At 41.8% G+C, this 129,263-nt stretch overlaps 1 protein-coding gene across 1 annotated transcript; it reads right to left on the reverse strand.

Moving 5' to 3' along the window:
* Positions 1-30,114: 30,114 nt before the first annotated feature.
* Positions 30,115-113,195, reverse strand: LOC115415981 (glutamate receptor ionotropic, delta-1-like). The gene is made up of 13 exons (XM_030129661.1): positions 113,145-113,195; positions 109,246-109,419; positions 105,967-106,128; positions 103,890-104,009; positions 74,413-74,514; positions 71,622-71,744; positions 71,455-71,529; positions 70,339-70,672; positions 67,637-67,775; positions 63,192-63,387; positions 53,958-54,124; positions 42,767-43,007; positions 30,115-31,344 (listed from the first exon to the last, which is right to left on the reverse strand). The coding sequence occupies exons 2-13, from the start codon at positions 109,366-109,368 to the stop codon at positions 30,871-30,873; spliced, it is 2,256 nt and encodes a 751-aa protein (XP_029985521.1). The 5' UTR covers positions 109,369-109,419; positions 113,145-113,195; the 3' UTR covers positions 30,115-30,870.
* Between the last annotated feature and the right edge of the window lie 16,068 nt (positions 113,196-129,263).

Below are 129,263 nucleotides of genomic sequence, written 5' to 3' on the forward strand. Positions count from 1 at the left end.
TAAACACCAGCAGCAGTACAAACGAAGTTAAAAAAAAAAAAACTCCAGCAGAAATACAAATGAAGTAAAAAAAACTATAAACTCCAGCAGAAATACAACCGAAGTAAAAATATATCTATATATATATAAACACCAGCAGCAGTACAAACGAAGTAAAAAAAAAAAAAATATATAAACACCAGCAGAAGTACAGACAAACGAAGGAAAAAAAACTATAAACTCCAGCAGAAATACAAACGAAGTAAAAAATATATATATAAACACCAGCATAAGTACAGACAACCGAAGGAAAAAAACTATAAACACCAGCAGAAATACAAACGAAGTAAAAAAAAAAAAAAAAATATATATATATATATATATATATATATATATATTATCTATATTACACACCAGCAGAAGTACAGACAAATGAAGGAAAAAACAACAACTATAAATTTCCAGCAGAAATACAAAGTAAAAAAAAAAAAAAAAAAAAATAATATATATATATATATATATATATATATATAATATATATATATATATATATATATATATATATATAAACACCAGCAGAAGTACAGACAAACGAAGGAAAAAAAAACAACTATAAACTCCAGCAGAAATACAAAGTAAAAAAAAAAAAAAAAAAAAAAAAAAAAAAAAATATATATATATATATATATATATATATATATATATATATATATATATATATATATATAAACACCAGCAGAAGTACAGACAAACAAAGTAAAAAAAAACAACTATAAACTCCAGCAGAAATACAAAGTAAAAAAAAAAAAAAAAAAAAAAAAAAAAATATATATATATATATATATATATATATATATATATATATATATATATATATACTATATATATATATAAACACCAGCAGAAGTACAGACAAACAAAGTAAAAAAAAAAACTATAAACACCAGCAGAAATACAGACAAATGAAGTAAATAAATAAATAAATATAAACAGGGACAGTGCACATAAATGAACACATTTCTTCGTTCCTTTTCAGTATAAACATGTAAATCTACCAGAGTTAGCGTCAGTGCTAATGTTCATCCTTCGTCCCCCCTTCGTACATAAATCACTAAACAACACAAACCCGTCTACATGTGGTCGTCTCGTGTCTCCGTCGAAGGTTGTCGCTGTAAAAACGCTGAGCGTCTGACTGTAAACGTCTGTGGAGCGACAGCAGCTAAAAGGACAATAACACCAACATCTAAGTCTGAGTTTTTTCTGTCCGTTTCCTCTGTCCTTCTTTTCTCCGTCCGTCCGTTCCACATCTCGTCTTTGGACGAGTCGCCGTTCATCGCGTTTCTCATTCAGGATCCCAGCGTTTCTTCAGCGTTCGTTAAAGCGACTGAAAGATTCTTTTCAAGTGTAAATGTGACACGAACATTTGAATAAATATGGAGATTTGGGTGATTTTGTACAGAGTAATGGGCCGAGTGTGGAAGGCCTGGACGTGGGGAACGTCTGCACAGGAACATTATGGACTGGAACCTTATTCAGTCTGTATGGAAATGAGAACCAGCACAACCAGCACAGAGGGTCTGAACAGCACAAGAGCCCACAGTGGGTTTACCTGACTGTTCACATGATTACACACACACACCTGCTGGGGTTTGGAACCACACAAACACACACACACACACACACAGACACACACATACACAGACACACAAACACACACAAACACAAACATACACAGACACACACACACACACACACACACAGACACACACACACACACATCCACTATAGGAGGAAAAACCAGCTGAACACAGATCACACAGAAAACCACACATGCGTTCATTATAGAGGGTCTGCACATCTGTCACTTCCCCCCCAGGCCACGCCCCTCTCAGTCAGACTGAGTGTCTTAAACCAACCTGTTCAACATGATGGAGTATAGCAGTAAACACAGCCAGAGCAAAGGATCATGGGAAATCTGAAATTAAATGAAGGACAGTTGGACTGGACATGGATCTGTACGAGCTACCAAAGAACAAGTGGTCCATGAACACTGACATGTGGACCCACATGGAGGATCCAGACCTGATCCAGGGGGGAGGGGGTCAGCGCTATTTGGACCTGAAACTAATATACATGGTTTCATCAGGACTGACAACCAGGGTCCAAAACTAGGACCAGAACCAGCTGATCCAAAGGCTCCAAAACTAGGGCCCAGAACCAGCTGATCCAAAGGCTCCAAAACTAGGGTCCAGACCCAGCTGATCTAAAGGCTCCAAAACTAGGGCCCAGAACCAGCTGATCCAAAGGCTCCAAAACTAGGACCAGAACCAGCTGATCCGAAGGCTCCAAAACTAGGGCCCAGAACCAGCTGATCCAAAGGCTCCAAAACTAGGGCCCAGAACCAGCTGATCCAAAGGTCATTTCCAGTAGACCGTGGACTGACCCCAGTGAATCTATGCATGATCTACTGGGACTGAGCAGATTTACTGAGTCTAGTTCAGATCCAGTCCTTTATCCAACACAGATACTACTGCTGTGGACCAGCAGGGCACCACTGCATTCTGGGAAATTAGCAGATTTACACCACCTGGTTTAAATTAACACATTATTCTGGTAATATTATGGCTTTATTGTCAGAATATGACGACTTTAATCTCATAAACCAATGACATTTTTGTTAAATTATGAGGTTTTTTTTATAACTACAGCTTTATTCTCATAACATTGTGATTCTTTTTGTATTCGACTTTATTCTCATTAAATTCCAGGTTTTATCTCCATATTTTCTGACTTTCTTCTGGTAGTGCCCAGTGTTTTTCTTTTCTTCTGTGGTCCTAATACTCCGTCGTAGCTTTATTCTCCAGTTCCTCCGTATTTGTAAAACTAGGTTGGCCTCAGGTTCAGTTCGTTTACTAATCATGTAGGAGCACAAGGTTCACAATCACAAAATGAGACAAAAACCAGGAAAGATCTGATCATGAAACCAAGAGCTGCACTAAGAAGGACCGTTAGCCAAAACAATAGGTCATTTCAGGTCTGATTGGACCCAAAAATACAGCATCAGTGAATGTTAGCTGACCCCAAACAGGATCCACAGATCTAGGTTTGGTTTCCTGGATTTGTGGATCCATCTCCTTCTCTTTTCTGTCTTTGGGTGTCTGTAAACGATAGCTCCCACTGCTTTAAGAACCTGAAAATACAATCAGTCTCACAACAGCTCTGCCCCGTTTTGGATTCAATATTGTTCTTCAGTTTAGACAGGATTGAAGCCAACGCTGTCACTCATCTGCCTCTGTCTGACACTCAGTGGGCGGAACCACGATGACTTCTGCTAGCGCTGACGTCACCTGCAGACCCTCTATGACCTGAATCCAGCAGATCTGTCTGCAGCAGCTTCACACACAGAAACAACCAGGTTTAACTCCACCAATCAGGAAACGGGCCACGGGGAATTGGGCGGAGCTTCACAGCTGATGGCGTTCATCCACAGGTTGTGTTTCATGGTCACATGATCAGAAAAACCATCAGTTCTAACGCCACGAAAAGCAGAATTTAACTGAGTTTATTCAAACTGAACCTCATTCCACTGAAGGAACCTGAAGAACCAGGATCCAACTGAAGGAACCTCTGTCCATTCTTTGCCATGGTTCCGTTCTTCATGGTTCCGTTCTTCATGGTTCCGTTCTTCATGGTTCCGTTCTCTGTGGTTCTGTGTGACCCTTCTCTTGTTCCAGTTTCGTGTCAGTTCCTCCTCCTCCTCATCTTTCTCATCCATGTGACCTTTCCTCATTCGTCTTCTCTCAGTAAATATTGATCGTCCAAATTAGTTCTCAAGGTCGTCAGCGTTTCCGTGACGACAGGCACTGTGTCACGTTTAAGCCCCGGAGGCGGCGTTTACGGAGTCGACTCACGTCTGACGGATCTGAGGGTGAAATGCCACCGTTTTCCTGTTCAACAAATGTCAGCGTCACATGGAGCGGGTTAGCGCCACGAGGGGGCGGGGCATAGGGTCAGGGGGGTCACCGGGGGGGTCAGGTGATCCACTGGGGCGGGGGGGTCAGGTGATCATGACCTGACGCCAGCGTGAATCTGAACCTGGAAGTTTATGAGGTCAGAGTTGAAGTCAGACACAGGTGAGTGGAAACAAACAAACAAACACAAACAAACAAACAGAAACAAATAAACAAACAAAAACGAACATAAACAAACACACAAACAGCTGTAGTCTGGGTTTAACCCTGTGGCCAGAGTATGACCACGCCCCTTTGGTTATTGCCACGCCCCTTTGTTTGTTATCCCAGCCCTGAAGGGGAGGGGAGGGCTATTGGTTTTGGTTTGTTTGTTTGTTTGTTTGTTTACGCTGTAGCAGTAAATCTATTGGTTGAATTCAGAACATATTGTGTTTACAGATTAGCATTCCGGCCCACTGCGGATCATATTTAGGCTGAATGTGGAACCTGAACTAACATGAGATGAACAGAACCTGAAGTAGGTGAAGAACAAGCGGAACGTGTGCTTTCAGACGTCACAGCCCTGAGGTTGGATTATTTAGGAACATGATCATGAACTGAATGAAGGCCTCAAGACCTGCTGTTTACACAAAGAACATAGAACACAGAACCATGGGACTAAGACAGAACCATGTGACCCAGAGCTGCACATGCTCACATACAGGAGGTTGGAGTGGAACGTGTCCTTCAGGTCTGTTCTTCAAACATAAACACATTAAAGTGTGTGTTTGGTTCTTTCGTTGTGTTGCATCATGGTCGTATGTGTGGAAGCGACGTTAGCGCGTTTGTGGATTCAAACACAAATAGAGTAAAAAACAAAAAACACAAATAGAGTCAACAAACAGAGAAGAATCAGACACATGTTTATTCAGACTGTCAGGACCTGCTCATGTCAGAAGCAGACGGAAAGACCCTGAAAACAGACGGAAAGACCCTGAAAACAGACGGAAAGACCCTGAAAACAGACAAAAACAGACGGAAAGACCCTGAAAACAGACGGAAAGACCCTGAAAACAGACGGAAAGACCCTGAAAACAGACGGAAAGACCCTGAAAACAGACAAAAACAGACGGAAAGACCCTGAAAACAGACGGAAAGACCCTGAAAACAGATGGAAAGACCCTGAAAACAGACAGAAAGACCCTGAAAACAGACGGAAAGACCCTGAAAACAGACAAAACAGACGGAAAGACCCTGAAAACAGACAGAAAGACCCTGAAAACAGACAGAAAGACCCTGAAAACAGACGGAAAGACCCTGAAAACAGACGGAAAGACCCCGAAAACAGACAAAAACAGACGGAAAGACCCTGAAAACAGACGGAAAGACCCTGAAAACAGACAGAAAGACCCTGAAAACAGATGGAAAGACCCTGAAAACAGATGGAAAGACCCTGAAAACAGACGGAAACAGACGACTGAAAACCACAGACATCCAACACACACTGGAACACATGTGACAGTCCTGCTGATTCTATGGGATCTACTTCCTAAACCTGAAACAGAGCAGTTCACACATTAACCCTTTGGTTTTCACCCACAGAGGTCTTATTAATAATAATAATTATTATTTGTTTTTTTTTTCATTGGTTGTTTATTTATATTTATTTATTTCCTTTTTTTGTATTTCATTAACTTGATCCATAAACAAAAATACCCAATACTAAAAACTGTCATATTTTAAACCCTTTAAATGCCAAAAAATGTTTGTAATGTAAACCATATTTCTTTATGCAAAAAACTATATTTACATGTAAATTGTTTTAGTTCTTTTTTTTATTTTTCATCCTGTCATATGTCAATGATTAACACTAACATTGATTCATATACATTATTATTTTTGGTTCTAGGTCAAATGTTCGATAAAAAGACAAGAATAATCAAGAAAATTCATAAATATAAAAAAAAAAATTAAACAGGAAATTATTGAAATAAACAATTTAAAAACAATGGAGAAAATGATCAAGAAAATGAACAAAAATGAATAAAATTGTCCAAACATTGGGGGAAGTAATCATCAAAAGGAGCAAAAACTAAGAAAATAATGAAGAGAATAAACGAAAAATGACTATTAATGAACAAATAAACATAATTAGCATAACGTAATTACACGTGACTGGTCACATGTCACATGACCGGTCCATCCCATCATGAACCTGCTGGAGTTCCATTTGTATTGGATCCATAAACTAAACCAGTAAATGTTCTGAACTGCAGCTTTGTTCTTTAAAGGAAGCGTCACTTTTTCCTTTAGTCCTTGTGCTTCTTCAGTTCTTTTAATTACAGGGTTCATCATGTGGAGTCGCTCTCTCTCCCCCCTCAGCTCGCCCATTATCCTCCTGATATATCACCTTTTCACATGCAAATGACTGACACTGTTGAAACTGGGCACTCGCACTCTGCAAGTGGCACTTTCCCTCCAAGAATAGATCCCATAATAAGCCTGAGCGTGGTCAAGGACAATGGACGCCTTTTCTTCCTGTGTAATGACCGACAGGACCCCGAAACAACGGAGCGTCCGACCACTGACATTTATGAAAGTTACACCAGAAAGAAAAGAGGTTTGGACGACGGGAAACGGGGACCTGAGGAGTTTCCAGATGAATGCAGTTCACGTTGGGTCGATGAAAACGACGTTAGGGGCAAAAATGAGAGAGTAGAAAGGTCAACGTCATTATCATTAAGAAAAGAAACAAAAAAAAAAACAAAAAGAAGAAGAAACCACAGATGGATCCAGAACAGTCATCCACTAGTAACCGGAACAGATCTGTATGTTCTATTTCTGTTCTGCTTTAACCCTCCGCTGTCCAGGTGAGTATATTAAACACACTTTAACCCTCCGCTGTCCAGGTGAGTATATTAAACACACTTTAACCCTCCGCTGTCCAGGTGAGTATATTAAACACACTTTAACCCTCTGCTGTCCAGGTGAGTATATTAACACACTTTAACCCTCCGCTGTCCAGGTGAGTATATTAAACACACTTTAACCCTCCGCTGTCCAGGTGAGTATATTAAACACACTTTAACCCTCCGCTGTCCAGGTGAGTATATTAAACACACTTTAACCCTCCGCTGTCCAGGTGAGTATATTAAACACACTTTAACCCTCTGCTGTCCAGGTGAGTATATTAAACACACTTTAACCCTCCGCTGTCCAGGTGAGTATATTAAACACACTTTAACCCTCCGCTGTCCAGGTGAGTATATTAAACACACTTTAACCCTCCGCTGTCCAGGTGAGTATATTAAACACACTTTAACCCTCCGCTGTCCAGGTGAGTATATTAAACACACTTTAACCCTCCGCTGTCCAGGTGAGTATATTAAACACACTCTAACCCTCCGCTGTCCAGGTGAGTATATTAAACACACTTTAACCCTCCGCTGTCCAGGTGAGTATATTAAACACACTTTAACCCTCTGCTGTCCAGGTGAGTATATTAAACACACTTTAACCCTCCGCTGTCCAGGTGAGTATATTAAACACACTTTAACCCTCCGCTGTCCAGGTGAGTATATTAAACACACTTTAACCCTCCGCTGTCCAGGTGAGTATATTAAACACACTTTAACCCTCCGCTGTCCAGGTGAGTATATTAAACACACTTTAACCCTCCGCTGTCCAGGTGAGTATATTAAACACACTTTAACCCTCCGCTGTCCAGGTGAGTATATTAAACACACTTTAACCCTCCGCTGTCCAGGTGAGTATATTAAACACACTTTAACCCTCCGCTGTCCAGGTGAGTATATTAAACACACTTTAACCCTCCGCTGTCCAGGTGAGTATATTAAACACACTTTAACCCTCCGCTGTCCAGGTGAGTATATTAAACACACTTTAACCCTCCGCTGTCCAGGTGAGTATATTAAACACACTTTAACCCTCCGCTGTCCAGGTGAGTATATTAAACACACTTTAACCCTCCGCTGTCCAGGTGAGTATATTAAACACACTTTAACCCTCTGCTGTCCAGGTGAGTATATTAAACACACTTTAACCCTCCGCTGTCCAGGTGAGTATATTAAACACACTTTAACCCTCCGCTGTCCAGGTGAGTATATTAAACACACTTTAACCCTGTGCTGTCCAGGTGAGTATATTAAACACACTTTAACCCTCCGCTGTCCAGGTGAGTATATTAAACACACTTTAACCCTCCGCTGTCCAGGTGAGTATATTAAACACACTTTAACCCTCCGCTGTCCAGGTGAGTATATTAAACACACTTTAACCCTCCGCTGTCCAGGTGAGTATATTAAACACACTTTAACCCTCCGCTGTCCAGGTGAGTATATTAAACACACTTTAACCCTCCGCTGTCCAGGTGAGTATATTAAACACACTTTAACCCTCCGCTGTCCAGGTGAGTATATTAAACACACTTTAACCCTCTGCTGTCCAGGTGAGTATATTAAACACACTTTAACCCTCTGCTGTCCAGGTGAGTATATTAAACACACTTTAACCCTCCGCTGTCCAGGTGAGTATATTAAACACACTTTAACCCTCCGCTGTCCAGGTGAGTATATTAAACACACTTTAACCCTCCGCTGTCCAGGTGAGTATATTAAACACACTTTAACCCTCCGCTGTCCAGGTGAGTATATTAAACACACTTTAACCCTCCGCTGTCCAGGTGAGTATATTAAACACACTTTAACCCTCCGCTGTCCAGGTGAGTATATTAAACACACTTTAACCCTCCGCTGTCCAGGTGAGTATATTAAACACACTTTAACCCTCCGCTGTCCAGGTGAGTATATTAAACACACTTTAACCCTCCGCTGTCCAGGTGAGTATATTAAACACACTTTAACCCTCCGCTGTCCAGGTGAGTATATTAAACACACTTTAACCCTCCGCTGTCCAGGTGAGTATATTAAACACACTTTAACCCTCCGCTGTCCAGGTGAGTATATTAAACACACTTTAACCCTCCGCTGTCCAGGTGAGTATATTAAACACACTTTAACCCTCCGCTGTCCAGGTGAGTATATTAAACACACTTTAACCCTCCGCTGTCCAGGTGAGTATATTAAACACACTTTAACCCTCTGCTGTCCAGGTGAGTATATTAAACACACTTTAACTCTCCGCTGTCCAGGTGAGTATATTAAACACACTTTAACCCTCCGCTGTCCAGGTGAGTATATTAAACACACTTTAACCCTCCGCTGTCCAGGTGAGTATATTAAACACACTTTAACCCTCTGCTGTCCAGGTGAGTATATTAAACACACTTTAACCCTCCGCTGTCCAGGTGAGTATATTAAACACACTTTAACCCTCCGCTGTCCAGGTGAGTATATTAAACACACTTTAACCCTCTGCTGTCCAGGTGAGTATATTAAACACACTTTAACCCTCTGCTGTCCAGGTGAGTATATTAAACACACTTTAACCCTCTGCTGTCCAGGTGAGTATATTAAACACACTTTAACCCTCCGCTGTCCAGGTGAGTATATTAAACACACTTTAACCCTCTGCTGTCCAGGTGAGTATATTAAACACACTTTAACCCTCCGCTGTCCAGGTGAGTATATTAAACACACTTTAACCCTCCGCTGTCCAGGTGAGTATATTAAACACACTTTAACCCTCTGCTGTCCAGGTGAGTATATTAAACACACTTTAACCCTCTGCTGTCCAGGTGAGTATATTAAACACACTTTAACCCTCTGCTGTCCAGGTGAGTATATTAAACACACTTTAACTCTCTGCTGTCCAGGTGAGTATATTAAACACACTTTAACCCTCTGCTGTCCAGGTGAGTATATTAAACACACTTTAACCCTCCGCTGTCCAGGTGAGTATATTAAACACACTTTAACTCTCTGCTGTCCAGGTGAGTATATTAAACACACTTTAACCCTCCGCTGTCCAGGTGAGTATATTAAACACACTTTAACCCTCCGCTGTCCAGGTGAGTATATTAAACACACTTAACCCTCCGCTGTCCAGGTGAGTATATTAAACACACTTTAACCCTCTGCTGTCCAGGTGAGTATATTAAACACACTTTAACCCTCCGCTGTCCAGGTGAGTATATTAAACACACTTTAACCCTCCGCTGTCCAGGTGAGTATATTAAACACACTTTAACCCTCCGCTGTCCAGGTGAGTATATTAAACACACTTTAACTCTCTGCTGTCCAGGTGAGTATATTAAACACACTTTAACCCTCCGCTGTCCAGGTGAGTATATTAAACACACTTTAACCCTGTGCTGTCCAGGTGAGTATATTAAACGTCCTCCTTGAACCTAAACCATCTCCTGATCTAAACTGTTTAATTCCTGTTGTTCCATTCATCCTTTCCATCCATGTCAATAATTGGTGTCAAATACAGTTCTTCATCTTTTCGTGGTCATCAGATGTGACCATATTTAGACGTTCAGAGGCTCCGTAGTTACCGTGGCGACACCGTCATCTTCTCCAACACTGACTGTCCAGTCAAACCCATGCAGTTGGATCAGTGCCAGTGGACGGACACACTGGGTTTGTGTTCAGTTAAAGACAGACTGGACTGAAAAAGACACTGTTTATTCAGGGTTTTTTCTGTTTTCTCTAAAATAACCTTTGACTTTGAGCTTTAATGAACATCTACATGATCAGTGAATTAAATATAGAAAAACAGATGATTTTCATTGGAAAAAATGCAAAATTCAGTGGATAATATTATAATAACTAGTGGTAAATCAGTTGAAAAAGGTTAAAAATAGAGACAAACTAATTTGGGAACTGACGCAGAAGTTACGAACACATTGAACGTCAGGAACCAGTGGAGTTGAAGAACCCAAACCATGGAACCGTCTGTCCAAAACACAGTCATATGTGGACACGTCCAAAATATCTGTGGATGTCTGTGGCGTCACATGTAACCATGGTAACGGCATCAGCGGCGTATCCTCCCCCCGCTGATGCTACTGTACATGTGCTGCCTGGGCGGACGTCTACACGAACCCTCCGACCCTGGACGTCGCCGAGCTGAAGGTAGACGATGGACGGCGTTAAGGACGTTACCATGGCAACCTGTGACGTCCAGATGTGATGACACGGAGGGAAGCGTGTGTTAAACATCTGAAATGAAAGCGTCTGAACAAAAGCCTGATGGGTCGGTGGTGGCGGAGCGGCTCAGTCCCACCGGAGCTCCACTCTGTTGCCATGCCAACAACCTGTTAGAGCGCCTGTACCGCCGGGCCGAGCCGGGCCGAGCCGGGCCAAGGGAGGCAGAACACCAGGGAGACGGGGATGAAAGGAGACGGTCCAGGGGGTCAAAGGTCGAGTCTGTTAGCGAGCTTTAAGGAGCTTTTGTGAGCGTCCCAGATAATGGAGGTGTGCGTTTTCAGCTGTTTTAAAGGTTCAAATGTACGGAACAAAGAACGGAGCAGAAAGGAGGTCACACACATGATGGAGCCACCGAGGACACAGAAGCCCCACCGTCAGCTTTAAGGGCCTTTCATGTGGAAAACAAAAAGAACAGCGCTTCAGAAAGAAAAAAAGAGAGGAAGGTGGAAATGAGAGCGAGTGGACGCTCAGGCTGGTGTTCAGGAGGAGGAGGAGCACGTGAACGGAACAATGAGGAGACGCGTGAAGAAGGAGGAGTTCTGCGAAGGAGATGCTGACGGAGGTCAGAGAGGAGGACGTTTGAAAAGATGAGCACAAAGAGAACGACTGTGTTTGAGGAACGTGAAGACGGTCCTGAAGAGTCCAGTATCTGAGAGCCAAACCTGAGCGGATGTACCGAGGTTATGATTCTAAACGAAAACTAACAACATGACGAAAACTAGAATTGTACAAATATTTTTGTTAACTGAAATAAATAAGAACTATAATTGAAAGAAAAAAAATTAACTAACTTAAACTGTATTGTGTTTACAAAACTAACATAAAAATTATGGATAAATCGATTTCATATCAATCTGACAAAAACGAAAACGAAGGGAATTTTGTTTCACTGGAGCAATTTTCTGTGCTGTCACCATATGATGTTTAAGGGTCCGTCACTGGTGTTCACTGTGGTTTCCAGTCGTCTTCTGGTCCCCACTCTACCTGGAAACATGGAGACTAAAGCAGCAGAGTCCTGTCTGGGACTGATTTGAATACGACGACAGAGAAGAAGAGAAAAGAGACCACTGAACTCCAACTGAACTACAACTGAACTACAACTGAACTACAACTAAAAGAAAACAAAAACTTATATAACTTATCAAACCTGCTCTAAAAAAAAATTCAAACGAACTGAATTAGAGAAAAAAAAAGTCAAAACTAAAAAACTTCCAGAAAAATGTCGGTGAGCGTGTATAATGATTTAGGTCATTTTTTAATTACATTTGAAGAGGGTCCAAAAATGACCCTTTTGGAGCACATATTATAGCTTGACCATCTGACCACCAAGGGGCTCTAGATGAATGTTTAAATAAAGACACGAAACATCTTTAAACACTTCCAGGAAAACTTAGGTGGGCGTGAATAATGATCTAAATCACTTTTTAATTAGATTTTAAGATGGTCCAAAAATGACCCTTTTGTAGCACATACTATAGCCTTACCATTTGACCACCAGGGGGCTCCGATGAATGTTTGAAAAAAGGTATGAAAAGCCTTGAAACACCTCCAGAAAACTTAGGTGGGCGTGTATAATGATCTAGATCACTTTTTAGTAAGATTTGAAAGTGGTCAAAAAATTTCCCTTTTTGGAGCACATACTATAGCCTTACAATTTAACCACCAGGGGGCTCCGATGAGTGTTTGAATAAAGGTAAAAAACATCTTGAAACACCTGCAGAAACACTGAGGTGGGCGTGTATAATGATCTAGATAACTTTTTAGCAAGATTTGAAGATGGTCCAAAAATGAGCCTTTTTGGAGCACATACTATAGCCTTACCATTTGACCACCAGGGGGCTCCGATGTATGTTTGAAAAAAGGCACAAAAAGCCTTGAAAATCCTCCAGAAACACTTAGGTGGGCGTGTATAATGATCTAGATCACTTTTTGATTAGATTTCAAGATGGTCAAAAAATTTCCCTTTTTGGAGCACATATTATAGCTTGACCATTTGACCACCAGGGGACTCCGATGAGTGTTTGAATAAAGGCAAGAAACATCTTGAAACACCTGCATAAACACTTAGGTGGGCGTGTATAATTATCTAGATCACTTTTTAATTAGATTTCAAGATGGTCCAAAAATGACCCTTTTTGGAGCACATACTATAGCCTTACCATTTGACCACCAGGGGGCTCCGATGAATGTTTGAAAAAAGGTATGAAAAGCCTTGAAACACCTCCAGAAACACTTAGGTGGGCGTGTATAATGATCTAGATCACCTTTTAATTAGATTTGAAGATGGTCAAAAAATTTCCCTTTTTGGAGCACATACTATAGCCTTACCGTTTGACCACCAGGGGGCTCCGATGAATGTTTGAATAAAGGCAAGAAACATCTTGAAACACCTCCAGAAACACTTAGGTGGGCGTGTATAATGATCTAGATCACTTTTTAGTAAGATTTGAAAGTGGTCAAAAAATTTCCCTTTTTGGAGCACATACTATAGCCTTACCATTTGACCACCAGGGGGCTCCGATGAATGTTTGAAAAAAGGTATGAAAAGCCTTGAAACACCTCCAGAAACACTTAGGTGGGCTTGTATAATGATCTAGATCACTTTTTAATTAGGTTTCAAGATGGTCAAAAAATGACCCTTTTGGAGCACATATTATAGCTTGATCATTTGACCACCCGGGGGCTCTGATGAATGTTTGAAGAAAAGCTTGTAACATCTTGAAACACCTCCAGAAACACTTAGGTGGGCGTGTATAATGATCTAGATCACTTTTTAGAAAGATTTGAAGATGGTCCAAAAATGAGCCTTTTTGGAGCACATACTATAGCCTTACCATTTGACCACCAGGGGGCTCCGATGAGTGTTTGAATAAAGGCAAGAAACATCTTGAAACACCTGCAGAAACACTTAGGTGGGCGTGTATAATTATCTAGATCACTTTTTAATCAGATTTCAAGATGGTCCAAAAATGACCCTTTTGGAGCACATACTATAGCCTTACCATTTGACCACCAGGGGTCTCCGGATGAATGTTTGAATAAAAGCTTGAAACATCTTGAAACACCTCCAGAAACACTTAGGTGGGTTTGTATAATGATCTAGATCACCTTTTAATTAGATTTGAAGATGGTCAAAAAATTTCCCTTTTTGGAGCACATACTATAGCCTTACCATTTGACCACCAGGGGGCTCCGAAGAGTGTTTGAATAAAGGCAAGAAACATCTTGAAACACCTCCAGACAAACTTAGGTGGGCATGTATATTTATCTAGATCACTTTTTAATTAGATTTCAAGATGGTCCAAAAATGACCCTTATGGAGCACATACTATAGCTTGACCATTTGACCACCAGGGGGCTCTGATGAATGTTTTAAAAAAGGTATGAAAAGCCTTGAAACACCTCCAGAAACACTTAGGTGGGCTTGTATAATGATCTAGATCAGTTAATGAGATTTTTAGATGGTCCAAAAGTTTCCCCTTTTGGAGCACATACTATAGCCTTACCGTTTGACCACCAGGGGCTCTGATGAATGTTTGAATAAAGGCTTGAAACATCTTGAAACACCTCCAGAAACATTTAGGTGGGTTTGTATAATGATCTAGATCACCTTTTAATTAGATTTGAAGATGGTCAAAAAATTTCCCTTTTTGGAGCACATACTATAGCCTTACCATTTGACCACCAGGGGGCTCCGATGTATGTTTGAAAGAAGGCACAAAAAGCCTTGAAACACCTCCAGAAACACTTAGTTGGGTGTGTATAATGATCTAGATCACTTTTTAGTAAGATTTGAAAGTGGTCAAAAAATTTCCCTTTTGGAGCACATACTATAGCCTTACCATTTGACCACCAGGGAGCTCCGATGAATGTTTGAAAAAAGGCACGAAAACCGTTGAAACACCTGCAGAAAGACTTAGGATGGTGTGTATAATTATCTAGATCACTTTTTAGTAAGATTTGAAGATGGTCCAAAAATGACCCTTTTGGAGCACATACTATAGCCTTACCATTTGACCACCAGGGGGCTCCGATGTATGTTTGAAAAAAGGTAAGAAACATCTTGAAACACCTCCAGAAACAGTTAGGTGGGTTTGTATAATGATCTAAATCACTTTTTAATTAGATTTCAAGATGGTCCAAAAATTTCCCTTTTTGGAGCACATATTATAGCTTGACCGTTTGACCACCAGGGGGCTCCAAAGAATTTTTGAAAAAAGGTACGAAAAGCCTTGAAACACCTCCAGAAACACTTAGGTGGGTGTGTATAATGATCTAGATCACTTTTTAGTAAGATTTGAAGATGGTCAAAAAAATTCCCTTTTTGGAGAACATACTATAGCCTTACCATTTGACCACCAGGGGGCTCCGATGAATTCTTGAAAAAAGGTAAGAAACATCTGGAAACACCTCCAGAAACACTTAGGTGGGCGTGTATAATGATCTAGATCATTTTTTAATTAGATTTGAAGATGGTCAAAAAATTTCCCTTTTTGGAGAACATACTATAGCCTTACCATTTGACCACCAGGGGGCTCCGATGAATTCTTGAAAAAAGGTAAGAAACATCTTGAAACACATCCAGAAACAGTTAGGTGGGTGTGTATAATGATCTAGGTCACTTTTTAGCAAGATTTGAAGATGGTCCAAAAATGAGCCTTTTTGGAGTACATACTATAGCCTTACCATTTGACCACCAGGGGGCTCCGATGAATTCTTGAAAAAAGGTAAGAAACATCTTGAAACACCTCCAGAAACAGTTAGGTGGGTGTGTATAATGATCTAGATAACTTTTTAGAATGATTAGAAGATGGTCCAAAAATGACCCTTTTGGAGCACATACTATAGCCTAACCATTTGACCACCAAGGGGCTCTGATGAATGTTTGAAAAAAGGTATGAAAAGCCTTGAAACACCTCCAGAAACACTTAGGTGGGCGTGTATAATTATCTAGATCACTTTTTAATTAGGTTTCAAGATGGTCCAAAAATGACCCTTTTTGGAGAACATATTATAGCTTGACCGTTTGACCACCAGGGGGCTCTGATGTATGTTTGAAAAAAGGCACAAAAAGCCTTGAAAATCCTCCAGAAACACTTAGGTGGGTGTGTATAATGATCTAGATCACTTTTTAATTAGATTTCAAGATGGTCCAAAAATGACCCTTTTGGAGCACATACTATAGCCTTACCATTTGACCACCAGGGGGCTCCGATGAATGTTTGAAAAAAGGTATGAAAAGCCTTGAAACACCTCCAGAAACACTTAGGTGGGCGTGTATAATGATCTAGATCACTTTTTAATTAGGTTTCAAGATAGTCAAAAATTTCTCTTTTTGGAGCACATATTATAACTTGACCATTTGACCACCAGGGGGCTCTTATGAATGTTTGAATAAAAGCTTTAAACATCTTGAAACACCTCCAGAAACACTTAGGTGGGCATGTAGAATGATCTAGATCACTTTTTATTTAGATTTGAAGATGGTCAAAAAATTTCCCTTTTTGGAGCACATACTATAGCCTTACCATTTGACCACCAGGGGGCTCCGATGAATGTTTGAACAAAGACACGAAAGATCTTGAAACACCTCCAGAAACACTTAGGTGGGTGTGTATAATGATCTAGATCATTTTTTAATTAGATTTGAAGATGGTCAAAAAGTTTCCCTTTTTGGAGCACATACTATAGCCTTACCATTTGACCACCAGGGGGCTCCGATGAATGTTTGAACAAAGACACGAAAGATCTTGAAACACCTCCAGAAACACTTAGGTGGGTGTGTATAATGATCTAGATCACTTTTTAATTAGATTTCAAGATGGTCCAAAAATGACCCTTTTTGGAGCACATACTATAGCCTTACCATTTGACCACCAGGGGTCTCCGGATGAATGTTTGAATAAAAGCTTGAAACATCTTGAAACACCTCCAAAAACACTTAGGTGGGCATGTATAATGATCTAGATCACTTTTTAATTAGATTTGAAGATGGTCCAAAAAATTTCCCTTTTTGGAGCACATACTATAGCCTAACCGTTTGACCACCAGGGGGCTCCGAAGAGTGTTTGAATAAAGGCAAGAAACATCTTGAAACACCTCCAGACAAACTTAGGTGGGCATGTATATTTATCTAGATCACTTTTTAATTAGATTTCAAGATGGTCCAAAAATGACCCTTATGGAGCACATACTATAGCTTGACCATTTGACCACCAGGGGGCTCTGATGAATGTTTTAAAAAAGGTATGAAAAGCCTTGAAACACCTCCAGAAACACTTAGGTGGGCTTGTATAATGATCTAGATCAGTTAATGAGATTTTTAGATGGTCCAAAAGTTTCCCCTTTTGGAGCACATACTATAGCCTTACCGTTTGACCACCAGGGGGCTCTGATGAATGTTTGAATAAAGGCTTGAAACATCTTGAAACACCTCCAGAAACATTTAGGTGGGTTTGTATAATGATCTAGATCACCTTTTAATTAGATTTGAAGATGGTCAAAAAATTTCCCTTTTTGGAGCACATACTATAGCCTTACCATTTGACCACCAGGGGGCTCCGATGTATGTTTGAAAGAAGGCACAAAAAGCCTTGAAACACCTCCAGAAACACTTAGTTGGGTGTGTATAATGATCTAGATCACTTTTTAGTAAGATTTGAAAGTGGTCAAAAAATTTCCCTTTTTGGAGCACATACTATAGCCTTACCATTTGACCACCAGGGAGCTCCGATGAATGTTTGAAAAAAGGCACGAAAACCGTTGAAACACCTGCAGAAAGACTTAGGATGGTGTGTATAATTATCTAGATCACTTTTTAGTAAGATTTGAAGATGGTCCAAAAATGACCCTTTTGGAGCACATACTATAGCCTTACCATTTGACCACCAGGGGGCTCCGATGTATGTTTGAAAAAAGGTAAGAAACATCTTGAAACACCTCCAGAAACAGTTAGGTGGGTTTGTATAATGATCTAAATCACTTTTTAATTAGATTTCAAGATGGTCCAAAAATTTCCCTTTTTGGAGCACATATTATAGCTTGACCGTTTGACCACCAGGGGGCTCCAAAGAATTTTTGAAAAAAGGTACGAAAAGCCTTGAAACACCTCCAGAAACACTTAGGTGGGTGTGTATAATGATCTAGATCACTTTTTAGTAAGATTTGAAGATGGTCAAAAAAATTCCCTTTTTGGAGAACATACTATAGCCTTACCATTTGACCACCAGGGGGCTCCGATGAATTCTTGAAAAAAGGTAAGAAACATCTGGAAACACCTCCAGAAACACTTAGGTGGGCGTGTATAATGATCTAGATCATTTTTTAATTAGATTTGAAGATGGTCAAAAAATTTCCCTTTTTGGAGCACATACTATAGCCTTACCATTTGACCACCAGGGGGCTCCGATGAATTCTTGAAAAAAGGTAAGAAACATCTTGAAACACATCCAGAAACAGTTAGGTGGGTGTGTATAATGATCTAGGTCACTTTTTAGCAAGATTTGAAGATGGTCCAAAAATGAGCCTTTTTGGAGTACATACTATAGCCTTACCATTTGACCACCAGGGGGCTCCGATGAATTCTTGAAAAAAGGTAAGAAACATCTTGAAACACCTCCAGAAACAGTTAGGTGGGTGTGTATAATGATCTAGATAACTTTTTAGAATGATTAGAAGATGGTCCAAAAATGACCCTTTTGGAGCACATACTATAGCCTAACCATTTGACCACCAAGGGGCTCTGATGAATGTTTGAAAAAAGGTATGAAAAGCCTTGAAACACCTCCAGAAACACTTAGGTGGGCGTGTATAATTATCTAGATCACTTTTTAATTAGGTTTCAAGATGGTCCAAAAATGACCCTTTTTGGAGAACATATTATAGCTTGACCGTTTGACCACCAGGGGGCTCTGATGTATGTTTGAAAAAAGGCACAAAAAGCCTTGAAAATCCTCCAGAAACACTTAGGTGGGTGTGTATAATGATCTAGATCACTTTTTAATTAGATTTCAAGATGGTCCAAAAATGACCCTTTTGGAGCACATACTATAGCCTTACCATTTGACCACCAGGGGGCTCCGATGAATGTTTGAAAAAAGGTATGAAAAGCCTTGAAACACCTCCAGAAACACTTAGGTGGGCGTGTATAATGATCTAGATCACTTTTTAATTAGGTTTCAAGATAGTCAAAAATTTCTCTTTTGGAGCACATATTATAACTTGACCATTTGACCACCAGGGGGCTCTTATGAATGTTTGAATAAAAGCTTTAAACATCTTGAAACACCTCCAGAAACACTTAGGTGGGCATGTAGAATGATCTAGATCACTTTTTATTTAGATTTGAAGATGGTCAAAAAATTTCCCTTTTTGGAGCACATACTATAGCCTTACCATTTGACCACCAGGGGGCTCCGATGAATGTTTGAACAAAGACACGAAAGATCTTGAAACACCTCCAGAAACACTTAGGTGGGTGTGTATAATGATCTAGATCATTTTTTAATTAGATTTGAAGATGGTCAAAAAGTTTCCCTTTTTGGAGCACATACTATAGCCTTACCATTTGACCACCAGGGGGCTCCGATGAATGTTTGAACAAAGACACGAAAGATCTTGAAACACCTCCAGAAACACTTAGGTGGGTGTGTATAATGATCTAGATCACTTTTTAATTAGATTTCAAGATGGTCCAAAAATGACCCTTTTTGGAGCACATACTATAGCCTTACCATTTGACCACCAGGGGTCTCCGGATGAATGTTTGAATAAAAGCTTGAAACATCTTGAAACACCTCCAAAAACACTTAGGTGGGCATGTATAATGATCTAGATCACTTTTTAATTAGATTTGAAGATGGTCCAAAAAATTTCCCTTTTTGGAGCACATACTATAGCCTTACCGTTTGACCACCAGGGGGCTCCGAAGAGTGTTTGAATAAAGGCAAGAAACATCTTGAAACACCTCCAGAAACACTTAGGTGGGCGTGTATAATGATCTAGATCACTTTTTAGTAAGATTTGAAAGTGGTCAAAAAATTTCCTTTTTTGGAGCACATACTATAGCCTTACCATTTGACCACCAGGGGGCTCCGATGAATGTTTGAAAAAAGGTATGAAAAGCCTTGAAACACCTCCAGAAACACTTAGGTGGGCTTGTATAATGATCTAGATCACTTTTTAATTAGGTTTCAAGATGGTCAAAAAATGACCCTTTTGGAGCACATATTATAGCTTGATCATTTGACCACCCGGGGGCTCTGATGAATGTTTGAAGAAAAGCTTGTAACATCTTGAAACACCTCCAGAAACACTTAGGTGGGCGTGTATAATGATCTAGATCACTTTTTAGAAAGATTTGAAGATGGTCCAAAAATGAGCCTTTTTGGAGCACATACTATAGCCTTACCATTTGACCACCAGGGGGCTCCGATGAGTGTTTGAATAAAGGCAAGAAACATCTTGAAACACCTGCAGAAACACTTAGGTGGGCGTGTATAATTATCTAGATCACTTTTAATCAGATTTCAAGATGGTCCAAAAATGACCCTTTTGGAGCACATACTATAGCCTTACCATTTGACCACCAGGGGTCTCCGGATGAATGTTTGAATAAAAGCTTGAAACATCTTGAAACACCTCCAGAAACACTTAGGTGGGTTTGTATAATGATCTAGATCACCTTTTAATTAGATTTGAAGATGGTCAAAAAATTTCCCTTTTTGGAGCACATACTATAGCCTTACCATTTGACCACCAGGGGGCTCCGAAGAGTGTTTGAATAAAGGCAAGAAACATCTTGAAACACCTCCAGACAAACTTAGGTGGGCATGTATATTTATCTAGATCACTTTTTAATTAGATTTCAAGATGGTCCAAAAATGACCCTTATGGAGCACATACTATAGCTTGACCATTTGACCACCAGGGGGCTCTGATGAATGTTTTAAAAAAGGTATGAAAAGCCTTGAAACACCTCCAGAAACACTTAGGTGGGCTTGTATAATGATCTAGATCAGTTAATGAGATTTTTAGATGGTCCAAAAGTTTCCCTTTTTGGAGCACATACTATAGCCTTACCGTTTGACCACCAGGGGGCTCTGATGAATGTTTGAATAAAGGCTTGAAACATCTTGAAACACCTCCAGAAACATTTAGGTGGGTTTGTATAATGATCTAGATCACCTTTTAATTAGATTTGAAGATGGTCAAAAAATTTCCCTTTTTGGAGCACATACTATAGCCTTACCATTTGACCACCAGGGGGCTCCGATGTATGTTTGAAAGAAGGCACAAAAAGCCTTGAAACACCTCCAGAAACACTTAGTTGGGTGTGTATAATGATCTAGATCACTTTTTAGTAAGATTTGAAAGTGGTCAAAAAATTTCCCTTTTTGGAGCACATACTATAGCCTTACCATTTGACCACCAGGGAGCTCCGATGAATGTTTGAAAAAAGGCACGAAAACCGTTGAAACACCTGCAGAAAGACTTAGGATGGTGTGTATAATTATCTAGATCACTTTTTAGTAAGATTTGAAGATGGTCCAAAAATGACCCTTTTGGAGCACATACTATAGCCTTACCATTTGACCACCAGGGGGCTCCGATGTATGTTTGAAAAAAGGTAAGAAACATCTTGAAACACCTCCAGAAACAGTTAGGTGGGTTTGTATAATGATCTAAATCACTTTTTAATTAGATTTCAAGATGGTCCAAAAATTTCCCTTTTTGGAGCACATATTATAGCTTGACCGTTTGACCACCAGGGGGCTCCAAAGAATTTTTGAAAAAAGGTACGAAAAGCCTTGAAACACCTCCAGAAACACTTAGGTGGGTGTGTATAATGATCTAGATCACTTTTTAGTAAGATTTGAAGATGGTCAAAAAAATTCCCTTTTTGGAGAACATACTATAGCCTTACCATTTGACCACCAGGGGGCTCCGATGAATTCTTGAAAAAAGGTAAGAAACATCTGGAAACACCTCCAGAAACACTTAGGTGGGCGTGTATAATGATCTAGATCATTTTTTAATTAGATTTGAAGATGGTCAAAAAATTTCCCTTTTTGGAGCACATACTATAGCCTTACCATTTGACCACCAGGGGGCTCCGATGAGTGTTTGAATAAAGGCAAGAAACATCTTGAAACACCTGCAGAAACACTGAGGTGGGCGTGTATAATGATCTAGATCACTTTTTTAGCAAGATTTGAAGATGGTCAAAAAAATTCCCTTTTTGGAGCACATACTATAGCCTTACCATTTGACCACCAGGGGGCTCCGATGAGTGTTTGAATAAAGGCAAGAAACATCTTGAAACACCTGCAGAAACACTGAGGTGGGCGTGTATAATGATCTAGATCACTTTTTAGCAAGATTTGAAGATGGTCAAAAAAATTCCCTTTTTGGAGCACATACTTTAGCCTTACCATTTGACCACCAGGGGGCTCCGATGAATTCTTGAAAAAAGGTAAGAAACATCTTGAAACACATCCAGAAACAGTTAGGTGGGTGTGTATAATGATCTAGATCACTTTTTAGCAAGATTTGAAGATGGTCCAAAAATTAGCCTTTTAGGAGCACATACTATAGCCTTACCATTTGACCACCAGGGGGCTCCGATGAGTGTTAGAATAAAGGCAAGAAACATCTTGAAACACCTGCAGAAACACTTAGGTGGGCATGTATAATTATCTAGATCACTTTTTAATTAGATTTCAAGATGGTCCAAAAATGACCCTTATGGAGCACATACTATAGCTTGACCATTTGACCACCAGGGAGCTCCGATTAATGTTTGAAAAAAGGCATGAAAAGCCTTGAAACACCCCCAGAAACACTTAGGTGGGCGTGTATAATGATCTAGATCACTTTTTAGTAAGATTTGAAGATGGTCAAAAAATTTCCCTTTTTGGAGCACATACTATAGCCTTACCATTTGACCACCAGGGGGCTCCGATGAATGTTTGAATAAAGGCTTGAAACATCTTGAAACACCTCCAGAAACACTTAGGTGGGCGTGTATAATGAGCTAGATCAGTTGTTAATGAGATTTTTAGATGGTCCAAAAATTTCCCCTTTTGGAGCACATACTATAGCCTTACCATTTGACCACCAGGGGGCTCTAGATGATTATTTGAATAAAGGTAAGAAACATCTTGAAACACCTGCAGAAACACTGAGGTGGGCATGTATAATGATCTAGATCACTTTTTTAGCAAGATTTGAAGATGGTCCAAAAATGACCCTTTTTGGAGCACATATTATAGCTTGACCGTTTGACCACCAGGGGGCTCCAAAGAATTTTTGAAAAAAGGTACGAAAAGCCTTGAAACACCTCCAGAAACACTTAGGTGGGTGTGTATAATGATCTAGATCACTTTTTAGTAAGATTTGAAGATGGTCAAAAAAATTCCCTTTTTGGAGAACATACTATAGCCTTTCCATTTGACCACCAGGGGGCTCTGATGAATGTTTGAATAAAGGCTTGAAACATCTTGAAACACCTGCAGAAACACTGAGGTGGGCGTGTATAATGATCTAGATCACTTTTTAGCAAGATTTGAAGATGGTCCAAAAATGACCCTTTTTGGAGCACATACTATAGCCTGACCATTTGAACACCAGGAGGCTCCGAAGAATTTTTGAAAAAAGGTGCGAAAAGCCTTGAAACACCTCCAGAAACACTTAGATGGGCGTGTATAATGATCTAGATCACTTTTTAGTAAGATCTGAAGATCGTCAAAAAATTTCCCTTTTTGGAGCACATACTATAGCCTTAACATTTGACCACCAGGGTCCTCAGATGATAATTTGAATAAAGGTAAGAAACATCTTGAAACACCTCCAGAAACATGCAGGTTCGCGTGTATAAAGATCTAGATAATGTCTAACAGTGGTTTATCAGTCCTAGGCTCGGCAAACGTCTCTTCTAACAATTCTTTCAGTTGGAGTTGGATACGTCTGAGTAGAAGGTGTAATCCATCGGAACAACAGGATTAGGAGAAGGTCCAGGTGGTTCTGGGCTCAGATCGGACTGTGGTGGATGTGGGTTTGTCAGCCGCAGAGAACACCAGCCTGTTTCTGGAACACAGTCACAACATGCACAGAGAACGAGGAACAACGAACAACTAAGAACAATGAGCCCCCCCCACGACCCCTTAGTGGGCCCAGAACCCCGTGTTGAGAACCCCTGACTGAACAACAGATACAACTGTTAATTGGTTTGTCCAGTTAATTAGCAGCGACAGGAGTATGAGGGAAAATATTGATTAAAAAAGGTCAGAGTTCAATATTCACCAGATGTAGGAAAATCATACACATTATTATTATTATTACTATTATAATCATTATTATTATCATCATTATTTTTATTGTTGTTGTTATTAATTAATTAATTAACTTTACTTTCCATTGTTAATTAGATCTTGTATTTACAATTTACTTCAGAAACTACATCCAAGGTCAAAGAACCCGTTTATTCAAACGTCTGATTGGTCACGAGTTCCTATCGTTATGAAAACATGTTTCATCTGATTACGACAATTATCGGATTAGTCCTAGTTATCGGATTTTTATGGTCATGTAAACGGGTTCACTAATAGAAGTCATATATGGACTGTGATTGGATGAGTTGAGCTCTCCTCCAGTGTAAGTCCCGCCCACTTGTCATGTTAGATTGATCTGTATCCAGACCACAGGACTGGAACATAGGCTCCGCCCACACAGCAGGTCTAACGCACAATTCAGATTTTATGGTTAAATCAGATTTTTTTTGTGTTGGTTTTTATTCTACATTAAATGCGACTTTATCAGTTTTGAGTCTGAACTGAATGTGACCCTGAAGTGACCCACATGCACTAAAGAGGTCCTGAAGTGACCCACATGCACTAAAGAGGTCCTGATGGAATACCGGACCACGCAGACACACACTGTGTTTACAGAAGAAAATCTGGTTTTCCTACGCTCTGACCAACAACTGGGACATTTGTCGCATTTCAGTGATGTAAAGGTCGGATAAATTTGACCTGGACGTTCACACTGAAGTCACATTGGAAAATATCAGATACAGATCAGATTTAGGACCACATATGAAAGTGGTCATAGTCAGATTAGTTCTGTTCAAACTGTCTTTAACAGATCAGATCCAGGTCACATATGGACAAAAGTCTGAACGGAGTCTTAGACACAGAACCTGAGGACCTCATACGTCCAACTGGTCCTGATCCAGATGGACCAGATGCTGACCTACAGGGACACTGGTGTTCATGTGTTCGTACTTGTTGAAAAAAGATGATTCTGATCATAAACGGATGTAAATGAACGTCTGTCCTCCGTCCTGTTTCCGTCCTCGTCGTCTGTTAAACGTCTGGTTCTGGAGGGTTTTGGTCTGAACTCAGACTGAAGCGTTTCCTTTTCCTCCTTCAGTTCATCTTCAGGACGGTCTGGGCCCATGCCGTCCATCTGTCGTTTAGAGCTTCAGCCAATGAGCTCTCACTGCTGTGAAGCACCGGATACATGACGCCGTACAAAACCGACGTCCTTCAGCACCGGTGATGTGGACTGGTCTGTCTCCAGGCAACACGTCAGCTGTCCGTCCATCCTTCAGCTGTCTGTCCGTCCTTCAGCTGTCTGTCCGTCCTTCAGCTGTCTGTCCATCCTTCAGCTGTCTGTCCGTCCTTCAGCTGTCTGTCCGTCCTTCAGCTGTCTGTCCATCCTTCAGCTGTCTGTCCGTCCTTCAGCTGTCTGTCCGTCCATCCACGGTACCGTTTACACCCGTCAGCTGTTGGAGCCGTTACTGGTGGAGACGGAGGATTCAGTGGAGCTGAAGTCTGGAGTTTAAAACCAGAGGATGGAGGACGACAGGACTGATCCAGTCTGACTGAGGAGGAGGAGGACCAAAGGAGGTGAAAGAGGACCAAAGAGGGCCAAAGGAGGACCAAAGGAGGTGAAAGAGGACCAAAGGAGGACCAAAGGAGGTGAAAGAGGACCAAAGGAGGACCAAAGGAGGTGAAAGAGGACCAAAGGAGGACCAAAGGAGGTGAAAGAGGACCAAAGAGGGCCAAAGGAGGACCAAAGGAGGTGAAAGAGGACCAAAGGAGGACCAAAGGAGGTGAAAGAGGACCAAAGAGGGCCAAAGGAGGACCAAAGGAGGTGAAAGAGGACCAAAGGAGGACCAAAGGAGGTGAAAGAGGACCAAAGAGGGCCAAAGAGGGCCAAAGGAGGACCAAAGGAGGTGAAAGAGGACCAAAGGAGGTGAAAGAGGACCAAAGGAGGTGAAAGAGGACCAAAGGAGGGCCAACAAAGGTGTTGACATATTCAAAACAATAAAGACAAAATATTAACAAAACATACAGAAAAATAATTAACAGTAAAAAAGAAACAAAATATAGAATGAAATTAAGTAGAAAAAGCAACAAAATGAACAAAGTAATAAACAAAGGGAAGAAAAATGAATGAAAACCTGGAACAGTGATTCACCAGAAAAACCCATGGAGTTGGATCAGTGACAGATGGACACACTGGGTTCACACACACACACACACACACACACACACACACACACACACACGTGTGTGTTGAGTTCAGTGTGTCTAACCTCAGTCATCTCCTCAGTTTCATGAATGCTTTAGTCTGTCGTTCCTCACCTGAACCTCTTTGCTCATGAACAGTTTCTCAGTGAACTCCAGCAGACACAGTCCATGTGTTTACAGACAGAGGCCGGAGGTTCACTCAGGCGTCTGCTGAACGTTGTCGTACGCTCATTGTGGGAGGTGGAGGTTCCTGCAGCTGCAGTTCAACTGTATGAGATCAAATGGATGAAACAAACACGACGTGGAAACAGCGGAAACTCCACAACCCACAGAACATTTGTAGAACATGTGTAGAATATGTGTAGAACATGTGTAGAACGTGTGTAGATCATCTGTAGAACATGTGTAGAACATCTGTAGAACATGTGTAGATCATCTGTAGAACATGTGTAGAACGTGTAGAATATGTGTAGAACTTGTGTAGAACATGTGTAGATCATCTGTAGAACATGTGTAGAACATGTGTCACTGTAGTGTCCGCTGTGAATGAAAGGGTTAAAGCAGGTTCTTCCTCCAGACTTTGCGTCAGAACCTGAACGTTCTTTCATCGCTGTCATAAACTGGACAAATATAAATGTATATGGTTTGAGAATTCTATAAATGTGAAGTCTGTTTGCTTTTATATAAAGTTCTACATAGCTCCGCCCCTCGGCCCCGCCCCCACTGCTGGACTTGTTCCACAGTGAAGGTAGAACAGGAGCCGTTCAGATGGACCACCGTTGGACTACACCTACTGTCAGTAGTAGGAGGTCCACTGTGGAATAACCTGCGCCCCCCCCCCCCCCCCCCCCCCAAATAAGCCAGTGTCCAACAAACAACAGCTTTCAACCTTCAGTGGAAAACCACAGACACACTGACTGTGAACTGACCGACCACTCATCACATCCAGTCTGTTGAATTCTATAGAAATATAGAAGGGAATGGATGTACGACAGCGTCTGAAGGCCACAGAAGAAAACAACACCTGTCACTACGAGAAGAAAGTCCTCATATAAAGAGAATAAAGTCGTAATATAATAATCCTAACATAATAAAAACTACTTCTTATAAATGACGGTTCTATTACAGATAGAACTGAGGTCTGAAAACGACAGAAAAGATGAAACTGGATCAAACTCAGTCGTGTGTTTGTGAATTGAATCAGTTTCAAAGTAAAAGTGATTTTCAATAATTCAGTTTTCATTCATCCACGTCCTGAAAACCAGATTTATTTATTAAAGATTAAGAAACTCCAAGCAGCATATTCATAAATAAAATAAGGGTCTCCTTCCACGGCGGTGGTGGACTCAGCTCCGACTGTCCGTGACCCCCCTGTGACCCCCCCGTGACCCCTCGGTGACCTCCGTCAGGTCCTCATCGGGGTCCTGGTTCCAGTTCGTCTGTTTCCTTGTGTCGGTCTTTTTCCAGACTCCTCCTGTTTCCACCCCAGAACATGACTGTGACCTCTGACCTTTGACCCCAGGTCAGGGTCAGAACAGGTTCAGGATGAAACTCTGCTTCTGTCTCGAACCGGTTCAGTCTCACAACGATGATTAATCAGATCAATGTAAACATGAAACATGAGCCTGAAAATAAAACGATAAAGACGTTTGAAATTCCTCCAAAACACTGTGGAATTCTGGGACTTAGAGTCCGTCAGCTCACACACACTTTAACAAGAGTCAGAATAAGAGTCTGTTAATGATGGTAAATATAAGGAACACTGGTTGAATTCAGGACATTAAAGTGAGTTTGTCCATCGTAGGTTTTAGTTTGTGTTTATATTTTCAGTGTTAAAGAGTTTAAAGTTAAATCAACAAAGATTAAACTGAGCTGAACTAAAAGTCTAAATGTAGATTTTACATTAATCAAAGATGTTACAATAAAAATAATCGATTTATTGAACTGAAATGAAGTCGTTTTTTTCAGTTAAACACATTAAATACATAATTTGTGTTTTCATCTGTTTTTATGTCAGAACTTCTTCAAAGCTCTTATTTCTCTTTTTTTATTGATTAAATTAATGGAGTTAAATCAACTAAAATAATATTAAATCTGCCTCTGGATGTAACTGTTCAGTTTGACTCCAAATGTTTAACATTTATGATCAGTAAATAAATGTTTGATTCAACAGGTTTCTATTCAACTGTATTCATTTAAACTAGTTTTAAAGTGAATCATGTTGATTAAAACATCAGAAACTGATTAAACATAAATAGATACTGTAAAAACTACAAATACCACACCTTCAGTGTTTAAATTATGATGGTGGTGAATGTGTGGACTCAGTTTGAACCTTTGCGTCGTATTTTCAGGCCACAAGTGAAATAAAACAACAGAACAAATATTCAACACTTTCGTCTGAACCATTAAAACACTTGCGTCTTTTCAAACATTTGAATTGTTTTACAAACTCAACGTCTGCGTTTCTGTCAAATTCAGAAAATAAACGAACATTTCTTCTGCAACGAATGGACGTTACATGAACCGTAACCATGGCGACCGAGCTACTGTTTGGTCCGGTGTTTTTCCCACAGACCACAGAGCCCTGGTGCATCATGGGTAATGACGCTGACTGGTATAAAATGAACCCATGTCTAGTTTAGTTTTTGTTCAGATTAAACGTCGGTGACGTGCATTTGCTGAACGTCTGGTCCAAAATAAAACCGACGATGGAGAGAATAACTGGACGAAGGCGACAAAACGTACGATAAAAACACATGGAGCGTAAAGTCATGGACACAGACGTCATGTTTTCAGGTGCAGTCTGTCAGGCTTTGATTAGATGTTTGTCGTAAATAAAAGTTCAGTTTGTTTTCCACTTTCTTATATTTCTGTGACTCAACTCGAACAAACATGACTGGTTCTGTTTGAGGTAAAGACGTGACCATGTGACCGACTCCCATCTGTGATTTAAATATTAATTAAATCATGATCTGATGAATTCAATCAAACTCTGCTCATCATCTTTTAATTCTTCAAACGTTAGTTATTTTGTGTAACTTTTGTTAACGAAGCCTCAAATGTGACATTTAATTAAATGTTTCTATTCATTAGTTTCACTTTTTTCTCATAAATCGACTGTTTTTCTGACATAAAACACAGAAAACAATTACTGAACAGATGGTTAATTAATGTCATGTGATGTTAATGGATTGTAAAACGCTCACTACTGTTTTCTTGCACAACTTTGTTTTATCAGTTTTAAGCTCCACCCTGTTCGTTTCTTTAGCTCCGCCCATAAATAAAAACAGGATTCAAATCAACATCCTGTTTATGTTTTGGACCAAAAACTCAGCAGTCATCTGATTGGACGGTTTTGGCGCCAAATGAAAGGAAATGTTCTATAAAAACACGCCCACTCAGCTGTAAAATATGACCCAGATAAAAATCCACTGGCCCCGCCCACCCTGCCCCCCTTGACCCCACCCCCAAAGGATACAGATTTACAGTCAAAGTAAGAAAATGAGCGTAGACTTCTGATTGGAAAAAGAGACGTATATTATATATAGAATAGAAAAGAACTCAGGTGTGTGTTTTCTTCTATATCGGGGCGTACAGGTGCATAACAGTAACATGTCCCTACAGCGGTGCATCATGGGTAGTCGTTTACATCGATGAGTTGTGGAGAGACATCGTTTAATTTCGGCACTTAGAAAACAATCACAATGAATTTCGCGTCATTGTTTCATATTGAACAAAATTTACAAAGCCATTCAAACAGTCAGAACGTTTCAGTTATATATAGATTTTTATCTCGTTTTGTCGGTTTTTTATTGAACTCAACTTCAAAAATTGAGAATATTCAAAATACACTTGAACCCACTGCGTTCTCTGAGTATTTACACAAATGTACAAGAGCAGAACCACACCTGTCCACCAGGACCAGGGCTGGGACCAGGGCTGGGACCAGGACTGGGACCGGAACCAGGACCGGGACCGGGACCAGGACCGAGACCAGGACTCCAGACTGTGAACAGGACCCTGGACCTGGGTCTGGATCTGGACTCTGACCCTGGACCTGGGTCTGGCCTCTGACCCTGGACCTGGGTCTGGATCTGGACTCTGACCCTGGACCGCCCTCTGTCTCCTCTGAACAGGTAGTGAGATACAAAATCTTTTTAATTTACATGTTTGTTTTTTTTTTATTTTTTTAAATCTTCTATAATTTTTCTCTGCCCCCCCCCCCAATCCCAAACTGGACCAGAGTCCACGCCCCCACGCCTCCCGGTCCTATATGGATGTACTGTGGGTGGCCTCAATGGCTTCGGGTATGGGTCCTGCGGAGACTGCCTGGTAGGACATGGGCATGGGGGTCTTGCCAGGGCTCTGTCGGAACAGCCCCCCGTTGGGGGCCCTGTGTTTGCACATGGAGCCGCTGAGCGGGTGGTGGGGGGGCAACGTGGCGCTGCCAGGACCCTGTGCCGGGGGCAGCGTCCTGCCTAGGGTCCCCCCATGGTGAGGGTGGGGAAGAGGGGGAGGCGGCATCCCCTCCCCCGGTAGGAAGGTGGTCACAGCGAGCGCCGAGGGGGGGTAGTCCCGAACGGACTCCGGGCCCGGGACCAGCGAGGCCTGGCCCGGCGCCATGGTACCGATGTCCAGCGCAGAGATCTCGATAGAGGGGCCGGGGATCTGCTTGTGGGCCAAGTCCTCGTCCAAAAGACTGTTCATACGACGGTGCACCTGTTCCAGATTCACCTCCTTGTCCTATAAGAGGAGGAGGGGGAGGGGGAGGGGGCGGAGACAAAGGGGAGGGGGAGGGACACAGAGGCTGAGATTGGCGATGGGCCGGTTTCTCAGACTGATTCAGGTCCATGCAACCACTGAACCAACCAGCATGCCAGGAAATAGACCGGCCCGCCCGCCGCCCTCCGACCCGACCCGGTACCAGTAGGTCCAGAGCCCACGTGGACTCGGGTCACACCAACAGAACCAACTGGACTCAATCTACGCCTTGAAATCAAACTTGGCCAGTGAGGATTAAAGATGTCTGGACACAAACAGAACCGGGTTCAAAGTCAACGTGGACTGGACTCATACGATCCAGTTCAATTTGTGACCTGGATCTGTCAGAACCACCAGAACCACCAGAACCAGGAAACATCAACAATACGGTTCTGTTGGTGCTGGAAATGAAACCACTGAACCGGTCTGGAACCAGTCCAACCGGTCTGATGTGGTCTGACCTGGAGTGGTTTCTGTTAATGTTGCTTCATCAAAAACTGAACCTGAGCAGAACGGCATGATGGGAAATCTGTCCAATGGATGTGATGTGAGTTGAACTACTGTAGAAGATGAAAAAAGTCCAACACTGATCTGTGGGTTATTGATCAGTGAATATTGACCATTAATGAAACAGATTGAAGATTTTTACATCATCAGCTCAGAAATTATGAAGATGATGGTGAAGATGAAGGTGATGATGAGTCCAATCCAGTTGTTGTACATTTGTTATTATTGATATTTACAATAAAATTTAAAGAAAACTGAAAATAATGAATTAAAAACCATGAAATAAAACAACAGCAACATTAACAGAACATTTACTTTGATATTAGATTGAATTATATTAATATTTGATTATTATTCTGTTCTATTGTTAAAGTGACAGTGGGTCATTTCAGACACTAGGAGGCGCTCAAACCATGAACTAAAGACAGAAGGTAATGATGGATCTGATGGACTTTGATCATGGAGGACTGACGTAAAACAACAGGATTTTACCGTTAACGGAGGCTTTAAGGGTTAATGTTGACCGTGTTTACGCCGTTAAAGACACAGCTGTTGTTGTTTATCTGTGATCTGAGAACAGACTGAATATTGTTGATGTGTTTGATGAATGTCCTGTTAACGTGTGTCCTCTGGTCTACGCTGTACCTGGGTCTAAACCTGTTCTGGATGGATCTGGATCTGGTTCACAGACCCTTCTGAACGGCACCGGTTTCATCGTACGAGGCCGATGTTTGGGTCTGAACCATCATCTGCTCGTGTCTGAACGCCGCTGGTCATGTGACCTTGTGTTTCTATGTTTAAAAGAAACATGGCCGCCGCTTTAGCTCCGCCCATGCATTAACGGACAGGTGGGTGTTTCCTGTTCTTCCACAGGTGGGCGTTGGTCTAAAGGGTCACGCAGAGGTCAAAGACGCCGCTGCGGACATGGATCGAATATGAAACCCTAACCTGAACCCACCGTCGCTTCCCAACGGACCCTGGATTCACCTGGACTTGAGGTTAGTCGTCATGGTAACATAAAAACACACCTACACTGGAGTCATCCACAATGTCATAAGGGGCGGGGTTACGGTCATATGACCTACCGTGCCACAGGCTTTAGGTTTATTAACCCTCTGTTGTCCAGGTGAGTGTATTAAACACACTTTCCACTTCCTGTTCTTAAAGCTCAGATTATTTGAATTCAACAGTTGTTCATTTTTGTCTGATTGTTTAAATTCTGATCCATCCATTAAATCCATCCCATAATAAACAGTGTTAAATTCGTACACTAACACCCTTCTACCAAGTGAGTAAAAATACACACTGACACATTTAACATTTAATATCTGCCCTAGAACCAAAAACAATAAGAATATGAACCAGCGTTGGTGTGAATCACTGACAGATGACAGGAGGAACTAATAAAATAATTCAAAATTAAACTTCAATTGATTCAATGATTGAAACTATGGTTTGTTTCTGTTACAAACCTGTCATTTAAAGGGTTAAATTATGACAGTTATTGAGTATTTGGTATTTTTGTTTATGGATCAAGTTCATGAAATAGAAAAAAAACTTAAAAAGGTTAAAAACTAACTGTAAAACGCTGTGACATCACCAGGACCCAGTGCATATTATGGGCTGTCGGTGTTAATGTGACTGACACCGAAGGGTTAAAGACTGCGTTTACAGTCGATGCTCAAGGACGACGTCGTGGTCGTTTCTTGGTTTTATCCGATGTTCGATGAGTCTTTAACTGAACCCGTCTTATTCCTGAAGGTTCACACTCTAGTTTTTCTCGTTTCTATGGTTACAGATGTCTGACTTTTTGACTTATTCTAGTTGTTTAGTATGACGGCGTATTAGCGCCACATCGGAAAAATAAAAACACTCGTCACTACGAGAATAAAGTGGTAATGTTTCAAGAATAAAGCCGTAATATTGAGAATAAAGTCGTAGATACAAAAAGCTCGTAATTTAACAAAAATGTCATACTTTTATGAGATTACAGTCATAATATTTTGAAAATAAATTCGCAATAAAGCAATTAAAAGTCGGTCAGTTCCTCCTCCACTAAAGAGGTAATTTACTCCAGATCTGTTCAGTTTCTATGACGAAACAAACCCCAACATGTGCGAGCTGTCTTCAAAGTCCTTCGACTAACGCTAATGTGTTGATGGTGGGCGGGGCTAACAGGCTCAGTATTTGGTGGGCGGGGCTAACAGGCTCAGTATTTGGCCTTTGTGCGTAAACCCCAAATGAAAGTAGAACCTCAGAAAATGTTCTCAGTTCTCCATTATCAGACCAGTGGGTACGACTGTATTCTGGTAAATTATGGCATTTTTTACACCTGTTTTTAAATTACGACGTTATTCTCGTAATATTACAACTTAATTCATGTAAAATTCTAACTCTTTTTGTATTTGGCTTCATTCTCATAAAGTTACAGGTTTTATCTTGATATTTTTCAACTTCATTCTCGTAGAGACAGGTGTTATTTTCTTACGTGGCCATAATACTCGATTGTATTTATTTATTTTTTTACTTTCTTTGATGCTAGTTTTGTTCTTCAGTCGTCGATGTTCGGTTTGAACATTTACTTTGACTCTTTAATGTTGTTTTACTGATGATGGTGTTGGTTCTGATCAATGACCTGTTAATTATTAAACCTGTTAATTAGGGTTCGGCTTATCCCACTGTTGTTATACTGTTATCGTAATGATCAGCTGATGTAAAAATGAAATGATTGTAATTTTCAGGAGTGAAGACGCTGCTTTTAGCTTCCATGGCAAACACCAATGAATGATTTGAAGATGTTTTGATGGTTGACATACGAGGCTTCTGTCAGTTTATCTTCAGACCTTTAACTTTAATAGTTTTACTGATATTTCAGATTATCGACATAATTGTTCTGTTCTTGTAGGTCACATGTAGATTCAGTTTTCATCCTGTTATTTTTATTTTTCAGACTCTAGAATGGACCTTATTATTGGGATTAAATAGTGTATGTTTTCAATTAACCCTTTGAAACCATTTGTGTCATATTTGCTACACCAGGTTCTCAGACCTTTATCTAATCAGTAAGATCAATACTTTGATTAAAAACCTGTTATATTCAACCCCATATGTTTTTTCTGCCCCCTGGTGGATTATGTCACTATAACCACTGGAGAGGCTTTTTCAAAATGGCCACTAACATTAAATCATCCAACTCACATTTTGTAGGAAAGTCTTTGGTAATTTTCAAAAAGCTACATTAAGAAAAACATTTATATTGTTATTTGGTTGAAAATTAAAAAATATCAAAATCATGGTGCCATTCAATGGAAATAAAAAGGCTGTAAAAAGTTTTATTTAAAAAAGTAAAACTACCTGAAATGTTTTATATTTTTAAAATGTCACTGGTAAAATGTATTTTTGCTGCTAAAGTTTACGTTGTTTTGAGCAAAAAGTTGCCAAAAACACCAAATGTATTAAAAGGGATACAAAACATGTCATGAATAAAATGATATCACAAAAAAAGTTTTCAGAATATGTTAAGAGGGCTAATCAACATTTCAATTTAAAAAAACAAACAAAAAAACCCCCAGAATTTTGTGGCTAATTTTTAACAGATCCAGTTTTAAAGGGTTGAAGGAGATGGAGGTGAACTGTCAATAAACAAACCATCAATAAACAAATATGAGCTTCCAGTTGAACTACATGAACCAGCTGAACTAGTTCAACTAACTGAACTAGTTCAATCAGTTGAACCAGCTAAACCCTGGTTCCTCATCCACAGGTTTGTTCTCGTTGAGTGTTCTCAGTTCGTAAAAGGCTGTGACATCGTATTGATTATTGGATTAAAAGGCACCGAACTCGTCCGGACGTTCCCTCGTTAGTCACTGGATGCTGTGACCTTTAATTATCCTGATTGAGTGACAGCGGGGTCAAAGGTCAGCGCTGATGAGATGCACTCACACAAAGCAGAGCCAGAAGGAACACAAAGGCATTATGGGAATCAGGAGGGTTCACAATCGGTGCCTCGTTTACAACGTTAATTATTGTGTCATCTGCAAAGAGGGAAAGCCACCATTGAATCAATAGCAGTTAAAAGCTCCTGTTCGGACGCTGCACAGTTGATCAATTTTCTGATAAGAAAATGGATTCTTCAGAGTGAGAAGGTAATTAATGAGCTGGAATCACTAATGACTGGCTTTAACTCTGATGTTCAGGACAAACCTGTTTGTGAAGTGCGACGTTCTTCAGTGTCCTGAGGTGAACTTTGGTCCAAATCAGTGACGATGTTCAAGTTCATTAAAGGTTATTAGATCTGACTTTGATTATTTACATGTATAAATAACAGTTTTGTTTCCATAACTCAGGTCAGATACTGCCTGAGGAAAGACATCTTTCATGATATATATATTTTTTGCGTTTTTACTTTTGTCCAAATCACCACAATTAATACAAAAACATTTAAATTGTGATATTTTCCCCAATTTTTGGATTCAAAACCAGTATTTAACTCCATAGAAACACTGTTGCCATGTATTATATTAATTAGTTTAATTAGTATTTTGCATCTCCTCCTGGTTAAAACCTTTAAGAAATTATGAAGCGTTTTTGACAACAAATTAGGACAAATGGCTAGATATTTACTTTTTTTCCACCTCTCACATACTGCATTTTTGTCCCCTTTTTTGGTTTGATTTTTAGATTTATTTACTGAACTCTGTCCAGTTTTTGGAAGGAAATAGATTTGTTATATTTTTGCAGTTTGGAAATTAAAAAAAAAAAAATCACTATTTATTATTTAGTAAAAGTTTGATGTTACTAAGGCAGTCGACTTAAACTCAAAGTAAGACTTAAAACTGTGTAAACCTGGATGTATTTAAGCAGGAGTTTCACTTAAAAACAAAATATAACAAATTAAAAATGTACAGATTTTAATGGATTACCTCTTTAACCTCAGTGAATCCATTTATGTCCTCAGTTTTTAGGAATTAGTAAATGTTTTTGTTATGTGACTGTGCTGACTTCATAGTTTTTTTTCTCTTTCTATATTTCCATGTGTTTCATCTATAATCTGTTTTTCATAGGAAACAGGAGGAGGCACATGGGTGACTGTGGACTGAAGCCCCGCCCACTGGAGAGGGGTGGGTCTTCATCCAGATATCTGACATTTTAGTCCTTGTCCATTTCCCCTTTGAACAAAATGCTGATGCTTATAGTGGAACTCCAGGGCGTGGACTTTAAAGTCAAACATGCCATTTCTTTATTCGGCTTTAACCACTCAACGGCCCCGCCTACTTCAGCTGACCAATCGTATCATTTCAAATTAGGGACATTTAAGCCGTCATGTACTTCATTACTAGTCAAGTGTATAGATTGGATTCTGGGCTTTTTTTGTTGCCAAATCACAGAAGAAATAATTTTTTGTCTTTTTAAATTTAGTTACTGGAATCAGACAAAAACAGCGATAAAAGGAAAAAAGGGGAGGGGCCAGTATTTCCCATCTTTCCAGGTCCTTTTATATCCATTCAATTCATTTCCCATAATTTAGATTATACAGTTGAGAAGCATCTGGAGAAATTCCCAAATATCAAAACCCTTGAAATGACCAGTTATATTGGACCTTTTCCAATAACTCTGAAGGCCACACCCCCTTCGTCATCATGGATTCAGATTTTGACTCATTGACTTTATAACCTGAGACCTAAAGCCTTTGAAACATTTTAAAAGTACAGAACTACATCTGTCCACTCAGATTCCTGATAGATGGAACATATAATCGATCATAAGGGAACTCTTATTCACTGTCTACAAGAGCGTCCAAAGATACAAAGGTTCTGGAAGGAGGCCATCAACTGTACGTCTGAGGGGTTTAACAGCAAGATTCAGTTTGTGCTAAACTTTGTAAACTGTGAATATATCCAAATTTAGTAAAAACTGGGAATATATCCAGAGTGTTTTACACAAACTAAGAAATAAACTGAAGCGTTGGACTGTGGACTGTTGTATAACAGGAGAACTGTGGATTTGAACTGGAAGAACATGGAAGAACCTTCTAATGGATAAAAGAACCATCGGACTGCAAAGACTGATGGATATGACCAAAGGAAAACTGGAGGAATTTATACAATTATGGAAACCGTATATGAGCATTATGGTATCTGGAAAATAGGGACATGTAATCCAAATTATTAGTTTTATTTTTTATCATCATGACTGCTGTATTTGAATTTTAGTTCTACATATATGTATACATGTTCATAAGAAATATATATATATATATATATATATATATATATATATATATATATATATATATATTTGCGCAAGTCTACGTGGTGTGAATGGGTGTTGTTGTGATTCATGTTCTTTATGTATATTATTATTCACTTTGTTTAGTTTCATAATAAACCTTAAATACCAATAAAATATTGTGGAAAAAAAAGTACAGATCTGCTTGGATTCCTAATATATAAAATGACATCATCTGTGTATAATGATAACTTGTGCTCTTTAGTATTGGCCGACAAACCAAGTATCAATGGTTTAGTCCTGATTAATTCTACTAAAGGTTTGATACTTATAGGGAACAGAATCGGGGACAGGAAACATCCTTGACGTGTTCCTCTTTTTAATGGAAAACCGTCTGAAATACGACCATTATCACGTACTCTGGAAGTGGGAGTTTTATACAGTACTGTGAACCAATCGATAAAGGTTTCATCTGTTCAGAACCTGCCAGTCCAGCCAATCAAACGCCTTCCCAGCATCGAGGCTGAGAAGGCGTAGGTGGGTGTGGCTGTACCCAGGGGGGTGAGCTGATATTCTGTAGGGGTGGGTTTTAGGGTTGATAGTTGTATAGAGGTCTATTCTGACCTGTGTCAATAGCTTCTGCTTCATCCCAGCCTCTCTCTCTGTCTGTCCAAATGTCCCTCCTGCCCTCCGATGAAGCACTTGTAATGTCATTATATGTCAATGGACCAGAAACCCTTCCCAGTCTGTAATCCTTAGTAACCTGCACGAGATCATAGACAGGCAAGAGTGAATCAAAACGACAGGAGGAGAGATGGAGAGAAGGACAGGAAACAGAAGACACGTCTGTCCACATTGACATATAATCTGCAATCAGACGGACACATGGACCAGGATGGAGGGACAGATCTACAGGGCCACGCCCCCTTTCAACCAGCTGCTCACACTTTAGTTTATGGATCCACGTCAAAACCCGTCACGGTCCCGTCACATGACTGACGCCCACTTCCTGTCGCTCGGTGACGCCCACTTCCTGTCGCTCGGTGTGGTTCTGAGGTAGGACTGAGTGCTGGTCGGAGGTAAGTGTTGTGTTCAGGTGTCGTAACGGCGCCTCCATGTGGTGCATTTATGACATCGTATCAGAGCCACAGAAGGAAATAAAAACACTTACTACGAAAATAAAGTCGTAAATTATTGAGATAAAACCCGTAATTTTATGAGAATAAAGTACAACACAAACAGTCATAATTTTATAAGAATAAAGTCGTAATATTATGAGAATAATGTCATAATTTAAATACAGGAGGAAAAATATCCTAATTTCCAGAATACAGTCGTACCCACTGGTCTGATAATGTAGAACTGGAACATTCTGTGAAATTCTACTTTCATTTGGGGTTTACGTACAAAGACCAAATACTGAGCCTATTAGCCCCACCTACCATCATTACATTAGCATTCGTCGTCCGCTCCAACAGAAGTGAAAGTTGTTGCTTCGTTTGTAGCGTTCGCTGTAACTGGAAACTGTCATCAACAAGGATTAAGGCTTAATATTTAGAAATGAGGACTTTTTATTGCAATATTGCAACATGATTTTCAAAATATTACGACTTTAATCTCATAAAAGTTTTTTTTTGTAGAATCACGTGTATAAACTTTAGTTCAAATCTAAACTTCACTGATTTTCGCTCCGACCCTGTTCTTTGTGTGGGGTTCGTTTAAGGACTGTTAATTGATGTTAATTAGATGCGTCTTTGGACTCATTGTGCTTCGTTATTTGTTCATGCAGTTCTTTTGTTCTTTAATCTGTAGGTAGAACTGGGTTTGTCCTGGGTTTCATTAATTAGTGTGATGTTGAATTAACGTCTGTACGGTTGAATCCAGTCAGTTGGTGTCTATTAGGAACAACAGCCCCTGATTGGAGCCGACTGTGAAAATGTCATCTTTTATATGAAAACCCAGTGTGAGCTGCACTTTAAGGTTCTCCTCCACAAGATAAATGACTCGTCTCTCGACGTCTCATCAGGATTTCACATTAAAATGGAACATGTCCAAAAGTGTTAAGACAGTGTGTGTGTAGTCGACAGCGTTCTCCGTCTGCGCTTCGACAGCCTCGTTCTCCTGCTAATTATAATCTCCTTTCAGAACCCTCGGGTGCAGGAAATTACCAACGCCTCGCTGTAGAAAATGACTTTAGAACAATAATTCAATACAGAGCACTTGAATGGTTATGGAGCTGCCACTGTGGGAATTAATTATCATAGTCTGGGAGGGGGCATGCAGGGCAAACCCTCTGACCCCGGGTGGGCCGAGAACCAGGGCTTTGTTAGTCCCAGGGTTGGTCTTTAAGCCCAGGTCAGACCAAAGTTTAGGATGTTAAGACTGATCTGAATAAGTGCTGTTGTACGTCACACCACTTCTTATGTATTTGGAGCGTTATACAGACGCATTTAAGACCTTTAACGTGTTATTCAACGTCATCTGATGGCCTAACTCTAACCCTCAGTATTTGTATTTGACGCAGCGTGAATGCACACGAGGAAAGCTCATAATGTGTACAGACAACACAAATTAAAAGTATTGTGTATAGAGGGTATGCACTAGAGCGATTATAGTGTTTCACTGATTAATCAACATCGGCCAATATGTAGCCGATGTATTAAGTTTTGTGCTGCGCGGAGATTCTGTTGCTCGCTGCTCCTGCATGTGTGTGTGTGTGTGTGTGCTGCCCAGAGAGTCAGACGAAAAGTAAAGTGAGTTAGTTTCACTTTCACTCCTGCTTGGACAATGACGCTATCACCCCGACACACAATCACATCACGGAGCTACCCCTCCCCCCCCAACAAGGATCCCCACGCTCTGACACCCCCCGGCAAAAATTACGGACCGCTACCACGCGCTCGGACATGGATGGACTGCTAACTAAACCCCCCCCCCTCCCAAAAAAAAAAAAAAAATCACGGACCCCCTGTCCCATTAAGTATTCCACCCCCCCCCCCACCCCCACAAACCCATGTCCATGCACTTCCTGTCTACCTCACAGTTTCATTCTGCAGGCACGCCTGGGTATTTATAGTGTAGGGGAGACCAGGGACAGTTGTAACTCTTGCTACTGTTCCAATCAGGAACAACTTAGGACTCACCTAATTCACTCTGCACATGCTCAGTTTAGTCCTTAGTCCACATGGGCAGTTGTAGTGCCGTGAGGCAGACACATCCAAATTTGTGAGTGAAAACATCATTGTGTGGTCAGTCATATTTTTTGCTTTAATTATTTTTGTGATTGTATAGTTTACATACATATAAGATTATTATATCCTGTGTAGATCAGTGTTCTTATTTCAGATATCAGCTGACATATTGGATATTGGCTTTTTTTAGCCCCCAATATCGGTATCGGCCCCAAAAATCCCATATCGGTTGGGCTCTAGTATGCACATATGTCACTTCCCCCCCAGGCCACGCCCCTTTCAGTCAGACTGAGTGTCTTAAACCAACCTGTTCAACATGACGGAGTATAGCAGTAAACACAGCCAGAGAAAAGGGAACATGTGAAATCTGAAATTAAATGAAGGACAGTTGGACTGGACATGGATCTGTACGAGCTACCAAAGAACAAGTGGTCCATGAACACTGACATGTGGACACAAACGGAGGATCCAGACCTGATCCAGGGGGGAGGGGATCAGTGCTATTTGGACCTGAAACAAATATACATGGTTTCATCAGGACTGACAACCAGGGTCCAAAACTAGGGCCCAGAACCAGCTGATCCAAAGGCTCCAAAACTAGGGCCCAGAACCAGCTGATCCAAAGGTCATTTCCAGTAGAGCGTGGACTGACCCCAGTGAATATATGCATGATCTACTGGGACTGAGCAGATTTACTGAGTCTAGTTCAGATCCAGTCCTTTATCCAACACAGATACTACTGCTGTGGACCAGCAGGGGACGGTCTGAATTAAAGGGGCGTGGCTCAGGGGGGAAGTGTCGTATGTGCATACCCTCTATTGGCCTGTTATCTGTACGTATTTTAAGCTTTCCACATGTATGTTCACGCTGTTATTAACCCCCTGTCCAACATGAATGGATGCGAAAAATACCACGCACTGAGGGTTAGGGTTATGTGAACCGGAGATGTTGACGTAAATTGAAACGAGATCAAATGGCGTTGAATAACATGCGAAAGGTCAAAAATGTGTACGTACAAAACGCTAACCACCATAAGAACTGCTGTGACATACAACAGCATTTCATGAGATCTGTCTGTAGTTTGAGTGTTTTTAAATTCATCTAAGTTAGTTCTTTTTCCAGCTGGTGTGGTGCTGGTCTTTGGTCTGAGCTGGACTTTCCGTGGTTCAGTGAATGCATCACAGAAACAGATGTTGTGTTCAGGTTAAAGACGAGGTGAGTGAATCGATGGACGAGCAAAAGAAAAAATGGAGGGGACCAAATTTGATTTCAATGTGTGACCTGGACTGAAGTGTCTGTTTGCCCCTCCCCCTCCCGTCCTAACCCCCCCTCTACACCTGGGTGCCCCCCCTTCTCTACAGCTGCGTGTACTGCAGCTCCACTAAGTCGGGGCTGGCGTCTGCGGTTGGATCCTTAAAGTAGAGTGTGGCAGTGTCCTCCCCCCGGGGGCCCGTCCGTCGGGCCCTGTGCTCGGTCACCTCTTTGGGCGTCTCCTGGCGGCAGCGGTTGCCGTTCCACCACGCCTCCAGGCCGGCCACAAGGCAGGCCAGCAGCAGCCCGGCCGCCAGGATGCAGAAGATACCGGCGAAGCTGTGCAGTTTGAGGGAGCGTCCGTCAGGGTGTGCGCTGGCGTGGACGTGGAGGTCGCAGCGTCCGGTCCGAGGCCACCACTTCTGCTTCAGCACGTCCAGGTCGCCCTTCTCCTGCAGCTCCAGGATCCTGGAGACCAACGGAAAACACAACAGCCACACTTTAAAACAGCTTCAGCAGCTTTTGTCAGTCATTTAAATAGAGTTCAAAGTAAAAAAAAACAACAACTCTGCAACAGAGATCTGTCATCTGCACATTTATGGAAATACAAGATGATTCACAAAAGAAGAGTTAGAATTCAGGAAGAAATCTGTAATACAATGCACTAATAGACCCGCAACAGACCCACAACAGACTCAGAACAGACAGAATAATATGATAATTATATGTTAATGAAACAACATTGTACTAAATGACACCATTTAATCAAGAAAACTAAAGTCAATCTAAAACATTATTTCAACTAAAACTAATGAGACATTCAAGTTCATCACAGATAAACTGTAAATATCACTATTATTCTGCTTTAAACTGTTAAAATTATGTGGAAAAGAGTTATTTGAAATAAAAATACAAGATTTTACAAGAAAACTAATAAACTGTATTTAGTTTTTGTGAATTAATCACATTAAAAAGAATAAAATATGAAAAATTGAAGTGCAGTAAAAAAAAAATAATTCACACTGAACTGAAAGTGGAAATGAAAACTGAATATTTATCTGATAAATGACTGTTAATGGAAGGTGAACTGGAATGGATTCATAGAATTCAGGGATTTTATTCAGGTTTGTTTAAATGATGAAGATAATTAAACAAAAGAGAAATAAACAGGATGAGAATCTAAAACTAAACCCACTTTAATCCAGTTGAAGACGCAGGCCACATGACTTCACCATAGATTTCTGTCATTAAATCCACACGATGCCTTCAAGTGTAAAACAGAAAAGTGCTGTATAATCTAATCCATTAATATTCTTATAATAAAAGACGACGCAGCAGAAAAACCCAGAAAAGCCTCTGATCTGCACTTGCCTCTAATTCTATTATTGAAACATTATCGTCGCCGTGACGATGTTAGTGACGCTAATCAATGTTCAGCCTGAAAATGACATTAACAGAACATGGAATTAAACCTGACATTCAGAAACATCCCACAGCAGGGGGTGCTGCAGGCCACGCCCACATGTCCCTGAACTATTTATGTCGAGCGGGGTGGGGGTGTCCAGCATACGGCCCGTGGACCAGAACCGGGCCCAAAAGGCTCTAGTCGGGGTTTGGTACCAAATGTAAAAAGGACACAGAAGACATTAACATAAAGCCAACTTAGTTTGTGCAGTGCTATTCACCCGATGTCCCCTTTCCCCACTCCCCTCCGGGGGAGTGGCTACTTTTTCAGTTGTAACCACTTGGGAGCCAATGATGGCAGGATCTGCGCTGACCCATCTGTGTCCTGCCCTGTCCTGTGTCCTGACCCCCTCCCCCACCTGTCTGGATGGACGTCCTCGGCCTCACCACTGTGGATGGGCCTCCTCGCCCCTGCCTGTCTCATCCAGCGGGACGGACCCCCCATGTGCCCACCCTACTGCATCCTTGTAGACTAGAACTACATCTGCAAATGGACGTCCATCAGTCCTGGTGCATCTATAGCCTGTCCGTCCATGGGAGTGGATCTCTCCTTCACTGTGGTTCTCCCCGAGGTTTCTCCCTTTTCCCACTGGGTTTGAGTTTTTCCTTGCCGAGAAGGAGGGTCTAAGGACGGGGGATGCCCTGGACACTACTCATCTTCTTGCTGTTCATTTGACTGTTGTTTACTCTAACTGACTCTGTAAAGCCCTTTGAGATAACCTTGTTGTGATATTGGGCTATACAAATAAAGTTGAATTGAATTGAATTGAATAAAGGATTTTCAGGTTCTAAAGTGGATCAGAACCAGGAAAATAAGAACATGATAAACTATAAATAATGACAAATATAAACTTTACTGTTTGTTTTAGTGCAAAAACGTAAAATTATATGAAAATGTTTATATTTACAAACTATCCTTTAACAGTAAAATATAACAAATCTTAAATGTCTTTATGTAAATCAGTGTAATTGGACCAATCTTTAGTCGTGTGTATTTGGAGATCCACTGTATCTGTACGTTATAATAAACATCTATAAATGATAAACTGAGGCTGAATATTGATCCAATTACACTGATTTATAATAAGACATTTCAGGTTATTCATGTCACTTTTTTTTAGGGATTGATTCTCAGATTCACTAAATGTACAGAACATACAGAGAACTGAAATACTGTTTGTGACCTTGTTAAATGCCATGCACTTAAAAAAAAGAAAAAAAAAGCGGTAGAATAAGAATAGGAATAAATAAAGACAATATTTTCAGGACAGTTTGTAGATGGAAACAGTTTCACGCCATTGAAACTTTGAGTAAAGTTTGTATTTGAGTTTATTTCTAGGTTATTATTATTTACTGTTTAAGATCCTATTAGAACTTGACCTTTGACCTCCCTGTCCTAGGGGGCGTTGTGTCCAGTTTATGGCGTTTTGGCGGCATCTGTCCATAAATGCAACGTGATATCATGACTCACAAAAATATACACACCACCTTTAATTGGCCTGTTTTCTGTACGAATTAAAACCATTCCACATGTAAGTTCATGCTGTTATTAAGCCACACCCAACATGAACTAATGCATCAAATACAGAAAACTGAGGGTTGGGGTTAGGGGTTAGGGGTACTGTTAGGGGTTAGGGGTTATGTGACTGGGAGATCTTGGCGTAAATTGTCACGATCAACTGCCATTACATAACACGCCAAATGACAAAAGAACTGGTGTGACATACAACACTATTTCATGAGATCAATCTGTGTAAGCGTCTGTTTTTGGTGCATTGTGTGTTGCATGGTCTGTTTTGTTGTGTCGCCTCTTTTGTTGCATCATCTGTTTTGCGTTGCATCGTCTATTTTTGGTGCCTTATGCATTGCATGGTCTTGTTTTGCATTGTGTCGTCTGTTGCATCGTCTGTTTTGTTGCATCGTCTGTTTTGTTGCATCGTCTGTTTTGTTGCGTGGTCTGTTTTGTCACGTTTTCTGTTTTGTTGCGTGGTCTGTTTTGTTGCGTGGTCTGTTTTGTTGCGTTTTCTGTTTTGTTGCGTTGTCTGTTTTGTTGCGTGGTCTGTTTTATTGCGTGGTCTGTTTTGTTGCGTGGTCTGTTTTGCGTTTTCTGTTTTGTTGCATGGTCTGTTTTGTTGTGTCTTCTGTTTTATTGCGTGGTCTGTTTTGTTGTGTGGTCTGTTTTATTGTGTGGTCTGCTTTGTTGCATGGTCTGTTTCGTTGCGTCTTCTATTTCGTTGCGTCTTCTGTTTTGTTGCGTGGCCTGTTTTGTTGCATCTTCTGTTTTGTTGCGTTGTCTGTTTTGTTGCGTGGTCTGTTTTGTTGCGTGGTCTGTTTTGTTGCGTGGTCTGTTTTGTTGTGTGGTCTGTTTTGTTGTGTGGTCTGTTTTGTTGCATCTTCTGTTTTGTTGCGTTGTCTGTTTTGTTGCGTGGTCTGTTTTGTTGCGTGTTCTGTTTTGTTGCGTGTTCTGTTTTGTTGTGTGGTCTGTTTTGTTGCGTCTTCTGTTTTGTTGTCGTCTGTTGTGCGTTGCGTTGTCTGTTGTGTTGTGTTTCTACTGCTGCCTGGTTGTGCAGAATGATGGCCTTCATTAAACCAACTCCACAGATGTACAATCTGCTTTTACTGCAGTAAAATCAGACCAATTTGCTGGGTTTAATCAGCTCAAGCCTGCGTGAACATGTTGAAGGTCAGCGTGCTGCAGCCCCCCCCTAAAAAAAACACCCTCAGGACAAAATAGTTTTACAGCACAAATGAACAGCAGGAGTACCAAAGTGTGTGAGGTTATTAATGTGAGGATTATCAAATGAAACCGGGGGACGGAGGGACCGCGGCGCTGATGGCTCCACGTATTAGCATGTGCAGATAATGGGTTCTGAGCTCAACAATAGCTCTGCCCTCAATTTAACACCCGCCACATTATTCGTGGTTGTCTCCAAACGCGGCGCCGCGAGGACGCCTCGGGCCGTTGGACGCCTGCTGAACCGGGCCCAGACCGGTGCCGTTAATAACCAGCGGTTCTGTCTCTATTCAGCGCCGCAAATTAATCCTAAATAAACACAGAGCTGCTTAATTAAACAGGAAGTGTGGGGGAACGTAGGGGGGCGGAGCCAAAGGGGAAAACGAAGAGTTGGGACGAGGGACGGTCAGAGGTCTATGAAGGGTTAACAGGACGCAGAGGAATGTTCAGGGACGGCTCGTAAACAGCAGCGTCGACACATTTACAGCAAAGGGAAGATGATTTAGAATTCATACCATCATCTACTGACACGACGACCTTTAACCTTTGACCTTTAATGATCTGGACAGGGGAGCCAGAAGAGACACACAACAGTACAAATAATATGATAATATGTGAATGAAACCACAAAATGACACCTTTTAATCAACAAAACTAAAGTGAATCTAAAACATGTCCAATTATTTCAAGTAAAACTAATGAGACGTTCAAGTTCATCACAGACAAACAGTAAATACCACTATTATTATTCTGCTTTAAACAGTGAAAACTATGTGGGAAACACTTATTTAAAATAAATAATATAAGGTTTTACAAGAAAACTAACAACAAACTGAAACTTTATTTTGCTTCACACTGAATATACTTATATTAATCCAAAAAACCCAGAGCTATTTCTGTGGCACTTCTCAAATAGATTTTTCTCTATATTTAACCTTTCTTAAGTGATTTATTATTGTTTAGTCTAATATTTTGCATTGTTAAGTGGAAATGCGGTATTTTCCTATATTTAATGTACCGTGAGCATGATGATGTTCATTAAAGCTCAAGTTAAAGTTGAAGATTATTTTATCAAAAACAGAAAACTGAAGAAAAAGTAGCTTTTACAGTAAAATCTGTCATTAACTGAACATAACCCCAGTGTGTCCATCCACTGTCATATATCCAGCTCCCTGGGTTTTACTGGTGAATCAATGTTGTAGAAGATGACGGTGTTTCCACGGTAACTACGGAGCCTCTGAACGTCCAAATATGGTCATATCTGATGACCATGAAAAGATGAAGAACTGTATTTTACACAAATTATTTCAATATATTAACAGGTTTAGTGGTTCAGAAGTTATTAAACAGTTTAGATCAGTAGATGGTTTTTCTTGCCAGTGGCTGTTTGAGTCTTTAAGGGTTGAAAAACCGTAATAAACTAAACTGGATTCTGAGCCGCTTAGAAAACTAAATACTAACTACACGTCACACAAACAAATATGGGGTCGGTATCAAAGCGTTTTCCCAGGAGGTTGGTGTAGTCCACGGTCAGTGAGACAGAAGTTAAAACATCCTCCAGGCTCCTGATTCAGGCCACAGGTATGTCGAGCATTTGCGAAGCTTCAGGCGGTGGAGAAAAGAGAAATGAGAGAAAAGTTTCACTTTCACTTCAGTGGGGGCACGGACTGCACCGTACCCCCATAGTATTAGAAGGAGGACGGAAAGTGACGCACGCACGAGAGCAGTTACCAACTAACACACATGTATCCACCGGCTGTACTGTGCATGTGCGGCTGAGTAACTCCCCCCACCGACGAAGCACATGTGTGTGCACCCCCCCATTACAGACCACCACACCAACAGATGAATTCCACAGGAAACACTGACTGTATCCAATGGTTCAATAAATCAATCATTAAGGAATATGACATGTTTTTTTCATGAAGTATAGAAACAATATTTAGCTTTTATTCTTATAGACTGTATTGAAAAAGAAATTCAGGTTCTCAGTCAAATCACCGCTCATCAATTAATCGTTAATCGATTGATAAGGTCAACCAACTAATGATTAATGGATTAATCGATAATTTGCATCCCTAGTGGGTATACTCTCATTTTTTGCCATTTTTAAAAAGTATCCCAGAAAAACACCCTGTTTCAGAAACAGTGACACGTTAGATGACTATTTAATTTACACAAAAATACATTCTGCCTTTGTTTGCATTTCCAATAATCACGCATCCTTCAACGAGACATGCAGTGACCTGTCAATCAACTGAGGTGGCACTGGTACCTGAGGAGGTGTCCAATCAGTTTCCAGAGGTGGTCAGCACTAGTTAGCAATATTTTCCTGGACATGACCCACCCTAGTCTACCTCTGATTGGCTCATCAGTCCTCATGCCTAAAGTTAACCGATCTAATCAGTGATGGTACCAAGTACAAGCCAATTAGAGGCAGAGTAGGGCGGGTCATGGCTTCACCATCCAAGGGGAAAACATGGGTAAATTGGCTGCAGACATGACTGAATGATTGCACGAGGGGGATTTAAGAGATGGTATACGCCCAAAAAATAAGTAGTATAGTCCAAGGTTCTAATAGTTTTGGATTTTTCATTCTAGTTTAGTTTTATTTTGTTTTGACATTTTTCTCTAATTCAGTTAGTTTTAATTAGTTTTTAGAGCAGTTTGCTAGTTTTTATTCATTTTGATTTTTTTCTAAATGCTTAGTTTTAGTTTAGTTTTAGTATTAATTTTAGATTTGTCATATCTTTTCTCTTCTTCTCTGTCGTCATATTCAAATAAATCCCAGACAGGACTCTGCTGCTTTCTCCCAACTTTAGTCTCCATGTTTCCAGGTAGAGTGGGGACCAGAAGACGACTGGAAACCACAAGTGAACACAAGTGACGTCAAGTGTCGTATGGTGCCGCTAGCTAAAATTGCTAGAGCAAAATAAATCGATTTCATAACAATCTGACATAAAACGAAAAAAAGGGAATTTTATCCATAATTTTTATCTGTTTTAGTTAGTTTTGTAAACACACAATACATTTCCAGTAATCGTTTTTTCTTTTAATTATAGTTTTTATTTATTTCAGTTAGTGAAAATGTTTTTTCAATTCTAGTTTTCATCATTTTGTTAGTTTTCGTTAATGATAATAAACTTGGTATATTCTGTAAACCGGCGTATACCCTGGATTACACCAGTGGACATTGGTGAAGCATAAAACATCAACGAAAAGTTCTGAATGCGACTGTAAATACGACCCGTTCCACACACTTCTGATGAACCTTCAGAACCTTTAGTCCTGAAGATGGGCTCAGATGTCCCACAGACTCATTTCCCATCAGCCCCATGGGGGTATGGTCACATGTTTCCTGTTTGTTGTCCTTCTCTGGTTCGGGGGTGAGTTTGTGCCTCCAGCTGCTCAATCACCACCGTCCTCCTCAGACTTCAGAGGCTTCGGCTCTGGCTCCTCGGACTCTGAATCCCACTGCTTTTCATTCCACACATCAAATCTGGGCCATTTCCAGCTGAGACCGGGTCCATGAGGGGAGGGGTCCATTGAGGTTCCCTTTAAAGTCCCACTCTTTAATGTGAAGGTCCGACCACACACCAACATGCCGTTCACCACAGACGTTCAAACATTTTGCAGCGTTTAAAGATGTTCTGAGCAGCTGTAAACATCGGACAGACCTTCTAAACCGACATCACACAACAGGAAGTGAAATAAAGGCCGCAACGACCGAGGACAACGAACACAAAAGACATCAATGACTCTAACACCGGCGGTCAGACTCAAACAGGTCCTTCTATTAAATGACACAAACTCAGGTTATTGATCTGATTTACATCATCATTAGAGTCACGTTTATGACATTTCTGCTCTGTATCACACGTGGCGAAGCTCCGCCCACACAGGTGAAGACATTCCCACCAGTGGAATAAGAGACACATCAGAGAATATGATGGAACAGTCTGTCTCCTAGACCAGGTTAAAGTTCTACAGGTCCTGATCCAGACCAACAGACCTCCATAAAACACCGGTTCAAAACTTGGAACCAGATTACAACCAGATTAGAACCAGATGAAAACCAGATTACAACCGGGTTGGGGGTCTGACAAATACCCCCTAGATGAACACTGATATACCTGTATGTTTGTAAGTATGTATGTATGTATATATGCAAGTATGTATACATAAGTACACCTGGGTATGTGAGGTACTTCTAGCTGTTTTATACCATTCATCAGGGGGTCGTCAGCGCCCCCGTTGGTTGAAAATATAGTTTTATATTTAAGAACCAGGGGTGCCAGGAATAGACGTGATGATGAATTTAACTAATTTACTCCTTTAGCAAAGTAAAAAAAAAAAAAAAAAAAGCCTTAAATTTTAAATAATTTAGGAATACTGAATTGAAATGGTAGATACGTTTTTGTTGTTGATTTTTTTCCCTGTTCATGGTGTGAATGCTCGATGCTGTACACATTTATTTTAATGTAAGCACTGGATCAGGTGAAAAGGACAGGCACAAAAATAAGCTTTTAATTCTAGAATATTCCTTTTTTGGTTTTTGATTATTGTACTGGGTGCAATGATTGATGTACAGACCAAAATAAATTCATTCATTCCAAATTATCAAGTGTACCAGCCCTGGTCTGTCCATAGATGAGTTCTATAAGGTTTGCATCTAAAATGTGGATTCACTGGTGATCGAGCCTTTATCTATAAGAAACATATGGATTTATACTATTTATTTATTTGTTTTATCTCATATGGACCTAGTTTTTGTGTCCTTAATAAAGCTTGAATGAATGAAACCACAGACTGATTCTCCAACAGTCATGTGTCTGAGCTCATCGTACACAGAAATGACTCGGTAGCGCCCCCTGGAACACTCCACAGTTCAAGTCCAGCTCCAGTTTCACCTGAATTTGGCAAAAAAATCAATCAGAACCAGAACCACACAGTGTTTATTCCACTTCTCCTTCTGCTTGATGTTTGGATCCAGTCCATGTTCCGGTGGATTATTGATCTGTTCATGTGGTTTTATGTCCAATAGAGGCTTTGATGAGGCGTTCAGGGCCTCTGTTCAGCACATTAAACACATCTCCTCATAAACACCTTGAATGTAGTTGTGGTTCAAACTAACTGGGACTGAAGTTCATTTTAATCTGTTGGTAAAATAGAATTTTATTTTGTTTTGCTGCCAAATATAGCCATTTTCTGCTTCCAAAAAACAAGAACTAACAGCCAAATGTGAACTCAAGGTTTCACCAGAAAAACATCAATAAGTCAACGTACTTCAGATGCTTTTAGCTACAAATGAGACAACAACTGATTGAATAATCGATGCAGTAAAACTTTAGTCACTCATAGAGATGGGAATCGAGAACCAGTAGCTGGATTCCTTGGAATCGTTTGCCTGCCTGCTTAACGATTCTGCTTATCGATTCCGCCTTTGTTGCACATGCGTGATGACATCACTTGTATGCTGCATTGTTTTGGTCAGAACGTAGCCAACATGGTGTTGAGGCAGAAACGGCCTAAACAGACCACACCAGGTCCAAACAGACCACACCAGGTCCAAACAGACCACACCAGGTCCAGCTGAACACTGTCAAAGCTTCCATTTCTTCTAAAGGGTGGAATCCCTCCAATCTGCTCAAACATTTGTTCAAAGCATGTGATTCATTTACAGGAATGTCATGTATTTGATTCACTACTTAGCAGTGCTTGTGAATGTAGCGGCAGAGTGAACACCAGGCCGTCATCCGGGCCCAGTTCCAGTTCGGGTAACAAATGTCATACCTCCTGAAATACAAGTTTCTGAAGGTAGGGGAAAGGAAATGAGGTGCACAACAACGGGAGACGAGCAGAATCGAAGCGGTTCCATGTAGTGGAAATGCAGCAATAGAGGAATTAGTAAAGAGTCTGTAGTTTCACTTTCACTCTGCCCCCCACCCCCCCAAACCAGACCCAGCATCATCTGTTATTATTTGTGCATACTGTAAATGTTATATTTTCTGTGCAGAGATGGAAATATAAAAGACAGCTAATGCAAACACACCCGTTTGTACTCTTTTATTCCCTCACCCAATAAGAATCAATAAGAGAATCGATAAGGAATCGGATCGATAAGCAAAATCGATAATGGAATCGAAATGGTTAAATTATTATTGACTCCCAACCCTTGTCACTCTTGTGTCATACATTACAGGTACAAACTACAGACGAACCTCTGCCAAACATTTATGGGTCCAGTCTCTGGTCCCAGATCTGTGATGGCTGTGACTGGTTCAGGTCTTAAAGCAGGTTTGGGTCTCAGATGTCCATACATGGACTCTTCTGGTCCAGACCTGACCCTGGTCTCCACTGATGATCTGATCTGAATTCAGGTTTAGGATCATGTCATTTATGTTCAAACATTAAAGGTGCTGGAGACTTTGGTGACCAATTTTTCATCATATCTGTCCATCCTCAGTATCATGAATCTGTCAGTCAGTCTGTCTGTCATTACTCAGCTGAATCTCTTGCATTACGGTGAACAGTTTCTTAGTTCCATCCACCATAAACAGACCATGTGTTTACAGAGTCCGGAGCTAACTCTGGCATCTTTGGAATTTTGTCGCGATGTGTATTGTGGGAAGCGAGGGCTATTATATAAATGAAAAAAACACACGCAGAAATGGCTGAAACGTGGAAACGGCTGGAGGAATATGCATAGAGGGAAGGAAGCTCCTGCCGTTTCCACCTCGTGTCTGGAACAGCAGCCGCTGCCAGACAGCGGAGTGAACCAGCATTTCCCGCAATGCACGTCGCAACAAAATTCCAAAGATGCCCGAGTGACCTCCCAGCTCTGAATGTTAACACATGGTCTGTTTCTGGTGGATGGAACTAAGAAACTGTTCACCGTGAAGCAAGAGGTTCCGGTGAGTAATGACAGACAGACTTAGAGATTCATGATACTGAGGATATGACTGAGGTTTTACAGATTTGATGAAAAATTGGTCACAAAAGTCTCCAGCACCTTTAACTCAGAGTTTTGAGATTTTGATTAAAAAAAATCTAATGTTGTTGTTCACCGTGGAGCTCAGACTTAAGGAGCCTCCAGAGCTGTTCCAACATCTAATCACTCCTCTGTTCGTCACGACTCATTTTCCATCAAAATTCATTGAAAAATGACAATATTTTCCACTTTGAGAGAACAGGTTCCAGTAGGGGGGTTTTGGACTTACTTTTGGGAGAACAGGTCCCGGTAGGGGCTGCCATGCTGCATGGCGATGCCGTATCCTTTGCTGCTCATGGTGTTTCCGGACACGGTGATGGTGCAGTCGTCATCGGTCAACGCTGCGTACTCCAACACCGCCATGTCCCACAGGAAGGCGAACGGAGTCTTCTTCGCCTGTAGAGACCGAGACCACATCTGTCAACAGGGACCATGTCCGGTGTAAACAGTCAAACCACAGAGTTCACCTCAGAGTTCGAAGGTTGAGTCTAAAGGGAGTTCAACCGGAGTGTGACGGTGGCGGGGGCGGGGCCAGACGGGCCTGAGTCAGCTGATCTACTTTCGTCTCCTCTTAACTGTTACTGTGTTTTCAGCTCTGCCCACTGAGATCCCACACTCTGAAATGTGTCCCAGTATAAACCAGTCAGCACTTTCAAATGTCAAAAATTCATCTAAAGAAAAAAAAATCACGGATCTTTATTTCCAAATTCTTTGAACAAACCTGGTAGACTTTACCCCAAAGATGTTCTACAACTAATATCAAGTCATTCTGACGATTTTGGAGAAGATTTATAAAAAAATCTAGGAATAAACTTATAGACTTACTATTACTAATTCTACTCTTCTTCATAAATGTTAGTATTTTGAAACTAAAACAATCCCAGCTGACACAAAAACACTAAATGTGTCAGTGGACGGATGTGACATGGTTGTTGTGGATCCCATCATACTGATGCTCTGCAGCCATGTCAGCGTTTACACTAATGATCCCTGTGCAAAAACTAGGATCACAATTATTTATTGGATAGTTTATCATCAGACTAAAGAGGAAAGAACAATCTAGAATTGTTCTTTCTGTATAAAAATGCTTCTTATTGTAAAAGTGTTGATGTAAACAGTGCTGTGTGCCATTCTTCATGTATGTATTGGTGGAACAGAAGCAGGATGGATCAGCACCATACTCCAGATTGAACCTGTACAAATAAAACATGTGATATGGAGGAGAGAATCTGGGAAGAAAAACTGGGGAATCTAAAAGAATGGAAGATTTGTTTTACAGTTCAATTCAGTTCAAATAGAACTTGGCCATTTGTGACATGAAAATATAGCATTAATTGTGCTGAAATTGGACATTTTTCAACTGAAAACAGTTCATATGAGCGTCAACATGTTGAACAGAACTGAAATCCTGTACATTTGCAGAACTTGCATTTACCAACACAAAGTTCCTTTGGATTCACTGAGATTGATTTCTTATGCACAGACACAAATAAGACCTCTAAGCAAATTTTAGCCGTTGTGTATATTTCCTATTTTCTGTCTTTCCTGCTCTTTATTTTTGGAGTTGCTGTTAATGGGATCAATAAAACCTACCTTAAGCTGGATAAAAAAAAAAAAACAAACATATAAAACACAAACCTGAAAGTTCTGAATATAAATCTGTGTAATTGGACCAATATTCAGCCACAGTTTATCATTTATACATGTTCATTATAACGTACAGATACAGTGGATCTACAAATACACACATTTAATAACAGACAGAATATTGGTCCAATTACACTTATTTTTAGACAGTTCAAGTTGGTCACATTTGTGCAGTTCATTCAGTCCAGTCTGATCTCAACTGGGCTGAACCAGTAACTTAATAACCTATAAATAATGTTAAAAACTAGCATAAATTTAAGAAACATGAACAGAAATGAACTAAAAAGTAAATAAATAAAATGGACAAATATGAATAAAATGAACAATAACAAGAACCAAATATGTACAAACATGAGAAATATGAACAAACTGAGCAAAAATAAACAAAAAAAAATTACAAAAGGAATTAAAAAGTATGATCAAAATACAATAACAACAAAACACAAACAAAATTATGTTAAAATTGCACTTCTTTATATTTGGACACTTCAGGTTGTTCATATATGTTCAGTTTATTCACATTTTATAGTTAAAGGATAGTTTGTAAATGTATATATTTTCTTTTTGCACTAAAACAGTTTGTATTTGTCATTATTTATCAGTTCTTCTGTTCTTATTGTACTGGTTCTGACCCACTTTAGATCATATTGGTCTGAAAGTAGAACCTGAACATGGTTTTAACATCTGTAATTGTTCATATCTTTAGTTTCATTTTTGCATTTCACACATTCATCCATGGACTGGTTTAGAACCTGTGGAGGGCCGGTTCTGGTCCACGGGTCATATGTTGGACCCCCCTGGTCCATAGAATCAGTATTAAACCAATACTTTCATGTGGATTTAGGATCAGAAGTGTCTCCTTCACTGTTGAAATCATATGAATGATGGGTTCGTACCAGTTCTGCAGTTCGTAGACATCGGTGGAGGCAGGAGTAGTTTCGTCCGTCCGTCTTATGAAGTCAGTTCGGCTGCCGTTAAAAACGCAAGAGCACAGGTGTCAAACTCATTTTGGTTCAGTTTCATATTTAGCCCAATTTGGTCTCAAGTGGGCCAGACCGGTAAAATAATGACTTAATAACCTATAAATAAGGACAAATCCAAGTTTTTCTTTTTGTTTTAGTACAAAAAAATCCCAAATGAAATTATGAAAATAATTATATTTTACAAAAAAGATGTGAATAACTTGAAAAAACAGAAATTTCATTTGAAAAATTAGTGCAATTTTAACAATATTATGCCTCGACTTAACATTTATACATGTACATTACACACAATGTTACATAAACATTTGTAGTTGTCATTATTTATGGGTTATTGTGTTGTTATTTTGACTGTAGATCACATTGGTCTGTATGTGGAACCTGAACCAAAAGGATTTGGAAAACCTGGACTGTTCAGGTTAATTTTTGCACTTTCATCCTGCAGGGCCGGAATGGAACCTTTGACGGGCCAGATTTGGGCCCTGGACCACATGTTTGACACCTGTGCGCAAGAGCGTCTTGAGGCCTCTGTGAGAAAATAACATGATTGTGTGTCGTACGAACACCGTACAGTTGTCTTGGTCTTCTTAACGGTGCGTTTGGACCTTCCTACATCAGCCCTATGGAGATTTCATGAATTATTTTTGTCATAAGGTGAATGTACGTCAGCCCTACGTGAAACTCACGGCTCTCTCAAGTCGATAGTAGGAAGATCTTAGACTGTTTCAGAATATTTAGATCGGTATATAAACAGTGGACGTGGACTAACAGTCCCATGTCCTCATCATCAAATTCTAGATGGAAGTAATGTCCACAGACAAACTTCTGCAGCTACAAGATAAACAAGAGGAAGATCCAGTGGTTGTTTTGTCTGCTTCAGTCCGACAGCAGAAGAAGAAAGACGTTCTAAAGCACTAACATAAAAAAACAGCTGAATGTAGTTTAATGTCCAGAACAGTGATCAACCAGCACCAAAGTTCTGTAGCCACGCCCCCTTTCACCTCTGCAAAAAAACTGAACATACTTTAATCTGACAGGACTGTTCATTATTTCATTCATGCATTTTCTGAACTGTTCGGTCGTGGGGGTGGAGCCTATCCCAGCATCACAGATGTCCACCATAATTTGGTGATTATTGATGTGCTATTCACACATTAAACTACGTTAACCTAGTTTTACATGAAGCCTTTTGTGAATGTGTTTATGTTTGGGATGGTGGGCTGTCCGTGGTGCTGAAATGACACATTACTGTACTATACCGTCCTGTTAGAACTCAGGAGTCAGAATAAGACATCAGATGAAGACATTCGAAGTAGAAAGTGTAAGAATAAAACACAGATACACCAGAATAATAGAGGGAAGTGAACGTTAAAAACACTAGCCGTCCATCACACATTCTCTCCATCAGCCTGATCCACGTCACCCTGGTACTGTGCATTATCTCTGCAGGTTTGGTTCAAGTTTATTTTTCTGTTCATAAAACACTTGATTTCCTTCTGCACTGTGCGTTTCAGTTCAGTCATTCACTCCGTCTTGAAAATTTGTAATCGACCCCATGTTAGACCGCCACGAATGTCGCACTACCGCCTATAAACACCTTCAGTCCACCTTAACTCTTTAAGTGCCAGACAGTTAAGGGGATAATAAGCCTTAAAAGTGCCACAGAATTTGGCCGTTTTTCAGTATTTCGCGTCGTTTTTATAATATTTGAAGAATCCTGCAGGAAACCGCTCGGTAACATCCGACCGATTGCTGATTAGATCCAAAACGCACCGGACGCAGCCGATTCATTATTGATCGTAATTTGCATAATTTATAATAATAATAATAATAATAATAATAATAATAATAATAATAATCTTTATTTATATAGCACTTTTCATACATTAAAAACTGTAGCACAAAGTGCTTTACATATCAGTTTAAAAATCAGTACCGCCCCCCACCCACACCCACCCACTCACCCGCACACACACACACACACACACACACACACACACACACACATATACATGCAAACCCATAAGCTCACACATACTTAAGAAGACTGACTGAGCACGGGTAGACCAGAACAAAAATGTACAAGTAAAAGTAAAACATCAATTTAGGAGGTGCTGTCTCAGGGAGCCTTCCGCACCAGGATGCAGTCGCCGACCCCGGCGACCAGGCACCAGCAACACAGCCCCGCATCCCAACTAGTGGGGGAGGGCCAACTGGGACCCCCACCCGCCACAGCCCCCGGAGTCCACAGCCGCCCCCCGGCATGGAGGGCTCCCTCTGATGAAACACCGGAGAATAAGAAACATTAAAAAGATATAAAAATATTATTCGGTCGCGTGACCTCAAATTCCCGTCTGCTTGGTCTCAAAAGGGGGACACAGAAAGAATGTCATCGAAATGTGAGAAAGAAATGGGGGTGGATGGTTTGTTTGTACACAAATATGGCATGTTCTCCAAAGCCGATCTGATCGGCCCGTGGCACTTTACAGGTTGTTTTCGTAAAGCCGATTTAATCGGCCCATGGCACTGAAAGAGTTAAGAACGCTGTGTGAATCTCTGTCTGTGCGTCTGTTCATGTGAACTCCTTAAAGGACTCCTAGTGAAGACATAACGTGTTCTTCTGATCTACTTGTGTCCACCACAGGAACATGTGGGTTCTGCAAAGGCCTCCTGATCCATGAACATCATGATGTTCATATTCATTGGTTAGTGCGTCCTGTTAAAGGGGGTTTCATATTGCAATGGTGGAAAATCTTGGACAGGATCACTGACCTGGATACGAACTTCGGAACGGTCCACGAACACTCCATTGTTATACGTCTGCCTTGAGAAGGTCGGACAAAATGGTCCATAAACCATTCGCAGTGTGTTCATGGGCGTTTGTCACGGCATTTGTGACTGAGGCTTTAATGAAACATGTGCATTAAAGGGACTCGTTTGTGGGAGGAGTCACCACAGACTGACTGTCAGTGTTCATCCATTATATGAGGAAACAGGTGTGATTCTAATGAAGAACCGTCCAGTTAATGAGGAAGCACAGGTGAAGGTCCAGAGTTTAAACACATTTGATGTGTTTTCATCTGTTGGAGTCTGTGCTTCAGTCCTTATTTGTTTATCCTGTCACAGTCTGATCCACTTCATTCACTCCTCTGTTTCTTTGTCAGTTTTCTTACTGGCTCTGATTACATTCCTTCGTTAACTGTTTTATTTTCTTTATTATTTGACTTTTTTTTTTCCACCTCACACCTCTTCATCTTTTCCTGCTTCAGCTCGTCCCTCGTTTATTTTTTCATTTATTATTACTACTGCCGTAAGTAAGTAAGTAAGTAAGTAAATTTTATTTATAGAGCACTTCTCACAGACAGTCACAAAGTGCTTTATCAATTCAAATCAAATCAAATCAATTCAAATCAAAATCAAATCAAGTTTACAGAGACCCAACAGAGTCCTTCAGGAGCAAACACTTGTGATTAGTGACAGTGGCGAGGAAAAACTTCCCTTTAACGGGCAGAAACCTCGAGCAGACCCAGACTCCTGAAGGATGGCTGCCTGCCTTGACCAGTTGGGGTTAAAGAGAGAGAGTAAAGGAGGAGAAAAGAGAGAGCGATAGAGATATAGAGAGACTGGGGGAGAGGGGGGCGGGGGGGGCACATGGAGTACTTTATGATGAATTCATAGAGTGTAGTCAGTCTGTGGTGGCCCTGGGTCAGGTGGGAGACTAAAAAGCCTTTTTGAACAGGAGGGTTTGAGGTGTTTCTTAAAGCTCTCTCCAGAGTCCATGGACCGTAGGTGTAGAGGCAGCTCATTCCATAGACGTGGTCCACAGCTTTAAAAGACCTGTCACCGCGTGTGCTAAAACAGGTGCATGGAACCATCAGCAGGTGCTGTTCTGAAGACCTCAAGCTACGAGTTGAGCTGTAGGGCTGGATCAGGGAAGCAATGTATGCAGGGGCCTGGCCATGTAGGGCCCGGAAAGTTAGCACAAGAATTTTGAAATGAAGACGATATAGAACAGGAGCCAGTGGAGAGATTTAAGGATGGGAGTGATGTGGGTTCTCCTGTTTGTGCGGGTCAGGAGCCTGGCAGCAGAGTTCTGGACAAACTGTAGACGGGCCAGCTCCTTCTTGTTTAAGCATGTAAACAGGCTGTTGCAGTAGTCTAAGCGAGAAGACACAAAAGCATGAACGATCATCTCGAGCTCATTGATGGACACCATAGATCTGAGTTTGGAGATGTTGCGTAGGTGGAAGAAACAGTTTTTGACTAGGTGTTTGGAGTAGAATTCTAAAGACATGCCCTGGTCAAAGATGACACCCAGATTCCTCAGTTTGGACTTTACCGAGGAACTCAGGTCTCCAAGGTGATGTTTGATCCCTGGGATTGCACTATCCGGGGCAATGATGAGGGTCTCAGTTTTGCTGGAGTTCAGCTGGAGGCTGTTCTCATTTAGCCACTGCTTCAGCTCTGACAGGCAGTTGATTAAGGAACTCAGTTTGTGGGGCTCAGAGGAGTTAAAGGAGCAGTATATCTGGATGTCATCCGCAAATAGATGATAGGAGACATCACTGTACTGTCGGATAATGTGGCCAAGTGGGAGGACATAGAGTAAGAATAGGACTGGTCCCAGGACAGAGCCTTGGGGCACACCACACAGTAGATCCGCTGAGTCAGATTGGAAGTTGTTTATTGACACAGTGAAGCTTCTGCCGGTCAGGTAAGAGGAGAACCAGTCTAGCACAGGACCTGACATCCCTACCAGGTCCCTCAGTCTCTCAATCATTATGGTATGGTCCACTGTGTCAAAGGCCGAGGACAGATCTAGCAGGACCAAGACCGTGGATTTCCCGGAGTCAGCCGCCGTCAGGATGTCACTAGACACTTTTAATAGTGCGGTTTCTGTTGAGTGGCGTTGTCTAAACCCAGACTGAAAAGTGTCATAGATCTGGTGTGTCTCCAGAAAAGCTGTAAGTTGTTTAGACACTGCCTTCTCAAGGATTTTGGCCAATAGGGGGAGCTTTGAAATGGGCCTGTAGCTCGCACAGATTTACATCCTGATGTTGTTTCCATATCATCTCTGTTTTATTTATAACTGTTATTTTAACCCTTAAACACCCACAGATACTTTTATATCAGTTCACAAATGGGTCTTTAAGGGTTAAAGGTGGACACTTGGGTCTGTAAGGGTTAAAGGTGAACATTTGGGTCTTTAAGGGTTAAAGGCGGATGTTTGGGTCTTTAAGGATTAAAGGCGGATGTTTGGCTCTTTATGGGTTAAAGGTGGACGTTTGGCTCTTTAAGGGTTAAAGGTGGATTTTTAAGGGTTACGGATGGACCTTTAAGGGTTAAAGGCAGACATCTTTGAACGTTAAAAGCAGACATCTTTAAGGGTTAAAGGTGGACCTTTAAAGGTTAAAGGCGAACATCTTTAAAGGTTAAAGGTAGATCTATGGGTCTTTAAGGGTTAAAGGTAGACCTTTGGGTCTTTATGGGTTAAAGGTGGATTTTTAAGGGATACGGATGGACCTTTAAGGGTTAAAGGCAGACATCTTTAAGGGTTAAAGGTGGACATCTTTAAAGGTTAAAGGTGGGCCTTTAAGGGTTAAAGGCGGACATCTTTAAAGGTTAAAGGTAGACCTTAAAGGGTTAACCTCTGTCTTTCTAAGCTCTTCCTGTTTCTCTGATGATCAGCACTGTCCTCAACACCCCACCCCCCACCCCCCGGATGCGGTTGCCGTGGCGCCTCGGAGCAGCCTCTCAGTGTGGGAGGACCACATATTGGAAAATTGCTAGACAACGGCAATAAAAGGGATTCAAATGTGTGTGTGGAGCCGTTTGGGGTTAGCGCCGGGGGAGAGCAGCAGAAACTGGGGGGATGTTTATCATGCAAACGGCTGAATAATGGATGCGCTCAGAGTCCATTTGTCTCCGATGCTAATTTGTCATCGGCTTTTTGGGAGATCTACGAGCATAATAATGAAACAGCAGCGAAACACGACTCTGGTTCTCACACACACACACACACACACACACACACACACACACTCTCTAATTGGTGTATTGTGGAACTGCTGTTGTAATTAACTAATGAGTAAACAGAGGCGTGTCTTATAGAATCAGTGTGGATTCATACAGGAAACGACTGCATTTAACACAAATATTAACACACACACACACATACAGTCATGAACATGTGTGTGTTCAGACCAGGATGAAACAGGTAACCTCTGAAACTAAAGGTTGACTCTTAGAAACAGTAGAAATACGACAGATAAAATCAGGGTGTCATCGGCCGAACATGAACAGATGCATTCTGGGATTGAGTGACTGTGGAACTGACCGCTGACCTCCTGCATATCCACTAACACTACCTGATTCCACTGGATTCATCTGTTCACAACATTGTTATTAACTGGATTAAATAAAATGTTATTATTATTATTATTATTATTACTATTACTATTATTATTATTATTATTATTGAACTACAAAAAATATATATCAATTAAATATCGAAAAAATATCAACTCCACTTGAAAAACAATAATAAAACCAATAAACAGTAATAAATGATGGACTAGTTCCATATGTGTTGATTCATTTAATGTGATATTTAACTCTATAATGTTCGTTTTTTTTCTCCACAAACAGGTCAACACTGGATCCTAGTGTTAAAAACTGCCTGTTTTTGTCAGGATTTGTAACTATTTTCCTCCTTTCAGACTGGGTTGGTGTTAAACAGGTTCTGGGTCTGCTTTGTTACCTTTGGTATTGGGTCAGGTTCTGGGTCAGTTCTGTTCCATTTGGTATTGGGTCAGGTCCTGGGTGGGTTCCGTTACCTTTCGGATCCCCTCTGAGGGGCTGGACACAGAGTAGTCCATGCCGTTGTTCTTGCTGATGGTTCTCCACAGCTCGGCGTAGGTGCTGTCCTGCTCCAGGGGGTTGGTGCCTTTGTTCCTGAAGTAGTCGTAGACTGCCGAGTCCCGGACCGTCCCGTAGTCCACGTCCATCTGCCGGGCCAGGTCCTGGAAAGACCTGCAGGAAGCGACAAGGAACCGTTAGAGATGATCCATGGACAGAAACACAGTAGAACGCACAAAGAGTCAGAACAATGAGGAGAAAACCCAGAGAACATCTACCATCAACAGAGTCCACCACAGTTCTACCATGGATTCTACCACGGTTCTACCATGGGTTCCACCACTGTTCCACCACGGGTTCTACCAGGGGTTCTACCAGGGGTTCTACCACGGTTCCACCATGGGTTCTACCACAGTACTACCATGGGTTCTACCACAGCTCTAAAACGGTTCTACCACTGTTCCACCACTGTTCCAAAACGGTTCTACTATGGCTCTGCCACAGTTCCACCACAGTTCTACCATGGGTTCTACCACAGTACTACCATGGGTTCTACCACAGCTCTAAAACGGTTCTACCACTGTTCCACCACTGTTCCAAAACGGTTCTACTATGGCTCTGCCACAGTTCCACCACAGTTCTACCATGGGTTCTACCACAGTTCCACCACAGCTCTACCATGGGTTCTACCACGGTTCTACCATGGGTTCTACCACAGTCCTACCATGGGTTCTACCATGATTCTACTATGGCTCTAAAATGGTTCTACCACGGTTCCACCACTGTTCCACCATGGTTCTACCATGGCTCTGCCACATTTCCACCACAGTTCTACTGTGGGTTCCACCACTGTTCTACCAGGGTTCTACCACAGTTCTACCAGGGTTCTACCACAGTACTACCAGGGTTCTACCCCAGTTCTACCCCAGTTCTACCATAGTACTACCAGGGTTCTACCACAGTACTACCAGGGTTCTACCCTGGTTCTACCACAGTTCTACCATAGTACTACCACGGTTCTACCACAGTTCTACCAAGGTTCTACCACAGTACTACCAGGGTTCTACCATGGTCCTACCACAGTTCTACCACAGTATTAACAGAACCTGAGACGATGCTGGTATTTAGATGTTTTAACTTCCCACTGAACTGCTCTGATACTTTTTTTCTGAGGGTTTATGTCTTTTATCTGTTTCTTTCAGTTTATTTATTTTTTGGGTTTTTTTAGACGTTTCATCTTTATTTCAGTCTGAATCTGTTCATCTCTGTGGTTTTCAGGATGAACCTGTACAAACTGCCCTGACTGGACCGTTCTTCTGCTGTGTTTTTCCAGTTGAACGTCTGTTTTTACAGTTGATGTCCTCAGACCATCTGTGTTTCCGTTTCCTCTCAGACACTGATGGACGTGGTATTTTAGGTCCGTTATTCGTCTCCACTCGAGCTCAACAACACTGTTCAAACGAAGCGAGTGAGAAGAGGAAACACTAGAGTCTGAAAAGGATCAAGTCCAACAAAAGCAAAACAGACGAAAAACCAAAAACAGAAGAGAACAGGAAAAACAACTACACAACACACACCAGCACACAATATACACAACACAACTACACAACTCACATTTAACCCCTTTAGCCTCTATCACACCCCTTTGGTCTACATCAAACACTGTTGACTCTCTATCAAACCCTTCAGTCCATATCAAACCCCTTTGGTCCGTATAAAGGGATGTGATTGGCTTAGACCAGTTCTGGTCCTGGTTTAAATGGACCTGGGCTGATCTGCTCTAATGCAGGGGTGTCAAACTCATTATGGTTCAGTTCCATATTTAGCCCAGTTTGATCTCAAGCGGGCCAGACCAGTAAAATAATGACTTAATAACTTACAAATAATGACAAATCCAAGTTTTTCTTTTGTTTTAGTACAAATAAACTGATACTGATAAGAACTGAATCTGAACTGAACTGAAAGAACAGAGTGACCCCACTGGAGTCTCTTTATCTTCATACACACATTCCACAATTATTACACAGTTCAAGCATCTCCCCTACCCCCATTGTTTTTTCACGTCTGCTGTCTGCCTAATGTTCACGCTGTCCCCCAATCCCCTTCAAATCCATGAAAAAATTCCAGCATGTGTCCACGTGTACTGTGTGAAAACTGTCTGATGTCTTATATTTGTGCTTTGCGTTATCTTCTGTTCTTCACTGCAATTTTCGAAGAAAGGGTTTTGTGGTAGCGCTCTAGTTGTACTCTGTACTAGGAGCAGCGGCCTGATGTCCTTAATCATCGAACTCAATTTCGTTTGATGTACTTTGTACTGTTAAATGACAATCAAGGCAATTCTGATTCTGATTCTGAAATAAAACCCCAATTAAATTATAAAAATACTTACATTTTACAAAAAAGATGTGAATAACCTGAAAAAACAGAAATTTCATTTGAAAAATTAGTGCAATTTTAACAATATTATGCCTTGACTTATTATTTATACATGTGCATTTACATACAATGTTCCATAAACATTTGGTAACAGGCAGAATATTGTAGAAAATTTGGAGTTCGGAACTAAAATTTGAACAAATTCTACAATATTCCATCTCTTATTATTAACTACTACAACTCCAGATCCCAGTGGATCAATAAATGCACAAAACATTTAGTTACAGGCAGAATATTGTTAAAATTGCACATTTGGGGTTGTTCATCTTTGTTTATGTTTATGCATTCATTTGCATTTTATTCTGAAAAAATTGTTTTGTAAATGTAAATATTTTCACAGCGGAATTTTTTTCACTTAAATTTTTTCCACATAATTTTTTCCCGAAGAAAATTTGTCGTCATTATTTATGGGTTATTGTGTTGTTATTTTTACTGGAGATCACATTGGTCTGTATGTGGAACCTGAACCAAAAGGATTTGGACAACCTGGACTGTTCAGGTTCATTTTTGCACTTTATCCCACGGGCTGGAATGGAACCTTTGGCGGGGGGGGCCAGATTTGGCCCTCAGGGCCGCATGTTTGACACCTGTGATCTAATGGAAAGAAACCAGCTGAAGTCCAGTCCACGTCAGACCAGTGTCAGAATCAGAACTGTGGGTCCATGAATCAGACCATGGACCAGGGTTTCATCTGCATGAGGACCTGTTCTCTACCAACCATCACGTCCACAGTGACATTTTCATCAGCACATGAACGCAGGAGGGCGTGAAGGGCGATGCGTTCAAATGCACAGAGATGTGTGGAAATGTAGAGCGTCGATGCATTACTGAAGAACACATTTACATAAGAAAAAAAGAAGAAAAAGAAAAAGGAGGAGAGGAAGAAGAAGAAGGGGGAGGAGAAGAAACAGAAGAAAAAGAAAAAAGAAGACGAAAAGAAAAAGTACATATAGTGTATTTAGTCTTTTTTGTTTATTTTATTCCTCTGTCTGAGCAAAACTTATTTGTCTCTTGTAATTTTTGCTCATGTTTAATCATTTTCTAATCAGCAGAAACAGAATTTTCCATAATTCATCATATGAGAAAAAAAAGTGTTGAAATGTGTCATGATGTTTTTATTTTATGTTATATTTATTTCATATGTTTTAATAAGCTCATGTTAATGTTAAACAAAACAGATATTTGGATTGTTTTTACATAATGTTGTGTTTCAGCTTTACAGACATTTCACTACTACTATTATTATTATTATTATTATTATTATTATTATTATTATTATTATTATTATTATTATTATAATTGTCAGTAGTTGTGTTATTATTAAATTACACAGGTTTCAGGTCCTCTCTAATAATGGCTGTACTTGTACACTGTATTCTCCATCTGACCTCGTTAGCCTTTGAGGACCAATAAAAGACCAGCAGCTGAAGACCAGAGTGAGTAAAAGCATGGAGCTCATAAAGCAGACTGTACTGGAGCCTCACAGCATAAAGGAGGAGGAGGAGGAAGACTGGAGGAGGAGGAGGAGGAAGAGGAAGAGGAGGAGGAAGATTGGACGAGGAGGAAGAGGAAGAAGAGGAGGAGGAGGAGGAGGAAGAGGAGGAGGAAAAGGAAGAGGAGGAGGAGGAAGAAGAGGAGGAGGAGGAAGGAGAAGGAGGAAGAGGAGGAGGAGGAAGAGGAGGTGGAGGAAGAGGAGGAGGAAGGAAGAGGAGGAGGAGTATACGCGTGTTGTATTCATGTGTTCCAGACTCTGGACTAGACTGGACTGGACTCTGGACTGGACTAAATTGCACTAGACTGGACTGGACTAGCCTCTGGACTGGACTGGACTCTGGGCTGGACCGCCGTCTCAGATCTGGATTCTAACGTCTGAGGTGAATGAAGCAGCGTTTGGACCTGGACCCACCCAGACCCATGTGGTTCTATCAGGTCCAGATCAAACCTGGGTCTGAGGGTCCGGTCTAACCGAGGCGGTGGGTGGACTCACCGTATGGCGTGATCCATGCGTGACACTGTCAGATACGCCGCCAGGTTGGCTGTGTACGAAGAACATACGATGAGCGTGAAGAGCCACCAGCTGCCCATGACGATGCGGAGCGCCACCGAACCCACCACGCCCTCACCACCTGCACACAGGAAGGCAGCCACGTTAGCGGTGTTAACATGGACCACAACAACAACTACATCATCACCTACATCATCAACTACATCATCTTCATCATCATCATCATCCCGCCCCTTTTTTCCTTTTTTTCCTCAAACATTTTCTGTGATCAAATGATACATTTACAATTTTAACTTTGATTTCGATTGCAAATTCAAAATTTTTATTAAATGAAAAAAAAAAAAAAAATCATTTAAGTTTACATTTTAATGTTGTCATTTGTGTTGTTTGTGACGTCATTCACGGTTTGTCATTCATGTTATTTGTCATTCATGCTGTTTGTCATTCATGTTTATGTTGTTCATGTTATGCCATTCATGTTGTTCATGTTTATCATTCATGTTGTTTATATTGTTTATGTCATTCATGTTGTTTACGTTATGTCATTCATGTTTGTTGTTCATGTTGTTTATATTATGTCATTCATGTTGTTTATGTTGTTCATGTTGTTTGTTGTTTATCATTCATGTTTATATTGTTTGTCATTCATGTTGTTTATGTTGTTCACGTTTGTCATTCATGAATGTTTGTCATTCATGTTGTTCATGTTGTTTAAGTCGTTAATGTCATTCATGTTGTTTATGTCATTTATGTTGTTTATGTTGTTCATGTTTGTTGTTTATCATTCATGTTGTTTATATTGTTTATGTCATTCATGTTGTTTGTAGTTTCCTGTTGGTAAATGTATTTTCATGTTTTTTTGGTCCAACTGTCCGGTCCACTGTTGTTTCTGTGTCAAACCCGTCTCTTGTCCATGTCCAAACCCATCTCTTCTCCTCCTCCTCTTCTTCTACTGTTCGCTGTTGTTTCTGTGTCAAACCCGTTTCTTTTCTTCTTTCCTCTACTGTTCACTGTTGTTTCTCCGCCTGCCTTTAAGTCGTCCTCAGAGTTCTGCTGCTTAATATTTCACATGTTCTAAATTCTCCTGTGATGCTCGGCCCTCCTCTGCTGTAAATCCTGCCTCGCGCTCTGATGTAAAACCCTCAAATCAAACCTAAATCCGTCTTTACAAGGACCATAATCTTCTCTGGGCTGTGATTGATTTCAGCACTTTTTATTCTCTTTGAAACCCAGCGGTTCTGGTTCTGTTTGAGCTTCGACTGGTTTCTGTCTGGGTCGATAATGGGTCAAACAGGATTCAGAGGATGGTTTTAACCCTTTAAGGACTCCCATTAGAACAGGACGCCAACATTTATTTATCTTGGTTTTGTAATAAAATGTCAGAAAATGTCCTTTCTATTGGCCTTTTTCTGAACTTTCAATATCTGTCCATTAAATAACAATCAATCAAATCCATCCATTAATTATCATTATTATATATATGTAATACATATTTAAAACAGCGTGTTAGAGTGAAAAACAATGCATTTTTTGAGGGTTTTATTCTGAGGAAACATTAACAAGTCTTTTTTGGTTCAATTAAATCCACATTAACCCTTTAAGGATTCACATTAGGACACAAATTTATTTGTTTTTTGTTACAAAAGTGTCAGAAAATGTCTGTTTTTACCAATTCTTTTCTCAAGAAGAACTTAACTTTCAATATCTGTCCATCATCACTACTATATGTAACAAATGATTAAAACAGTGTGCTAGAGTAAAAAAAAATGACTTGAATTTTTATCATATTTATTATAAAATCAACTGTAAATGTAGATCACTAAACTTTCTGAGTTTCTATAAATATCCTTTCCTGTCTTTTCCACGTGTTGATCCATTGTAGTTGTTCTAGATCATTGTGTGTCCATGTTCTTCTTGTTCTTTTTGGTTCTTGGTGTCATTTGGATCCTATTGATAGTCTGGGTTCACTTTGTGTCTAGTTGTAGACAGAGCCCCTCATTTCACTGACAAAAACATCCATCAGCTGATTCAAATACACACACTGGATCTGTGTATGAACTGGAGAGATCTGACTATAGATTTACACAAACATACAAATATACAGACATTCAGAGAAGATTTACAGATACAACTATCAAACAAAGGAAATTGAGAGCCATAAGAGGAAAGAGGGTGGGGGGGTGGATGGGAAAAGTTTTTGTTTTGTTTCGATTTCCATTTTTATTATTTTTATTTATTTATTTCTTCTTTTTTCTTCTGATGTTTAAAAATCATCCCTGTGTGGTGTATCTGTAAGTTTATACATTTATGTGTTTCATCTGGAAAATGTCTTATCTCACTGTAAAAGCTTCTGTTAATAAAAACAAGACTTAAAAAAAAAAAAAAAAATCAACTAAACAAACCACAAAAATACAGAGAAAAACAGGGAAAAAAAACAACAAAACTCAACAAAAACACATCCAAACACTCCAGAACAGCACAATCACTATTAGATATAATTATTTATATGAATTCACCACTAAAACACTGATCTCTCTCACTGACTGCACTCTGCTGCTCTAAGCCCCAGCCCCCACTTCCAATCTCCCCCTCAGCCAATCAGCCCTCCACCCTAATGTGTTCTAGATTAAAACTGTTATAAATTGCGGCATCAGTTTCTCGTGCCGTTGGATGGCGTTCCTCACCTTGTTGTACGAAGGCCCCGTAGACAATCCAGATGGCGCTGTGCAGAGTCCCTGAGCCCACGGCGGATGGCTGCCCCGGTGCATTCTGGGTAGAGGAGCGCAGCGCCTGCAGCCGGTTGAGCAGGAAGATGAGGACTCCAACCACGGGGATGGCGGCGGCGATGCACGCCCACACGGCCAGGTCAAAGGGCGCAAACAGCGAGAAGATGTTGATCTTCTCCTCGGGTTTCCGCAGCAGGATGCCCACGCTGTAGTCCAGGTAACGCTTACTGAAGTCCACCACATTCTCCCGCTCCGGCGTGATGGTGATGGCGGAGACGGCCAGGTCAGCCCTCTGGAAACCAAACCGTCAAACCGTGAACAAAAGCAGAACAACGAAAACAAACGGATCAAAGAGTGGAAGAACTGTGGCGTCGTCTGAAAATAAGGCCTCGGACGGAAGGGAACTGACGGAACCACAGCAGGTCACATGTTTACAACCACAGCAGGTCACATGTTTAGAGCCAATCACATTTATTTATATAATGTAAAACCATAATCAAAATTATCTCATGACACTTTACAAATAGAGCTGGAATAAACCAGACTGTCAAACCAATTTATAGAACCAACAGAACCAACAGGAGTAAACACTTTATCTTAATCGTATCATGTCTAATCGTGTAAATTCTGGTCGTGTAAATTCTAGTTGTGTAGTTTCTAGTTGTGTATTTGTAGTCGTGTAATTTCTAGTCGTATCATGTCTAATCGTGTAATTTCTGGTCGTATAAATTGTAGTCGTGTAATTTCTGGTTGTGTAAATTCTAGTCGTGTAATTTCTAGTCGTGTAAATTCTAGTATTGTAATTTTGAGTCGTATCATGTCTAATCGTGTAAATTCTAGTTGTGTAGTTTCTAGTTCTGTAATTTGTAGTCGTGTAATTTGTAGTCGTATCATGTCTAATCGTGTAATTTCTGGTCGTGTAAATTCTAGTCGTGTAATTTCTAGTCATGTAGTTTCTAGTCGTGTAATTTCTAGTTGTATCATGTCTAGTCATGTCTAGTCATGTGGTGTCAGTCCTTGTTCTGGTCCTCTAGTCAGTCCCTGCAGGTCCACGTGGGTTCCAGGTCTTCGTACCTTGTTGATCAGATCTCCGATCATACCGTTCCAAGACCCGTTTGGGAGCTGAGATCCATAACGACTGTCGGAGACCTGCAGAGAAAACAAAGGGAACATTTAGAGGTTTTAGACGTTCTGGGAGACTTTGAGGTGGACAACATGGACTCGTCCTCCATGCGCCTCACCTGGTAGATTTCATATTTGAAGCCCAGGATCTTGGCGAGGGCATCCAGGACGTCGATGGAGAACCCTTTGTACCTCTTGGGTTGTCCCAGGATGTTTTCCGCCACCATGACAAAGGGGTCCTCCTGCAGAGACAGACAGACAAGGACGTTAGCGAGGAAGAGAGCATCAGACATGATGAAGATCAAGACAAAGAGATGTGGACGAGGACACCATAAATGAGGATGAAGGCATCAGAGATGACAGATGACTGAGACACAGAGACATGGACATAGAGCTGTGGACACAGATGTGGACATAGGGATGTGGATAGAGAGACGTGGACATTGACATGAGACACTGATCAGTGAATCCTCATTAGGACAAAGTTTCTTTTCATTTAGTCCATTTGTTGTTTTGGATGTTTGTGTTCTTTTGTTCTGTATTTGATTTGTTTCTGTTCATTTTATTGATCATTTAATCCATCTTGTATATATGTAGTTAATTCTGTAAATTATTTGGTCTTTTTTTTAATCAGTTATTTTGTTTATTTTGTTCATGTTATTGATGTTTTGCTCATTTTTCTTTTTTTTTTATTACATAATAACATTATATTCAATTTGTTGCTTAATTTATTCTTTTCTGTTCATTTTATTGATTTTTTCACTATTTTTTTAAAATTACTTTTTGTTAATTTGTTACTAATATTTGTTTATGTTTTTTCTTATTTTTGTCCGTTTTATTATTTTACAGATTCAGATGAACTTTATTAACCTCCAGGTGGAATTGAATATCCTTCAGCTCAAGAAAATAGAAAAAATGAGTTAAAAACAGAAACACTTCAGTCTGTGTTCAGTTCATCTTATTTGGTTCATGTTTGTTATTGACTTAGTTGTTTTTTTGTTCAGGTTCATTCTTATTCTTGTTGAATTTTCTTCTATTTTTTCCAGTTTCAGGATTAGGAAGCAGAGGTCAATGTGATCTAACTCATTTATGTTTGTTTTTTCTATATTTTCACACCAGTTTATCGTATCTGTACTGACATAAACATATAAACTGAACTTTACCACAAATTTCAACTCTCAGACGTACAGATCTGACAGTAAACGTCACTTATTATTGTTGTGTATGAGTCCAACGGCACAAAAAATAACCTTCTGTTCTGGTTTTTCTTGTATCCTTTGTTATTTTTGCAGCCGTTGGTGTTTTGAACATTACACATGATGAGTTTACTGTCTGAAGTTTCATCACGTGGATGTCTGGACTCATCACTGAAACTTTTATTTAACACAAAAATCTCCCGTTTGTTCTCCATCAAACACTGATTTTTACAGAACATCCATGTTTCTACATAAAGGATCTGACGCTCGAGTTCAACTGAAAATGACTCTGAAATAAAAACAGATCAAGTCCACGACCTTCAACGGAAATATGAACAATATTTAACCCTTACACACATGAAATTACTTTTGTGATTTTTTGTTTCCATGGTGATTTATCACCGTTTATGATGATATCCTTTAAATGCAGCTTTTGTCAGTGTAAACCAGTAAATAACAGTGGACGGACACACTGGATTTAAGGACAGATTGGATTGAAAAAGACACTGTTTATTCAGTTTGATCTGTTTAAATAAAATAATCTTTGAATTTACTCTGAGTTTAATGAACATTTTACATGATCAGTGAATTAAATATAAGAAGATACAGGATTTACACTGAAACATGTCAAATACAGGATAATATTAGAATAAATGGAGCTAAATGACTTAAGGAAAGGTGAAATAGAGAATAATTAATGTAAGAACATGGTCAAAGGGGGCGGAGCCTAATGAGGCTTTGATCCAGAATACGACAAACAGATGAAACTAGAGGTAAAGACTGGGATGAAGACCTGGACCTGGACCCAGACCTAAACCTGGACCTGTCCCAGACCTAGACCTGGACCTGGGCCTGGACCCGGACCCAGACCCAGGCCTAGACCTGGACCCAGACCCGTCTCCTCCCCTGGTGGACTCCAGTGGGTTAAATGTGTCTCAGGTTGTTTTCGCTGACATGCGGGTGTGTTTGAGGTGACCTAGACCTGGACCTGGGCCAGACCCAGACCCATCTCTCCCCCAGTGGACTCCAGTGGGTTAAATGTGTCTCAGGTTGTTTTCACTGACATGGGGGTGTGTTTGAGGGGTTGTGTGTGCGGTGGCTGTTTGTGTGGAGGATGTGTTGTGTGTCTGTGGACATGTTCCTGCTCCAGGGTGAAGGTATTAGTCTCGGTTGGTTGGACATCCACCTCGGCACTGCTGTGCCAGCACAGGGGGTGGTGGTGGTGGGGTGGGGGGGGGGTGGTGGAACCTGCCATGGACCTGGACCCCCCTGAGGGACGGTGTTTTATCGGTTACAGAAGAGTCTGGAGGGAACGCTGAAGACCCGGTTCAACACCTCCACAGAAAACACCTACTGTGTCTTTAATGACCACAGGATGTTCTCCTGAAGGTCCACAAACACTCACAGTCACTGAAGTCCAAACAAACCCAACTCAACAAACAGACCTCAACAAACAGACCTCAACAAACAGAACTCACAGAACTCAACAAACTAACAAACATGTCTCAAAGGACCACATGAAAATCTTAATGTACATAAACCTCTGAGTCTGTTGGAGACAATTTAACTTAATTTATAACTCACTGGGTGTGGACGTAGAGATGTGGACGTAGACAAGTAGATGTTTCTGGTGTTTGGTGGACCTGTGTACATAGATGTTTCTGCTGTTTGGTGTACCTGCGTACATGGATGTTCTGGTGTTTGGTGGACCTACCAACAGCGTCACCACCTTGACTGTCACACCTTGCATCCCATTCTCGATGCGACTCTCCTTCAAGCTGCCGTTGAGTCCATGAACTGAATCCCACGTTGCTAACTGTAAAAGCAAACAGAAGCAGCAGATAAATACACAATCACAGCCACACGTGTGAGTTTTAACATCTTCACATGTTCCTGAGGCAGATAGAAGCAAATAAAACTAATGCGACACGAAGCCGCGGCTGCTGTTTCACTGGTTATTCAGCATGTGTTTGAGTCCTGCGGTAAATGAGAGCAGAGCTGCAGAGGAAAACAGAACGGAACACAAAAACACTGTGATCTAATTAACAACACCTCCTCCAACATGAAAAGACCTCCAGGAACATCTGCAGACCATGAATCCGACAGAAAACAGGACAAAACGCTCTGCACACACTGGGATTATTATCAAAACTAACACTAAACCCAGTGTGAAACAACAGTTCACTAATGGAAGAAAACAGTTCCTTGGTTCATGTACGTCAGCGTCTGTTCTATGTAGATCAATCCCCAGTTGAATGGGTGAGGTTGTCAGGTTCTGTTCTATGTTCCAGTCCTGGTTCTGTTCTATGTTCCAGTCCTGGTTCTGTTCTATGTTCCAGTCCTGGTTCTGTTCTATGTTCCAGTCCTGTGGTTTGGATGCAGATCTAACTATAGAAGTGGGCGGGACTTTCACTGGAGGAGAACTCAGCTCATCCAATCACAGTCCATATATGACTTCTATCAGTGATCAATATGAACTAGACTGATATCTGGAACCATTTACATGTTCTAAACCATCAACAGATGGACCAGTAGAAGGAAAGGAACATTTTAACCGTCCATATCATGTCCCTCAAAACTCATTTACAGAAACAAAAGCAGCTGAATGATAGGAATAAAAGAGACAAGATGGTAAAGTGAAGTGAAAGCTGGTTCTTTTTGTTGCAGTCAGATTAATGTGATTGAATATATGTGGTTGAATATATGTGATTGAATATATGTGGTTGAATATATGTGGTTGAATATATGTGGTTGAATATATGTGGCTGAATATATGTGGCTGAATATATGTGGTTGAATATATGTGGCTGAATATATGTGATTGAATATATGTGGTTGAATATATGTGGTTGAATATATGTGGCTGAATATACTGTGACATGAGCTGAGGTTCAGGTTCCACTTCTCCCTCCGTCTACCTTTCCATGTTGACGTCCATCATTTGTTAAAAGCTCCAGTTTTAGTCCGACCCGTTCAGTCTGAGCCTCTACTGACACTTCATTCAAATCCATAAGCTTGGATTCCAGCCTCTAAAACCATAAAAGCCTCTATTTTCCACTCGGCCGTTTTTGGGCGCCGGCGTTCACCATTAACGGCGTCTCTCTGCATGTGTCATTTTGATAAAAAGCCTGTGGGACGCTGGTGTTTGGGAATCGATCGGCCTCCGTCCGTCCGTTTGTCCGTTCAGTTTGGGTATGTTCACGGCTTCGTCCCTCGGAGACAAACTCGGCCTAATTGAACGTGGACCCCGATAACATGTCTTAATTCCTCATAAACTCTGCGTCCCTTAATTGAATCACTTTATGAACACTTTCACGCATGGCTCCGAGACAAAATAAAAAATCAATACAATAAAAGTGGGTCATTTTCACATTAGACGAGGATAATGAAGCCGTGTGATCAACCGCGCTCTGATTAATTTCAGCCCATGGTAATGCGACGGCGCTCTGTAATCTCTGACAGAACGTCTTAATTAGCGTCGTTAAGCTAAACTAAGCTGGTTGTCGCTGTCGTCGTTGTTGTCGTACAGTGTGCGGCTCCGTAAACAACCAGCCAGGGTCACGCCTTAACACATGGCGAACGCCGCTCCGATGCTGCCATCAAATGGATCTGCTAATGATTCCCTAATGACGCCGCCGTCGTTAGATTCAACGCAGTGGAAAATGTTGATGAAGCCACAGCTCATCTATGTTTTCACAGAACGGCTGGATTTTACTGCAATTAATGCAACAAAACAGAGCAAATACAGTCAGACTCTGTTAGTTTTCACTTTGATTTCACAGGGTTTAAGAAGGATATCGTTAGCCTCATGTCATAATTAACTAAGACACACATGGGCCAAAGTCTGTGGACCCATTGAATCCAGGTGTTTCTTTTCTAACAGGGGTCTGGGATCCAAAACAATGACTAATGTCGGAATAGAGTTTTATATTATGGGATAAATATCCTATTGATTATTAATATTGATGTTTCTTTGTCTGATCCTCATGAACAGGACATCTGACAGCTGGAGACTTGATGTGTCCACATATTTATGTCCATAGAGTTGAGAAACATCAATATTTCACTCTAGTTTAATGGCAGATTTTTCTTCCTCAGTCAGATGTGATGACAGTAGATCGTTAGATGAAGAAGAAAATTATTATTTACAGTCAGAGCAGGAAAAATATTAGAGGCATTTAAAATCAGAGAAATAAAGAAAATCAGTGTTGATATAAATTTAGTCCAAACCATCTGTGAGTCATTTTGGAAACACAGATAATAATGCTGCGTTCCAGGCCAGTTTTTGAGCCCATAAGTCACGACTTGAAACCACGACTCACGACTTTTTTAATGCTCCAGGCAAGTTACACCAAACTGCCTGAGCGCAAGGAACTGTGGGAGTTAGATGTAAACAAACCAGCATAGTGGACCGTATGGGGCTTATGCTCATTTACAGTCACTTCTGTCCCAGAGGTGTTTGTTCTTTGCTTATTTGAGGGAAACAAGAGGAGGAAAAATGGCGCATAAGGCAATAGAAGCTGTTCTACCTTTAATGTTCCGTTTTCTGTCACTGACCTCCACAGCGTGTTTTGGATCTACTCCCTCCTCTCTGCACCAGCTACTATGCAGCGATATGTTATCAAAAACTCTCAATACTATTCAAGTGAGCAATGAAACTACGCCTAAAGAACTAAATTCCACTCCCTGGTTCCACTGAAAATAGCAACTAAACAAGTAATAACAATAAATCCCAGCAGTGCCTCCAGTTTCTGTAGCCCTCTTTTCCCTCAGGGGGGCGTAATAAGTGTAACCTGGGTCCGTGGGTTAAGTTCTCGACTGTTAAACCTTTTGAGTAAACTATGAGACTTATGCAATACACTTGACACAAATAAATAAACAAACTAGTCTAACCAGTGAGTGGACACAGAGACTGTATTTAAACAGAGAGTGTATTGTAAAGCGAATCAGTAAAATACTACAATACAATGAAATACTCAAGTAGTAAGGACAACAGAAGTTCAGGTAGAAGTCATTGGATCTTAGGGGTGTGTATCGGCAAGAATCTGGTGATACGATACAAATCATAATACTAGGATCACAATACATTACGATAAATCACTATACTGTTAAAAAGGCAATTTTTTGTTTGTTTCTTTTAAAAAAAAAAGAAAAAAAAAGATTATTTCCTTGAAGAACTGAATTACACTAAAACTCTGCACAAATACTAAACATATTTTTATTTGATCCCAACAGGATCTAATGCTATATCACAAAATTTTCCTGTTTTAAAACTCAAATTCTGTTTTACATACATTACAGTTTCAGATCCTGTTCAAATGTTCATATTCTACTAGTTCAGAACTAACATCAGAACAGTATTTGAGTTCAATCCCAACAAAGGAACTAACATTATTGAATAAAAGAGTGTCAAATAATAATAAATAAAATATATTAAAAAAACAAACAAAGAAACAAAAATGAACCTTCACAATATCTGCATTTGAATAAATACCTAAAAATATTGGCACAGTACTTTTTAATATTGATACAGTATTGTGAAATTAAGTATCACAGCATATTGCAGAACCAATATTTTCTTACAGCCCTATTGGATCAATATTTGAATGAGTAGAGAAAGATTCAATGTATGGATTAATAATTATAGAAATATTCAAGTAACTTATTTAAGTTCAACAACACCCGTCAGAATACTCTGAGATTAACCCTTTAGTCAATTTAACTCTTGAACTAAGTGCAGACAAAAGAATAATTCAGAGTTCACCTTGGGTGCATGCACGATCAGTGAAATATGTGTAAACAACGCATTAACAGACAGCCCTACTAAAGGCTGTAAACAGTTACACAAAGGTGATTTTAAAGATAATAAAGTATACTAGAAAAAACTATTACACCATGTGTGGAAAGGCAGCTTCTAACATAGCATGAACAACTGTAGGCTGGACCCAAAAACAAACATAAAACATAGAAATGTTTACCTCAAAGAGAACAACCTTGCAATGCTATACGGTTGGCACGTGTCAAAATACTACACTTCAGAGAGATGAAACAGGATTCAAATATGGATACAATCCCCGTGTACAACTCTTTAAATACCATTAATTAACCAGCTCAGCCACATATGCGTTACAACAAACTGATTAGAATACTGAGGTGAATGGTCACTCAACCTACAGTAAATGTCATCACACAAAGCTGGCGAAATAACTAAATAAAAAAGAAATCCTGTTGTGGGTCTGTAAAAATCCACACAAGACGTGTAGCTCAAAGCCCAGTACTCCCAGTCAGTGTTAAACACTCACTCCTTCAGTCCACAGTTTACTCCCAGTCAGTGTTAAACACTCACTCCTTCAGTCCACAGTTTACTCCCAGTCAGTGTTAAACACTCACTCCTTCAGTCCAGTTTACTCTCAGTCAGTGTTAAACACTCACTCCTTCAGTCCACAGTTTACTCCCAGTCAGTGTTAAACACTCACTCCTTCAGTCCACAGTTTACTCCCAGTCAGTGTTAAACACTCTCTCCTTCAGTCCGCAGTTTACTCCCAGTCAGTGTTAAACACTCACTCCTTCAGTCCGCAGTTTACTCCCAGTCAGTGTTAAACACTCTCTCCTTCAGTCCGCAGTTTACTCCCAGTCAGTGTTAAACACTCTCTCCTTCAGTCCGCAGTTTACTCCCAGTCAGTGTTAAACACTCACTCCTTCAGTCCGCAGTTTACTCCTAGTCAGTGTTAAACACTCACTCCTTCAGTCCGCAGTTTACTCCCAGTCAGTTTTAAACACTCACTCCTTCAGTCCGCAGTTTACTCCTAGTCAGTGTTAAACACTCACTCCTTCAGTCCGCAGTTTACTCCCAGTCAGTTTTAAACACTCACTCCTTCAGTCCACAGCTTTAACTCTCGGTCCTTCACTCACCCAGGGCTCGCGCTCCTTCAGCCCGCCTCCGCAGCTCCTTTAGCTCGGTGGCTAAGCTGAGGAACCTCGGGCTGTCTAGTAGCTGGAGCCACTATCCGGTAACATGTGTCCCCCGTCGGCTGTCTGAGAAGCCCTGAGTGTTCCGGTAGCTCACGGCGCTATCAGACAACTCCTACGTTGATGTAAACACACTAAATCCACACTTTAATGCCACTGTGTGACGGAGGTCGGCTAATAGTAGTTAGCTTAGCCACTGACGAGCGCGAGCTAAGTATCCCAGACATTAACGGTAGCTCAGCTCCGGTTTAAAACACTGAGACAAGGCACACAACTGTGCGCCCCGTCTACCGTATTTACAGTTCAAATAAACCAAGTCTATCTGGATAGGAGACGGTGAGCTGCGCGAACTGCTACAACTTACTCCAAAACGACCTCTTGAACTAAATCCGTCTCAGTCTCGAATCTTGTTTTTGTCTGTGTGGGTGCGCGTGCGTTACCCCTCCTCCCCGCTACATCCCACCCACTGTGCGCTCTGATAGGACGACAGGGAACCTGACAGTGAGCTTGACCTATGATAATTATTTGTTCAACCAGCGACACAGTTAGGTTGATCAACTTAGTGTTCTCACTCAAATCATGTAAAGAAAACAAACAAACAAACAAACAAACAAACAAACAAACAAACAAAAAACATGTTCAACGGTCAGTGGAAAACACTTGATCATTCAGATTGAAGGATCCAGCTTTAAAGAACTAAAAATCCCCAATAAAACAATGGGAAAATCCTCAACTATAATTCAAATCGCATCCTGTCCTATAGAAACTCTATTTCTCAATTTTATTCACATAAATCTACATGAATTTTGCGAACCCAATATTTAAAGTTTCCTTTAAACCCAAAAGCCAAAGAACTTCATTTTAAAATTCTGAATGGAGTCTATCCCTCCAATGATCTGAAAAAACAACGATTTGGTTTTGAAACAAATAACTGTGTTTTCTGTAATGAGACTGAAACCACAGTTCATTTATTTTTCCATTGTTTGTAAGTGGAAGCGTTTTGGCTGGACATTTATGACTGGCTTCACATAAACGTTTGCCTTCCTGAAGAATTTTCCGTATTGTACATTCATTATGGACATGTACTGGACAATGTCAAAGACAGCTTTTTACTAAATAATATCATCATTCTGGGTCAATTTTACAGACACGAATGTAAACATTTGAAGATGAAACCCACATTTTCCAGTTTCCATAATGAGTTTCTGCTCCATATGAAAACTCTCCATCACATGAAGAGTAAACCTGCATTAAAGCTTCTATCACTTATTGAAGAATATAATTTGTACAACCAGCCCTAGCCCCCCACCTCATTTTATTTATTTTTCAAAAATTGCAGTCTTCATGGTTATTGATATCCATATATGTACTCTTATTTGCACCCGTACCTTTGTATGTTCGTTAATAGAGATGCCAAGTTGTTTGTGTATTTGTATATTGTCAATAAAAAATTTAAAAAAAATTAAAAAATCTAATCATGCTACGTATGAATGACAACCAGCTAGCTAGGAGGCTGGAGTTAAACCGTGTAAGCCTGCAACTAAAATACACCTATAAACATAGAGAGCAGTGCCAAGTTGAAGCAGCAGGGGTCATAAAATAACCCCAGGCTACAGCTGTATATTTGGATTCGTATTTGGTATTAATTTATTCTTCTCCTAACGCTAGAGCAGCTGCTGATTATGCAGAGCATTTGCAGATAAATAACATCAGAGCAATACCTTGTTTTAAAAAATAATCTGCATAAACACCTCATCCATGGGGGCTGCCATTGTTGTTTGACGGGCTACATGACATCAGAACTCGGAACTGGGAGAACATGGATCTAGTACGAGTTCACAGGTGGGAAGTCACAGGTTTGACTGACATTCCAGTGCATTCACACCAGTAGAAGTTTAGAAAAACAGGAGTTCCGGGTGGACTGGAACGCAGCATTATCAAACCAGAGCGAACCAATGCAATGATATTTATCTCAATCTGGGGCGCCGCTAGCAACTGTGGGCCCTTCATAAAAGAAAGTATCTGTAAATTTGTCATCAAAGTGTGTGTGTGTGTGTGTGTGTGTGTGGGGGGGGGGGGGGGGTATGTAGGGGTGAGAGGTGTAACATGGGGGTAATGACTGTAACTAGTGTGAAACCAAAAATGAAACTTAACATGAAATTTTCTCAACTTCTACCCTATATCCACTGGACCCCCCCTGGGAATGCTGGGCCCACTGAATCTGTCATGTTTACCCCCCCCACCCCCCCCTTTTACAGCACCCCGGGTCCTAATATAAACTATATTCTGACATTAGTCCTTATTGTTTTGGATCCCAGACCCTGTTAGAACAGAAACACCTGACACTTCAGGGCTCCAAGACCAAACTTTACACAACGTGGACTCCTTTTCTTTCATATGCTAGAGAACTAAATCTCCATATCCCTGAAACAGGGTCTGCACGTAACGTCAGCGCTAGCAGAGGTCACCGAGGTTCCGCCCACTGAGTGGCAGAAAGAGGGAGATGAGTGACAGCGTTGGCTTCAATCCTGTCTAAACTGAAGAACAATATTGAATCCAAAATGGGGCAGAGCTGTTGTGAGACTGATTGTATTTTCAGGTTCTTAAAGCAGTGGGAGCTATCGTTTACAGACACCCAAAGACAAAGAAAAGAGAAGGAGATGGATCCACAAACCCAGGAAACCAAACCTAGATCTGTGGATCCTGTTTGGGGTCAGCTAACATTCACTGATGCTGTATTTTTGGCTCCAATCAGACCTGAAATGACCTATTGTTTTGGCTAACGGTCCTTCTTAGTGCAGCTCTTGGTTTCATGATCAGATCTTTCCTGGTTTTTGTCTCATTTTGTGATTGTGAACCTTGTGCTCCTACATGATTAGTAAACGAACTGAAACTGAGGCCAACCTAGTTTTACAAATACGGAGGAACTGGAGAATAAAGCTACGACGGAGTATTAGGACCACAGAAGAAAAGAAAAACACTGGGCACTACCAGAAGAAAGTCAGAAAATATGGAGATAAAACCTGGAATTTTATGAGAATAAAGTCGAATACAAAAAGAATCACAATGTTATGAGAATAAAGTCATAGTTCTAAAAAAAACTCATAATTTAACAAAAATGTCATTCATTTATGAGATTAAAGTCGTCATATTCTGACAGTAAAGCCATAATATGATCAGAATAATGTGTTAATTTAAACCAGGTGGTGTAAATCTGCTAATTTCCCAGAATGCAGTGGTGCCCTGCTGGTCCACAGCAGTAGTATCTGTGTTGGATAAAGGACTGGATCTGAACTAGACTCAGTAAATCTGCTCAGTCCCAGTAGATCATGCATATATTCACTGGGGTCAGTCCACGCTGGACAGGAAATGACCTTTGGATCAGCTGGTTCTGGGCCCTAGTTTTGGAGCCTTTGGATCAGCTGGTTCTGGGCCCTAGTTTTGGAGCCTTTGGATCAGCTGGTTCTGGTCCTAGTTTTGGACCCTTTGGATCAGCTGGTTTTGGGCCCTAGTTTTGGACCCTTTGGATCAGCTGGTTCTGGGCCCTAGTTTTGGACCCTTTGGATCAGCTGGTTCTGGGCCTAGTTTTGGAGCCTTTGGATCAGCTGGTTCTGGGCCCTAGTTGTGGACCCTTTGGATCAGCTGGTTCTGGGCCCTAGTTTTGGAGCCTTTAGATCAGCTGGTTCTGGGCCCTAGTTTTGGAGCCTTTGGATCAGCTGGTTCTGGGGCCTAGTTTTGGAGCCTTTGGATCAGCTGGTTCTGGGCCTAGTTTTGGAGCCTTTGGATCAGCTGGTTCTGGGCCCTAGTTTTGGAGCCTTTGGATCAGCTGGTTCTGGTCCTAGTTTTGGAGCCTTTAGATCAGCTGGTTCTGGGTCCTAGTTTTGGACCCTTTGGATCAGCTGGTTCTGGGCCCTAGTTTTGGAGCCTTTGGATCAGCTGGTTCTGGGCCCTAGTTTTGGAGCCTTTGGATCAGCTGGTTCTGGGCCTAGTTTTGGAGCCTTTGGATCAGCTGGTTTTGGGCCCTAGTTTTGGACCCTTTGGATCAGCTGGTTCTGGGCCCTAGTTTTGGAGCCTTTGGATCAGCTGGTTCTGGTCCTAGTTTTGGAGCCTTTGGATCAGCTGGTTCTGGGCCCTAGTTTTGGAGCCTTTGGATCAGCTGGTTCTGGTCCTAGTTTTGCAGCCTTTAGATCAGCTGGTTCTGGGTCCTAGTTTTGGACCCTTTGGATCAGCTGGTTCTGGGCCCCAGTTTTGGAGCCTTTGGATCAGCTGGTTCTGGGCCCTAGTTTTGGAGCCTTTGGATCAGCTGGTTCTGGGTCTAGTTTTGGACCCTTTGGATCAGCTGGTTTTGGGCCCTAGTTTTGGACCCTTTGGATCAGCTGGTTCTGGGCCCTAGTTTTGGAGCCTTTGGATCAGCTGGTTCTGGTCCTAGTTTTGGAGCCTTTGGATCAGCTGGTTCTGGGCCCTAGTTTTGGAGCCTTTGGATCAGCTGGTTCTGGTCCTAGTTTTGGAGCCTTTGGATCAGCTGGTTCTGGGCCCTAGTTTTGGAGCCTTTGGATCAGCTGGTTCTGGTCCTAGTTTTGGAGCCTTTGGATCAGCTGGTTCTGGGCCCTAGTTTTGGAGCCTTTGGATCAGCTGGTTCTGGTCCTAGTTTTGGAGCCTTTGGATCAGCTGGTTCTGGGCCCTAGTTTTGGAGCCTTTGGATCAGCTGGTTCTGGTCCTAGTTTTGCAGCCTTTAGATCAGCTGGTTCTGGGTCCTAGTTTTGGAGCCTTTGGATCAGCTGGTTCTGGTCCTAGTTTTGGACCCTTTGGATCAGCTGGTTCTGGGCCTAGTTTTGAACCCTTTGGATCAGCTGGTTTTGGGCCCTAGTTTTGGACCCTTTGGATCAGCTGGTTCTGGGCCCTAGTTTTGGAGCCTTTGGATCAGCTGGTTCTGGTCCTAGTTTTGGAGCCTTTGGATCAGCTGGTTCTGGGCCCTAGTTTTGGAGCCTTTGGATCAGCTGGTTCTGGTCCTAGTTTTGGAGCCTTTGGATCAGCTGGTTCTGGGCCCTAGTTTTGGAGCCTTTGGATCAGCTGGTTCTGGTCCTAGTTTTGGAGCCTTTGGATCAGCTGGTTCTGGGCCCTAGTTTTGGAGCCTTTGGATCAGCTGGTTCTGGTCCTAGTTTTGGAGCCTTTGGATCAGCTGGTTCTGGGCCCTAGTTTTGGAGCCTTTGGATCAGCTGGTTCTGGTCCTAGTTTTGGAGCCTTTGGATCAGCTGGTTCTGGGCCCTAGTTTTGGAGCCTTTGGATCAGCTGGTTCTGGTCCTAGTTTTGGAGCCTTTGGATCAGCTGGTTCTGGGCCCTAGTTTTGGAGCCTTTGGATCAGCTGGTTCTGGTCCTAGTTTTGGACCCTGGTTGTCAGTCCTGATGAAACCATGTATATTAGTTTCAGGTCCAAATAGCGCTGACCCCCTCCCCCCTGGATCAGGTCTGGATCCTCCATGTGTGTCCACATGTCAGTGTTGATGGACCACTTGTTCTTTGGTAGCTCGTACAGATCCATGTCCAGTCCAACTGTCCTTCATTTAATTTCAGATTTCCCATGGTCCTTTGCTCTGGCTGTGTTTACTGCTATACTCCGTCAGGTTGAACAGGTTGGTTTAAGACACTCAGTCTGACTGAGAGGGGCGTGGCCTGGGGGGGAAGTGACATATGTGCAGACCCTCTATTGATTAGTTGTGTCTTTTGTATTCATATTTGTGGCCCTGCTGGACTGGAGTGAACTGAACCTCATTTACTCCTGAACATATAGGAGACTCAGATTATGTGTGTAATGAGGCACTTTAGACACTGAGATGGACCATGTTTCCACTGATGGACCTACAGAGGATCAGATAATTGTATTCTTTAATGTCTAGGTACCAAGGTTACAATAGTTTTGGATTTTTCATTATAGTTTAGTTTTATTTAGTTTTGACTTTTTTTCTCTAGTTCAGTTCGTTTTAATTAGTTTTTAGAGCAGGTTTGCCAGTTTTTATTAGCTTTTGTTTTTTTCTAAATGCTTAGTTTTAGTTTAGTCGTCTCTTTTCTCTTCTTCTCTGTCGTATTAAATAAATCCCAGTCAGGACTCTGCTGCTTTCTCCCAACTTTAGTCTCCATGTTTCCAGGTAGAGTGGGGACCAGAAGACGACTGGAAACCACAAGTGAACACAAGTGACAGAGCAAAAAGTGTCGTATGGAGACAGCACAGAAAACTGAGAGTGTAATAAATCGATTTCATATCAATCTGAAGTTGATAAAAATAAAAACAAAGGGAATTTTATCTATATTTTTTATACCTTTTAGTTTTGTAAACACACAATACAGTTTCAGTTAGTTATCCTTTTTTCTTTTAATTATAGTTTTTATTTATTTCAGTTAATGAAAATGTTTTTTCAATTCTAGTTTTCGTCATTTCATTAGTATTCCTTCACGATAATAACCTTGCTAGGTACTGTTTGTTGTCTATTCTGTTCTTTGTTGTAGTTTTATTTTGTTTCTATACACTGCTGCCACTTGTTGACTTCAGATCCTTTTACATACAAAGGTGTGTTGTATACATGTAACCTGTGACTGAAAAAAACTCAATAAAATTAGTTGGAATTAAAAAAAATAGAAGAAAAGAAACAGCTGGATTCAACAGGTTCACAGACTTTAGTGCATGTGTGGAGGAGTTCATGATGATCTGAGGATGGTGAGAAGTGAAATAAAACTCAGCAATTTGGTGAAAATACAAAAGTAGAAGTACATTTTTCCCAGTATTTCGTTTTGTATGCTCTGTGTACAATGACATTAAAAAGCATCTTGAATCTTGAGTAAAAGTGCAGACGGTTTGACCTTTTAGATTCAACACCAGGGCCTTTAACCAAACTGTTGGTTTTAGTTTGTTTCACCTGCAGAGTCTGAAACGTGTGGTTTTTGTAGAAATAATGACATGAAATGATGTCTTCCAACAGTAAATGACTGAACTGTTCCACATCCTGATTTTCAGATAGTATTTTTAACCAGAGTTTTATCATTTAATTCACATATGAAATAAATGTCAAGAACTGCCTCCTTTCATCTGTACAGCATCACTAAAAATAATTCCATTGTACACAAACATACACATTTACATTTTCATCTACAAGGTCTCCTTATGGAAATTACTACCTTATTTATCATCTGTAGTTGAGTGCAGAGCTCATCGTCATGGTAACAGCAGATTAACACCCACACTGAACTGATCTAAAGACAGCGTTCGATAGGATTGAATATTTTATTAAACAGAACGTTCTATTGGGACACACTAGTAAGGGTTCAAATCATACCTTTTTTTAAACTTTCAGTCATGTATCTGAAACACAGTTAATTATGGTGTCCCACAGTTCTGTTTTACTTTGTATATGCTATTGTTGCTGTTATTGAAATTTGCATCTATTCATTCATTTTCTGAACCTGCTTTATCCTTACTAGGGTCACGGGGGTCGCTTGGAGCCTATTCCAGCTACTTTTGGGCGAAGGCGGGGTTCACCCTGGACATTTCACCAGTTCATCGCAGGGCTTGCATCTATTCATATTTTGTAAATGTTAATTTTTTATTCTTCTTAGCTCTATTCTTATGTTACTTAAATGTATATTCTATTTTCTATCTTATTTTTAGTTTTTGTAATCTTATGTTTGTTCTATTCTTATTTCTATAGAACTAGTGTTTTATTAATATTATTGAACTGACTGGAGGAGCACAATGACAGTAAAGGATATTCTATTCTATTCTATTCTATTCTATTCTATTCTAGATCATACTTGGCAGGCATTCGTTTCTCTTCTATGTCCGAGGCCTAACTCTACTCTAAAGTACAGGTTTATTTGTTGATCTCAGACTAAAACTAAACCAGGAGGTTCATACTTCAGATCTCCACCTCCTCTTCTGTGGAACCACCTCCTACATCTGCATCTGAAAGGCCTTCCTTCATCTGTGACGTACGCTTTAACATCTGCGTCCTATATGACTGCAGCTCCACCACAGACTGAACAGCCTGAACTGTGGCTGTAAAACTGTTTTTAATCCAATCTGAATCTGTTGTTTTGCTTCTTTTTAATGATCTCTGCGTCACGTCCACGTCTCCTCCTGTGGATCTGACCCCTGTTTGTGAATCACTGTGTGTTTTATCAAGTGTTTTTATTTATATATAAGGTTCTTCATCTCGTTATGATTTGTTGGCCGGATCCCCAACTCGACCCTGTGCCGTTTGGATGTTACCAGAGGGATTAATCCAAACACACCAGAGGCTGAACGTGGCCTTATTTACTGTACACCGAATAAAAATCACAAATGTGTCTCTGGGGGCTTCCCACACTGAAGAGCCTCGGGCAACTTCCATGTGAGGATCGGCAAAACAAACACAGAGTTCAGCTGGTAAATGCATCAGAGACCCAGAAACAGCAATCAAAGAGAAGAGGAAGAAGAGGAAGAGGAGGAGGTGGTGTTGGAGATCTGAAACTGATGGAAATGTGGAAGAGGAGGGAAGGGAGACGGTGCAGCTTTAATAACTGCAGCTATTCTGAGCTCTGCTGTCCTTTAGATGATCTGTGCACGGGCTTCATTAACACACAGTATTTAAGTCCAGCCTTTCAGCTTCGGCACTCTATACTTGGGGGGGTTATTTCAGGAAAATTTTCAGATTCAACTCTAGCCCAGATTTTCTAATGCTCCCATGTCTTGGGAATACAAAAATGTGAAAAAAATTTCAAATCAAGCCCAAAACCCCCCTCCCTACCCTGAAAATTACTTTTTCAACTCTGAAAACGTGGGTTTTTTGTCAACTTTCAAACCTTCTTCACTTTTGATAAAGTACAATGTAGTAATCTGCTCATGCTGGGCCTTAAATGTTTTTTTTTGTGAGACATGTCATATCTTCAGGGTGCTTTGCACTATGAAAGGTCAAATTACAGGTCAAAGGTCACCCAAATGGTCCAAATGCATATTTGATGGAATGAAGCTGTTCATGTGGGTTCTTCCAAATGTTGGGCTCAGGTTCTGTCCTCAGAACACATCTACTGACCACAAACAACTGACATTCAACACAACTGTTTCCTCATGTATTCTCCACACAGACATGAACAAAGAACAGACGGTAGTTTCACATGACGCTGACATTTACATGTATGTGTCCTGTTGTGGGCGACACAGTGGTGCAGTGGATAGACCTGGAGCCTCAGACAGAAGGTCCTGGGTTCCATTCCAACACCAGCCCATGGGGGTGGGACCTTTAGTCCATGGGGGTGGGACCTTTCTGTGTGGCGCTTACATGTTCTCCTCGTGTCTGCGTGGGTTCTCTCTGGTACTCTGGCTCCTCCCACCATCCAAACACATGCTCTGATAGGTTCATGGGTTCATCTAAATCACCCACAGGTGTGAATGTGACAGTGACTGTTTGTCTGTATATGTTCAGTCTGTGATGAACTGGAGGATGAACACCGCCTTCGCATGTAAGTAGCTGGGATAGGCTCCGCCCCCGTGACAAAGCAGGTTCAGAAAATGAATGAATGAATAAAGTGTTAGTGATTCCCTCCTAAATGTGTGCTAGTGTTTCCACACTAATGGCGGCAAATTCAAATGTTCTGTCCATGTCTGAATCTTTAGTCTGTACTGTGTCTGTAAAGGGCCAAAGGCCTGGGGGGGTCCCACCAGGAAACCAGAGGAACAGAACTGAGGACAGATTTGATCAAATGTCAGAATGGTATGAATTTTTGAAAAAAACTAGTCGTTTTGGTGACCTTTAACCTCCAACATGACCTTTAACCTTCAACATGACCTTTAACCTCCAACATGACCTTTAACCTCCAACATGACCTTGACATCAGACTGTTCCTAGTCCACAGTACTCTTATGGTACAGTCTGGCACTGACAAGATCATGAACTGTCCCATCATGAACAGATTTATACACTGCACTGGACAAAAGAGTGGAGAAACTGGGAAGGCATCAGTTTTCAGAGTTAAAAAAGTAATTTTCAGGGAGGGGGTGGTGTGTGTGTGTGTGGGGGTTTGGACAAAAATTTCAAAAAAATGACACAGGAGTGCTTAGAACATTTTGTTGCATCAGAAAATCAGGGCTAATGTGGTATTTGATATTAAGCCCCCCCCCACTTCACTCTGTTCATTGGATGGGTGGTCATTGAATGCACCACCAACACCAACAGAAGAAGCAGGAGACAACTAGAAAAGCACAAGGAGAGCACAGACCTCCGCCAAGGCAGATCACCCCCACCCCCCAATCACCACCAAATTTTGGTCATTTCATCCTTGTGCCAGAATCAACATTTGCTGAAAATTTCATCCAAATCCGTCCATAACTTTTTCAGTTATCTTGCTAACAGTCAAACAAACAAACAGCCCCCCCCCATCATTAACACACATTATTTAACTCCAGCCTTTCAACTTCTGCTCTCTTCTCATTTGATGGGCGGTCACTGAACGCACCACCAACAGCAGCAGCAGGCAATGACTAGAAAAGCACTGGGAGAGCGCAGACCTCCACCAAGGTAGATCACCCCCCCACCCACCCACCCCGATCACCACCAAAATTTAATCATTTGTTCCTTGTGTCAGTATCAACATTTCATTAAAATTTCATCCAAATCCATCCATAACTTTTTGAGTTATCTTGCTAACAGTCAGACAAACAACCCCCCCACCAAACCTGCATCCTTTGTTCCTTATTTCCAGAATCAGCCTCTGCTGTTCCTTGGTGGGGGAAACAAACACTTGTGGACCGGTCTGAGCATCAGGAAGGCCTGGTTCTGGTCCCTGCGGACGGTTAATGAGGTTTCGGAGTGACAGTGAATGCACCGCCACCCTGGAGGACACAAGCAGGACTTTTAAGATGCCTTCACTGTCCCTGCTGACACCGTTAGTGTTTCCAGCAGCAGCAGATTACATTACAGCCCCCAAACGCCTTAAAACCAACCCATTAAAGTCAGACTCATGTTTCAGCCTCTGAAGGTTTTGTCTTTTCACAACATCTTCTTTAACTCGTACTTTCAGCGTCATAAACACAGGAAACATTTCCCTTCAGCCTCGTTGTGAAACATGGGGTTTATTTACGGCGGAATCGTTGGTTTCCCGTCTGCAACATTAAAGGTCTGTACCGTACATCATCTGGCTGTGTTTTCCTTTAATTATATTTCCAATTATAACTTGTACAAGTGCAGTTACAGAAGGTAATAAAACATGTCTCATCACTGCGTTCAATACGTCAGAGAGTTTTGCACGAGTTTTTAATTTAAATTCATTTGGTTTGTTTTCAGTTTTAGTTCAGTTTTAATTAACGTTTAAAATTAAGACTTTCTTTGTTAAAAAATTCAGAAAAATCATTGTGTAAAACAACTGTAACCTCATTCAAATGCATCGTGTGTTTATGCAGAAACATTGACCTCTGACCTTTGAGCGCCTCAGTGTTTTCACTTTATTTGGTTCAAGCGATTGTTTTTTAGGAAATTCCCGGCGCCAAAGGATGCTGGTAGGTAAAGTCCAACACTGACATAAATCAGCCACTGGACAACGTTCATAGTACAGAGTTCAGACCACAGCACAGAAGTGACGCTGAACTGAAGTCACATGACACACTGCTGCATCGAACATGTAGCTCCGCCCACCTTCTCCAACCTCCAGAGCAAAGAACACCAGAAAACAACAAATAGAGGATTTACAACAATAATTCATATTCTATTCTATATACCATCACTAATGTGTTGTGTCTTCCATCAGTTGCCACAGTACAATGAACTGAAGCATACTGCATATATGAGCACAGTACTGTAGTAGTAAAAATACACAACAGTACTGAAGTATACTGCATATATGAGCACAGTACTGTAGTAGTAAAAATACACAACAGTACTGAAGCATACTGCATATATGAGCGCAGTACTGTAGTAGTAAAAATACACAACAGTACTGAAGTATACTGCATATATGAGCGCAGTACTGTAGTAGTAAAAATACACAACAGTACTGAAGCATACTGCATATATGAGCACAGTACTGTAGTAGTAAAAATACACAACAGTACTGAAGCATACTGCATATATGAGCGCAGTACTGTAGTAGTAAAAATACACAACAGTACTGAAGCATACTGCATATATGAGCGCAGTACTGTAGTAGTAAAAATACACAACAGTACTGAAGCATACTGCATATATGAGCGCAGTACTGTAGTAGTAAAAATACACAACAGTACTGAAGTATACTGCATATATGAGCGCAGTACTGTAGTAGTAAAAATACACAACAGTACTGAAGTATACTGCATATATAAGCGCAGTACTGTAGTAGTAAAAATACACAACAGTACTGAAGCATACTGCATATATGAGCGCAGTACTGTAGTAGTAAAAATACACAACAGTACTGAAGCATACTGCACATATGAGCGCAGTACTGTAGTAGTACAAATACACAACAGTACTGAAGCATACTGCATATATGAGCGCAGTACTGTAGTAGTACAAATACACAACAGTACTGAAGCATACTGCATATATGAGCACAGTACTGTAGTAGTAAAATACACAACAGTACTGAAGCATACTGCATATATGAGCGCAGTACTGTAGTAGTAAAAATACACAACAGTACTGAAGCATACTGCATATATGAGCACAGTACTGTAGTAGTAAAAATACACAACAGTACTGAAGCATACTGCATATATGAGCGCAGTACTGTAGTAGTAAAAATACACAACAGTACTGAAGTATACTGCATATATGAGCACAGTACTGTAGTAGTAAAAATACACAACAGTACTGAAGCATACTGCATATATGAGCACAGTACTGTAGTAGTAAAAATACACAACAGTACTGAAGTATACTGCATATATGAGCACAGTACTGTAGTAGTAAAAATACACAACAGTACTGAAGTATGCTGCATATATGAGCACAGTACTGTAGTAGTAAAATACACAACAGTACTGAAGTATACTGCATATATGAGCACAGTACTGTAGTAGTAAAAACACACAACAGTACTGAAGCATACTGCATATATGAGCACAGTACTGTAGTAGTAAAAATACACAACAGTACTGAAGTATACTGCATATATGAGCACAGTACTGTAGTAGTAAAAACACACAACAGTACTGAAGTATACTGCATATATGAGCACAGTACTGTAGTAGTAAAAATACACAACAGTACTGAAGCATACTGCATATATGAGCACAGTACTGTAGTAGTAAAAATACACAACAGTACTGAAGTATACTGCACATGTGAGCACAGTACTGTAGTAGTAAAAATACACAACAGTACTGAAGTATACTGCACATATGAGCACAGTACTGTAGTAGTAAAAATACACAACAGTACTGAAGTATACTGCACATGTGAGCACAGTACTGTAGTAGTAAAAATACACAACAGTACTGAAGTATACTGCACATATGAGCACAGTACTGTAGTAGTAAAAATACACAACAGTACTGAAGTATACTGCATATATGAGCACAGTACTGTAGTAGTAAAAATACACAACAGTACTGAAGTATGCTGCATATATGAGCACAGTACTGTAGTAGTAAAAATACACAACAGTACTGAAGTATACTGCATATATGAGCACAGTACTGTAGTAGTAAAAACACACAACAGTACTGAAGCATACTGCATATATGAGCACAGTACTGTAGTAGTAAAAACACACAACAGTACTGAAGTATACTGCATATATGAGCACAGTACTGTAGTAGTAAAAATACACAACAGTACTGAAGTATACTGCATATATGAGCACAGTACTGTAGTAGTAAAAATAAGCAGAATTGTTAAGCAGGCAGGCAAATGATTCCAAGGAATTGAGCTACCGGGATCCGGTTCTAAAAAAGAACCGGTTCTCGAATCCCATCCCTAATTCCAACATTTTAAATGTCAGTAGCAGAACTTTGTTCCAGTCAGACTAATGACAAGAACAATAAAGCACATTTACAAAAGGAACGAACTGGAATGGGATTATTAAGGACTCAGATAGGTACTCGGTATCAGCAAGTACTCAAATGGAAGTACTTGTACTTGTACTGGCTCTGTAAAACTGTGGTACAGGTGCATCCCTAGTGTGTATCAGTCTAACCCCTGGTGTTGGACTCGATCCGGTCCCAGACTCTGTGGTTCTCTTCTATAACCTGTTCCCCATGTGTCTGGTTCTACATGTTAAAGGCAGTATCCACCACGGCTGTGTATCGGCAAGAATCTGGTGATCTAATACAAATCATAACACTAGGATCACGATATGATATATCACGATATATCATGATACTGTTAAAAAGGCAATTTTTTTGTTTGTTTCTCTTTTTAAAATGATTATTTCCTTGAGGAATTAAATTACAGCAGAAATCTGCACAAATCCTAAACATATTTTTTTTTGATCCCAACAGGATCTAATGTTCTATCACAAAATGTTCCAACTGTGTTCAAACTGAAATTCTGTTTTACAGTTGTTGTACAGACATTCCAGTTTCAGATCCTGTTCAAATGTTCAGAATCTATTTGTTCACAACTAACATCAGAACAGGATTTGAGTTCAATCCCAACAAAGGAACCAACATTATTTAATAAAGAGTGTTAAATAAGAATAAATAAAATTTAAATAACAAAGAAAAACAAACAAAAAAAAAGAACCTCCACAATATCTGCATTTGAATAAATATCTAAAAATACCGATACAGTAATTTTTAATATCGATACAGTATTGTGAACTGAAATATTGCGATATATTGCAGAACTCATATGTTCTTACAGCCCTAGTATCTGCTGATACGGGTCTGAACACAGTGACACAGCGTTTTCCTCAAAGACGCTGCAGCTCAAACATGTGTGAGTTGAAATAATAAATCCGTTGTGTCCTGCCCCACAGAGGCAGCGCTCCACACCTCTGTGAACAGCCCGTCTATTATCCCTGACAGTTATTACAGTCTTAATAGTGGAAGTAGACGTTCCTAAATGCCAGCTGTCCCTGTGTGGGTACGTACAGCTGCTGTGAGCGGAGAGGAGGCGCTAATGAGAAGAACAAGACACAAGCACAAATGAAACATAGACCAGGGTCTGCAGGGGGACAGCTGGTACCAGGGTCTGCCGGGGGACAGCTGGTACCAGGGTCTGCAGGGGGACAGCTGGTACCAGGGTCTGCAGGGGGATGTCAGCTGGTACCAGGGTCTGCAGGGGGACAGCTGGTACCAGGGTCTGCCGGGGGACAGCTGGTACCAGGGTCTGCCGGGGGACAGCTGGTACCAGGGTCTGCAGGGGGACAGCTGGTACCAGGGTCTGCAGGGGGATGTCAGCTGGTACCAGGGTCTGCAGGGGGACAGCTGGTACCAGGGTCTGCAGGGGGACAGCTGGTACCAGGGTCTGCAGGGGGATGTCAGCTGGTACCAGGGTCTGCAGGGGGACAGCTGGTACCAGGGTCTGCAGGGGGACAGCTGGTACCAGGGTCTGCAGGGGGACAGCTGGTACCAGGGTCTGCAGGGGGATGTCAGCTGGTACCAGGGTCTGCAGGGGGACAGCTGGTACCAGGGTCTGCAGGGGGACAGCTGGTACCAGGGTCTGCCGGGGGACGTCGGCTGGTACCAGGGTCTGCAGGGGGACAGCTGGTACCAGGGTCTGCAGGGGGACGTCAGCTGGTACCAGGGTCTGCCGGGGTCTGCAGGGGGACAGCTGGTACCAGGGTCTGCAGGGGGACGTCAGCTGGTACCAGGGTCTGCCGGGGGACAGCTGGTACCAGGGTCTGCCGGGGGACGTCAGCTGGTACCAGGGTCTGCCGGGGGACGTCAGCTGGTACCAGGGTCTGCAGGGGGATGTCGGCTGCTACAACAGCAGCAGCACCGACACCAGCACCCACAAAAAAACAGCCTTCATTCAGCAGGAGGTACCAGTGTTAACTTAACACCGACTACTGTTAAGACTCAGACTGAACATGTGACTCAGAAAGACAACTGAGTTCCACCTGTACACAGCAGTCAGACCAGTGTCCCTGTAGTCTGGAACCCAAAGAGTATCAGAAGAAGGGCAGTGCACTGTAACTGTATCAGCTGTTTTTTGTTTTGTTTTGTGTTGTTGTTGTTTACACTTTCCTTATCTTAGGAACACCCACACAGACCACAAAGACCCCCATAGACCCACACAGACCCACATAGACCCACACAGACCCACACAGACCCACACAGATCCACCCAGACCCACACAGACCCACACAGACCCACATAGACCCACACAGACCCACATAGACCCACACAGACCCACACAGACCCACACAGACCCACACAGACCCACACAGACCTCCCCCCAGTGTGTTCCTAGTGGGCTGACTGCTGCTCAGACCCCCCCCTCAGACTGTTCCTGGGGGGCTGGTTTCTGCTGTAACAGAACCTCTTTGATGTGTCTAATCTACACAGTGGGTCTCTGGGGCCTTTTCACTGAAAACACACTCATATGAATGTAATCAGATTACATACCAGTGTGTGGATGTTCCACAGTGTCTGTTTCTACCTTTTTTGTTCTCGTATAAAGACGATCCGTGGGTGGAGGATAATGAGGCCCTGCAGGGACTCCATATCCAGGCCCTGGTCCTCTCAGACCTGGTTCTGGTGGCTTTCTGATCCAGTCAGACCCAGTTCTGGTGGTTTTCTGATCCACTCAGACCCGGTTCTGGTTCTGGTGGTTTTCTCTTCAGGTCTGACCATGTAAAGCCTCATTTCAACACATATTCAGACTGAAACGGGTCAGTGTCGTCGTCTGGAAACTGAAGCAGAACGCAGACGAAGCCTTCAGTGGGCTCTGCTGCGTTCACTGGACCTCCAAAATGTGGGGATTTTCCCTCCACATGAACCTGCCCTTCACATCAGATCAGTCTGATCCTGGATCAGTCTGTTTATGAATTAAACCCCTGTCAGCTGACTGAACACAGACGTGAACATGTGGGATCAGCCTAAACTCAGTCTGATAGCAGAGGGTCCACAGTGTTTGATGACAGTTCAGGGAATAAAAACAGACGAGCAGGAAATAAACCCATGAATATTCATGTCCAGCTCATCCTCAGACACACACAGTGTGTTCGTCATGTTCTCATTTACATTTTTATGTTGTACATTTTTGGTTCTTTAAATACCAGTGTTCATATCACACTCATATTTATCTGTCATGTTCTACTGAAGGGTTCCAGTTCTTCTCGTTTCCTCATTTGAATGATTTTGGATCAGATCAGACGGAACACTGGAGTGTTTTTCAGAGCAGGTGTTCTGACTGAAACGGTTTATTCTGTTCAACATGAACCAGGTGGATTCATTCAGACGATCTCTGGTCCTTATTCACTGCTGTTCCTACAGGACCGTCCCACTCAGGTTAGTTCAGGTTCTACATTCAGTATAAGTGGATCTAAACTGGGCCGGACCGGTCCAATAACAGCAGAACAGACAGTAAATAAATAAATTGTGACAAATACAAAGGTTTGTCTTTGATTTAGTGCAAAAAACAACAACATGCAATTATCAACGCATTTACATTTACTAACTAAAGAAATGAACAACCTGAAAAAACTGACATTTCTAAGTAAAAATAAGTGTAATTTTAACAGTTTTATTGTAACTGTGTATTTCTACATGTGTATTATAGACTGGATCTACAAATACACAAAACATTTAACAACAGGCAGAATATTAATAAAATTACACTGATTTCATTGAAGACATTTCAGATTATTCATGTTTTATTGTTAAAGGACAGTTTGTAAATGTTAATATTTTTATAATGTTCCAGTATTTTACATTTTCACAAAAAACCAAGAAGAACATTTGGAGTCGTCGTTATTTATAGGCTGTTCTAATATTATTTACTTAAGATCGGAATTCAACAGTTGGACGAGTTCGACATCATTGACTGTTTACAACTTTAGTGGAATTTTTACACTTTGTAAATTCACCCTTTAATGGGCCGGACCAGACCCTTTAGTGGGCTGGACTGAACCTTTTAGAGGGCCGGACTGGACCCTTTAGTGGGCCGGACTGGACCCTTTAGTGGGCTGTAGTGGACCCTTTAGTGGGCCGTACTGGACCCTTTAATGGGCCGGACCAGACCCTTTAGTGGGCTGTAGTGGACCCTTTAGTGGGTTGGACTGGACCCTTTAATGGACCGGACCAGACCCTTTAGTGGGCTGGACTGAACCCTTTAGAGGGCCGGACTGGACCCTTTAGTGGGCCGGACTGGACCCTTTAGTGGGCTGTAGTGGACCCTTTAGTGGGCCGTACTGGACCCTTTAATGGGCCGGACCAGACCCTTTAGTGGGCTGTAGTGGACCCTTTAGTGGGTTGGACTGGACCCTTTAATGGGCTGGACCAGACCCTTTAGTGGGCTGGACTGAACCCTTTAGAGGGCCGGACTGGACCCTTTAGTGGGCCGGACTGGACCCTTTAGTGGGCTGTAGTGGACCCTTTAGTGGGTTGGACTGGACCCTTTAATGGGCTGGACCAGACCCTTTAGTGGGCCGGACTGGAGCCTTTAGTGGGCTGGACTGAACCCTTTAGAGGGCCGGACTGGACCCTTTAGTGGTCCCCTTTTGGCCCACAGGCCTTATGTGTTCCACCATATTCCTGTTCTGTGACGTTTCCGTCTTAATTACAGACGCCTCATCAGTCAAAGTGACTAAATGAAATGCATAAATAGAACAGACTGGACTGAAGGGACACACACACTCTTTTGTGTCCAGTTCCCTTCAAAGCCAAACAGTCCTTTTGTTTCGTTGGTTTCATTTCAGCGTTTTGATTTTCAGCCGTGCCTTCGTCATCAGCGGCTCTAATTTGCCATCTCTCTGTTGGACGTCCAGGTGCTCTGTGGTCATTTATCACTGCCTCCGTCTGCAGCGTTCAGAAGGAAAAACCCAAAGACTCTCATGGCCTTGGCAAAAAAAATGAAAGAGCACAAAACTCTGTGTCTCATTCCATGTATTATTCACAGAAATTAGCAAGCTTGGAGTTTTCAAAGGCACAAATTATTGTTAACGACTCCAAATTACCTGAGGGACTTCAAATTAGCACCATCTGAGGCTCATTTTCCTTCTCCAACAGTTCTAATGGATTCATTTCACAAAGGCTGCTAACAATACAGAGTCCACATTATGGACAAATGGACGGTAATTCTGTCCTCAGCAAAATAACTGCAAACCCCTTCAGAAAAAAAAGATGGAGACAAAAGACGGACGGACGCCTTGAACTGAGTGGACAGAGGTGTTCAATAAAAGACACTGTCATCCTGTCACCGACCAGAACAACAACACCACCTTCATCACCATCATCATCAAACAGACGTGGTTTCATTTGATTCAACACAGACACTAGAACTGAATGAAAGTCACATCAAAGTTACAGAAGACCCTGATAAATATGCGACTGATATTTATACAGATAATCATCCAGATGAACACTGGTATGAAACACTTTTATCCAGCAGACGCAGATTTTTAATGGTATGATCTTGTTTTTTCATCATTTAACCATAAAAAAAACCCGCTCATTTCCCTCAGATATTCACCTTTATAAGGATAAAAAACAAACAAACAAACCACTGTTAAAGCATTAAACGTTCAACAACAACCTACAGAAAAGGAAACAAACACTCAATAATAAACTCCAGTTAAGATTTATCAAACATATACACTATAGCTCTGTTAGCTTAACTGTATTAGCTTAGCTCTGTTAGTTTAGCTCTGTTAGCTTAGCTCTGTTAGTTTAGCTCTGTTAGCTTAGCTCTATTAGCTTAGCTCTGTTAGCTTAGCTCTGTTAGCTGAGCTCTGTTAGTTTTGCTCTGTTAGCTTAGCTCTGTTAGTTTAGCTCTATTAGATTAGCTCTATTAGCTTAGCTCTGTTAGCTTAGCTCTGTTAGCTTAGCTCTGTTAGTTTAGCTCTATTAGCTTAGCTCTGTTAGCTTAGCTCTGCTAGCTTAGCTCTGTTAGCTTAGCTCTGTTTCCTGTTGGTTTGAGTCATCAATAACTGAACTAAAGATCTGTTTGAATCCAACAAACTCTGACAGTTGGTTCTTTATGGTTCTCATCCTATCACTGTTTGATTCTATTCTATTCTATTCTATTCTATTCTATTCTATAAATTAAGCCTATAAATTCCACTCGTCGTCTATAATAATGTCGGTTCATGCTCAGTTTCATTCTGACGTTAATAATCAGTTTATTCTAATGACATTTAAATGTGATTATTTCGTCTGTTAACACTTGATTCTCTAGAGATTTCAGCTGCAATTGCAAGCCCCCCCCCCCAAGTTGTTGCATTGGTATTGGTGATCACCTTATTGCGTGGACCTCTGAGTTGCAAATTGCCTTGACCCCCACACCCTCCCAGTAAGTTCTCAAACTCTGCTGATCCACTGGAGTGATCTGAACATACACTTAGTGTACGTAGACTGAAGTGTGCTTTTATCAAAGTGATGTTTCTGAAACAACTCAATGACAAATGAAAGCACGGCCTAAATTGTTGGGCAATAATTCACAAATTCAACAAATAACACAAAAACAAATGACTTCAGTGAAAAAATTTTTTTTTATTACACACTCATGAAAATATTCAAGACAAACTGCTACAATATTAGCCTACTATGTAGGCTGAAGATAAAAAGAAGTCAAATTATAAAAGTATGATAGTCTCAACTGTCAATCAATAAATGCCAATGCACAGTAAACAAGTTGTTAGTGCTTATGTACAGTCTGTTGCTATACAGGTGGGTATTAGTGGCCATTATTTGTCCAATTCAGGATTTTGCACACGTGAACGGAGATCTTTTTCTACATTTACGACATGTATACTTTTGGTAAACGGCACATTTCTCAGTGCTCTGATTTCTGTTACAAGTCGCACGGACTTGGCATGTAGTCGTTTTACCTTGAGAAACCCTTGTCATTCTACGCAGTAGCATCTTCCTCGCTCTGTCCTGTGAAAGTTCCTGCATTTGTCTGTTTCTGAGTTTGATAGGAAGCTTGTGCTAAAATTTTCACCTCATTTCCTTTGCTCCTGTACATGCCTTGAACAGTACATATGCGTTTGCACAAGCAGTGTCAAGTATGTTGTAAAAGACAGCTACAGGCCATCTCTGTGTGCCTGTGTACACTGTGTAAGCACGCAACTTCTGATCCAGGATGTCAGCACCACATTTCAAATGGTTATCGTCTGTGACGACGTTTGGCTTTCACTGCAAATCTTCTGCAAGTTCCACTTTCTTATGCAGCGTGCTGAGAAGACACACATTTTTGTTCTGTTTGGCTGCATAAACTGTCTACAGGGCACTGCCAGGTGTGAACACCTGTGTGGAAAACTGCTCACGTTCCGTGGTGTTTTTTTTTTGCCTGCACAGGAACTTCCCGACGAATTTTATTGATTGTGCCAAGAGGAGTTGTATTACATTGTAGGAGCCTGTTAGCCAGAGACAATGAAGTGAAAAAATTGTCCATAGTAACAGTCCTACCCCAGTCCAAAAAGGGTTCCAGAAGCCTTGTGACAACATTCTCAGCAACTCGTTCTCCTGCAGCACGGCTGGGGTCTTTTCCCAAGTAAGGCATGGCATTGCACATGTACTTAGTGTCCAAGTCTGCTGCAATCCAAAACTTTATCCCAAACTTGTCAGGTTTAGATGCAGTGTATTGCAGAAAAGGACATCGGACCTTTGTTGGAAAAAGCTGTTCATCAACCGTAACGTGTTGCTCTGGGTTGTAAGACAGCACACAGTTCCGAACACAGCGCCCCCAAATTTCTGAAACAGCAGCAAATTTGTCCATCTGCACGTGTTCCAAGCAGGTGTCCTTGATGTCAAAGCGCAAATAGTGCATCAACTCTTCATAACGGTCTCAAGACATCGTGGACAGGATCTCAGGAATGCCAAAACATTCTGACCAGCAGTCACGCATGGCACCGGTTCTGCCACTCGCTCCTCTGAAGTACAAAACAGCGATGAATGCCATCAGCTCGTAGACAGTTGTGTTCCAGTTCGGGTTTGTCCCATGGGCTTTGTGCACTGTGCAGTCTCTGATGATGTCATCAGCATGCTGATATCAAATAAACAGAGGAAGCTTTGCAAGTGACTAGTAATTTTGCGTCTTGCGAACTCTGTCGGTCCTGCGTCACTGAATGGTGTCTGCGTTGGCTGAATGGTACTCAAGTCCTCAATTTGTTGCTGGACCCAAACAGTGCCGTCTTTCGCTGTCTCACAAGGTCCTGCCTTGGAGTTTTCGTCAGCGTGCTTGCTTTTCTGGGACTGGAAAGACTTCTGTTTGGTGCGCTTGGACTTCTGGGATGAGGAACACTTTCCTCCATTGTGCTTGGGTTTCTGGCACTGTGGTTTCTCTTCAGTGCACTTGCCTTTCTTGAATTGGAAAGGCTTTCCTTTTGCAGCTGTAGACCTGTCCTCATTGTCCTCCTCTTCAACAACTACTCTCTGTTGAGTAGGCTTACGTGTAGGTTGAACTTATAAACGAACAATCCCATGTTTCCTCCGTCACATATAAACTATGGACAGAATCCTTCGTTTTTCTCTTCCAGTCTCAGCTTCTATTTCTATTTTTTTTTTGGTTCAAACTGTTAAACCCCTCTGGTCTTGTCAGAAGTGTGAGTCTAAAGCCTTAACTTTAAGTGATTTAAGGAAAAACTGAACGTTACAGTCTGACGTCCTGTCATTTCAGAGTCTGCTGGGGAAGCTGCAGCTTTAATTGGCAGCAGATCTTCATAATCTGTCAAATAAACGACGACAGCAATGAGGAAGTTTATTAGACGACGTACAAGGTTGATCAGAGCCGGTGGAATAAAGTGGAATCTGTCCCGTTTAATTCAAAGATTAATGAGGCACGCACGTAAACAGTCAGAGATCTGCAGCAGAAACACCGAGTCCATGAGTGAAGACGGAGAACGGCAGCAGAACGGTTCAATGAGGTGGAGTCTATACACCCACATCCATCATCTACGCACTGACGGTTCCACTACCATCCACCAAGGAACCAAAAACAGTCAAACACATTTAAGGTTCCTCCACCGTCCATGGAGGAACCAAAAACAGTCATCAAACACATTTAAAGACCAACAGATATGGTTACATCAGCTCCAAAATGAGCTTCATATTTAAGCATTTTTAAGGCATTTACCACTATTTATTCTAATATTGTCATCTGTATTTTGTGAACGTTTGTGTCTTTAAGGGTTTCTGTCTTTTGCTCCTGAATATTTGGAGACCAGTCTAACCCCATATCGTCTTCTTTTTCTTCCAAACACCTGCAGCTATTAAATAAACTTTAATTAAAGTTACTCAGTCATTAATAAGATGTTCATCAGTGTTTCTATCGTCTGATCTAAATGGACTTGGTTGACCAATCAGCTGTAACATCAGTGAGTAGAACGTCCACGTCTGCAGATACTGAACGACTGAGGAGTTCATGGAGGAGATGAAGTCACAAGTTCAACTGTCGGACGCCAGCAGAGACTGGCCCAGGTCTTATTAGGAGAAGTGTGTGTGTGTGTGTGTGTGTTATCGGCGTCCTCTGTCTGATTAAAAACACCACTTTTCCGTCTCTTCCTCTGAGGATTGTGGGTGAAGGTGTCTCCTGTCACAGACGCAGACGGAAAAAACATGTCCAGTTCTGTGGTGTTGTGTTCAGTGGGAGGGCGTTTGGACACAACAAATTAGTAGGAAGACGCATCAGAAGTCAATGAGACGAGAAAAGTGAGGAGGGATGGATGAGATAATGGACGGGGGAGGGACGGAGGAGGGAGGAGGGAGGAGGGAGGAGGGAGGAGGGAGGATGGAGGAGGGAGGACGGAGGAGGGAGGAAAAGGAAAACAAGAAGAAAATAAGGTTTCAATCTGTATCAGCAGATCAGGAGGAGGGAGATGTAGTCTGACAAAGAGAGAAGATGGAGGGAGGAGGGGGTGGAGAAGGAGGTGTAGGTGGAGAAGGAGGTGGAGAGGGAGGTGTAGGTGGAGAAGGAGGTGGAGGTATGAAAATGACAGAAGTCATCTGTCCCATTCTGCCAGAGGCTTTGAACGCACCGTGGGTTTGTTTTTTGACCTTCCACCTTCTGCTTTGTCCTTCCAGACCTGGTCTGAGAACCTGGTGTGAACGTGGATTTGAGACCTGATCTGAGACCTGGTCTGAGAACCTGGTGTGAACATGGATCTGAGACTCACCCTCTTTATGTCTTTACCGAAGGTTTCACTGAAACTGGAGCCGAGGATCTCGAACTGGACGTGAGAGTTGGACCCGCTGTCCTTAAAGTCCATGGTCCCCGTCAGACCGGTGATGTTCCCCTGAAGAACACACACAAACCACCAGGACCCGGCTCAGTTGGACCATTTAGACCAGACTCAGTCATCATCCGGGTCCATGAGACCCATTAAACCCAGAAAACACTAAGTGGAAACACCGACCGGAGGCTTTTCTGAAGAAACGAACATTTACCACAAACCTGTGCATTTAACCAACGCTGTTACTGAGAAAACCTCCAACTGGAGCATCAGTTTGAAAAGGAAAACATACTAATGTCAAATGAAAAACACCAGCTTTAAAGGTAAAACCTACAAATGTTTTATTAATCACTTCAGAGCTAAATAAAACTAAGTTATGGTTTGACAAAAACAAGTTGTCAATAAATCTGTGTAAAACAAAATTCATGATTTTTGGTAAATGTAAAACAAGTAATGAGGTAAAGGTACAGATAGAGGGTGTAGACATAGAAAGGGTGAATCAAAACAAGATTCTTGGAGTGATAATTGATGATAAAATTTGCTGGAAACCTCAAATAAAACATGTACAAAACAAACTATACAGAAGCAGCTCAGTCCTGACCAGAGCAAAGGGGATCTTAGATCAAAAATCACTTCAGATTCTGTAGAATTCATTGATCTGACCTTATTTAAGTGACTGTTTGGAGGGATGGGGAAATACATTAACGAGTTCATTACAAAGACTTTTTCTACTGCAAAAAAGAGCAAGAAGAATCGGTCACAATGTTGGTTTTCGTGAACACGAGTCCACTAGTTTTCCAATCTAAAACTTTAAAACTCATTGACCTTGTGGAGTTCAAAACTATTCAAATAATGTATAAAGCAAAGAATAACTGACTAGCAGGAAATATTCAACAAATGTTTAGTGAAAGAGAGGGAGGCTGTGATTTAAGGGGAAAGTTACATTTAAAGATTCATGAAGTACGCACTACGTTAAAAAGTTTCTGTTTGACCATCTGTGGAGGAAAATTGTGGAACAAATTGTGTGTGGAGATAAAACAAATATCAAACATAATTCAGTTTAAAAAAAGATATAAAGAATTGATTCTTGAGAGGTCCAGTGTTTAATGACCGTGAGGCTGTTTGGGATCACTTAGCTTTGTGTGTTTGTGTGCGTGCGTGTTTGTTTGTTAGCAAGATAACTCAAAAAGTTATGGATGGATTTTCATGAAATTTTCGGGAAATGTTGATACTTGCACAAGGAACAAATGATAAGATCTGTCTTGGTCTGTGCTCTCTGAGTGCTTTTCTTGTTTATGGATGATGATGTACTGATAAATCTGCTGTAATTACTGAAGAAAATGGTTGAATTGTTGAGTCTGTTTGTATGACTGTACTGACATGAACATTTTGTTGTGTATAATTCAGTTACTGCATTATGTATTTGTTGTGGTTCAATGTTAAAATTAGGAAAATAGTATTGTTTGATTCTTGTATTAAGTTAGTGATAAAGGTGTAAAAGCACTGAGGGGTTGGATTAAATAAGTTTAAACTTCTTCCTACTCCTTTTCGACCATGCAAAATTCAGATTTGTATGTGCTTGAAGATAGATTCTGTCCATTTAAATGTTTTATTTTGTTTCTTTGCATGTTTGAAATAAATAAATAAAAGAAAAACAAAAGTTTTAAAGGTGAAAATGAATAAATTCCACTGAGGTGTTAAATGTAAAAGTGCAAATATCAGTTTAGTTTTAGAGGGAAAAAAACAAGTAAACATCAGTAAAACAGGGTCAGAAACAGTACAAGTCACAGAAGTTTAAAGGTCAAACATTTCAGTTTTAGAGTTAAACACATGAACCTTTAAGTGTTGATTTGACACTAGTGTAAAATCACACAAATGTCAGGTTTATGGATAAAAGCTGAATCTAGTTCAAACCCACCGATGGAGCACATTTAAAGGTAAAAACAGACCCCCATCCTGCCGTCGTCTACCGTCTGTGACCTTTAACCGTGGTTACCCATAATCCCCTGGGTGGTCCTACCTTCTGGATGGTCTCCAACATGGACCAGCCTCCATTCCAGGGCTTGGTGGACTTCCTGATGCAGTTCAGACTGGCCATGCTGTGCCACTTCCTGTCCTCCAGTTTCCTGTAGAAGGCGTTGGCCAACATCAGCACGCTGTCGTACAGGTAGAGGTTGGACACCTGCGCAGGGGGCGGAGCCACAGAGGTCAGGGGTTAGAGGTCAGGAATAAGGAGTCATTTACCAGCAGGGCTCCTCCAGGGTTCTACAAGTTCAACCTAAGACTTTTTCAGACACTTACAACAGACTTCAGTGTTTATGTCGTGGTCAAACTGGCACAAAATTTGCAAAAAATTATTTATTTACTCCAACGCTATGAATCATTTCTCATTAGGAGCAAAGTTAGTGATAATTGGTTCCTAATTCTAATATAAACTTGTCGGTTGGAGCTGAGTCGAATAAGGTTTGGACACATTTAAACACAGTGAACAGGTTCATGGAAACAGAGCTGAAGACAGACCAGATCACACTGAACACCTCTAAAGTCTCTTTTAAAATATCAAATGCAGGTTTGTGAATTCAAGAGGTTTCAGACTTTTGAAGGAACCGTGGACAGGAACATTTAAGGAACAGGACGGACCCCGACAAGTAGAAAAACTTTAAACCAGAGAAGGAGCAGAAGGTTCAAACATCAACGACATCATCAGGACGAACATGACAGAGGTTAAGAAGGTCACATGAAAGAGCAGACAGACGAGGAAAGAAGAAACAAGAAGGAGAAGAGACGAAGAAAAAGAAAGGAGGAGAAGAAGGAAAAGAAAGAAAGAAAAACAAAGAAGTCCATCTACAGAACCATGGGTCTGGACTCAGGTGGGTTCTACATAAACCCCTTTGTTAGCTTAGTTAGCTTAGCTCTGTTAGCTTAGCTATGTTTAAGACGAAAATAGCCACAGTAAAACCCACTAATCACCTCTGTTAGCTTATCTCTGTTAGCTTATTGCTGTTAGCTTATCTCTGTTATCTTAGCTCTATTAGATTATCTCTGTTGGCTTAGCTCTATTTTTTAGACAAAAATAGCCAAAGTAAACCCACTAACCACCCTCGTTAGCTTGGCTCTGTTAGCTCAGCTCTGTTTTTAGACTAAAATAGCCACAGTAAACCCACTAACCACCATTGTTAGCTTAGCTCTGTTAGCTTAGCTCTGTTTTTAGACTAAAATAGCCACAGTAAACCCACTAACCACCACTGTTAGCTTAGCTCTGTTAGCTTATCTCTATTAGATTATCTCTGTCAGCTTAGCTTGATTTTGGACTAAAATAGCCACAGTAAACCCACTAACCACAACTGTTAGCTTAGCTCTGTTAGCGTAGCTCTGTTTTTTGACTAAATTCTGTCTTGTCCTTCGAAGAGAGCGGACGTGTTATTCTGAGCTCTGCTATCTGCTGTTTTTTGTCCTGCCTCCCCACTCTGCTTGGCCGTGCAGTGTCTTGTCCGACTTACTTTACTTTTGAATCCCCTGCTTGTTGAGCTCTCAAACAGCAAATATGGAATTGATCAACTGGTCACTCAGTGCAATTGACATTAATTTTTCATCAAGGAAGAATGGTCCTGGGGAGCCCGCCTGCCCTGACGGAACATTTGCAGCTGGATCCACCCGGGACGCTTGGGACAAGTGGAGGGTGGTGTGTCTGTCTGCTCTGTTGGTGGAGGACATCGAAGACATCTACCTATTTGGATTTATGATAGCAGGACACCTTCTGATTGCTCTTGGAATGGCCCTGAGCTATCGCAAAATCAGCAAGACAGCAGCACGCAAAGAGACCCCGCTGGTGTCGGTGGAAATTGAGAAGCACTTCGGAGCGGTGAGTGATAATGTGAAGGAATTCCAACGGTGGTGACGCAGTCGGGAGACAGTGTGCCAGACCTGGACGGATAGGCTGTGGACTCGTATAAGAAGTTAGATTACATCGCGGGTCAGTCTGCGGAGGGATTGAGAGCAAACGTGGAGGGGCTCCGTCAATCTGCGGGACTAAAGGAAAAAATCGATGAACTGTGTAGAGACCTCACTGGTCAGAGATGCTGAGGCCAAGTAGAACAAAATGAAGATATACTAAATTAATGCAGAATTCAAGTTTCCCCCATGGCCTAAATTGTTTCCCCTGGGAGCTGAGGAAGCGGCAGATGCTTCTCTAATCTACTCCCCCTGCAGTCAAAACGTCTTCCATGGTCAGGACAACAGTAGGAGTGAACTGAACTGAACTGGTACCAGCTGAAGGACAGAATGACCCACTGGAGTCTCTTTATCCTGCACACACATTCCACAGTTACAGAGAACATACATGCATCTTCCTCGCCCCAAACCCCAATATCACGTCTGCTGTCTGCCTTTAACTTTCACCCTGTCCCCCAAATTCCTTTCAAATCCATGAAAAAATTCCAGCATATGTTCACATGTACTGTGTGAAAACTGTATGATGTCTTATATTTGTGCTTTGCATTATCTTGTTCTTCACTGCAAATTTCGAAGAAAAGGGTTCTATGGTGGCGCAACAGTTGCAGCGGCACGATGTCCCTGATCATCGATCGAAATCTCGTTTGATATACTCTGTGCTGTATGTACTCTGTGCTATCAAACGACAGTAAAGAAATCTGTAATCTGTAAAACAGCCACCATAAACCCACTAACCACCACTGTTAGCTTAGCCCTGTTAGCTTAGCTCTGTTTCCTGTTGGTTTGTGTCGTCAATAACTTAACGACAGATCTGTTTGAATCAGCACTGTCGAAGTTTAAGTCTGAACCACTGATCAACAAACAGAAACATTGCAACGATAAGAACATCCCATAATAATAACTGTACACCTTCATTACCCTATAATGTAAACTATCAGCATTAGACTGAACGTCTGTTTGAATCGTCTATGATCTGTGAGGAAACGGTGATGTTCAGATTAAAAACACCATCATAATATTATAATTATTTAAATGTTTTTGTTTCAACATTATCTGTAAAACTGGATCTGATCGATGACCACGCCCACTAATGTGTTTATGTTAGAGCTAGGATGTCAACTATTAGCTTTAGCTTAGCAGACCCAGTGTTTGTTAGTGTTTGGATCAGACAGTGCTGCTGGACCAGAGCCTCCTCATATTTAACCCTGTCCTTTACCTCCAGGTTCTGCAGATATCCTCATATTTAACCCTGTCCTTTACCTCCAGGTTCTGCAGATATCCTCATATTTAACCCTGTCCTTTACCTCCAGGTTCTGCAGATATCCTCATATTTAACCCTGTCCTTTACCTCCAGGTTCTGCAGATATCCTTCCTGAGGGTCACACAGCAGTGAGGAGATGCGATGGTTCTGCCTCATGCATCTGCTGCTGCTGTCCTTCCACAGAGGGAAGATCTGCCGGATCACCGTCATGCGCCCCAGTGCACTATGGGTAAGCTCCAGGATCTCTGTGTCACTGATTTCCTGCAGGATGAAGAGGAGGAAGATGATTGACATGTGATTATTGTCTTTTTTTGTCCCAGAGCGTCCCCATCTGGAGGAGGTTCAGACACAGATGTGCATGAAAACACACCTGATGAAGGGTTAAAGGTGGACGTTTGGGTCTGTAAGGGTTAAAGGTGGACGTTGGGTCTTTAAGGGTTAAAGGTGGACGTTTGGGTCTGTAAGGGTTAAAGGTGGACGTTTGGGTCTGTAAGGGTTAAAGGTGGACGTTTGGGTCTTTAAGGGTTAAAGGTGGACGTTTGGGTCTGTAAGGGTTAAAGGTGGACGTTTGGGTCTTTAAGGGTTAAAGGTGGACGTTTGGGTCTGTAAGGGTTAAAGGTGGACGTTTGGGTCTTTAAGGGTTAAAGGTGGACGTTTGGGTCTGTAAGGGTTAAAGGTGGACGTTTGGGTCTGTAAGGGTTAAAGGTGGACGTTTGGGTCTTTAAGGGTTAAAGGTGGACGTTTGGGTCTGTAAGGGTTAAAGGTGGACGTTTGGGTCTTTAAGGGTTAAAGGTGGACGTTTGGGTCTGTAAGGGTTAAAGGTGGACGTTTGGGTCTTTAAGGGTTAAAGGTGGACGTTTGGGTCTTTAAAGGTTAAAGGTGGACGTTAAAGGACCCTGATGCGCGACTCTTCCATTAAAATAACTTCCTCAACACCAAAAACACCAGAATGAATCGTAAACTCTGGTAAAGTTCGTCTCCACTTTCCGTTACGTCATCTTTCTGTCGTCTTTTCGTGGTTTTTGTGGTTTTCGTTGGACCTCCTGCACAAATTCAACACCACCACATTGTTCGGCCTTATCTTCCATTCTCCGCAGTCATTACACCCTGGGAACGCCACCTCCTCTTATCTGGTCGGTTCCTCTGAGTAATGTTCACTTCGGAGGAAAATGGAGGACGGCGGCCTCATCCCTCGCCGCCGCTTTACGCCGACAACTCAGTGACAAACACAGTCATTCGATCAATATTCAAAGTATTTGCCGGCACTTATGTGGAATAGAAGTGATGGTATGAGGAGGCGGTAATGACCTGCCTCCAAACGCACGAGGACGCCAGCGCCGGGTGAACCGAGGATTATGGGAATGAGTGGAGGGATCAGATAAGAGGCTGGAATGGAGACGGGATGGAGAGAATACACACACTTTAACATAAACACACCGTTTACAGGGTAAGGACGGTCCACGGGGGGCGGGGCTAACAGGGGGGTCCACAGGGGGGAGGGGCTAACAGGGGGGTCCACGGGGGGAGGGGCTAATGCAAAAAAACAGATTCACCTCAACCTAGGTCACAACAGGTACAGTTTTTATTTATGAAGCAAACACTTTGATGTTTCTGTCATGAAAAGAAGCTTTAAACATGTTCAAACACAACACAAAAATATATAAATTACACATAATATTTAAAAATCTGCAGACTTAAAGAAATCTGAATCACACTACAGTAAAAATGAAAATATGTTATTTAAATTGATTTAATATCATAGAAAGAAGTAATGATATTATTACGTAGAAACATACTGTAACAAATACAGTAATGTAATAAACACAATAACTAAAATATAATGAATAAATAAACAAATAAACTCAATAACGTAACAAATGTAATAACATAATAAACAAAATAACATAATAAATACAATAATATAATAATGCTTTTGAACCACTACTATTTTGTCACTAAAAAAGTTATTAAGTTATTGACCGGGCATTACGAAAGTCCATTGATAACGTACTAAGCGCAGATAATGATGTAATAATATATAAACAGGACTGTGTTTATTAAACATATCAGGTTCGTACAGTTTATTCCAGAACTTTCTGACATAGAACAACTGGGTTCTGTGTTTTTACCAGAACCATAAAAAGGTGAATTTAAGGAAGTATGAAGAAATTCACCCAGACTAGGTTAAACCCAGGTTTAGTGGGTCCAGGTCAGGCTCCAGGTCCAGGTCCAGGTCCAGGTCCAGGTCCAGGTCCAGGTCCAGGTCCAGGTCCAGGTCCAGGTCCGGGTTCCTCCATGGTGGACTCCATCAGTGTGATTCTTCTTCCTTTGTCTCTGTTCCACCTTCATTACCTTCAGTCTAACGACTCATTAGTCTTTGTTTTGGTTTGTCCACTGATGGATTGGACGATGGTGGTGGAGGCAGAAAAACACCGTCTGATGGATCCATGTGTCGATACCGTCGGAGGTTTTCAGATCTACACCTGGAGGGGCCGGGGCGCCGTGGTTTAGAGTCGGTTTGATCTGGTTCCTGTTGAAAGACGACGTTTGGTTCAGTTTAACATGAACCTGGATGATTATTGGACAGACAGAGGTCCAGGAGGTCCAGGAAACACCTGAGGACCATGGACAGGTCAACAGGACCACGGACTCCACCTCCTCTTCCTTCTCTTGCCTCCTCCTTGTCCTCCACTCGCTGCCTCCTCCCCCTCCCTCCCCCTCCTCCTCTTCCTCTCAGCCTGTTTGTTCTTCTTCTCTGGTTCTTAATTGGCGTCAGTGCTGTCGTCTCGGTGGTGTTTCGTGTTTCCACCAGACGGAGGCTGAAGACGACGGTGGCGCTGACACCGGGTCGGCGCCGACACCATGAACCTGTCACATCCAACACGGGCCTGAAGACAAACACTCTAATGAAACAGAACCGGGACACCTCCAGAACCTTCAGCCGGTTTTTGATCTGTTTTGACTTGTTTTTATATAGTTGTTCTTCTATGGGCAGCAGAGGTGTCAAACATGAGGCCCGGGGCCCAAATCTGGCCCGCCAAAGGGTCCAATCCGGCCCATGGGAAGATCCAGGGGTTCTGAAATGTCCAAATATAGTCTCCAGTGTACCTGTCCGTCAGTGTCTGTTCTATGTTGTATGTGTGAGGTTGTCAGGTTCTGCTCCATGTCCCAGTCCTGTGGTTCTGGATACACATCAGCCTAACTATAGAAGTGGGCGGGACTTTCACTGGAGGAGAACTCAACTCATCCAATCACAGTCCAGATATGACTTTGTAGACAAAGAAGACACATAAAAAATATGACGTGAATCCGACCAGTAGTTTAGTCAGAGAAGATGTTTGAAGAAACTGAACGAAGACGACAACGAAGGCAACAAAGAAGACGAAGATAATGAAGACGTCAACAAAAATGAAGACGAATGCGACAACGAGGATGTCAACGAAGATGACAATGAAGACGTCAACAGAGACGAAAATGAAGACGACAACAAAGAAGATAAAGATGAAAACGAAGACGACAATGATGACAATGAAGATGAAGATGATGAAGACAAAGATGCCGACAATGAAGACAACAACGAAGACGATGATGACTAAAACAAAATTGACGATGACAACGACAGAGATGAAGACAAATATGACCATGAAGACGACGGTCATGTGTCCAGTCATGTGTCCAGTCATGTGTCCAGTCATGTGTCCAGTCAAACAGGTATTCGTCCCATTACCTTCCATCACTATCCAGGCAACTTTTCAGATTACCCAGAATTCTTGGGGGTGGGGCTGTGTGTTGGAGAATATTGATTGGTGGAACGCAGTCATGGGTTCAAACAAACCCATCCTACTGTGTGTTTGTGTAATGTTTGTCTAATTGTGTGTTTGTCTAATTGTGTGTTTGTCTTTTCTTTGTCTTCGTCCCAGTGTTATGTGGATGTGATGGTGCGTTCAGGGACTCATTAAAGTGTACGGTACAGTGTGTGTTCTTACCTCGTTGACGAACACCCAGTGGCTGTCTTTGGAGGCCAGGTTGGTTTCCACCGCCTGCAAAAAGACACACACACACACACACACACACACACACACACACACACACACACACAGGGTTAATAACATGGCACCGTGGACGTTCCAGTCCCTTCAATCCCACCCCTCTCACCGAGGCTTTGTCTGATGAACAGTTCCCTTCATCCAACACATGGACAGAACCCTTTCACACACACACACACACCCACACGCGCACCCACGCACACACGCACACACACACACACACACACACACACACACACACACACACACACACACACAAAACACTGATCAGAGCTCTGCCTTATAATCCTAATAACACACACTCAGCATCCTGTACATGATACAACGGACACTCAGCACGGCCTAAAGTGGACCAGGACCAGGACCAGGACCAGGACCAGGAGCAGGACCAGGAGCAGGACCAGGAGCAGGACCAGGAGCAGTGACAGTTTACTGGATTATCAGCACAAACACACCTGCAGTACACCACGAACCACCACCACTGTCTGTCTGATCAAATACTACTACTACTACTACTACTACTACTACTACTACTGCTACTACATACTACTACTACTACTACTACTACTGCTACTACATACTACTACTACTACTACTACTACTACTACATACTACTACTACTACTACTACTACTACATACTACTACTACCACTACTACTACTACTACTACATACTACTACTACTACTACTACATACTACTACTACTACTACTGCTACTACATACTACTACTACTACTACTACTGCTACTACTACTACTATAGGGTGGGGAAGCAAAATGTACAATATTTTGAGGCAGGGATTGAAAGACAGTGTATGACCAATTAGTTTATTGAAAGTCATGAGAATGTATTTGCCACAAGAAAATGTCCATAATAGAAAATGTTTTTATTCTATGTGTCCTCCTTCTTTCTCAATAACTGCCTTCACACACTTCCTGAAACTTGCGCAAGTGTTCTTCAAATATTGGGGTGACAACTTCTCCCATTCTTCTTTAATAGTATCTTCCAGACTTTCTGGTAATAGTTTTGCTCATAGTCATTCTCTTCTTTCCATTAGAAACAGTCTTTATGGACACTCCAACTATTTTTGAAATCTCCTTTGGTGTGACGAGTGCATTCAGCAAATCACACACTCTTTGACGTTTGCTTTCCTGATTACTCATATGGGCAAAAGTTTCTGAAAAGGTATGGATAATAGTGTTAGGTATGATTATGACATCAGTATATGTTTGGGTTCAAAACAACTGATGTAGTGTCTGCTGAGAAAAAACAACTACATGTTCAGTGTACATTTTGCTTCCCCACCCTGTACTACTACTACTACTATTACTTTATACTACTACTACTACTACTACTATATTCTACTACTACTACATACTACTACTTTAAACTACTACTACTACTACTATATTCTACTACTACTACATACTACTACAATATACTACTACATACTACTACTACTACTACACTACTACTACTACTACATACTACTACATATACTACTACTACTACTACTACTACTACATACTACTACAATATACTACTACGACTACTACTATATATTACTACTACTACTACTACTACATACTACTACTACTACTACTATATACTACTACTATACTATTACTACTACTACTACTACATACTACTACTATATAATACTACTGCTACTACTACATACTACTACTATATACTACTACTACTACATACTACTACTATATACTACTACTACTACATACTACTACTATATACTACTACTGCTACTACTACATACTACTACTGCTACTACTACATACTACTACTATATACTACTACTATACACTAGTACTACTACTGCTACAGACATGATGACGTTTGAGGTAAAACCTGCTCAAGCAACAGAACCATGAGGATCCACAGTAACCCTCTGATCAGTATCCGATTACTTTTAGCTCCACCACAGAGGTTCAGTTTTCTGGGTTTGTTTGTTTGTTTCTTAGCAAGATAACTCAAAAAGTTATGGACGGATTTGGATGGAATTTTCAGGAAATGTTGATATTGGCACAAGGAACAAATGATTAAATTGGCTTTTCCAGTCGATCATGTAAACAGTCTAATGTGATGACAGGGTTTCCATGGTAACTACAGAGCCTCTGAACGTCCAAATATGGTCATATCTGATGACCATGAAAAGATGAAGAACAGTATTTGACATTAATTATTGACATGGATTGATAGGATTAGTGGGTCAACAGGAATTAAACGGTTTAGATCAGTAGATGGTTCTGGATGTTTGGGTCTTTAAAGGTGGGGTCTAAGATCTTAGAAAAACGGTTCCAGCAGCTACATGTTGAAAATACTCTGTTCAAAAGTCCACACCCCTTTCTTCAGACGTCCCCCTGAAGCCACGCCTCCAGAGTACTGGCACGCACAATGCTTGTTCCTGAGGCTTCACGAGCGCTGCACAGCAACAAACCACCGGCTGAGGCTCTGGCTCCGTACGGTTCCGACCCCGTCTACAGCCCTGGCCCCGGCCCCGGCCCCGGCCCCGGCTCCGACCCCGTCTACGGCCCCGGCCCCGGCCCCGGCTCCGACCCCATCTACGGCCCCGGCCCCGGCCCCGGCCCCGGCTCCGACCCCGTCTACGGCCCCGGCCCCGGCTCCGACCCCGTCTACGGCCCCGGCTGCGACACCGGCTGAGGCTCCGGCTCCGTACGGTTCCGACCCCGTCTACGGCCCCGGCCCCGGCTCCGGCTCCGGCCCCGGCTCCGACCCCGTCTACGGCCCCGGCTGCGACACCGGCTGAGGCTCCGGCTCCGTACGGTTCCAACCCCGTCTACGGCCCCGGCCCCGGCTCCGACCCCGTCTACGGCCCCGGCTGCGACACCGGCTGAGGCTCCGGCTCCGTGCGACCCCATCTCGGGGTCCGACACCGGCTACGGCCCAGTTCAGACCTATCTGACTAACGGTACATTTCCTACTGATTTATGTTTGTGACAAAACAGTTTTGCCGGTGAACTTTCCATCCTAACAGAACTAATCTATCCCAGCTCTGGCTCTGTTTCCTGCACCAGTGCTCCGAACCTCTGAGAACACACGATTCATGAACGAAGAGGGGGACGAACAGAGGGGGGAGGGACAAATGGCAGAGTTTGATAGACATATCACCGTTCAATCATTTCGAGTGGACGCTCAAAATGATTGGATGGTGTTTTTTCAGTCCGGTCCGTTCCACAGGTGACTGATTTTTTTAAATTTTTGTGTTAGAGCATTTAATTAATTAGTTGTAATCGGGGTTTGAAGGGGATTTTAAGGAATATGGTAACAAATGCTCCAGGAAAACATCTCGGACCCCACCTTTAAGGGTTAAATTGACAGTCTTCACACTCTGCTCTGATGTCCCATGAGCCTCAGCGGCAGCAGGTGAAGCTCAGACTGAATATGAGGAATGTCAGTTCTGATGTTAACCTCCAGTAAAGGCCACGGTTGGACCTGTTCACACTGGAGAGCCACAGATACAGCTGTCAGGGTGACCTTTAACACACACACACACACACACACGCACACACACACACACGCACACACACACACACACACACGCACACACACACCACACACACACACACGCACACACACACACACACACACGCACACACACACACACACACACACACGCACACACACACACACACACACACACACACACACACGCACACACACACACACACACACGCACACACACACACACGCACACACACACACACACACACACACACACGCACACACACACACACACACACACACACACACACACACACACACACCACCACTCAACTTCAACATATATACTCTATATATACAGTATATTTATACATAACTTCTGTCTCCACCATGTCCAACCCTGGATGTAGAACCCTGTCCTGAATGTCCTGGAGACAAATGGACCGACGTCACAGTCACTTCAATCTGACCTAATGATCATAAATGAACACTAAGGTGTGGTCACATGAACACAAACATTAGAGTCATCTGATCTGATCCATCATTCCGTTCTCCACTGGATCAAATTTACATTAGATTTAGAACCACAACCGTTCAGATGATCCACAAAACATCTGAGTCCAGCAACGCCTCCATCAGCTGTTCTAAACTCCGCCTCCATCAGCTGTTCTAAACTCCGCCTCCATCAGCTGTTCTGAACTCCGCCTCCATCAGCTGTTCTAAACTCCGCCTCCATCAGCTGTTCTAAACTCCGCCTCCATCAGCTGTTCTGAACTCCGCCTCCATCAGCCGTTCTGAACTCCGCCTCCATCAGCTGTTCTAAACTCCGCCTCCATCAGCTGTTCTGAACTCCGCCTCCATCAGCCGTTCTGAACTCCGCCTCCATCAGCTGTTCTGAACTCCGCCTCCTCCATGTCGTGACCCTGAACTCGTTTTGAAGCTCCAACCCAAAGGCGAACGTCCTGAGCGTGTGTCGACTCTACAAACCTCCGCCCACACCGCACACATACACATTAAAGCTTTTTCTGACACGCTCAGATGAGCACAAGGCGGAGCCTCAGGGGATGCCGCTTTTAACGGCAACACGCCCACCGCAGCCGAGGACGACCCAGTCCGTCAGCTCTGTCAAAATCCAAGGTGGTGGGCGTGTCAAAGCCCAGAGGAGCGGCGCTAAAAGCTGCTCCTCACCACATCGCCGCCACTGCGTCGCCATGGGAACAGACGTCCACAGTCAAGTGTGTTGAAGTCAGGGTCCAGGTAAGGTGGGTCCAGATCAGAAGGGTCCAGGTCAGGTGGGTCCAGATCAGAAGGGTCCAGGTCTGGTGGGTCCAGGTCAGGTTGGGCCAGGTCAGAAGGGGTCCAGGTCAGGTGGGTCCAGATCAGAAGGGTCCAGGTCTGGTGGGTCCAGGTCAGGTGGGTCCAGATCAGAAGGGTCCAGGTCAGGTGGGTACAGGTCTGGTGGGTCCAGGTCAGACGGGTCCAGGTCAGGCTGGGTCCAGATCAGAAGGGTCCAGGTCAGGTGGGCCAGGTAGGTGGGGTCCAGATCAGAAGGGTCCAGGTCAGGTGGGTACAGGTTTGGTGGGTCCAGGTCAGAAGGGTCCAGGTCAGTGGGTCCAGGTCTGGGTGGATCCAGGTCAGGTGGGTCCAGGTCAGAAGGGTTCCAGGTCAGGTGGGTCCAGGTCAGGTGGGTCCAGGTCTGGTGGGTCTGGGTTTAAAGGAGCGGCTCAGAGGTTTTGAATGTTTAAGGAAAAGAATGGGCCCTGTGGTGTCAAAGGTCATGGGTCAAAAGATGAAGTCAGATGGAAACTGGACCATGAAGGTCAGACGGAAAACTGGGACAACTGGAACCCAGACGCAAGCCCCCCGAAAACACGAAGAAAAAAACGTAAAACTACAAAAAATATAAAAAACACAAAAATACAAAAAAATACGAAAAACACAAAACCATGAAAACATGAAAATACAAAAAAAGATCAAAAACACAATACAAAAAAAAAGAAAAACATGAAAACACAAAAGCACCAAAAAAACCATGAAAACAAAAATAGAAAAAATAAGAAAAACACGAAAATACGATGTTTACTTTTACTACCATAGATGTTGTATTTCTGCTTTTATCTAGTAACAATTCTTCTTCTTTTTCTTACTCTTATTATCATTATGATGATGATGATGATTATTATTGATCTACCTTTTCTTGCCCTTCTTTAATAAATTCATTCTGGTTCATACAGTGAAGTTCATTCTGGACTTTGGGGAAAATAACCCTTTTCCTTTCATCTGCGGTGGTTCAGTTTTCTGTTCAGCTCAAATATCTGGACATTTACATGGTTTTAATCTCTGCCGTTTAAGATTTTACACTAAATACATTAAAGTTTGTTCAAAAAAACTTTTGTCAATACAGACATATTTTATTTTAGCTGCTTTCATTTGTATTTTTACAGTAGGTTTTATATGAGGCACTTTTAATTTCACTGTATGTGTTACAATGACAATAAAGATGTTCTATTCTATTCTATTCTATTCTATTCTATTCTATTCTGTTCTGTTCTGTTCTGTTCTGTGGTTCTTCAGTTCTAAGCTTTGGAACCTTGTAAATAGGGGGAAATTAACCCTAATTAAGTGGATGTTTTAACATTATTGATCACCTTTAACAGATGGAAACACTGTTGGTTTAATTGTATGTTCAATAATGACCAGAACAGAATTAATAAACATTCATTATCATTTAGATTCTATCAGATAATTAACTTTTTCCTACAGGATGAAACTACCTGTATACTGTACGCTGTTGTACACTGACCTAAAATCTGTTCACAGGCTCTAATTTAAACCAAACATTTGCTTCAATAAATGATTCATTTACTGATTTCATGTTTTTTTATTATTATTATTATTATTATTATTATTATTATTATTATTATTATTATTCTGGTGAATCCTTCAACAGGATCCATAATAAATAATTAACATCCTTTATGCTCCACCCATGGGTTCAAGGTCTCATCGAGGATGGGGGTTCAGTCCAGGTTGTCTCCATGGCAACACTAAACTCCAACTGTTTCAACCACATCTGATCTGAATTATATGAAAAGTGTCTTTAGTTTTTGGTGGAACACATGTTTTCACCTGCAGGAAAACCCCGCCCACGTGTAAACCTGCTCATCAGACGCCACTCTGCGGATGTTTGTAGCCACGGCAACAGCTGGACAGATGTTGTGGAGGCGGAGACAACACTGCCGCCGCTGCAGGAACAGCTGCTGATTCACCGTCTACGTCATGTGACCGTAAACCCTGAAACGTCGGGGACACGGAGGAGCACGACGGAACACGGTGGAACACAGAGTTTATGCGGACGAGTGGGAGTGGAGCGGAAACAGGACGTTAACGCAAACCCAGAACACCATTAACACCTAAAGAGGATTAGTATTATATATTCACCACAGACAGGAACCATTACAGTTCTGTGTCATTTACCAATTTAAGTACGAAAAACCACCTCTAACAACAACAACAACAACAACTATTCAGAGAAAAAACAGAGTTTGGGTGAAGTTGTCATTTTTTCCATTACACAAATTTATATGAGCAATTTATATTCATGTAATTTGAGGGTCAATAGAAAAGCTAATGCTAACTACACCTCAGTCAGGTTTGTTCTCCACTAGCTCCACCCTTTTGTCCAAATATGGTGTTGTCTGAAGTTCGGTTCTTAAACAGTTCCAGCTGAAGCTCCGACAGATTCATTCAAACCCTTCAAACTGAGTTCAGGTCTTAAATATCTGCTTCTGTTTGGTGATGAAACAGCAGCTTCAGTTTCTGTCCCAGTTAAAGCTGTGGACATGTGGTCCATGTGGACTGTGGGGACGTCTACAGTCTGTGGACATGTGGTCCATGTGGACTGTGGGGACGTCTACAGTCTGTGGACATGTGGTCCATGTGGACTGTGGGGACGTCTACAGTCTGTGGACATGTGGTCCATGTGGACTGTGGGGACGTCTACAGTCTGTGGACATGTGGTCCATGTGGACTGTGGGGACGTCTACAGTCTGTGGATATGTGGTCCATGTGGACTGTGGGGACGTCTACAGTCTGTGGACATGTGGTCCATGTGGACTGTGGGGACGTCTACAGTCTGTGGACATGTGGTCCATGACTGTGGGGACGTCTACAGTCTGTGGACATGTGGTCCATGTGGACTGTGGGGATGTCTACAGTCTGTGGACATTGGTCATGTGGACTGTGGGGACCTACAGTCTGTGGATAGTGGTCCATGTGGACATCTGCTTTAAAGCTTTAAACCGTGGTGGGTGCACAGGTCTAGAAGTGGTTCTGGTCTCCTAGCAACCAGGCTACCACAGACTCAGCTGCCATGGAAACATAGAGGAGAGAGAGAGAGGTTCCTGAACACACCGCACCGGACGGACCGGACTGGTCCTGGGTCCTTGGTCCTGGGTCCTTGGTCCTGGGTCGAGTTCAGGTCTGATCTGCTGTGAACAGCGACACTTTTTGACTTTGAATGCTAAGATCATGTGACATCATACATGACACCATGTTAATATGTAAAGAATATTTAATTATAATTCTACATTTATATAAACACTTATATAAATATTTTATATAATATTACAATACTATATATTATATTGTATATGGAACAATGGATATGTTGTTTTTTTTGTTTGTTGTTTCAAGTGACTGACGACCAAGTAAACTACTACGACAATAGAAACATGTATAATAAATATTTAGATAAACACCTAATTTCTTATTTTTCTCTTAGATTTCATTTTTGTGGTTTTTCTGCTTGTTATATTTTGGCTGCTGTTAAACTGAAATTTACCCACAGTGGGAAAATGAAAGCCTTATCATATATCTTATTTCATCTTACCTTATCTTATTTTATCTTATTATATCTCATCTTATCTTATCTTATCTTATCTTATCTTATCTTATCTTATCTTATCTTACTTAGTATATAATTTGGATGTTGAACCTGAGGTAAACTGTATAAATATATTCTTAAATATTGGACTCCCATTCGACTGAATCCTTCATCTTCTAAAGAACCGTCATGACTTTGTTTCAAACTTTGCCGTCTCCTTAATGTCACTGCTTGGGCGTAAACATGGCGGTGGCGGCGGCGGCGTCTCCCCCTGGGCCCTTCATAACATGGATCTGCGCTGACCTTTCAGAGCTTCATTAGTGGAGGCGGTCGACAGGAGGCGGTCGACAGGCTGGCGGCGCCGCGGCTCGCTGATAATCACGCCCATGGCTGCGCTATATTTGGACCGCAGACCGCCGCCTCTCGGCCTGATGGGTAGGAGCGCATGCAGCCATGGAATGACCGTGCCTGACTCAGCAGGACGCCGCCTGCCTCTGACTCCGCCTCCTTCTGTAATGATCCACTTTCATCCTCAGGTTCTGTGTTTGTTCTGGAAAAACAGGTGAATTCTAGTTGACCTGTTAATGAAGGGAAGACGAAATTAAAGACGTAAACGAGGTGGAATCTGTCCTGACGCAAATGACGAGCGGAGAAGAAAGAATACTGAACAAAAAGGGAGGATTTAGAAAGAAGAAAGAACTGGAGAAAAACATACAAGAAGTACAACTGACAGCTGACAGATGTACGCTACTGCTAAAGCTAATGCTAAGCTAAAGCTAAGTGACAGTGCAGATCAGAAGTGAAAAAGCTAAAAGCTAAGGAAACTTTATCAAACAAATGGTCAGAATTTTAATTTTTTTTGCTGGTTTTGGTTTGTTTTTGTTGTTTTGTTGTTGGTTTTTGTCCATTTTCTTTTTTTTTTAAATTTTTTATCTTTGGTTTTTGTCAGTTTTCATAGTTTTTGTTGGTTTATGTTGGTTTGTTTGTTGGCTTTTGTTTGGTTTGTTGGTTTTTGTCCATTTTCATTGTTTTTTTGTCATTTTGTCTTTGGTTTTGTTTGTTTTTTGTTGTTTTTGTTTGTTTTTTGTTGATTTTTGTCATTTTGTCTTTGGTTTTGTTTGTTTTTTGTCCATTTTCCTTGTTTTTTTTTTCATTGGTGTTGGTTGTTTTATCATTGGTTTTTGTGAGTTTTTTCATTGTTTTTTTGTCATTGGTTTTGTTGTTGGTTTTTGTTGGTTTTGTTAGTTTTGTTTGGTTTGTGTTGATTTTCATCTGTTTTCCTTGGTTTTTGTCTTTTTTTTCATTGGTTTTGTTGTTTTATTGTTGTTTTTTATCCATTTTCATTGTTTTTGTCATTGGTTTGGTTGTTATTTGTTTGGTTTTCTTTGGTTTTTGCTGTTTTCTTGTTGGCTTTTGTCTGTTTTCATTGGTTTTGTTGTTTTTTGTTCTTTTTGTTTGGTTGATGTTGTTTTTTTTCCCATTTGTAATGGTTTTGTCATTTTGTCAGTGGTTTTGTTTGGTTTTCATTGGCTTTTGTCTGTTTTCCTTTGGTCTTGGTTGTTTTATCGTTGGTTTCTGTTGTTATTTGTGCGTCTTTTAATCCGACCGTGCAGTTCTTCATCTCGTGTATTTCCCTCAGACCTTTGTGAAGTCCTAATGAACCTCCTGCTGTATCGGAATGAACCGGTGTGAGCGGCGCCGGCAGATCTGGTCCAATCCAAACCCCCACCGCCGTCTCCTCAGAGTCCAATCACCCGTCGGGGTCGCTCAGGCATTCATCAGCCTGTGTTTATTCACGGGAACGCCGAACGCCGTCACACGGATACCAACGGTGATCGATCTGTCTGCGCTAAAGCCGCTGCCAATCCCAAACCTCCGTCTGGAGGCGGCGGCGGGCGTCCGGGGTCCAGCTGTCATCTCGTTTGCATACAGAGTGAGAGCTCAGGGTGAATAAATGACCACGAGGGGAGGGTTGGAATCAGCGCCGCCGCCGCCGTTAATATATATGGAGTCTTACAGACACAGGACGGAGGCGACCTCAATTATAAAATGGAGATGTGACGGAACTGGAATGGAGCTGGAACCAACAGGAACAAAGAGGAAGGAACAGGAACCAACAAGAATGAAGAGGAACCAACAGGAACGACAAGGAACGGAAAAACACAGAAGTTTACACAGAACAGGCCTGAGAGACCAAGGAGGACCACAGACCAAGGAGGACCACAGACCAAGGAGGACCACACCAGGATGGAACCGGACCTGGACCTGGTACCTAGAACCTGGACCTGGTACCTAAGACCTGGACCTGGAACCTGGAACCTAGAACCTGGACCTGGAACCTAGAACCTGGACCTTGATCTGAACCTCAATCTGGACCTGGATCTGAACCTGGATCTGGAACCAAACCTGAACCCAGAGGTTGCGCTAGACATTTTTATTGTCCGTCAAAATGTCGGACAGGGCTGTAAAAATTCTGTCATAACATATTATTATCCGTCATTTCAAATTCTTATTTTTAATGATAATGAGATATATTTAGTATTTAATGTTCAAAAACATCTCAGTGATGCAGCAGCTGTAGTTGCTGCTGGCTGATAAACCAACCTGATGTCACCACTGGCATCATTCTGTCCTCCACTCTGAACTGGTGTGTTCTCTGTAGACATTCTAAACTGTCACGTGTTTGTTCACACACTGTTCCAATCCCATGAACTGAGGGTTAGGGTTCAGGTTCTGTGAAGCACAGATCTGGAAACAAATGGACATGCCATCAAATAACACATGAAAGGTAGAACATGTGTACATAGAACGTACCAAATGAAAGAAGAACTGCAGTATAACTTGCTTGTCTGCCATCCTTCACCATCGGTCCCTCTTTTTTCACTTTATCAGTGCCATCACATTTACTGGGCTTTAAAAGAACTGGAGGAGACTGGGCTGTCTGCACAGTTATGCTAAGCAAAGGAGCATCGAATTTAGGCTAAAGTCAGAGAAACAACAACACAAGACTGACACTGACTGACTAATATGAACACTGGCACCAACTGGACAGGAGGGTACTACAGGTGGACTAACTGGACAGAGGGTCTACTACAAGGTGGACTAACTGGACAGGAGGGTGCACTACAGGTGGACTAACTGGACAGGGGCTACTACAGGTGGACTAACTGGACAGGGGGTCTACTACAGGTGGACTAACTGGACAGGGGTCTACTAAGTGGACTAACTGGACACGGGGACTACAGGTGGACTAACTGGACAGGGGGTCTACTACAGGTGGACTAACTGGACAGGGGGTCTACTACAGTGGACTAACTGGACAGGGGTCGACTACAGGTGGACTAACTGGACAGGGGTCGACTACAGGTGGACTAACTGGACAGGGGGTCTACTACAGGTGGACTAACTGGACAGGGGGTCGACTACAGGTGGACTAACTGGACAGGGGGACTACAGGTGGACTACTGGACAGGGGTCTACTACAGGTGGACTAACTGGACAGGGGGTCGACTACAGGTGGACTAACTGGACAGGGGGGGACTACAGGTGGACTAACTGGAGACAGGGGGGACTACAGGTGGACTAACTGGACAGGGGGTCTACTACAGGTGGACTAACTGGACAGGGGTCTACTACAGGTGGACTAACTACAGGGGGGTCGACTACAGGTGGACTAACTGGACAGGGGTCGACTACAGGTGGACTAACGGACAGGGGGTCTACTAGGTGGACTACTGGACAGGGGGTCGACTACAGGTGGACTAACTGGACAGGAGGGACTACAGGTGGACTAACTGGACAGGAGGGGACTACAGGTGGACTAACTGGACAGGGGGTCTACTACAGGGGACTAACTGGACAGGGGGTACTACAGGTGGACTAACTGGACAGGGGGTCACTACAGGTGGACTAACTGGACAGGGGGTCTACTACAGGTGGACTAACTGGACACGGGGTCGACTACAGGTGGACTAACTGGACAGGGGGTCTACTACAGGTGGACTAACTGGACAGGAGGGGGACTACAGGTGGACTAACTGGACAGGAGGGGGACTACAGGTGGACTAACTGGACAGGGGGTCTACTACAGGTGGACTAACTGGACAGGGGGGTACTACAGGTGGACTAACTGGACAGGGGGTCTACTACAGGTGGACTAACTGGACAGGGGGTCTACTACAGGTGGACTAACTGGACAGGGTCTACTCCAGGTGGACTAACTGGACAGGGTCTACTACAGGTGGACTGCTGTTGTATTCAGTGTAGTTGTGAACAGTGGTGCTGTTGGTTCTATACCGGCGGATGCTGTTACAGAATGTTTGATGCCTTGCTCACAGACACACCAGCAGCTTCTGTTCACAGTGTTGTGTTAAACTGTCTTTGGTAGATTACCCACAGTGTTTAAATCTGTCAAAATGACGAACGGCCTTCAGAATTTTCAGTCATTTAAAAAAAAAAAAAAAAAACTCAATCAATGACGGAATATTTTCAGTGAACGCGACCTCTGCCTGGACCTGAACCTGGATCTGAATCTGGACCTGAGCCTGGATCTGGACTGGATCTGGAAAAACGCAGAATGAAAAAATCAGACCTCTTTTAGACCCGTTTCAGGTCCGTTTCACACAAGTTTCAGTCCAGTTTCAGGACCCATTCAGACCTGTTTCAGACTAATTTCAAACCCGTTTCAGGTCAGTTTCAGGTCAGTTTCAGGTCAGTTTCAGATCTGTTTCAGACCTGTTTGGAGGCCACAGCTGAACCCGGACACGTGTGCTGAATGCCAACACACCTTGTGGCTGTCCCAGTCCCGTTCACATGCATGTGCAGATGAACATACGTGTCCTGGTCTCAGATCCTGGTCTCAGATCCTGGTCTCAGATCCTGGTCTCAGATCAGAAGGCACACGTCTCACTCTGACGTCCTCCACACCTCCATCACTGTACCGGTACGGTTGCTAGGCGACAGCTGATGCGCTGCAGAGTTCCTGTACCATTTGTATGCACGGCCGCGTTCAGCCCGCTCTGATCTGGAGCAGCTTCAGCTTCAGCTTCAGCTTCATCCACCTGGAGATGGAAACCGAGCTATGGCCCTGGGTGTGTGTGTGTGTGTGTGTGTGAGAGAGCGTGCGTGTTTGATGTGTGTTGTGTATGTGTGTCTGTAGTGTTTTGACTGTGTGTTTGTGTGTGTGTGTGTGTATTGTGTTGTGTGTGTTTGTGTTGTGTGTTGTGTTGTGTTGTGTGTGTTTGTGTGTGTGTGTGTTTGTGTTGTGTTGTGTGTGTGTCCTCCCTTCTGTCCTCTGCTCTGCTGGTTCCTCCCAGACGTCATGTGACCACAGACAGAATGGACCATCGATCCTCCTGCAGAGACAAGAGGCCGCTCCAGAACAACTTGACACATCTGAGTGTGTGTGTGTGTGTGTGTGTGTGTGTGTGGGGTGGGGACACCACCTCGGGGGGGTTTGGGATGGATTTACATCCAACACAGTGGACGAAGGGGACCGGGATAACCCTGGACTGGACCACGATACAGGTCTGAACCAGATCCACTACTGAGAAGACCAGGTCCAGAAAGAGGAGGGACTGGGTTAACCCTGGACTGGAACACATCTGATGCATTTACTGTCCACTTCAGAAACACTGTAATCCATAAACACTGGTACAGACATCTCAGTCTAAGAGGCTTTAAAGTTATTATGGGATGTTTTCATTGCTGCTAAGGCTTTAGTTCAGTTATTGACGACACAAACCCAACAGAAAACAGAGGAGTTTGTGGTTTTACTCTGGCTGTTTTCAGTCTAAAAATAGAAGCTAAGCTACACAGAGATATATGTAAACTATCAGCTGATGAATCATCAACATTATTAGACACAGTGTTATTTATCCACTGTTAAAATAACGTCTGAGTTTGTAGAAACTATGATCTTTATAGTGGGGGTTGGTTCGTTGGCAGTTCTGGTTCGGGTTCTGAGTGTATTGTGGTCCAGACTGACCCCTGGAATATTAATAGTACGTACAACAGCTTTAGCTTTAAGACTAAATCTAAAGGAGGTTCATTCACTGGGAACACTTTCCTCTTTTTTTATTTTTTTTTTAAATGTATTTATTTATTTTTATTATTTTAAATTTTTTAAATTTAATTTTTTTTATCTTTCTTAAATTTTTATTTATTTTGTATTTTATTATTTTTATCTTTTACTTTTTATTTTATTTATTTATTTTAATTTTATTATTTTTTATTATTTAATTTATTTTTTTTTTTTTTTTTTTTTCACTGGAAACATTCCTTCCATGGACTTCCTTTAATTAAACTTCATCCCACTCCTTTTTGAATATGTTTTCTTTTCTTTTTTTATATTAAATTTTGTTGTTGTTTTGGTTTTAATGTTATATTTGAAATAAAATAAACAGTCAGTCAGTTCTTTGCTGAACTGTTCCATCTCTAAAACACCTGGAACATTGGTGTGGTGCCTCAGTTTCCTGGAGTTTCAGCGTGGTCTGCGCTCTGACTCTCACTGTGTCACAGCATCACATAAAGGCATCAAAGCTAAAATGCTAATAAGCAGCGAGTGCAGTCGTAGCGCGGGGGCTCATCAGGATGCAGAGCGGGTGTCGTACGGTGTCAGCATCGGCCAAAAGCCCGACAAAAGGCCCTGGAAGATAAAAGCCTCCTTCCTCTCCTTTCCAGGCGCTCGCACCGACTCACTTATTACCTATAAAACGGAGCGACCGACCAGTGCCGCTGCAGCAAACGGCCCAAGAAGAAGACAATTAAGCAGCATGGCACTGATTTAACCTGAAGACTGCACATTGTTAGTGTCGCTCTTTATCTGGATGCTTTTCAATACAAAGAAACAAAAATAAGTCTCTGCTGGAGAGAAGCACAGCAGAATAAATCATTAAATAAAAGAATAACAGTAGCCAGAGGGTGGAGGACCAGATGAAGAAAACAGAGTCCAGTAACAAGCCCCAGATTAAAGAAGCCAACTCCGATTCACTCAAGTTGGAGTGAGTTGTAATCCTCTGTAAAGCACTAATGAAACAGGATCCTCCTCAGCCGTCGGCAACAGGTTTCATTTATCCAGATGGGAAACGAGACTGATATTTTAGAGGATCTTCAACGTCTGATGCAAATCGACCACTCCTACCTGCAAGACGAGAAAAGCCGGGGCCGAGAGAAGCCGACTTTAGAGGATCAAAACAAAGGCTGTTTTCCAGACGGAGCACAGAGCGCCGAAGTTTTGTTTGGACTTAAACACCCTGAAGGACGAGAAACCGCAGGAACACAAACTACTGTGAAGACAGAAGGAGGTGGATTTACAACCTCTGGAGAGGAGACGCCATGATACAGAAGAAGGGTACACCTACAGACCTGTTTTCACACTTCACGGAAATACGGAATCGTCACGGAAAAGGACGACAGTGGGGACTCTGATTTTTGGGGGTGTTTCATGTTCGATACAGGTTCTTGTGTTGGTGTGGTGTCATAATCCGGTTATCTCCTAACCCAAACCCTAAGGTGAGGACTAGGGATGGGAATTGAGAACTGGTTCTTTTTGAGAACTGGATCCCAGTAGCTGGATTCCTTGGAATTGTTTGTCTGCTTATCGATTCCACCTTCATTGTGCATGCGCAATGACGTCACACGTACGCTGCATTGTTTTGGTCAGAACGTAGACAACATGGTGTTGAGCAGAATGG

This window comes from Sphaeramia orbicularis, unplaced genomic scaffold, assembly GCF_902148855.1.
Source record: "Sphaeramia orbicularis unplaced genomic scaffold, fSphaOr1.1, whole genome shotgun sequence".
Classification (NCBI taxonomy): domain Eukaryota; kingdom Metazoa; phylum Chordata; class Actinopteri; order Kurtiformes; family Apogonidae; genus Sphaeramia; species Sphaeramia orbicularis.

Coding starts and splice junctions, on each gene's coding strand:
- LOC115415981 (XM_030129661.1), bottom strand. CDS start 109,368: ATGACGGTGATCCGGCAGATCTTCCCTCTGTGGAAGGACAGCAGCAGC. Junction 71,530..71,621: donor TCAAATATGAAATCTACCAG/GTGAGGCGCATG, acceptor TTTTCTCTGCAG/GTCTCCGACAGTCGTTATGG. Junction 67,776..70,338: donor CGGGGCCTTCGTACAACAAG/GTGAGGAACGCC, acceptor TCCTGTGTGCAG/GTGGTGAGGGCGTGGTGGGT.